Source organism: Struthio camelus, chromosome 2, assembly GCF_040807025.1.
Source record: "Struthio camelus isolate bStrCam1 chromosome 2, bStrCam1.hap1, whole genome shotgun sequence".
In the NCBI taxonomy this organism is placed as follows: Eukaryota; Metazoa; Chordata; class Aves; order Struthioniformes; family Struthionidae; genus Struthio; species Struthio camelus.
Genome location: NC_090943.1, coordinates 160,110,561 through 160,251,920, shown reverse-complemented (window position 1 = coordinate 160,251,920; position 141,360 = coordinate 160,110,561). Strand labels below are relative to the sequence as shown.

Sequence of the window (141,360 nt, the reverse complement as noted above, 5' to 3'; positions counted from 1 at the left end):
ATTTGCAGTGGCTGGGTAGAGCTTCTGCAGAGCTCAGAGACTGTTAATCCGCACCAGCTCTTGCCAAAAGAAAATATGTTTGAGCCATGCAGGTGGCCTGCTTGGGTTTCTCCTGAATTATGATCCCCTTGGGTTTGCTGAGTTACTTGGAGTTTTACAGCTCCATATCTCAACATTACTATGGAGAATTATTTTTCCATCACAGTCAAGCAGCTGAACCCTTGCCAAGGTTCAAAGGGGCCTTTTTGTGACTCTGAGGAATTGTCACAGCTTGTACCTCAGCGTTTGGGAAAGGAACCTGTGATACTGTCCAAAAAAATGCTCCTGTCGATCAGCCAAATGTTGAGATGAACTCAGCACAAGGCTGTGTAATTGTAGTATTAGCCCTAGTTAAGAGAGAGGGCTTGGCTTTTGAATAGGAAGACCCTCAAAGCAGCAAGTCGTATTTTCTCCTGCTCAGTTTTAAATCTATGTTAAAATATATTTCAGCCACTCTTCATATATATTTATAAAGATAGATCTGTATTACTTAGGCCTTCCTTCTATTTTACAGGGAGCAGATTGCATCTTTCCCAGTTAAAATCGAGAAGACAGGAAAATACAGCCAAATAAGAACAGATGTAAACTCTAAGTTCACTCCCTCTGCAGCCGGTACCAGTGCTGTGCTCTTTCCTTGCAGATATTAGCTCCAGACTGACGGAAAAGTGTCACTCCTGAGCTGTCTCTGGGCTACCTCCCTTTTTTCAGCATCTTCTAGGGGTGAGACTCCCACTGACAGGAGAAAGACTGCAAGATCCTAAAGATGCAGCAGATGCCCATCATCATTTCACACAGCACATCCCTCCCCTCCCTGCAGTAACAGTGATGCCGCTGTGACTCCTTGCCACTTTCTCTGCAAATTCACTTGCTTCCTGGAAAAATCAGGCACGCTGTCCTCTATTCCTGGCCAAGACAGTCCAGATGCTTTATTGCTTCATTCTTGTGTTGCATTCAGTTTGCTAGTGCTTCATGTGAAAACAGCGTGACACATGGGAACCCTGAGTCGACAGTGTATTTGTTTCCTGTATACAGTCACCTCTTGGTGTGAGGGTTAAAGGTTACAAGTAGTGAATGGCTATTGACTCCAGGGGTTACTCGTATAAAGAAAACCAACACTGATTTTTATTTCTGTTTTTCTGAAGTTTGCAGAACAGTACACACCATGTAAACATCACCAGGCAGCAAAGGGGAAGCTGAAAGAAAGGACTGACCACTGTGATTACGTCTACACAAAGACGAGCAAAGCAAAGGGAAGGATAGAAAGGCTGAATTAAAAACTGTGGTTGTTTAGACGCATGGTCTGTGCCTGTGCTGGAGCAAGACCAAGCCTGGCAGAGATGAAGCCAAAGCCCCTAGAATATGTCTTCATGTTATCTACTGGAAGGCAAAGGCTCAAAAGTACAGTGGTCTTCAGCAATAGGGTTGGTCAGAAAACAACATTCCTCTTTCACGCAACTCTTCAAGGCTGTGACATTGCACAGTCTTTGCCCTTCCCTGGAGGTTAGGGGCCATGGAGGGGCACAGAGTGGGTGGGAGAGTAGGGCACTCATTTTCATGAAGAAATCCAAATTTCTTTTCAAGCTCTACCTAGGATTTGAACTCAAGTCTTCTCCCCAGCCCATAAAGTAAGTCTGCAGCCCAATGACCAGTTGGTCATATCTGCCACAGATATGAGAGAACAAAGGAGACAGTCACCCAGGGGATGGAGAGCCAGGTTCCTGCTGAAAACTGGATGTCAGATCTTCATCAGGAGATTCCCATATGATCACTGCAGCCATCAAACTGTCTTAGGGTCTCATATATGCTAGAAGAAAAGGGGATGAAAAACTCCAGTTTGGACAAAACTGTGTTTCATCAGAAAAAAAAAAAAAAAGGTAAGGATTGTAAAAATATCTTACTTATCTGCATTTAGACTAAGAGTGCTGGCATTAAGGTTGCCTGTGGGGAGTGAAAGGCAAGGCAAGGCAAGGGAGAGGAACGAGTCTGGTCTCATGCATCCTACCTGCTCCCGTGAAAAGTCCTAGAGATGAAAGGTGCCCTGCTCAGCTCACCACTAAAGCTGTGCGCTTCTCAAGACTCCCAAGAAGTGAAAGGAAGAATTTACCACCTATTCCAGGATGCTTAAATCCCCGCAATCCTGGATCTCAAAATTATGGGTAGCTTTCTCTGTAACGCAAAGGCCTGGCACATTGGCATCTTTCCCTAGGATTGCCAGTGCCAACTACTCAAAAACCACAGCTTATTCTTAAAAATCATAACATTCTTTTTCTGATTGTCTTCTGAACTGAAGCACAAGGCACTTTGCATTTGCCTTCTGGATTCTGAGCCACTGGAGCACAGTCAGAACTCACCTTGCAACTTCTCTGTACAACTGTAAGGGCTGCAAATGTGCATTCTGGGTTTAAACTGAAAGCTGAGCTTCTCACCCTGAAATCATGCTCCAGAAACTGGGGCTTTCAGAAGAAAAAGGCAGCTATCACAAGACTTATGATAAAATGAGAAAGCTGGCAGTAGCCTTTCCAGAAAAGCATTCTTTGTGGCTACCAGTGGCCAGCTGAATCTCAGCTATGCAGTTTTAGAGACAGAAACTAGTGCCTCCAGCTGCATAAAAAGAGGCGTTAACTATATTAACTCGAGAAGGCTGCTCTGTTGGTGTTCCTGCTCACCAGGCACCCACAATGGCCCAGTGCACAGCCCAATAGAGGGCAATGGGACATACACAGAGTCTGCCAGACACCCCGTAATTGCTCAAGAAACAGAAAATGAAGCTGAAAAAGTAGTGATGTTTATGTCTTAAATGCGAGGGATAAAGAAGAGAAGACAATGGCTACAAAACGGCAAAAAGACTGGTAATTACAATTCTTCTTCTCTCCTGGTCCGAATTCAATCATGCGGGCCATGTGGCCCTGCTCAATTAGAGATGTATTTGGGAGTGACTCCATGTGAAGCCACAGTGCTATTCCTGGCCATGCTCTGGGTGAGCTACGCAGGCAAGGAATGTGTGCTGCAGGAATGCAGCTTGACTGGTTGTGTTTGGGAACAGTTGTATATCTTACCAACAGCGAGGACTGGAACTCTCTGACAACAAAGACCCTCCTTTTGCAGGATTTTGTACAAGCTTTATCATCCCATGGCCCTTTGCAGTCTGACTCACTGGCTGCACCCAGCACCGGCCACCAGCAAGACCCAGCCACCCTTGGTTTTGGAGCCATACACAGCAGCTTTGTAGAGTCCTTCCAGGAAGGAAGTGATGTTTACTGTATCCCGCTAATGCTGCCAGGGTCATTTTTAGGTAAGCAAAATATCTAGTGACCCAGGCTGGAACTTGCCACAGACATTGAGGCGAACATCTCGAGAAACGCTTGTGGATTCTTTACTACGACCAAGCGGTCAAAGCTTTGGTTTTCATCCAAAACAGCTGCTGATGCAGGACAGGGCTTCCTCACAAATGTAAAAATGAGCTATCCTATTTAAAAAAAGGCAGTTCTGGGTTAACTTGCATTCTAAAATCCCATAACAGACGAGAAGGACATGGTCAAATGTAAGGGGTACAGTCAAATCCAGTCAGGAACGACTTCCCAAGCTGCCCCTCTGCAGTGATTTTTATAGCATAACTGTGAAATCCGCATTTGCTTAACACCAGCAAGAAAAATCACCATTCCTTTCAGAGACTGTGAGAGGGCGTTGATGTGCTATGTGGTCCAGTAGTAAGGGATGGCCTTCAGATTTCCTCCCCCATGCTGCTGACCCACAGCTCAGAGAGGGCAGGCTGCTTGATAGACGGGGCCACAACCCCCTGGCACCTTCCCAGACCTTCCCTGGGGCCATGTCTCTCCTTTGGAAATGCCCTGCCGGGGAATGGATCTTCACGCAGCGGAAACAGCTGCTTTCTTCAGGCTGCTAGGGAGACATAAGGGTGGAAATTTCACACTCCGTTCCCCCCATCTGCGCTCCTACCTTCCCTTTCAGGGACTGTGACAGGTCATTCACGCTCTGAAGCAGGCTCTGTCCTTGAACAGCATCCTCCTCCTCTCTCTGAAGACCCAAACTCCTTTTCAGAGGCAGAAGATTAAGGCACAAGGAGGCTGCAAATGTGACTGCCTGGTGTTTAGCACCTCCCACCCAGCTCCAGAGAAGAGCAGCGGGCAAAAAAGAATTTAGGTCACCATGTGGGGTCCCCTGAGACTATAGGCAACCACACAACAGTGATTATTGATTGCACAAGGGTCCACCGAACATCTACCCTAAAAGCCACAGCAAACATCTCAGTGCTCATAACCGAGTTAAGATCCATTATAACCACAGCAGTAATGTGCCACAAGAAAGATGGACGAGATCAAGGGCATGGCCAGTAATATGAAGTCCGTAGGGTAATCACAGGAGCTCACTGATTTTCCAAGAAGTCAGCCATGACCTACACTACAAAGGCAGGCCAGATAAACCCCACTGCTGACTTGATTTTTGCAGGTGTGGAGAGCTGCAGCACCCTTTGAGCTCGGTGCATTTACACGCCTTTTGCCCTCCTCGGTGCCCGTGGAGTGGGGCATGCTGCTGTGGAGCTCAGGGAAGGCCCGGAGCTGATCAGGCTGTTGATTTTGGTGCTTTTCTCTCCCGTAGAGGCGCCTGCTGCCTGCAGGCTTGTCACCGAGGCACAATTCAGGCTCTATTGGGCATTTGCCACCATAGCTCCGCACTTCTTATCGTGTCCATTGTGGAAACGCACATCACTAACAATTCTGGGCTCCAAAATCCTACGCTTAACCCAGCAGAGGAGCTGAGGACACCCTCTGACATGGAAAATTTGTAATTTCTGTGAAATCAAATCCCTCAGCCTGCTGATAGCTACAGTGTGCACAATTCATTACAAGAAGTAATTCCTGGACATATGTCTAATTCCCTCCACAAGACCTATGTCCCCCAGGTTGCATCTCTCTTATCAATCCGCCTGCTGACATTACTTCGTGGCCAGCCTGTTTTTCCTTTAAAGCTACCTATAGCACAGGGAGGAGGGGAACACAGGCCAGCCCATCGGGTGCAACGAACATGGAAGTTGGCTTGCAAACAACACCCTGCTGTTCGTCTTTCATGCGTGGGGAACTGCCAGTACTATTGTGGCTTTCTCTGCAAGTATCATCTGTCCTAACCACATCACCTCGTGTTCAGGGGGACAGTTTTCTTTTAATCGAGGTAAGTCAAAGGCAGTGTTTTCATTCTCCCTAAGTGTTTTTTAATTTGAAGTGTTCACACCAAACTCAGTTGCAGGTATTTACCTAGGACACGATCATATTGCTGTCTCTCCGGTTTCCAGACAGCTACTGCTTTCCCCTGCTCTCATTTCACGGCAGAACGGGCTGCTTCCTGGGGATATCGGGCGACTTGCCCAAGGTCGAGCGGCAACTGGTGAGACCAAACCCCCGTTGGCCCAGGCTCTCGGCTCAAGCCCCCACTAGCGATTTACACGAACAGCCTTCTCACCCCAAATCAGCGACCTCGAGTCCGTTCAGACACTTAAAATCTTAGGCCTGCATCTCCAAGGAGACGTTTGGCACCCACATCTTGCCAAACGCTGACTCCCTTTGCCTTTCGGCATCCGAAATGCAACAGGCTTGTCCTGGCAGAGCCCTGGAGTGAGCTGGCAGAGGACGTGCCCAGCGGCTCCACAGGCACATCCCGCACTGAAACTGGCTCCTGGAGGTGAATAACGGCCCCGCATCTCCTCGCGGGCCGGGGGGAGCTGGGGAGCTCGTCGGAGCCGGCTCCGTCCTCGATGAGTGCATACGGTCTCACGGTCATGGGGCAGGCGGGCAGCAACGCCAGCGACTGCATGGCGGCTGTGACCTGATTCACCCTTTGACGCGCCCTCATCAGCTCATTGACTCTTTCTCGTTGCAGAGCACGGGATCATGAGACTGGCCTGCCCGGTACAGGGATTAATTTGCACCAGCTAATGCTTTGAAGATGAGGAGAGCGGCGCGCGCGGCCGTGCGCTGCTGTTATTATCGCTAGACCTGCGCTCTGCCCGCCCGTGAACCGGCTTTCGCAACCAGCAGCCCAGAGGCCCGCGATGCGGGACGCTGTGTAATCGGCTTTACGCAACGTCCCTCCTCGGGAGGGATCCCAAAGGGATTTTGTGCCGTGCCTACGGAGGCGCCACCTCCCCCGCGCAGTCACTGCGAGGCTGCTGGGCAGGGAGACAGGGGTCTGAGCACGCGTGGGACCACCCAGGGCCAAATGAAGGGGAAGATGACTTCAGTCGCTAAAAGATGATGTTCCTTTGGGCACCGCCAAGAGTGCAGAGAGGAGAAGTGGGGAGCCCCGTGTCAGCATTTGGCCAGGCCCATGGAGGGTGTTTCTTCACCTTGGGGCTCGCTCTGCCGTGCTGGCGCGAGACTCGTCCCTCCTGCGGGGAGGAGGATTTCCGGAGCTGCTGAGGCTTATCTCATCCCTCGGGAAGAAAGCAACACCAGCATCGCTGGCTTGAGCCGCCGTGAGGCGGCAAGTCCCAGCTCACAGGGGAAAACTGACTGCCACCAAGGGCACGAAGTGGCCCCGTCATTCACAGGTCGGCCAGCTCAATGAACACTGGGCATTCGCTCTGCTCAGCGCATAGGTTATTTCAGGAAATGGAGGTGCAGCAAAATGAAGCGTGGTCACACCATGATGTGGCACCGAAGGCCATTCCAGAAGTTAGGTGTCCTTCCCCATCCTCACCCAGCTGCACCCAGCAGGAGCCCTTCCTCACCAGCATGAGGAGGGATGGACCTCCCCACCAGCAACTCCCCACCATCGTTGGCTGACTTGGCCGCTCACATATCCAGCCGGGGGAACTAGGGCTTGGAGACGTCCCTCTGGAGATGTCCATCAGGATCTGGCAGGTGAAATCGTTTTTCAGGCAAGGAACGGCACGTTTGCTCCTGAGGTCTGAGATCACGGCCCAGAGCCACCAGCTACGCAGAGACCAAAGCAGCCAGACACAGTTCCTTACCTCTCCCACTCGGAGGATGCAAACATGTCTGGGACGGTCTGAACTCATGGCGCAAGCAGGATCCCGTAACACAGGCCAAACCTGCACCTGCAGGCTATGAAATCCCTGCTGTTCTGGGCTGGGGTGGGGGGTCAGCACTTAATGAGGAGTTTCTTGCCCGAAGTTTGCTCTGAAAGAGGGCAAGTGCTCCTGGCTTTATTCTCACACTGGAAGCGCATCCTTTAATTCACACATTCATGATATAATTACCACGTAAATAATCCTCTGTAAGCCCCACCTGTGGGAACCTGAATGAGCCATGACCAGTAGCCAAGTGCCAGTTGCGTTTCCATACAACAACACTGCCAATTTTTGTCATGTGCTGTCCTGACCTAACATGTTTCACATGCGGCCTCGGCCCTGATTTTCACTATCCAAGCTGATTTGCAGGGCTAGCTTTGCACTGCAGTATCTGTTTCCTCTGACTACATACATAGACAGGTCAAAGTCAAGATGCCAGTGGAATAAAGGCTCTTCCAACCCCCATGCAGGAGGGCTGCACCGAACCCCTTAGGTATCGTGCTACCTTCAGCCACGTGCTAGCCCTGCGTGGCCACTCAGTGATGTTGTTTGAGAATCTGTAGCCAACTTGTCCCAAAAATCCAGCTCTTGACTCAGAAACTACACTGCAGCTTATTCTCTCCAGCTCCAGCCTGCAGTGGGCAATAATAGAGAACCACCCTGCCCAGTTTGTGCGTGTATTTAGGTAAAACTAATACACTTTGTCCCACCTTGGTGATCCTCAGCTGTCTGCCCACCCTGCGCATGAGGAGCCAGACAGCCCCGGAGGGGCTGATGTCGAAGCGAAGGGATGGCGTGCGGAGCGTCCCCGTGTGCCCTCGCTCACCGCAGCAGGGGCGTGGAGCCACCTGCTTCTTTCGTGACAGAAAACCAGCTCCTCTGATCTTCTCAGTTTGACTAAAAAACCTCCAGACCTTGCACTCCACCTGGAACGTACAGTCCAAATGACCCCTCCAAGGTGGTAAAGAACCAACGTTGTCAGTGTTTGCGTTCAGGCAACGTATCATTTTCTCCATTACCAGGTTATCGCGTGCTGCTTCTCACTCTTGCAGCATAACTGCTGGCTGCAGATTCATATCACAGCCCAATTACACCGCGATTCACCCCGTAACATCAGCCACTTTATGAACAGCGCCATGCAGATATGTGTTGCAGCTATAAGTGTAATGAACAATACGATCGGCACAACCGTGAGACACACACGGTTCAGCAGCTTTTATATGCACAACCTCTTAGGAGAAGGCATGAGAGGCTATTTTGGCGTCTTCGCAATGGGCATGTGCATACACATGCACAAAACACCTTCGGGCCTACTGTGTGCAACCAAGTTTCTGGACAACCGATAACCCGAGCAGTGAAAGATCTGCTGCAAAGAGCCCCCTAGAAGAGGCTCTGCGTTAGTAAAAGGAGGAGGATTCTCCTTTCGACGCTAAACATGCTGGTTTTAACCCCTCTGCTACTGATGTGCGGATCCGTACACGCGGAGCCACAATCAGTTGCAGATGTACGAGCTGTGGACAAAACCAAGGCCTCCGCGGGGCTCATTTGCAAATCTCTGCACCTTCCATGGTATTTGCACGGCGTTTTTTTCCCGCTTTGTTAACCCCTGCGCCCCAACGTCCTGCAGCCTCTGTGCTACCTGTTGATCCAAGGCATCCCCAGCCATTAAGTAAAGACAAGATACACAGCTGGGCTCCCGGCCTGCAAAACCTCACGTGCGGAAGCTCTCCCTGAGGACTAGCCCTCGGGAAAGCAGCCGCTCCGCGACCCGCTCCCTGCAGATCTTTGCCATCGTCCCCAGCCGCCTGGCAGCAGAGCAGCTCAGCCGCGAAGCAGGTTTATTTTGGTCTCGGGGAAAGGGCCCGTGCTTTGGAGCAGGCGGCTCTGATTTCTCTCCGTGCTGCCGCCGCTTCTAAGATGTCAGCGGCGGTGGCCGGCAGCTCGGCGAAGGGCACGCCGTCCAGCGCTGATAAGCGGCCGAGCCGGGTTGCGCACCTACGTGTGAGTACGCGCGGGTAGCCTCTGTTTTTTTTTTTTTTTTTTTTTCATTTTTCATTTTTCTGATGGTAAAAACTCGAGCCCTGGTCCGGGCTGCTCCCACGCGCCGGCACACCTCACACGGCCACCGAGGCCTGCAGCTCTCCCGCCACGCCGTATTAAAACCTCCAAAGGCTTCAACGCCTCCGCCGTCCATTCGAATCGACAGCCAGGGCCGGTTTATACTGTGACCCGACGTTTTAAGCCAGCTGCAGCCCGCCGACAGCTCAGCCAGTGCAAGTCGCTAGCTGATGGCCTCCTTCCCGCTGGCGAGGGTTGGCCCACGCTTGCGGTTATCGCCCCAGACCAGGACATCTTTTAAAAGAGACAGAATAAACTAGTCCGTGCGTCCGGGCGCTCTCTAGCACTAATTTCCGTCTCCCTTTCTCATAGTCCGAACCGGCCCCGCGTTTCAGAGCTGCCAAACGATCCCCATCAGGAGGACGAACGTCTTTTCAGCGACGCGTCTCTCTCCCCGGCGGCCGGCGGCCCCGGGCTCTCGCGAGGTGGCCTCCTCCGCCGGCACGTTTCAGGTCACCTGCAAATCGCGGCGGATTTAATCACGCCCCGGGGCGCCTGCGAGCAGGCGCCGGGCAGCGCGGCGGGGACGCCGGGACCCGGGGACGGAGCGCGAACGTCTCATGCCGACGGCGCCGCGGCGCCAGGGGCGGGACTGCAGGTGCGAGGGCTTTTGCGACGGTGAACATACAACGCTTCCGCTACCGAGGGCTCGCGCGCTGTACCCACCGCGTTCATGCACGCATGCATCCCTTCGTACGTAATACTGGCTTGGTGTATACTTTAATATTTACGCATCTATAACAATACATAGATAAATAACTCTATATAAAATGAGTTATATATAAAAGCATGCAGATAGAAACATGCATATATGAGGCATCGCACATACGCAAAATATGGTGCTCATATAGAAAAGATAGATTCATACAAAATATTACAGACACATGAAACACAAATCTAAAACATTCTGCATATAACATTCTCTATATAGCACATATATAAAACATTATAAACAAAATATTATAGACACAAGAAACAAAACATTCTGCATGCAACATTCTCTATACAAAAGCATATGTAACACTATATATACACATATACATCTATTATCCATGTTTTATAAACAGAATATAAATTCATTACATATAAATATGTAAAACACTGATGCATAAAAATGTATATATGAATATGTATAGGTGTGTGCGCATTTATATGTATAGATGTGTAATGTATATTCACATTTATCAAATATACCATAGAATGTTAAATTTGATACAGAAAATAACTATATGTTCGTGCGTATTTTAATGTGCTTTTCTATGTAACATCATTATATAGAATCGTTCATATATAAATTCTTTCTATATGCGAACATGCTCTTCATGTGTATTCTATGTATTCGTATGTGTACTTTTATATAGAGAGATGTATGTACGTGTACGTACGTGGATGTACGTGTGTACACGTATCTGCATATATACATAGGCTCATATATACATACATACTTGTGTGTATGTACACTTATATGTGTGAGTATATAATATATAAAAAGAGATGCAGGTACACGGCTATTATTACTACTGGCGTACACAACAACTGCCCCCGCGGAGCCGGGCGCGGCGGCGGGGGGCGCCCATCACCGCGAGGCCGGGGCCGCCGCCGCCGCCGCCGCGCCGCGCCCCGCCCCGCCGCGGGCGCTTCCTCGAGGGCGGGCGCCCGCGGGGCGGCGCCGGTAAACACGGCCACGTGCGGCGGCGGCGGCGGCGGGGGCCGGGCCAGCGCCGCGCTTCCGGCAACACGGCGCGGCGCATAAATAGGGCGGCGCGGCGCGGCGGCCGCAGCCCCGCCGCGGTGCTACCGACTCGCTGCGCGCCGGCCCGCTGCGCTGCCGCCATGCCGTTCCTGGGGCAGGACTGGCGCTCCCCCGGGCAGAGCTGGGTGAAGACGGCCGACGGCTGGACGCGCTTCCTCGACGAGAAGACTGGCGGCTACGTGGGCGATATCAGCAGGTAGCCGGCCCCGTCCGGCGGGGGCGGCGCCAACCGCCGCCAGGGGGCGCCGCGTTGCGGGGCGCCCGCGCTGCCATTACACCGCGGCGCTGGGCGGGCGGGCGGGCGGCCGGAGGCGGGGGGCGCCCTAAGATGGAGGCTGCGGCCCGCCGGGGGCTGGGCGCGGCGGTGAGTGAGCCGGGGAGGGCGGCGGCGGGGGCCGGGGGCGGTCTGCCAGCGCCGCGGCCCCGCTGCTGGTGGCGGTTGTTCGTCCGTCGCCCTTCGGAGTCCACTGCGCGCGTTTGGGCGGCTCCAGCGCCTTTTGCAGAGCGCCCCGTCGAAGAGGCAGAACGGGCAGGGGCTGTTTTTAACCGCGGGGGGGCCTTTTTTGTGAGTGTAACTGATGTGCCGTGTTCCGGTGGGCTCGGGTGCTTTATTGCTCCGGTGTGTCCTTGACTCTGGGCCGTTAAACAGATCTGCTTTTGTTTATGGAAGGCTCCTGCTTAGGAAGGTGTTTAGTGGCCTTGCTCTTGGTTTGATGTATAAGCCATAAAATGGAAAGGCATGGTCTAAGTTTTGTGGAGCAGGAGCCCCCCTCCTGTGCTCCTTCATAACTGGTTAATGCCTTTTCTGTCCTTATTCTCTGAAACTTGCAGCCTGCTATGGGCTGTCTGGGAGGTGAAGTTGACCCCCTTGCAGTAGTTTACCCCTGTGAAGCTGTAGTGTGATGGGAGAGCAAAACCTCTGGGATGCCTTTACTCCTGAAAGGTTGTCTGATCCTCTCTGAGGTCCTCTGCTGGCTGTGTAAGTGTGGTCAGTGTTGCTCCCAAGGTCGCCTGGGGAGGTTGGGGCTCATGTTGCATTACAATCCCAGATCCTTCCCTTTGGTATGTCGCTAAATCATGCGGTTGCAGGTTTAAGGCACCTCATCAGAGGCTGAATGTAATCCTGTGCCTGTTTGGGGGATGGTACCCCCTCAGACCAGGGCTGAGTTTAGGAAGAAGGCTTCTACTGACCTAGCAAACCCCAAAGCTCTGAAATGTCACCTCTTGAGTGAGGCATAGGTCTCAACCTTACTGCAGCTCTGTAACCTGCCGTGTCACATGATGTTGTGCTGTAAATCACCTTTGAGTCATCAGCTGGCATCTGTATGCCAATAAATAAGTTCATTAACCACACCTTGACTTCCCCTGATTATGGGGGTGGGGGAATTAGCAGGACAGCCTGGGCTGGTAAGCGTGTTGAGTCTAATTCTCCTGCTATACCTGTGCAGCTCCCTGGTGCCTGTAAGTGCTGCTGCAGAGCTTGGCTTGCCAATGTGTGGGTGCTGTGGGCTGTGCTGCCCTAGCTGTAGCCAAGAGTGGCTCCTACAAAAATAGAGCTGCAAAGCTCTATGTAATGCAAATCTGAGAAGGGGGTGCTCGGTTTGTGACATGCTGTAATTCAGAAATAGGCTGGGCAGCGGCAACCTTTTATTCCTGCTTGTATTGAAGAAAATGTCAAAACAATTGCTGCCCCACTGCTTCAGGAATGTGCCCTTAAGGAGTGTCACTGAAAATCTCCTGGCCCATTGCCACCTACACTGGGAAACTTTTGTGATATCCCTCTCCTTCTCCAGAAGCAAACACTTCCTCAGGCATCCTAGTTCTGGAGTTGGAGAAATATGGTGCATCTGAAGGCATAAATACTTCCCAGATAATAAACAACATACATTATGTAAAGCTTGATTACCCTGCAAAACAAAAAACCTAAGACAGTTAAGCTCCTTAGTGCTGCGTAGTTATAGGCTGAAAGTCTTTGCTACAGTATGGATGATCTCGGACCAGATTGCTCCTGTCAAAACCAAACCTCTCTTGTGCAGCTATGTCTTGTTTTCAGCTGTGCGCAGTGAGGTTTCGGTAGGCTGGAGCCAGGCTGGGAGATGAAATGGGAATGTACATGACAGAAGGGGCTTGGAGCAAACAGGAACCTGCTACGAATTGTACAAACGAGATCTGACTGTGCAGACAGGTTTAGGTAGTAGCCCTGTATCTCTTGCCCTCCTTTATGCAAGGTTGAAATAAAAATCCAGTTTAGGATGCAAAGCCTCTGTTTTGTAAATAAGTAGAAGAATGTCTGCGTGGTAGCTGTGACTGAGCTCAGAACATTGAGCTTGGCATGGGTTTTTACATCCTATTTAATATTGAAGTGAGGAGATGACGCAGCACTCTTGAACTCAAACTGCCAGGTTCTCAAGCTGCTGGGTTTTGATGCCCAACTGTTCAACCTGTCAAGATGCCTTGAAGCATGTGGAAATCTGGCAGTACATAAACAAGAAATAATCTGCCTCCCATGCTGGAATTCATCCATTGCTGTTATGGAGGTTTCAGATTACAGAGTCATTCAGAAGGAAGTCAGCAGTCAAGGGTGTACTGTTGATGTGTAAGATGTAAAGCAGGTCCATCTTATGCCCTTGTGCTTGGATTCTGCCTTGTCATTGGGCATGTTAAGTAACCTGGACAGCATCATGATTTTGTGTGACTTTGATAAAATATGAACTTGCACCTCTCAAAACACTTCTTCCATATGGCCATATTCTATCTTTCTTGGGTTTTGCTCCCTCTAGCTAAGCCACATTAATGGGGGGAAATGTGCAGCCTGATGTTTAGGTTCTTCTAACCCTGGGAACTGCCCAGTTAACTACTGGTAGACATGTCGGTTTCTTAGAGCTGTGGCTGCTGTGAATATTGCCCACCTGCCTTACTGCTTTCCTTTTGAGCTGCTGCAGTGCAGCCTGTTGAAGAGGTGTGTCCTTCCAGGATGAGAGCTGTGGTGTCCAGGGGAGTGGGGAGGAGATGCCAGGGCTTGTGGTGAAGAGCCTCAACCAGGTCCTGAGGTTGGGAGAAGGTTTTCTCTACCTCTAGCCCGACTTCTGGGGCTGTGTGGAGGTGCCACTTTGTCTGGAGCCTGCTGGAGCAGGCTGTCTCCCAAAAGAAACCAGGTCGCTCATGGGCTGAAACTCAGCTTTGATGCTGTCATGGTGAGGACCTGCGACTTCACTTCTCTCTGTGCTGGTGGTGTGGTCCTGCTGACAGACTGCAAATGTCCTGTCTCCTTTTGGCTATGGGCCTGGGCTGCTTTTGGGTGAGATGATCCTATTAAGTAGCGGGGGGGGGGGGGGGAGGAGTAAGGAGCTTTGTCCTGCAGGTTTCGTTCCTCTGCAGGAGTCTGTGCTGAACAGCTTTTGGGGGAGGTGTGAGAATATGGTGCTCATGTTGTTTTTTTGAGGCTAAACAGTGTAAATGCTAGCCCTGTAGAGAGGAAGCAGCCTGGCTGCGTAAGGGTCTCTGTAGAGGAGACTGCTTACCCGTGTGGTTCTCGCACAGGAAGCTTGCAGAGCACCTTGAGAAGCAGCACACGGCAGTGCCTGCTTGAGCTCCGGGAGTATTACAAGATCAGTGCTGCCATAGCAGCTGTTAGAGGTACAAAGAGACACTTGGGACCATTCTTCCAATTTAGATATGCCGATAGCTGTCTCCTCTTCCTTTGCCAGCTGCTAGAGCAGAGAGGAGGCTCTTTCATTCTCCTGGATGCGTTGCTGGTCTTCTCCCTAGCACCTGCAAGGCATCCCTGCTGTTCTTGGCAGCATGCATCCACAACGGGCTCCAGTGCAGGGCCACCACTAAAGCTTGAGAGCTCCTGGAAGGTGTTACCTTCCCCTCTGCCACCTTCAGGCATCTGGGCAACAGCAGTGAGGCTGCCCGGGGCTTCTTGGTTTCACATTGCTGCTTGGATCTGCTGATTTGGAGGTTTGCAGAATGTGGAAGTCTGATGTGCGACCCCTTTATGGATGTCTTTCATTCACTTCAATAGAAAAACGGGGAGCGTTATAGCTCCCTTCACTAATAGAGTTAAAGCAGAGCTTGAGCAAATACAGCAGGCAGACGATCTTGGACAAGAAATCCTGGCTGTTAGTGCATACGGTTGCTAGCATGTGGAGTTGGGAAAGCCACCAGCCAGATGCGATCCTCAGCTGAGCTTTTCCTGTAAGCTTAAAAGCTAGGGATGTAGAGTATTTTTACTAATGACTATTCTGAATATGTTCATGTCCTCAGCAATGCATATATATGTCCTTGCATGGAAGTCTGGCTGGCTCAGAGGGATCTACCACCTGCAGTAGGAAGAAATGATGTTACCATAAACATACAGTCAGGTTAAAGGGAGGATGAGAATGCTGTTAAACAGTGTCCCGGAGCTCAGTTATCTGCATTTTCTGTTCTTATCAATTATGTATATGTCGACTAGCCTAGAAATGGGATGCTGGAAGTTCATATAGCAACACCATTACTGAATGCTAAAACTGCATCCAGACTTTTTTAGAGCAGCTTGCAAGGAGGCAGCTTCAGAGTGGACACTGAAAACTTGTGTGTTTTCTCTCCTTACAGGAAACAGTGAGTGGGCTGCAGAAATAAACAGAATCTTTGCTTTGTATCTCTTGCAGCTTTTGTAAAAAGGAAGATCACAACAAAGAGAATCTCTTTAACAGCCTGAACTATGATGTTGCTGCCAAGAAGAGGAAAAAAGACCTGCTGAATAACAAAGCCAAGATCCAATGTAAGATGTCTGTTAGGGTGTTTTTTTTAAAAAGTTGTTGCAGGAGGAGGATGGAAAACACTTCAGACCTATGGGTTTTGCACAGCATAGGAGATGCCTTCCAGAGTATCTTGAAGGGCTTTGTGCCCATGTTTGACCTAAGTACAGAACTTGGATACAGTTTAATGTGAAGATTTATGCCCCTGTTAGTAATCCCTGCTTTGAGGAGTTGTGCTTGTTGTGTTCGAACTTGTCATTTGTATTTGTCAGAAGGAGGGTAATTTTTTCCTATAGTACATTCAGATGAACCAGTTCCAGTTTTTCCCCTGAATATTTCCTTGTGCTCAGCAGACTAAATTTATTCTTCCTTCCATGTGCATGTTGAGTACAAATCAACGTTACTGGAGGCTACAAGCCTGAACGTGAGCTTTGATCCCGTCTCTGCGCAAAGTGCATGAAAAATGAAATAAGGTTTGAGCTCGCCCAAAACAATGGAGGGTTTGAAGTTTTTCTGTATACACAGCAAGCAGCTGAGGTCTCAGCGTTTTGTGGGAGCCCACAGGGACAGCAAGGTCTGCGTTGATCTGATTGCAGGATGGGTACCCAAGTTAATAGACATGAAGGCTACAAATGTAAACATACGCAGAGGAAACGAGTTAAGATTCCCACACTAGTATTAGCTCATTGTACATCCCCCCAGGATTTGAGAAACTGATGCCAAAATCTGGCCCCTCTGTGCATTTGGTTCACTCTGTGAACAAACAACTGTTACCATGACAGTTCCTGGCTGGATTCTAACTTGACCTACTTGTTTAAAAGGGTCTCATGCAGAAGCTATATGCCTGTATGACTGGATTCAGCCCCTGCGCTGCTGTTACCATGCGGAAGTACATCACTGCATCTTTAGGTGGAAAAAGACTACAGGAGCACGATATCTCCTTTAAGGAAAAGAGTTGCAGGATGGGAGAGTTCTTTTTTCATGCTGGCTGTTGAATTGCCGGTGCAGAGTTAAGCAAGGGTCTTAGCCCATATGTGAGTGGGGTGGAAAAAATTAAGCAGAATAAAATTGCTGCTACAGAAAGGACAAACTGAGCAGCGTGTGGTGGGTGCAGGGAAGTTATTCTGTGGAGTGGATGGGGCTGAATCTTCCTCCTGAGGGAAGGGAGGGGAGGTTAGAAATATGGAAGACTTTGGTCCTAGGTAGATTTTTCTTTTTTGGAAAGTTAGCTGCAAGCACAAGCTTGCTCCTCTGAGCCTGACCTCACTGCTAAAAGCTCTCCCACGTGCCTGGTGTCTCATGACATTTTTGCTCAACTTCAGATTTGACATTCAATCCCAAGCCTGTTACCAAGGTAATGAATAGTTAATAAAAATCAATAACAACAAAACCTGGCTGTCAGCCACACTTACCCCCTAGGACCAAAGAGGAGGTGCTATGGTATATCTGCAACTGACAGATAAAACATTCAGTCTTGAGCTGTGTCACTGAAACAAAAGCCTTCTAAGGCTCAGGGCCGCTGTCTCAGCTGAAGCAGTATGGAAACAAAGCAGCTCCGCAAGTTGCTAGTTTGGATTTCAGGTGCAATGGTATAAACCCATAATACTTTTAGTGGTGCTAAAAGGGCAGTAATGTGAGAGCAGAACAGACACCCAGCCTTCTGTAAAATAAGGGATTAACTGAGTAAAATGTCTGTCTAACAGATTTCCACCAAGAGAAGTGGATCTATGTTCACAAGGGGAGCACAAAAGAGGTGAGTGCCAGTGTAGGTCATCTTTGTTTCCTTTTTGTTCTGTTTTTCCAAGCAGTGGAAGATGCTAGGCTCTTATAAATCAGCAGAGGCTCTTGAGATAAGTGGAAGATCTGGCTTGTGGTTGGAATCACAGTAATGATTTTAAGCCCTAATCAGGGAGCCAGAACTTGCTGTGCAAGGCTCTGTACATGTGTTTAAAATATGACTTGTTTGCTTCCCTCTGTTTAAAAAAAAAAAGCCACTGCAGACCAAGCCATAATACTGTTCTTGGCTTTCACCCAGTACAGTCCTAACACAGAAAATCATTGGAATTCACCACAATGGCTAAGCTGCGCTCGTGGAGAGAAGCAGTCGTAAGAAGCTGCTCTTTGTGAACTTGCGCTATATATTGAGCCCTAGGAATGTGTTGCTCATTCTGCCTCGTAAATTCTGGAGGGATGGAGTTGAGCTATCTAAGGGTCATAAACAGAGCTTGGATCACTTTTGGGAAACAACCACAACCTCCATTGGACTGTGCTCAGTGGTGACGTCAATAGGCGCAGTTGCACTGGAGATGGGCTTGCCTCCTCCACCTCGAGCTAGTTCCATGATTTGTACCCATTAGCTTGCTAAATTGAGTTGCCCTGGGTCACGTCTCCCTGGTGCTGTCTGGATTTATGTATGCCAAAACATGACCCAGTCTTTTTCTTCTCAGCGCCATGGTTACTGTACTTTGGGAGAAGCTTTCAACAGACTTGACTTCTCAAGTGCTATCCTAGACTCCAGACGATTCAACTACGTTGTGAGGGTGAGTGTACGCAAGAATTTATTTTGCTGTGACGGTGGTGGAGACTTGAAACTGAGCACAAGTTGGTGATGGAAGCACTAGTAAAAATTTTAAGCGAGGTCCATGCTGGCAGGTAGAGGGTGTTGAACTTTGTGAATAAAGTAATTGATGAATTTTGTGGGCACACCCCAAATACCTGCTCTTGGATCTGTTAAAATGGAGAGGCAGGGAAGTGGTGGTGATGTAGAAGATGACTTGTCTTTATCCTAGCATTCCTGGTCATGAAGCTCATGTTTGAAAAAGCAAAGCAGAAGTTACTGTTTCTTATTTCTGGTTTTCCGGTTGAGCTTCTAAATGCAACTTCTGCAGTCCCAAAAGGATAATGGGAACCTCTGCGCAGACTGTAGTGCAGAGGGGCCCTCTCTTTGCATGGGAAGCCAGCATGGCTTTGAGTGCCATGAGACTTGCTACCTGTGAAGTGATACAGAAGAAACTTGAGCCAAGTGTGCTGGGAGTGAAAAGTTAGTCTGAACCTTCTGGAGTCCCCTGATCTGAACTTCTGTCAAAGATTGAGGTTGCTTTTAATGTTGTCTGACTGGCCGTGGTTTCAGTGGGCGAAGTCTTCCGTTAGCCCTGACAGTTCTGTAGGAAAGAGTTGGGGAACCGTGACAAACTCAGTGCTTACGTGCTATGCCTTTGCATAGCAGCTTAGGGCTTTACATTCAGCTAAGGATGATCAAAGGGTGGTAGTGTTCACAGGTATTTGTTATCACAAGGTCTGAGGCTGCTAGTATGTTTATGTACATGTGATCTGCAAATTGATCTCAAATTTCAGAATGCTTATCAAGGCTTGGAATTCAATAAGCTTAAAAATCTGCTATTAACTTGAGGCTGTTTATAAACAGCTCCTTTGCACATTTCATCAGCAGTTAATCACTGGTGAGGCACCAGCTGTTTAGGTTTTAGGTTCTGGAGCAAGTGACACTGGTATTGCTTTCCCAGTGCTGAGTTAAATGTCATGAAGAGTCTGCAAAGAAAGAAATGATCTGAGCAGGTTCACCTTGGTTTGCTCCCCTCACCTGTTTGGTCAAGCCTAGGTCAGGCAGATGGATCCCATGAAAGCCTCTAGCATGCTGGGTAGGGCACAGGCCTCCTGGGTGATTTACTGCCTGCTGCGTAGCAAGGACACTGATGGCTTGGACGTAGTGCTGCAGGGGTGGTGGGAGGCAGCGGGGATGCTGTAGGAAGCACAGAATACGAATCCACAAACTCGGGCTTCCCTAGCTCTGCTGGTCCTGGAACAATTTGTATCCCGCTTGCAAAGAGAAGATGGTCATCAGGACTGAGATGCTTAGTGTTTTTTGATACTGGATATATATGCAGCCTTTGTGGGGGGGGAGGGGGGATTATTTTGGAAAATCATAGCTATAAAAGGCTATTCCTTGCCTTGTATTTGATTGACTTAAAATAGAACTTGTATTTGGCTCTCCAGAGTTTTCCTGGGAATTTTTCCTGGTCAAAAGGTGGAAGATCTGCCAAGGGCCTCTGCACATTCTAGCCTCAGGTCAGACTCTGCCATGTGATCGGCCTGGTACTCCGTCTGACACGATGGCGTCTTGTGCAGGACTGCAAGGATCCTGCAAGCATTCCTGTTGAATTTTTTTGATGAGCAGACTCAGTTTGCAATGGAGTTGGTGCAGTCTATTGAAGAGGGGCCTCTCAGAGGTTGACTATCATCTGCTTTTTTCCCCTTTGAGGATCAGTATAAAAGGGTGGGAGAAGGGAGTTTAGAGGAAATGGAAATCAAGGTTTGAGCGTAAAAATAGCTTCTCCATAACTTGAAACAATTACTGAGATTTCGGCTTGGCCTTTCTTTGTCAGTGAGTTTGATCCATGGGGTTTAAGGACTTCTGAAGGAAGAGGGGAAACAGATAATTCTCAGTTTCAGGCTTATTGCTCCCTGTTACGCATCAAAAGTAGCAGTATACTGTATGAAAGTTAGCCTGTAGCCTTGTTCCTGCAAATTACCTCTCTGAGCTTTTAAGACTCTCTCTCTCTCCTTCCAGGAGTTTTAAGGATATAGCACAGCTGAGAAGTATAAAGCTTTCTAATTGAGGCTGACTTGTGTGGTTTGGCAGATAAAAAAAGATATTAAACCTGGTACTGTGGATCAAATATAAAACTGACTACTTAAATGAAAAGGTTGTATCAGCCAAGTCTCTGGTGGATAGTAGCTCATAAAATACTTTATGTGCCAGATTTGCTCACGGAAAGCTCTGCCTGGATGTCAATCTTGTTTATGGTCCTTTGCAAATCACAGGCCTCCTAGAGCACACAGATGAGCAGTCTGTCACATGGAAAATGCCTTGAATATTAGCAGGCAAAATTTTTTTCCTCCTTCCTTGTTCTACCCTCCTAGTTCCACCCATTGCTCAGAGTGTCTGAGCAATGTCATAGTATTTAGTCAGCAAACAAATCTCCAAGGAGGAGAGTTTAGAGTAGGGGGCAGAGAAAGAGTAGGCGGGTGACCATAGAGAAAGAAGAGATAGAAGCAGCTATGAGCTTATGATTCTTCAGGTTACACCCAATCTTTCTTTATTAGAAAAGCAAGTTACCAGTATATTACCTCTGATAACAAAGTGGACTTTCAGGCTGAACAACTTGTCCATGCAGTGCCTTTCTTGTGGCGTTACTGTGACTATCTCTGAACATAAGCCTGGTAGTGATTTCAGCACTGTTTTTCCTGTGGTGCAGAAGTCTAAGATATTCTCAAACCAAATTCTTAGTTCCTGACAGTGTGCTTTCCTGTTATAAAAGGGACACGTCATCTTTGAGGTGGAGGTGTAAGCTGCAAGAATTTCAAGTGTTTTACAAGCAAATACGTATTTCATCAGCTATAGTCAGTGAGTTCATGCCACTGAAGTGGGAAAATTTTCTTCCAACATCGATCTTGACAGTCTGCTGATACAGCAGTGGAAGTGTGAAGCAGAGGTATTAGTGCTTCAGCCTGGTCCTTGTGGATTGCCTTAGCTGTAGCGTCTGCCTACATGTTACAGGAAAGTTTTCAGTTTTTGGAGCAGATTGACCCGGTGGATCCAAACTGTTCTCAGGCTTGAAGCAGTCCTACTTCTTCTGGTCCTAAAGATTAAAAGACGAAGTGTTCTGTGAGCATAAGTACAATGAGCAGACATGTAAATGCTTGCAGCCCAAAAGTTGTTGGTTTTCCTTAGAAATCTCTGCTCAAATGACAGGTGAGGTCTTGCAGGCTGCTTCTTTCAGAAGGATTTGTCACATGATGGCTATGTAATAACTCAAAGGGAAGGTCCTGTTTCTGCTCGTAAAAGCTTAAGTCAAATTAAGCTGTATGGGCACAGCTCTTCTGGAATAACATGATCTGGACAGTGGACAGCCTGCTGAAATAGGGTCTTAAATTTATTTTTTAAGGTTCTATTGCGCTTAGCTCCAAGAGTCCCGGAGCTATGCTGTGCTGAAAGAATATCAGGTCAGTGTTGTCTCATGAAGATCTGTCCGTGCCTGCACCATGAATCATTAACTTATTTCTACCTCCTGGCTGAAAAACTAGTCTGTCACAAAATGCCACAAAATAACATGATAAGCTGTGAGTTCAGGAGGGTTTGGGACACTTTCATTGCAGTAGGTTTGTCCTGGCAGTTCAGATGTTAAGAGCCAGTCCCCCAGTGGGGAGGAGTTGGTGGATCCCTGCAGGAGGCAGCCTAGGTTACACAGATGTAGGTATTCAAATGTGGATTCACTGTCAGTAGTTTGGGGCTTATGCTCTTTATTGTTATAAAGCATTGCCCTCTGAGGCATGGTTAGCCCTCCTGCTCACTGCAACCCACAGGCCTGCAGAAAAGCTTTTGTGGCTCCTTGTGCTGTAAGCTCCTAGCTATGGGTTGTTTGGGATATGGATTAACTGCGCACCACTGTACTGGGACAGCTGCAGAAAGCACCATCTGCCTATAGCATATCTAAGTGGTGCTGGACACAGCAGTCACCAGGGCAGAGCAGCATGTTTTGTGGTCCTGAAACACAGGTCCTCAGTCCCTGATGCATGTTGCTCCTTCCTTTCTCTTTAATTTCTTGTGCTCTTATGGGGGGGGGGGGGTAGGAGGACCTGTTGCACTCCCAAAGCTAAGCAGCTCCTTGCTCTATCTGCTCTAAACTGATTGCTAGTTCCCCTTCTTCCAGCTGCATAGATATCCAGGAGTATCTCTCTGCTCTGAAGTCCCACAGCACCGAGACATCAGGGAATTGAGCTGGTTTTGCCCTGCTGGGTAAGCTGACTGCCTTTTGCCAGCTTTGCAGAAGCTCTGGAGTAACGCACACCATCTCATCCTGTCTCTTCTCCTTGGCTGTTGCAGTCCCCTCAACAAATGACATGGGGGCAAGGAAGCAAGAAGGATTGTTCTGGGGAAGTTACTGGGTCACTTTTTTCCCTGCTTCTGAGGAGTTCAAAGAATAGATAGGGAACTCATGCCCTATTTTTCAGGCAGATTCCCAGCTCCAATTAAAATCAGCTGGAATGCAATTACTTACCCTTTTGGAAAGGCAGACCTTTTAAAATTACTGTTAACCTTTCCCTTTGCACTCTCTTACCATGTGTCCCTCAGTCAAGCGCAGGCTGTACATAATGCACCTGCACCGTAATGCAGTGTTGCAGCTCTAGCCTTTTTACCCTACTTGGCATTAATCTGAATGCATCAGTCTGCGTTTAGTCTGTGTTCTGCAAATGACAACACTGACTTTTTATAATGCTGTAGACCCAAATTTAGCAGTCTATTAAACGTGAGACCATACTTTGCTGGGTTTATCGCCACTAAAAGACCTTCAGTGCAGTGGAGTGCTTGGGGCCAGATGGGTCTGAGCCTGACTGAGCCATATCACTTACTGCTTTTACATGTCTTGTATATGAGCACACAAGAATAAAAAGATGTGTTTTGGTTTGGAGGGTTGGCCATCCATTTCAGCCAGCCGCCCCTGGGGAGTGGAATAGTCCCAGAAGTATTCACAACATAGTTTTCATATGGAATTTCATCCTGTGTTATTGCTGCAGGGGAAGGGAGGTAACACATGACATCTGAGCTGGTTCACCGAACATAAATCGAACCTTGATAAACACAGACAAGACAAATTTGAATCTGTTCTCTTGGCTAACTTAATTTCATACCCATTTAACATTCTTCAAGGAACTGAGATGATTATCCTTTTTCCTCTTAAAGAATGTCCCTAGCATCTGGTTTTTGTGATATTGCATTACATGATGCATATCCTTTGGGAGCATTTTAGTGTTTTCAGTGATGGGCACAGCATTGCTACCACTGCCTAGAGGAAGCAGTCTCCATGCCTGTTCTAGGATAACAGTGCGATCTAGAGGCAGCAGTTTAAGCACAGAAGAGCTTATCTGGTGCTTCTATAGCTACTGTACAGATGGAGTCTGGCAAGTTGATCCTTATAATCAAAGGTATCATGGCTGTATACAAGCAGAGTATTACAGAGACTATTTTGGGCCACTGGCTATTTTCTACTTCCACCTTCAGTATTTTGTGAAATTAGAAAAAGACTTAAACATCTTGTGAACTGTCTTGTGCTTAGGGCTGTCTAGTCCTTGTAGTCTCAGTTTAGCTGAGAGGCATCAGTAGGTTGTCTTGCTATGTGCAGCAAATACTACCTGACTCTTCTGCATATCTTATTTCTCCCAAATAGTGAGTCAAGAAAACAGGCAGCCTGCCCTTCGCAGAAGTGTTAATGTAGGCCTTCATCTTATTTTCTTTCAGTCACATGAGGTGCAAGATATTAATAGAACAAACTCAAAGCCATCTGTTGATGGCGTTGGTCTGGAAAGTAAACGGAAGAAGAGATGGGTCACTCTAGGCAAGTTTATTGCTCCTAACTGACAGTCACATGCTAGTGACTGAGCAGAATGGGCAAATGGTTGCAATAATACCTCTTCTCTGAGCTCCCTGCTTTATGGCAAGCTGCCGGCAACTTTATGGATACATTCCTGTCATTCTTATAACAGGGCAAACAGGTCAGCTCATGACTTATCAACTCTTGTCAAAAACCATCTTAGTTGCTTGACACAAGTACTTGCACCTTCTCTGTGCTCAGCAGTGCCAGCAAAGGGATACCATAACTACAGGTGATAAAGGATTAATAAGCTAGTCATGTGGTAATGTGTTGATTGATTTGTAGCATAAAAGGTTTTTCTTTTCCCTTCTAAATTAAAACAGAAGGGTGTGTACATCCAAAACAAATGGAATAACATGTGGACTGTCTGTGTATTTATATAATGCTGGGGGAAGGGAGGAAGTGAGAAAGGCTTGAAAGATCACGGACCACATGTTCTGCAGAACATGATCCAGAGGAAAGCTTGCATGGTGGTTCTTGTGGCAGCCCAAAGCCAGGGGAAAGGGTATCTTCCCCTTGGGAAATGCTTCCTTTAGTAACTGCAACCCAAATTCAGCATGCAGCTAGTGCATAACTCAGATCACAGTGACAGGAAGCAAGTCGTAATTGAAAGTAAAAGTGAGATTTCCATTAGGGAAGATTAACATATAAACAAGGACAAATGGTGAAAGGTGAATGGGGTGAATGGTTTGGTATTGTTACAGCTGTAACAGCTGGACAGAGGAGGAAATATTGGAATATTTTTTAATGGGAGGGCTTGGTTTTTAAAATATAGTTCTCAACCTTTCGGTCTTGGTGACAGTGCCCTGACAAAACCCATGCAACCCAAGAGTTTGACGTAAATCATGGAATCTGATTCTCATTTGTGCCCCATCAATAATATCCCTATCCAAACAGGAATTTGCTTGTGTTCCCTTATGACACTACTTGTTTATGTACCAGTGAAGGACAGTGACGTCTACCATTCATTGTTCCCTCAGTGTGAATAGGCACTGTCAGCTGAGCGCTGCTCTGTGGTTTCTCTACATCTTTGAACCATGAAAAAAGTTTCTGCCTAAAAATCCTCATTAGAATGCCTCTTATTCCTCCCCCCCACACACACACACTTTTCAATGTGGATTTAATTATTTTGCCTCTGTTCTCTCTCCTTTTGCACTGGCTTGCTCTCTGGCTGGGTCTACCTTTTATTTTCAAGCAGCAAACAAGTATCTGAACTGTTTTGCTGTGTCACATGACTAGGAGTCAAGATTAGAAACTTATCTCTCCACTCTAAGCCTTGCAACTTCTATTTTTATCTGCAGCTGTTGGAGCTGATAGCAAAGTCTCAGCTGACGTCACTGAGTGGCATTGCCCAGAAGAACTACATGAACATTTTGGAAAAAGTGGTGCAGAAAGGTAAGGAATGGAAATCCAAGGGTGGAAGAGGTTCACTTAATCTGATGTTCTTATTTACGAACCACATCCTCAAGAACAGGCAGTGCAAGATAAGGGTGAAGAGGAGGCACTAACATTTATTTCTGTAGTTTAATTCCACTTTATTTTTCCGGAGTGAAGGACTAAGAAGGAAAGAGTGAGAAGACACGTTTGTATTTTCATAGGTGTCCAGGAGACAATTCCTTGTTTTATTTCCCTTACTACGCATTCTGCATCCTACTGACAATCCAGTCTAGCTGCAGCAGACATTGCAGTTTCTGCTTCCATGCCTAGCAGATAGTCTCTGCTGCTCCCTTGTCTCCAGCTTGCTTATATCAAGTACTGCAACTCCTCTAGGGGAAAGGAAAGCTTGAAGGTTGCCTTCACCTCCTTTGGGGGTCTCAGGGGGCTGACTTGCAGTCAAGATGTGTTGCTTCCCTCCTGATGCTTTAGCTCTGGGTGAACCCTAGCTGTAGGTTTTGAGAGCACCTCTGTGTGTGCATGCGTACAAAGGAGGAGATCCTGAGCTGTCTCTTCATCAGCTGTCATCGGTAGGGTAAATGGAGGAAGAAGTGTGCATAGATAACCTCTCAAACATTGGAGGGCAAAGCTGGCCAATCTCCAGAGGCTAGAAATGGGAAGTACTGTGGAAAGGGCAAGTATCTCCTCTGTTTATCCTGGGAGAGGATCTGTTTATCTGCTATCTAACCTGTTGTGCCTAAAAGCCCAGGTTTACTGTCTCTTGGCCTGAGATAATAGCAGGTAACTTGATTTCCCCCAGAAATGGGTTCAGAACAAGCGCTTGGGCAGGTCCCACTTTTAACCCTTTCTCTTCCTCCAAAGTTCTTGAAGATCAGCAGAACATCAGACTAATAAGGGAATTGCTGCAGACTCTCTACACATCCCTCTGCACCTTGGTTCAACGGGTTGGCAAGTCTGTGCTGGTTGGAAACATCAACATGTGGGTGCACAGGATGGAGACTATTCTCCACTGGCAGCAGCAGCTGAACAACATTCAAATCACCAGGGTAAGCATGAATCTGAAGGCAAAAAAGAGCAAGCTCCTTCATGAAACCTTGTGTAGCAACTCTCATTTGGGTGGCTTCATTCCATTGTGTACTTCCAGTGTAAACACAGTGCTAGGGAAGGAACCGGTGTTGCCAGAATACGTGGTTCCCTTGTTGGTACTGCCTGTGTCCTTTGGTTCAAAATCAGCAGTAGCTCTTAACAGTTTTCTTAAAGGTGTTAACAGTCAGATGCTTTACCAGCTCAGCCTATGCAATCCAGGATCAGACAACTACTGGTTACAGACTGTGGCTCAACTCCTACATGGCCATGGAGTGTTATATGAACAGAGCTGGGCAGGAAACAATCTCCTTCCTGCAGAGTCTTCAGAGATCAGGCCTTAGTACAAAAAGTTGATTTGGAATCTCAAACTGAGAAGTTCCCCTCAAAATCTGTTAGTTTTTCTTTTGTTTGTTCAATCTGTAAATTAAGTGCAAACTGCTGATAGCTGCCTAATTTAATGCTTTCTGACTGAAAACACCAATGATTCTTCCAATAGTCTGGAGCTGGCTGCTTCATCCAGACAAGCCCTGCTTTCACAACGTCTGTTTTCCCAACAAAGTCTGTGGGGATGGGCAAGAGACGTTAGTTCATAAATGCCTAACCTGGCCTTTGTGTGAATCAAATCAGAACTTGGTCCACTTCACCTTGAACAGATGCTTACACTACAAAAAGTTGTTGGTAATCTCAGAATCTGAGCTGAACTGACATGTATCGCCAAGGGGGGGGGGGGGGGGGGGAGTCTTGAACGTGATCTTCTCTCAATGCTGGCCTGCGTGTCAGTGTGCCCCTCGTAGAGTCAAAAGCAGTGAATGGGCTGGGAAGTCTTGGTTACCTTACACATGGCTGAAAGGAATATAAAAAGCACTTTTTCTCCCCTCACTGGTGGGTCAACCACAGAGGCATTTACCAAGGATTAAACAAAAGACCTGCTTTTACCATTTCTAAATGGTTGCGTTGTCTGGGGAGCACCAGAAAAGATGATTCAGCCCTTCAATTAGGGTTTAATGCAAGTGGCAGAACACTGAAGAAAATGAACTCTGAGGTCCTGGGCATCTGGGAGACCTGTAAATGCAGCACTGCCTTATCCTGCAGTGCTCTCTGCCCCACCTGTCCTGTGGGGCAGGCCTGTCCAATGCTGTTCCCTGCCCATGTCCAGCTCCAGGGACAGGCTGCAGCTTCTGTTGCTGCGGGGGAGGCAGAAGGACAAAAGCCTGTGTTGTCCTCTCCTCCCAGACTGCAGGGTGGCTCCTGGGGCACACCAGGCCTGTGAGCAGAAGAGCTGCCATGCACCTGGACGCTTCCATGGTGTGCCGAGTCCACCTGGGCATCTGCTTCCCCAAGCTCACTGCGGGATCAGGAACTACCTGCTGCTGCTCAACTCTGCTGTACAGTGTGTTCCTCCTCCTCTCTTTTAGGGTCCTAGAGCCCGGAATGACTCTTCCCGGAGCTACCTATCCAGACAAAACTGCACTGAAATCTCCACTTGTGAACTGAGCTGCCTATAATGTATATTTACTTATGCATAGGTTAATAGATGCATTGAAAATATAGATGCCTTGTTTTAGGGCTCTAGATGTAGAGCTTGCAAAAAAGAACCTTTTGCACTACTGAAGATGAATTCAGGTCAAGCTAGAGAAAGCTGAGCTAAGAGGAAGGAAGAAGAAGCTCAGTTCTGTGCAGCCAGTTGCTTACAGGGAGTGAACTGAGTGCTTCTGGTGTTTCTGAAGCTGGGAAAAATGCCTTACAACAGCCAAGACCTAACCTTTAACAAAAAACTTGCAAAATACTGAATAGTTACTTTAAAAACATCTGTCCAGAAAGTGACAGCATAATGGTCTGCTCTGATCTAATCTGTTCTTTCTCCAAAAAAAGTAATGTTTGAAAAGTCATGGAAAGGACTATAAAGGAAAAGTAGCAGATAAGTCTCTGGCTCTGATTTGGAAAACGTGTAAGGATTTACTTGAGTTAACTGGCTTCTTCAATAATAAGCCATAAGTATATGCTTAATTGTTTGAACCAAGAGCCTCTGAGCTTAGCTGCGTGTTCTGCCGACTAGTAAACCTTTTCTTTAAGCTTTCTGCCCTGGAGGACGTGTAGGAGAATAGAAAGGACAACACAGGGAAAGGGATATGAATTAGAGGTGATCCAAGGCTTCAGTGCGTTCCTCCTACCCCTAAATATGACCTCAGTTTGCAGGGACTCTGAGCCAGCTGTATAGGAAATAGGAGACTCTGACCAGCCTCAGGTCTAATAAAAAAAATTGTTCTTTCTGCCTCCCTCTTCAGTTTAGTTGAAATACACAGTGTGTGTGTGTATGCTTGCAGCTTTGCTTTTAGCAAGCATTGGAGGAGCTGTCTTTGTTTTAAGAGCAAACAATTTCCTATAGAAATAGGAGTGAGGTAGAACTGGAAACTGCTGAGTTGTGTACTGGATGAGGCTGCTTGGGACTGGGAGATAAGGATAGGAGCACCATTGTTTGTGCTGAAACAATTAGGGAGCTAGTTCACAATGCCACCATTAAAATTGTCATATGTAGGCTGTGGAACAAACACTTTCTGGAGGTGACTGAGACAGTGTGCTGCTTCTGGACTGGTGGTTTCAGGCCTCTATCTGTTGCTGTGGAGCTGCCAATCATAAGGCCTAAAATGATACCTTTAATAAGAGTTCTGCAGGTGTAGGTCATGCTGCACAGTCTAGCCAGATTGGGAGAGCTGCAAGGAAAGAGAGGTCCTCTTCTAGACTAGCTGTGACCCTTACAGCAGTGGGAAAGTAGGAGCCGTTTGCATATGGACGTTCAGTAAGCCCTTGAAGTTTCACGTCCCATCAAATGGATAGCAGTGAGGCCATATGATTTAAGAACTGCCTCATGCAGTTTTGCCCTGTTGATGGCACTCTGCATGCTTTGTGTCTGAAATGGTTAATAGTTCTGCCAGTTGCAAAGTGGGTGATGTGACTCTGCAACTTAAAATAGCATCTCTGCACAGGATAAATGATAAACTTGGCATGTCTGTTTACATTGCTGCTTTGGGGCCTGATCCTAAAGGCTGCTGTTTGCCTTAAGGCTGGGGCTTCTCTTTGGAACAGCTGGAACCCAGATTCTGCTTCTTGTTGATTCTTTGTTCTGTGCCTTGGATTTTCCCTGAGCGCAGGCCTCACCAATCTGTCGTGGTTTATTTGTCCTGGAGATATTCCTTGTTGTGGACCCACAAAACTGTGCTGGAGCATGAATAGACCAGGCAAAGGTGAACTGGGGCTGATGGCCAGCTTTCAGCTCTTCAGGCTAGCATGTGCTGTGACATGGTTAAACAACCTGTAAAACTGTTTGCAGCTATGGGGATTGATGGGGGGGGGGGAAGGCAGGTCCTTGCTGTTTGCAGAAGAAAGGTTAGTACTGCTGGGGTGACCTGGGAAACAGTGCAGAGAAAATCCTGCTGCTGCTACTTATCAGCCATTTTTGTGGTTACAGTGGGATCCTATGATGACAGAAGCTAAAAACACATGTTAAAAGAGCATGAGATTCCCAGCAACATATGTAGGAGAGCTGAAGTTGAGAAGTAACACTTACCTCTCTTGTGTCAGAGACCTTGACGGTTACTGTCTGATAGTACAATGTAGTTGCTGTCCAACCACAGTGAAAGCCAGCAGAGATGCTTTGGGGGGGCCCTTGAGTATGGATGTGGGAAGGATGAAAAGGGAGACACTGGCTGTGGCTTCTTAAGTACTGCTGTAACACAAATAAACATTGCCCTCTGAAGATAACTCAAAGGCTGTCCCAGAGGAGAAGGTCACTTAGTAAAATCTCCCTCTCTGCTCATGAGAGGGAACTACTCCTCGCTTGGTGAGTAAGGAGCAGTAGTGCTTAAAAAGTGGTAACTCTACTACAAGCTAAAATTGCTCGAGTTTTCAGCTTCCTCCCTTAGCTCAGTTTTCTCTCTTTCAGCCTGCCTTTAAAGGAACTACTTTCACAGACCTGCCGTTGTGTTTGCAATTAAACATCATGCAGCGACTGAGTGATGGGAGAGACCTGGTTAGCCTTGGTCAAGTGGCTCCTGACCTGCAAGTGCTCAGCGAAGACCGGCTGCTGTGGAAAAAACTCTGCCAGTACCACTTCACAGACAGACAGGTATAGGAAGAGATGCAAGCTCCCATCAGTTTTCTGTTGTTACCCACTGGCAAATGAACGCCTCCCACTATGGGCAAACCATTCTTATTTGGCTGCCTGTTGGATCTGAGGGCTGTGCTGCAAGCTGATAATGCAAGCTGGCATGAGAACGGTCATAAAGATGATTTATTGAGGGGGGGTTTTGAATTGCCACAGCAGTGATTCCTGAAACAGGAGTCTGAGGTATGTCAGCCCTGATCCAGGTGATAACTGCAAGCCATGGTTGCTTGCCCCACGTGTGCAGGGAGAACGTGCAGACTAGCTCCAGCAGTAACTGCAGTGTCCCAGGGACTGGCATTGTCATGGGTGGTCTCGGGATGTGGTCCGTGAGGAGTGAGTCCTACTCTCTTGCCCTTTAGAACAAGAAATCCCTCTGAGTTGTTCCATGAGTAACGGGATGGTATGTGGAAACTAGCCCTGCTGCTACCCACATTGTACCTGGGTAAAGCTGCTTGGCCTCTTGCAGGCTGGTGATCATCTGGTGTCTTTAAATTTAAAAAAAAAAAATCTTGATTTATGGGTGAGTATCTGGGGTGTTTATACCAGACTCTGTACTTCAGGGATCATATGCCAAGTAATCTGCTGACTCACTCTCTATCTGTTCAATCTGGATCTGAATTTGGAAGTGACTCTGGGGAAAGTCATTTCTGTTAACAAGTACATTCAAATCCTATTGCTGCGACCAATGAACCCATAAGAAAAAAAGATATCTCGCAAGCTGGAAGCGTGACAAATCACTGAGGCTTAAAGAGTCAGTGAAGGAGCAGAACACGTCCACTTCTGAAACTGTTAAATATGGTTATACTTGCTATCCTGCCAGCCAGGAACAGCAGCTAGAGTAGTATGAAGTAGCTCCCAAGGTTTGAGGCTATCATACATTAATATCCAAGAAATAAGGATAGACCCTGATAATGGTATTGTGTGAAGGTGGTGTTGTGAGCAAGCTCGCTATAGTGGAACATTCAGAGCAGAACTTCTCTTGTTGTTGTTCAGGGACTGTTATGGGACCAGTAAAGATAACACTTTTACAACAGAGAAGAACAAAGCTTGGAGAAAGCAAACTGTGGGGTTTTTTGTGTAGCCAGCTACAGTTTTGATTTTTATCTTTAAGATTCGCAAACGGCTAATCTTATCTGACAAGGGACAGCTGGATTGGAAAAAGATGTACTTCAAACTCATCAGGTGTTACCCACGGAAGGAGCAGTATGGTGACACGCTGCAGCTATGCAGGCACTGCCACATCCTCTCCTGGAAGGTAGGTGTTGGTGGACCGAGTTTGTTCAGGGGAAGGCATCTCAGGGCTATGGAGCCATCCAGTGCTTCCCCTGATAGCAGCTGGATTCAGATGTGGCAATTTCTTTGCCTGTGTAACTTAGTGTTTTCCTATATCTTAACTGTTAAGACTTTCTCTTTTGCTTCAGAGATCCCATCTTCTCATCATTGAAAAGAGTAATTGCCATCAAGGCTGGAGGGAAAGGAGAGGTCGATGGGCATACTGTAGGGCTGCCCATAGTAAATAGTATCTTAGCACTGCCAGCATGCTACTGCTGCCACCTGTTACTTGGAGATGGAGGTCTTCAGCAGGATTAGCTGGGACTACAGCTGATGGCTTCAAAGAAGCCCAGGATAAAAATTTCCTGGCTGTTGTGTTGATATCCGTAGCATGTCTCTGAATGCAAACTTCTATAGCTGCTAGTAGACTCTGGCCTCTGATCCTTCAGAAGAGGGTACAGGAGCGAATGGGATCTTGGCTGGTTTTATTTCCCTTGACTTGACAGTAGCCCCTAAAATCTGAAGCCCAGTTTTGAGCCTTCTTTTTTTAGCAAGGGTGGAAATATTACTTTGGGCTCTGCTCAGTCTATTTGCAAGCAGGATGTCTGGCAGAAGGGCAGCACTAAGTTGGCTGATGCTGTGGTACTCATTCTGCAATCTCTCTAAATGAAGTCTTCTCCTTTCCCAGGGTACCGATCACCCTTGCACAGCCAACAACCCGGAGACGTGCTCCACTTCTCTTTCACCGCAAGACTTTATCAACTTGTTCAGATTCTGAACTCGGTTCATCACAGCTTTCGCGATTCTTACAGGACACTTTATGCCACTGAGCTTGGACACTCCATTTTGTAAATAGTGTAAATATTCATGTCTGTTTGAAGCTCCTGAGTCAAGGAACAAGAGGATCTTGGAGACGAAAGGTGACATTGCTCACTGATGCGCAGCACTTAAGGAATACAGACTTCCGTAGGACTGGTGTATGAATGCAGCATGTTGTACAGAGTCCCTTTTCTCTGATCAGAGTACAAGATACAGGGCAGAAACTTCATTTTTGTTTTTAGAAGTTAAAAATGAATTTGTCCCACAGCCATTTGAGAGCTTTCTTGGTTTGTTTCTAATAATCGAGAGAAAGCAATATGAGGCTAGGACTGTTGAACTGTTTCTCCATCTGGTTTTATTTAGCATATGTATTTATAATTATGACATTTTAAAAGTATTTATGAAAAGTATCCCTGTGACAAGTTTAATAATTTTATGCTTTTTAAAAAGACACATTCTGAAATACTTAGCGTAGAACTCTAGCCTACTTACAAAAGAGAATCATACCATACCATTTTCTACCTCTAATAGATGGAGTACCTTTCAAACAAAAATCCAGTGTACAATGTGAACTTTTGTATTTTGTACAATGATTTAAAGGGAAATGTTTATGATAGTAAGCATCTTTTCTTGCATTAATGCTTACCTCTCTACATTAATTTTCTTGCTCCACTCAGTGCTTGAATGCCTAGATGATAGGCACCGTTATGAATACCTAAGACTTTACTCCATCCTCTTAATTGGTTGGTTTTATGAAAGACTAAGCAAAAGGAAAAAGAAAAGCCACAAGGATGAAAATTATCTAAGAGGGAGGAAGCTCTACTGCAGAGAAATAAGAGACTGGATTTAATCTCACAGTGTAAATTCATATCCACTCCACTAAGTTACTTGCACTGGTTGAAATCCCAAGTGAGATGAGAATCTGGTTCTTCAAGCCCATCTTTTCCTTATTTTTCCAATGTACGCTGCTCTCTATTCCCACTGCTATCAAATGAATTGAATCATCTTAGAGCTGGTAAAATGTAGGGAGAACTGGGCCATTAAATCTAGTGAAATGATGCAGTTCTTAATCGCTGAAAGATTGGCAGCATCTTGTTTAATCTCCGACTGCTGGAATTCAGGGTGATGTGAGAGACAGTACAAAGAAACCAGTTGGTGCTTTTCTAAAAAGTGCAGTCAGGACTGAGATAAGCAAGGGACTTCCAACATGGCACTTGACGTCTTCAGTTATTTGTGTGCTAAGGAAATGGAGAAGACCCATGTAGCCCATTCTGACCTTCTTTATGGGCTCGTCTAACACTAGCCTAGAGTTAAATTTTCAGTCCTGTGGAGTAAGTGGCCAGGCTTGTGCTTGCTTCATCATGGTGAAGGTTTGGTTTTCAGTCCCCTCTGTTGCATATAATTCTGTACTTTTCACCAAGCCGGAGCTAGAAGAATCCAGCGAATACATAAGAATTTGAAAACCTGCATTGGAAAGCTTTTTGCCATTAGCCAGTAGATTTCCTGTATAGCACTTTCTCTGTGTGCAATGTAAGCAGGGTACCTCAGGAGCGTAAATATTAGCGAGTTGTATGTTAACTGTGCACAAAGAATTGTGAGGAAGAGGAGTACTCAGGACAATTCAGGAAGAACTACTTGAGTTAATTATTGTTAAATATTCTGTTCTTTTTTTTACATTTTTATAACTGACTTTCAACACTTCTGCAGCTGTTTATATATATAAAAATGGACAGTATTTGCATTTTTGCAAACTGAATCACTTTGTGTACTCTTGGAAGAGATGCAAAAAGGGAAAAAATCCTCCTAGATGGAGCAGTGAGGAAGGGAGGTAGAAACCTTGGGAAGGGGGAAGCCAGGAGAACACTGACAAGAACTGCCATTCTGCTGTATTCCAAAAAGCAAAGTGTTTTTTTCTAGAAAACTCTCTAGGAGCCAGTGCTACTCTTAAACATGTCAGAGGCTGGCACTGTCCAGGGAAGAGGAAAAAACATGCTGGATAGGGAACTTTATCTTTGTGTTGATGCCCTCTCCATCAGCTTGATTGCTGGGTGGGAAGCATAAGCCTGCTGATTATGTTCATGTCAACTGAAAGTGATTTAAAAGCTGTTACCTTGGAAAAAATGAACTTGAGCTTGCTGGGTGTATTCCGTCACGAGCGAAGGAGGCCAGTTTGTTTGCATTCCCACATTGATGTCAGTGGGTTAATGAGGCTGAAATTTGACTTGGTGAAAGTGGATGTTAAGGACAGGAACTTGTAAGTGAAGTATTGCCACTGTATTTGGAGATTCTCATTATTTCCTCTTTTAGCAGTGAGAGGACTTGTGTGACCCTCTGCATCTCCTGCCTCCAGCCCTGACCTTGGGCTGGTTTGTTTTGTATGCTCGCTTCCTCCATCCGTAGCGAGTCAGCCTGTTGCGACTGGAGATGCAGTGGTGTATCAGAATGAAATGCTGGGTCGTCTTACTAATCTGCTTTGGTCTGAGGTTTTACTTATCAAATAACTTACCCACTGTGAGACTGTGACATTGGGTGAACTTAAGCTCAGGTTTAAATTTGGCCTAGTGCATTCCCTGCACTGCAAGACAGGTGATTCCAGCACTTGGCTGTGATTTGAGAACTTCTCAGCTCCAACCTTGCCTCTATCAGCCCTTCTCTGGTCTTGAGCAAATAGTTCATCTTGTACCCTCTGCCCAGAAAGCATGGATAATACTGACAACCTACCTATCTATGTGCACCAGAGGCTCCTATTTATGAAGTTTATTTCAGTTAGAATGGTTTTTTCTGATCCCTTAATCTCTACGTAGATCTTAAAGGGTCAAAGTACCGAGGACTGATTTGTTTGTACACACAAACGCTTTTGCATTACTCGTGCAGGGCCCTGCGGCATTGCTGTCAGTATCCAAAGCAGCAGAAGACCAAGTAACTATTGAATTAAAGAACAAAACCAACTGAAGTCTACTAGGAAAAGAAATGGGATATGCTTCATTCAATTATTGCCTCAGTCATTGTGTTTCTGCTGCAGCAACTGTCAAATACGACCTTGTGTTACAATGGTTGGTACAGAGCAATGTTGTGGTGGATTAGTACTATTTTTTGTATTTAAAACAAAATGCTGTTTCTATCCAAAGACCTTCGTCTATCCACTTGAACAAAACCCTCAGTACTTCAGCAGCACAAAGGCATCTGCTTGGCTTAGGTTGGCGGGGTAACAAACTACTGTGATAACTTGGGCTTCTAGGCAGAATGGTGTAAGGCTGCCCTTGCACAAAAAAACTCCTTTTTTTTTTTTTAAGGAGAACTAGTGAATCTATTGTGAATGGAAAACAGGCTTTTACTTCTGTTTTGGAAATAGAACGTTCTTTTGCAATGGCAGTTCTCTCTGAGCTAGCGGATGCGTCTCCGTTAGGAGTACATCAGTTTTCCCGCTATGAAAGGAAGGCTTCACTGTTTTGGGGTTTTTTCCTGCCCGCATAAATCCAAAGAAATGTGACCGTCTTCAGTGGAACTGCTGTGCGTCAACCAGCGCAGCGGTGCAGAGCGTGGTGCTGTAAAGAGGAAAAACAGATCCATGCCAGGGAGGAGGCTAAAGGAGAGAGAGAGAGAGACCTTAGCATTTCAGCTTTTTAGAAGAGGCAAGTATTTGGAGTTAACTTTAATGTGATAGCCACTTCAAGAGGCACAATTTCAGCTGTACATACTTTAAGCTGTTTATACTAACTATGGGATGGCAAAGTTTGATCAAATGTGTGCACCTCCTCTTATATTGTTTGGGTTTCTTCAATTGCTGGAGTTTCTAGAGCCTTTTATTTTGTAAAGTGTTTAGGAAAACTTGTGTTGCTCTGCAGGCATGCTTTGTATGTAAACATTTAATTGCACCCTGCCACTTTCTGTATATGGGAGTCTCTTTATTTTTGTTTGCCCCCCGGGTTTTGAACTGCAGTAGTGACAGCTTGTGTTCCCATTCGTGTTTGACTTCAGTTACTCTTGCAAAGCTATCTCCTACAATATATGCAGGTAGTTAACCAGCTTTTCCTGCCTGGAAAATTCCTTAGCTGTTAGTAGCTACATTTGAAATAGAGCAGGAACACTTCAAATTCTGTTAAATAGCTAATAAATCAGACATGCTGTTTCATGCTTATCTGCTGTTCAGTACAGCAAGCCAACGTTGTCCTCTGGGGTGTTCTTACAAACCCGTGGCACAGCTTCCCCACGAAGCAGCACCTTGCCAAAAGAAATAGCTTTAAATGAAAATGCCACTCTTTCTAGCTGGCCTGTTTGGGGGGGGGGGGGGGGGGGAGAGTCTGGAGGGGGGAGCTCCCTGTGGAGCTGATGGCTGATCAGTTTTAAAGACTCTGTTACCAGGTTTGAGACTGCGGTGTTGTGCTTGTCCTGTTTCACTCGGCTCATTGCTTATAATGCCGCTTGTTAAGCGCTCTGAAGATGCGACTGGGTCATCCACACCGCTGTCCATACGTGGCTGTCAGGGCGCACGAGAATCTTTCTGATTTGTATCCCACATCATCTTCCTCCAGTGCCTTCATTAGTAGTGAATAGGCTTTGCAGGATCTGGCCCCAGGGAGAATAAATGTATCTTATCCTTGACATATGCAGTCTCTACTGTATTAATCCCTTGTGCACCAGAGAAATTCCCCCTTGGTTGACCAAGTGCTGCTTTTTCCCTGCTGGGAAGGCAGCTGAGGGTGGAACTTGCATTTCTGCAGCTATTATATGCTTTACAGAAAGCTAACAGGTCAACTATTCAGAGAACGCTTTAATTTGAATAGCAAATATGCTAATTTTTAGGATCTACAATAATTAGAAATACCTACTTATATATGGAAGAGAGCTTGTGTTTTGTTTTTTCCTTAAAGTTATAACTAGAGATAGTATGAAGTGAAAGGCATCCCTTGTATAGTAAGACTTCTATTTAATATTATTGTGTGGTTAAAATCCTTCCATATGAATTTGCACACTTTTTTCTCTTCCCTTGCATGTTCAACTCTTTTTACAGCTGTTCTGTGCAGACAGTAATGTATTTTTGTAAGACATTTTTGACACTGAATTGAAATAAATGTTCAAACAATGTGAACCACAGAGTTGGTTGTCTCACTGCTTCCAAGTTGGTGACCTTATCAGCCTTGAGCTTCTTGCGGCTGTAAGCAAAATCTCTTCTGCAGGAACTTCCAGAACTGGGGTGGCTGTGGCAGTAGGTACATTGGGAGTATCTAGAATAGACAGAGCTGTCACTTGATCGTAATTCAAAGGAAAACAAGGTCAATGGAGCACACACTTTCAGTAAAAACCAGTGCTCAAGTGGAGCTCGTGCCCTGAATTTGCACCCTGCCACTATCCAGGAGTCACTGCTGCCTTGAACGAAATCACTAGTGCTTGCACTGATTCTGTAGCTTCAACTCCAACTTGTGGATTACACAGTGGTTTGTGTGTGGTGTGGGTTTTTTGGTCAAGGTGCCCAAGGGGCAAGGTCAGGACTGCAGCATTCAAACCCAGGCTCCTGCTCAGAAGGAATGTGAACAAGGAGCCCATAGAAGAAACTTGGGGCAAACTGGGGAGAACGGTAATTGAGATGCTTCACAGGCTGGAACGGGAAGTCATCTGTGTAAAACTTGGATGACTTGTCTTAGGGAATCTGGCAACAAAAATAAGGACAAAATGCAGAAGCTTTTTTCTTCATTTGTGCTGAGTGTCAAATAAGGTATATTTGAGCAGTTTCATAATTATTTGATTATGCTGTCTCTCAAGTGTATAATAACCAGAGGTTAAACCTCTGAACACAACTCTTTGGAAACAGGGGACAGTCTACAAGATGACCAGCTTTTAAACAAGGGAATGAGAAAGTTCAGATATCCTTTCTTACTCAAACTTCATTAAGATAGGTTAAAAAAATAGTACTTTGACTCTAAACCTTTAAGGGAAATGCCTGATCTTTTTAGGGATGTGTTGTGTGTGAGCTAGTGAGACCTGTCCATAATCCTTTCACATAACAAAGGTGTAATTGCTCCTTCTCCATAGTATTGTCAGTGTAATGCTTCATCCCTTAAGCGATCCTGGGGCCGGGAATGGCTTGCTAGATGGTGTGAAGCGCTCTGTTGGGCCTTGATCGGGCAGATTAAGTCTAGCAAAGCCAATAATCAGATAGGAATTCCTTGAAACCTTCAGCATCTTTTGTAGAGCTCAATAAAGTACAATTTGGGGCAAAAGCATTTTGAAAATTACTTGCCCGTATAATTTAATGATTAGTCAAATTTACTGAAACTTTTCTTAATCCTCACCTTTTGTTTCTCTGCTTTAAAGGGGTGTGGGATGAGCTTCACTGAGCGATTCGGGAGGTGGTTTTATTTTTGATGAGACCAAAACTGCTACTTTCATAAAAATGCAGAAATGGGAGAGAGCTCTGTTCTCAAAAAGGCGCTATAAATAACTCCCATAGGTTCAAAGGCCTTTCCTAAGCTGGAAATACACCAGTTTACCCATCAGAATTCTTGATGTGTACTATATTGTGCTTTTTAATAGAAAATAAGCTAATGTCTTTTTAATATGTTTTACTTGGATCATTTTAGTCCTGGTCAGAACAGGCCTTGAACTCATAGCAGAGGAGGGAGCAAACAGGATTTTTGCAGCTGAGACAAAGTGTCCTGCACAGCCAGAGATGCTGAGTGCTGCTGATGCCTTCATCAGATGTCCCAACAAAACCGTTTCGTCGCTGCGGTCTCTCGGTTGTTTGTTGCAGCAATTGTGAAATGCAGCTGTTAAAAATGGATGGCTAAAGAGGAAAGATACCCGGTGTCACAGATTGAATAAACAGACTGCCCTCTGGATTTTGCATTTACAGATGGAGAAACTCGACTCAGTTCAGGAAATTTGATTTCCTCCTTGCTCAAGCCCACCATGGATTTTGATGATTTTTGAAAGAGCTCTTGAGTTAAAAATACGTCGGTAAGAATGAGCTCATTCATAAAGCACATCCAAAAACGCTGCGAGTCTGGGCGGTCGGTCGCTGGTGAGCTGCGAGGGCGCATCCTGTTCGAGCAGAGGGTGAGCGACCGCCTTTGACGCCTCCGTACTCGCTGCCGCAGCGAGGGGCCCGGTCGCGGAGCCGCCGCAGTTTTGTTTTCTCTTTGCCTTGTCTCCACAAGCAAAGCACATGCTTTGGAGAGGGATTTAGAGCATGCTGTGGGCCAGAAGCATCCCTCTCTCTGGCCTGCTACTGCAGCCCAGCCTGCTCGAAATACGTCCGAGGCGCCTACGGAGCCAAGGGGCGACTTCCCAACTTAACCTAGGGCCAACGTCTTCCAGTTCAGCCAATCCAGGATTTACCTTAACTTGATGAGAAGCCTAGCGGGGCTCTTGATGAGCGCAGGGAGGGTTAGATACCTCGGTAAGCTGGGACCCAGTTCGTGGCTGGGCTCCCGCGGGCGACCAGGGGTCGGTTGGTCGCTCATCAGAGCCTGAGTGCGTTTTGCAACGTAGGTTGTCTCTTAAATGACTTTCTGCCAGTCTTTTTATAGCGCTCTCACCCAAGTGGAATCTTTTTTTTTTTTTTTTTTTAGGGGGGGGGGGATATATATCTGGAGGTGTAAATCCAGACAAATATAAACTCTGAAAGGGGATCAAACGGTGCCATGGCTCATCGGAAATTGTGCTGTTGCTTTCGCAGAGAGCAAACATGGCTCTTTTTAAACCTCTGACCCGAAAGGCAGTTTTATTTGGTTCCTTTTCTTGCTTATAGCCAATTAAATGGTTCTCATCTAAAACAACTGGCTCACGGCGCTAGGTAGAAACCTACAATCTTCCTTCTGCCGCACACTTTTATATTTAAACCCTCTATTTTTAACCCAATGGTGGGACTCAGGGTTAATGCTCGTTAGTTCTGTGTCTAGACGGTTGGGCAAAACAGGAAATGAATTACATTGTAGTATGAAAGGAGAATTTAACCTTTTCTCTTCTAGCTAAAACATGTGACCGGGTAAAATACTTCACAGCAGAGTATTTTTGAAAGTTTGAGGAAGTAGGGAGGGGAAAAAAAAAAAAAAAAAAAAGCTGGGTTTCCACAAGGCCTAGAGGGAGTTATTTCAGCGAAAACGACGAGGCGAACGCTGCCCTTGGCTACACCCAACTCATTCTTTTCCCCTGGTCTCTGCGGAAAAGTTGCATTTTTATTATTCCCTGCTTCGCTGAGCAGTCAAAACAAACCCGGTCGAGTTAACCAGTTGCACACGCAGCCCCGACGGCTGCAAGAGGAAGCCGTTACTACCCGTCCTGCAGGCAGCCCGAGCAGGTTTATAACCCACCTTCACGACTCATAGCATCTTATACCCCCTTCTCCTCCGACTGTGTAAGGCCTCGAGGCTTTTTTTTTTAATATTTGCGTGTTTTCGTTTGAAGTAGAAACGACAAAAAAATGCAAAATTCCCTCGTTGGGACCTTCCGGAAGAGAAAAGCCCAAGTCCTCCGCTCGCCCCACAGGATGCCCCGGCAGTAGGTCTCCGCCTGCTGAAATACAGGGTAGGACCCGGGTTTGACAGGGCTGTTGCAATGGACCCGGAGACCAAAATACGCCTGATGCCACCGGGAAAGTCCGGCGGTCCTGTAAAAGCAGAAGGGGCTGCTACTGGGATGCAAAACACTCCCTGACCGAAAGTGTAAACTGAAAGCCTCTCTAATATTGCTTTTCAGCTTTTTTCCGAAATTCGGAAAACTGAAGTGACTGATGTCCTGGCACGGGCGATGCCCTTCGGGATGCGCCGGGGGCTGCCCGTTTGGGTCCCAAGGGCGGCCCGGACTCCCGCGCCGGCAGCGTCGGAGGCCGCGTGCCGAATCTGGGGGGCGGCATCGGTGGCCCGCCGAGCCCGGCGGCGCTGCGAGGGCCCTCTTTGTCTCGCCCGGGGCTCGGTGTCGTCTCCCTCGGCTGACGCTGCGGCTGGAGCCAAGCGTTTGCACCCGCCGCGCGCGCTGTCCGCCTGCCAAAAAAATTCCTCTCCCCGTGGCCGGGCCACAGAGCCGCCCCAGCGCGCCTCTCGCTCAGCCCGGCCGCGGCGTCGGGGGCCGCCGGGAGCGTGCAAGAAGAGGATTGGGCTGCCCTGAGGACGGTTCATTTGCTTCATTTTATCATGCTTTTTTTTTTTTTTTTTTTTTAATTGTGAAGGCACATGAATTGGCAGTGTACCAATCACTGGAACAACGCCGGAGCTAATATTGTTCAGTCGTTAGCAGCAGCCACCCCCCCCCCCCCGCCCCGCCAGCCAAAGCCTCCAAACAGAGCAGTCCAAAGAAAGGGTTTTAAGCAATACAATATTTTGTGGATATTTGTCAGTGTTTTCACTGCCAGCTTGTCTTCCTAAAGGAACCAATATTTGGCATCGCTTATATCAGAAAAAAACAACAGCTTCGAATGCTTCCAAAGGGCTACGGGATAGGGGGAGGATGGAAGTTAAAAATCACTAACAGGGCTGTAAGATGTTGGCTGGAAAGTCTTGGAAGCAAAGGGATTTATGCAGTTTAACTGTCTTGTGCCCACGCCAACGACAGAGCCAGCTAAACGGGGGCAGAGCAGCAGAGCTGCCAGACCTTAAAGCCCTCAAACTCGGCCAGGCAGGAACAGCCACCGTGGGAATATTTCTCAGGAAGAACCGACTGCTAGCGGGAGCAATAAAGGCACAATTTAAGGCCGCTCGTAGCTAATGCTAATCGGGTAAGCCGATGTGGCGGTGCTGCCTTTGGGAAAATACCCTTGGGTGTCCGTCGGGAAGCAGAGCCGAACCATTTCGTTGCTTCCTGAGCCTGGCAAGGGGGCACAGCGACGCGCAACCTCCTCTCCTGGGGGGGGGAGCAAAGAAAACGGAGCAAGCGATCATCCTAGCTTATCTGCGTGACACTAAACAGCATGGCGATGTTATCAGGGCTGTAAGGCAATACAGCTGCAGCCGCTACCGTGAAGGAACTCTTCTACAGATGTATAGGTCGAGAGATGCACGCGCACACGTACATAAACGTAATTAATGAAAGACGTCTTTTAGAAGCCCAGCTCTGTAGCATGAGTAATGAAGGTCAATAATTTTCTTGTCGGCAGCAGCTCTGCTGGAAGGAGAGGTTTGGGGGTATGGCTCATCCTGCGGCGGGAAAGGAATGTTTCTGCATTAATCATGAACCTCTTGGGTTTTTTTTCACGAATAAGTTCTGCCTGATGTGAGCATAGCCTGTTTGACAATCTAAAGCAACCAGAAAGAGTATTTGATTTATGGTAGACGGTGGAAATGTGAATAGAAAAAAAAAAAAAAAAGATATAGTCGGAGGTCCCAATTTTAGTGCTTCCCCATGACCCCTTGAAGTCTCTAGGAGTTGGAAACCAATAGAGGAAACCAGCTACATCCTTTCTCCTAACTGCCGTCTTAAGCAGATCTGACCCCTGCGGGCGGAACTGCAGTGGAGGAAGAGGGACGCGATGCTATTAACCCAAAACGCACCTCCTGCTTAGCACGTCACTGTAATACCGGCTCAGGTGTCTCTCCTCAGATAGAGAGCCTGTTTTAACCGTCTACCCTTCATCAGGTTACCAGAGGAGCAGCATCAGCTAGGATCTTGCATCCTGCTTAATATTTAAACAGCTTTTGCCCTTATTTTCCTAAGTCGACAGTGAAACAGTAGCCAGCCCCAGCACCCCAATACAGTAGTATTTTATTACAGAAAGCTTGAAATGGAGCTTCCACTTGCTAATCCAGCAGCACGAAGGGCCGTGCCACTGGAGGGCCAGAGGTCGTTCCCCAAAGGTCGTTAAGCAGCAACACGTAGTTATGACATTGTGTTCAAGCAAGGCTATATTGCACTATTCAGACAGGGAACAGGCCCTCACTGCGTTACACAGGAACGGTATCTCTGATAAAAAGTCCGTGTGGAAAATTTGCCACGTGGCAGTAAAGATCCTCGCGCTTCTTTTGGACCTCAAATGTGTGCTTTTATCGCAGACTGGCCCCAAAACATCCTCAGCCCTGGACAAGTTTCTCCCAAGCGTTACTGCTGGGGACGCTCCCGGGTAAGCCAGGGCATTTGTTCCTCAAAAGACTACAAATAATCCCACGTCTGAGGTTTTCTTTTCCTCTCCTTTCACAGTGCCTAAAATTTGCAAGGCGTATGATAGTTGGGGCTTTGCAGCAGCAGTATATTCATTAAGGGCAGCACAGCTCCAACCTCTGCGCAGGGCATGAATTTGGAGAGGCTGGAAAGACGAGGAGGCTGCCGGGGGCACAGGAGGATTATAAGGACGGGCGGGTCATCCTTCGACTGAGAACCAGGTCTCTCAGCCGGCCTTTCAGAGATCAAAAATGCCCATGTTTTTTTGGAGGATGGTTTTCAAAGAAGCTGAATGAGAATGGGGATTCACAGCAAAACACCTGGGATAAGAAGGGCAGGTGGAGGACCGCAAATCCCTCCAAGGCTCTTCTCAGCAAGCTGCTCCGGCTCTGCCCGGAGAGCCCTGAGCAGCGATAGCCAGGGAACGGCGGGCACTGCCGCGGCCGAGGGACAGGCTCGGCCCTCCAGACCTTTCCCAGCGCCAGTTATTAGGCATCCCGTGACCAAGCTGGTCTCGGGCCATTTACTTTGCAGCAACTACGTGGAACAATGCATTTGAAAACAACTTCTGGCCAGACGCAGATCTGAGCGTATTAAAAGGTATTTTTAGTAGCTCTGGCAGAAGGGATCAAACTCTGCTTTCAGCTCTCTGCCCGTAACTCAATGGACTCTGCTGGCATTACTTTGTTTTCGTACTGGGGCAGCAGCCAGTAGGAGCCTCTGTACTAAACACTCATATTTACTGCATGCAAGACAAGAAACAAGCACAAACACCAGCGGGATCTTGACTGAGAGCAGGCTGTATTTTCTGACTAGGAACGTGACTTTGCCTGCTAAAAGTTCGACTTGCTGAAGAAACAGCATCACGTAACGAGGAAAAAAATACGTTGCATGCTGTCCCCTCAACTTGTGACGACTTTGTTTTTGCACCGATATAAATATAGCCCCGTCCCTTTCATACAGCAAAAAGTGCTCTGTGACGAGTACGGTATAAATAGCTAAACAAATCAGGCTGGCTATAAACATGGACTGAAAACCCTTGTTTAACCCCACGATGTTGGAAAGGAGGGACGTGGAGGGAGCTTTCCGGTTAAAGGGTTAAAAGCTGCAGCAGAACATTTTCTGCGGATGGCTCCGAGCACAAACCTGGTGCGCTGCCATTTAAACAGCCGAGCGGAGACGGGGGGGACGCATGCCACCACAATTACATACTCAGAAGAAAGGGAGGCTGAGATAACTACCATATTCTTACTGTGTAGGCCGCTTGAAAAAATAACATATAATGATTCCTGCCTTATTGCAGTGTTTGCGTTCCAGATATAGTCTTGCATGGGAAGGCTGGTATGACATTGAACCCAGCCAAATGAGCATTTCCTGCTTTTAAGTAATCTAATGTCAGGAAAACAGCTCACTGGAAACACCCGGCTCATCTCCCTCTGCACAAATGTCAAATATTTTAAACGAGCTTCAGGTGAGTAACGCCACTTCACCCAGACTTTGCAAGTGAGAGTTCACAGGTCTGGTCCTTTGAATGCTAATTTTTGTCTTTACAAAATGAAGCTCTGAGCAGCCCGCACATAGGAAGCGCCTTAGCTCATTTAAAAGCTCAGTGACTTGCCAGAGACCTTAGTTAACTAGCTAAGATTTGTTTTAGCTGCCCTCAGTATCCGAGGTATTTCCTACTGTAAGTATAAGGAAACATTGAGGATACTTAAGCAACCATATTTGTTTACCTTAGGTCAAACTGGAGAGATTTTCCAGAACCACTACTGCAGCTGCACTTAACTTGTTGAAAGGCCACATTTATATAGTGTTTCTGATCTGACTCCACGATCACAAAAGAAAATCTTACACCAAGAGCTGAGCTCCACGGGGAAAGGCGCACGTGGCCCTGCAGCGAACCTGAGTAGGTATCTCCAGACACTCATTTCAGAGTACCCTTCATTAACCTAGACCTCAGCTGGGCCAGCTCCTGGATCAGGAGGAACCCGCTGGAGGAGGCCAGAAGGGAGAAGTAAATCAGCAGTTCCCCTTCCATCCGATTTGGAGTCAGTAATTACCGTAAAAGGGACAGACATCAAGAAGGGTTTCACACCGAGAAGGGGCTGAGATTTTTGAAGCTTGCAAATCCAAAGCATCTTAGGAGGGCAACCCCACCAAACCTGGAGCCATCTGCTTAGCTGAGGATGCATAAGTGATGCTCTGCTGGTCCTCCTCTCCGGCGGCACGGTTCTCGAAGGTTAGGCAGGCCAGCCCCTGATGAGGTCGTGGATGGCTTTTTGGAAACCCTTCGGCAAGGGGACCGGTGGGAGGTAACACCAAGGGCACGATGGGCTTTTCACACCTCTTGTCTTTTCCCTGCTACAGCTTCCTCAGATCATTCAGGGCATTTGTAAAAATGGCAGGGAAAAAAATGGTAGTACTGTAAGAAGACGAGAAAATCTGGACCAAACTCCTCGTAACAACACAAAAGCAGACTCTGAAGATGGCCATTTTTACAATAGATGTTTGGAGTACAATAGCATTTTATAGCATGTATGAGACGCTGGCTGGCTGATGAGTGGATAAAAAGGGAAGGTTACCCAGGTCAAAATGTTCCAAGCTCGGGCTCTGATCCTGGAATCCGATTCATACAAATGCATCCCAGGCCTCCCTGCCATTTAGTTAACAGGACTCACTCTGTGCAGATCGCGTTGCAGGGTCCTGGGTGCCTAAATTTAGCCACCAAAATCCAGATGTTGATGGCAAAGCAATTAGTCTGGTTTTCTAAGGTGTCACGCGTGCATTTTGGTGGGAGCTGTGAATGCTGAACAGATCCAAAAAAAAAGCTGGGAGTTAGTTTGCCGATGTTGGCACACAGCCCTTGATGCTCGGGAAGAGCGTGCACTGACCTTAAGAGACTCAGACAGTCAAGGGCAATACATAACCCATCAGCTGCAACCTTGGAAGATAGGGATCACCTCTGCGCTGTTGTCAGAATTTATTTATTTTTTTAAACTGTAACAGTTCCTGGCACGACTGTGCACGCAGGAAGGGAGCCTCTGGCAAAATGTGGGACCACGCACGTTTACTGAATGCTAACTGCTCTCTCTGCTGGCCACTTGAAAAAACGGTATTTTACCAAGACAGACCTGGTTGTTTAAAAGTTCACAGAAATGCACTGACCGAGCAAACGCATGCCAGAAAAACAGCATTTTTAACTAAGGTCCAAAATTGGCAGATAAAAGCAGCTAGTTAAGAATTAAGTACATGATATTCCCAATTAAAAAGAATATACGCAAAGAGGAGAAAAGGGCAGGACAGACAGGGATCTCCTATCTCACGTTGTAGCTTACCGCATCAATAGTTTTCTGGAAGGCAGAGGAACTACTTGGGAAATAGGATGCCCCCAGTGTGAATAAAAGGCTCTCAGGATCTCGCTCTGTCATTTCTAGTAGCAAAAGTACTGGCGAATTTCCAGGGACCAACAGAGTACTTAGCCTAGCTAAGACAAAGTCGGATTGTGAGGAACTGACCCGAGGGCAGGGTTTTTTCTTCTGCATTTTTTCAGTGCCCAGCTCAAGGAAGACCCAGTCCAAAGAGCCGCTGCCAAGGGCCATCAGCACATAAATATTGTAATAATAACTGGACAACAGAAAGGCAGATGGATTTCACTGTGGGAAAGGACAAGCTAAAGAAGGCTGAAAGGGAACGGAAAGCTAAGCTGCATGACGAAATCATCGGCACTGAAAGCGGGTGAACGCACAGCACATCTTTATGGGAAACGCTGGTTCTGGTTTCGGTCTTGTCTCAGTAAGATTAACAGAAATAGGAAAATTCCAGTTAAAAACTATTAGAAATTAATAGTGCAGGGAGAATATTAGACGTCTCAAGGCCTATCAATAGTATGAAGCAGAGAAAAAACCTCTCAACAAACTTTGCTTTTCTGTCTGTCGCCTATGCGCTGGTTGCTCAGTGAGTAAAACACACCGGTGTGGCCACCTCGAGTGTCAGCCTGAGGTGTAAGCAGAGAGGTTAAACACAGCAAGTTCCCCGGAAACAATCAGGAAGGGGGTTCAGGAGAGAGAAAGGAGCACAGAGGCAGAGCAGGGAGGGGATTCACTTCAACCCTCCGATGGCCCCTGAGGGCTGGGCAGCGTAAGAAGGGCTGCTGCTCTCAGGTCATTCCTGAGAAGCAAGCAGTAAACAGTCACCTCTCTGCTCCTCCTTGTCTTTGGAGTCCTAAACACGCGCTCGTTGTATTCCTGAATTCAGGCTTTCTGATAACACGCTCTGAAACGTCGTTGAAATGCCAGCAGGCTTCAAGGGCTACAGACAGAGATAGCCCCACGATACGAACGCTCTCAGTATTGAAAGAAAATAGTTCCTTGGCCTCTACCCACCCCTCTGGAATGACATTGTTTTAGGAGGGCTACAGAAGGATTATTTATTATATAAAATCCATCTTCCCACCTATCCAGACTATCTGTAAAATTAAGCATCTGTTCAGAATGATTAGAGAGAAAAAGGAATCTTTCTCCACATTGATTCTTTTTAAATTGTATATTCTGATTAAAAGTTGTGACTGTTCTCCTTACAGCCTTGAACCTTGATACAGGATTCAAATAGGCACATTCTAATATCTGAGCCCCACTAAACGGAGCGTCACAAGTTTCAACCGCCAGAACCCCGCTGCAGGATGGTAGCACAATATTTAAATCAAACGAGAAACTCAAGTATAGACTGTACAGAAATCCATACTAAGGAGTATGGGGACTTCATGTCCTGGAACAGCTCAGAAATTCTATTAAGCAATGTATATAAACTCACGGATATGAGATTCAATCACTTACTTGAAGGATAAAAGGGGCTTGATGTAACCTTGTCATCCAAAACGTGGATCTTTGAATTAGCAGTTCTGCTGCTGTCTATCCTCTGGAGAATGTGCAACGTCCCGGGCACTGGGTTACCCTCCCTATAGAGCCGAGCAGGTAGACTTCTGATGTTATGCGTGTTCACAGCTAGCTAAGTCTTCACATTGCTCAGCAACAGCAAATAACGACGCCTTCACTCACTCAAAGCACGCCTGCCCTATCAGCCTCACCCAAGATACCTACGGAAGGAAGAGCTGCCTTTTTATCCAGATGCCCATGAAACAGACCTTTGACACAAGGTGTCCTGGGCTCAAAGCACTTGTCTAATTAATTTGACTCAATGAGTCAAACCCAGAGCCTTCACCTCTCGGGAGAGCTCTGAGCACCAGCTTAATTGGAAATCTTTGAGGTCAGGCATCTTGTCCTCTTCCGGCAAAGGGGGTTCCCTGGAGCAGGAGCTACAGATCGAGTCTCCCACACCCTACACGAGCGCCACAACCACTGGTCTCCTGTTTGTAGCCTGTGCTGGCACCCTAGCAGTCTGTGTATTAGCAGCCTATCTGCACAGCCAGCCAACTAACGCTGTATCTGGCAACAGAACGAAGCTTCTACATTCAGCCAGCCCTCAGATGACACAGAAAAAGAGATGTCTGGATGAAATCAATCAATCCCACAGCCGTTCACCAGTCTGTCTCTTCTGTTAACATACTGCGTTAATTCCCTGGAACTGATAGGAGATACTAGTAATAACATGTATATAAAAATACATGTATAGAGTAAGAATATACACATAAATATCTTGGAAGTTTTTACATTGCTCTGTAGCTACAAATAAAATGATCCTTTAACTCTTAAAACCATTACTGTGCTTCTCCTCATCAAGACTGAAGTCCATCACAAATGTTTCTTTAAGCTCCACTCTCCGTCCTTGGAGGTTGCCAAGACCCAGCTCGATAAAGCCCTAAGCAGCCTATTCCGACCTCAGAGCTGACCCTGATTTGAGCTGGAGATTGGACTAGAGACCTCCTGACTACCCTTCCAACCTGAATTACTCTATATTTCTGTGATTCTATGATATGCTAGTACATAAAATGGAACAGCTCCAAAAGAGGGAATGAAATACCCCATTTTAGACTATTTCTTTAATCCTACGTTTAGGACACTCTCTTAAGATATTGGAAACCGGTCTCCAAATCCCTATTCAACGCGATGGCTTTCCTGGGTTTCCCTGCAAGGGTGCAGCTTGATAATAACTCTAAGCCAGTTCAGCAGCCAGCCACCGCAAACGGGGCAGGCCTGTTCATTCCCTTCCCCCCAACCGTATGTTCCTGCTGATTCCCTTATACCGGCAACAGCAGCTGTCTGACCCCATGGTGAGCTGGTTCAAGGAGCTAAAAGGCAGAAAAAAAAAGCTTTACTTCTTTCTGTCAGCTTAGCTTCCTATCCTGGATTACCTTGGGGCCAGAAAAACGCCAAGTGCTGGCAGGCAAGAGCAGGTGAGAACGTGCAGCCAGTGTAAGAAGGAAAAGAAACTGCATCTTCCAGTTGGCGTTAGAGCAGTTTAGCTAAAATGTCAGGCGTTTAGCTCTCCTGCCACATAGCACAGAAACCTAGATACTTACCTGTTTTTTTCATAGTGCTTGGGAGTTCAAGACTGTACCGCTGAGTTTACATTCCCTTTGTGGGTCTGCCTTTCAGGATTCTGCCAAATAAGTCCTGGCTGATAACATGAGGGGCTAAATTGAGATGCACCCAGTCTGTTTATATAAGTGACAAAAATTAAATTATAATAGAAAGAAAATATTCTGTATTTCTTTTCTAAAAGGCAGTGACATTTAGCAGTCCGAGCTACATTGCTCCGTTGTTTATGTACATATTTTTCCAAAAGTTTTTCTTACAGCATTTAAGTGTTCTTTCCAATCTCAGCACAGTAGAGGGATATATGCTATGGTGAGACGTCTGCATTCGATTTGATATATTTAATAACACGCTTATTCTTACATAATCAAAATAATTTTTATTCATTCATGATATTTCTGACTGGGTATTCTCTTTGCCCAAATACTTATTCCATGTAAAGGCATGTAAACCATTAATAAATACAATGCAAAAGCAGCAAAACAAAACACACTCACACAAAAGAGAAGCAGAGAGAACTTCTTTGTTTACTTCACTGTCCTTTCAAGGAATGGTTGTAATCAGTCTGTCTGCCAAAACGATGCACAAAGTCCGGCAGGGGGAACACTGAGCCCCATCCTACTTTGGGATTCATACTGATGAAATCATCCAGGTTCATCTTGGAGTCTACACAGGAGCAGAAAACAGAAATATTAAAGTTCCTGATACAGCATCTGTAGCACAAGTAAACATCTCTCTCAATCAAATGCCAAGAAAAAATTGTTTTGATAGTACAGATCAAAACGCGTGCAATAGCAAAGAGTTAATAACACATTTGCTGAGCTACAATCCAGCAAGATTCTGCAAACTGTATGATGCTACAAGAACGTCTTATTTCCAGTGCTTGAAATGCTACACTTGTCCCCGATGCTTCTCTGCCTATGGCAATAATCACATTATCTGATCAGTATCCTTGGTCATTAGAAAACAGTGTGCGTAGGAGGGAAAGATTTTTCCCTGCAGCGGCAGCCTAGAAGGGTTGAGTAGTGTTAGGGAACTGATGCACAAGTACGAACAACCGAAACGGAGAACTGCAACTCAACAGAAGTCTGCCTGTATTCACACCATTCTGATTACTCAAAGGGAAGGGAGACACTATTTTCCCCTAAAGATCTGAACCAAAGTCAACTGAGTCAGAGAACTTCTGCAATGACTACAAAGAACCTAGATCAGGGCAGCAGACATCAGTCAGAAGTTGAAGCTTCTTTGCTTTCCTTCTAGGCCTGAACTTTGTCTTTTCTGCTGGCCCACTGCAAGGCCAGAATACGAAGACTGGAGGAAATGTCTGTCCTAGTCTAGCCCGTAGCCTAGAGGGACACTCAGGCTAAGAGGAGCATGAGCCTAACTTGGGAGCAAACACGTTCCTGAACCACCGAATGAGGTCAGAGGGGGGGAAAGGCTAAGCCTCTTCTTGCAAAAGAAAAGCAATTACGACAGCTTTTGGCAAGGAGTGTGATTTGATCAGACCCCTGACCTGTTTGTAGATCGCAGAAAGCTCAGAGTTTTGGATTTAGGCACCTGAACTCCCCCCCCGGATAGCTAAAACAAGACTTACAGCCTTTTTCTGGAGCTTGCCTGTTACAACCCTGACTGACTCAGAACCATACTGATCAGAGGTTTCTGATTCCCGAGTTTAGTCAGCTCTGACTATGAATACCTGTGGGTTTGTTGTTATATGTCACCACTGGTGATCTGTGCAAATAATCTTTAATACTCATTAAAAGAAAACTGGAAGAGGACAAGTTTAGAGAACAGACTAGGAGAACCAACATATTTACTGTTAAGCCTTTATGCTGCGTTTATTTTAATATGGATGATTCATGTACATATTTAAGCTTTAAGAACCAAACAAGAGTAAGGGTCTAATGACTGGATTAGAAAATCCATAGGGTAGAGTCTGCTTCAGCTGCAGAAAGCTTCTGCAATTAATCTCACAATTATGGACAGCATAAGTGAGGAAGGGAAGATGATGTTCAGGAATCCCATATCTAACAGTCCCATGCATAGTCCAGCCCCTGAAGCCCTCTTATTTGCACCACACATCTATTATTGTATGGCTTTGTGATCAGCCTAATCGCAGCCCTCACCATTCCTCTGGCATCTAAATCGCCTTTTGCTGTTAGCCTGTTGGAGCTTTGCACTTTGAAAATCCTTGTGTCCAGTCAAGCATGGTCCTTATGCTGAAGCAAGTCTGCCAGAACAGGGCCAGACTGCCTGTCTGACTATGTGGAGATTTCAAACGGCACAAGCCCAGCAATTTGCTGCTATAGCTCAAAAACAGTAGGAGAGAATAACAACTGTTGCGTGCGCGCTGGAGGACTGGTAAGTCTGTTTTCCAATTCCCAAGTTGTCTTTTTCTCCCAGATGCTTTGGTTTTAAAATTGATGTGATTATGCACGTAGTTTAAGGTTTGAAAGACAGGACAATTCCCTGCTTTGTGTGCGCTGAGCATAGTAGAATAATAGTTTCATAAAAACGCTCTCTGAATGGTAGAAAAGCCCAAAGGGGATTGTTCCAGTAGAGTTACAAACACAGCTGCTGCTGTTACCAACATGAAAGTTGCCGTCATAACATCTGGAGGAAAGATTGTGGCAGGGCATAGGACATTCCATCACAGAAGTTTAATGAAAGGAAAAATTCTTTTATCACAGCAAACAAGAGCCTTCCCATGAAGGGCAGATGGTCTAAGAGCCAGTCAGCAGATGGCACTGAAGCAGCATGACAGCTGGGTAACCGTCCATAGTAAAACACTTAACGAGACCTCTCACATTTTACTGAATTCAGGAGATAAGAGACCTATGCCACCATTATTGACGTGTCATATCCGAATGCCATGCATGCTATATTGGACCTTACAGTTTTAGGAGGCACGAGAACAACACTAGGCAAAAAGGTATGAGAACAACACAAAGTCCTTTCTCTGAGGCCAGTGAAAAATTGTAACCGTAGAATTTACAAGAGACAGACGTTTGGATGCTACTGTTGACAAACCCAGTGGGTTATTCTACAAAGGCACAAGAAGAACAACCACTCCGTAAGATTTATACAAGATCAAGAGAATTTTTTTTTTTTTTTTTTTTTTAACATGTACACTGCACTCATGATCCTCTTTGGGAGCTGCGGTTATTGCACTAGCCTGCATTTGTGCTTACACAGAGCTAACGCTTTCTCTTTGACCAAAATCACTTTCCTACACACACTGTCAATGAGACTTAGCTGATGCATTCTGGTATTCTTGCCCTTTTTTTTCCCCCCCTCCTTCTTTAAATCAAGTCTGACACTTTTGCCCTGACCAGAGGCGAAATAAAAGGCCATGCACTATCAGATGGCATTATCAGTCATGATAACTATGGCTTCTGCCAACGGCAGTTAAAAAGCAGTGTTTCAGACCTTGGACTAACTCTGCATAACAATAGCTGCATAAAGTGCTGCTGCGGATAAGCAAGCCTGAAATAAAGCCGCAAAGCCTAGCTCTGCTGCTGCCTAACCTCGGGGGCACCTAACATACTTAGAAAGTTGGGGTCTTCACAGACTTATCTAGGTGTCTGCAGTTCTTTTCCGATCCCCCTCCCCTGCCTGGATGGAGACACATGTCCTTGCAGGCAGAGTGGGAAAGGCTGTTACTGCATTCAGCTGGAGGAGGGGGTCCCCGTAGCTGACTGTGCAACTCACTGTGCAAACCATCTCAGTCCATCTTAGCGTAAAATAAAGTTGGCTACCTTAAATATTCTTTTACAGAAAGCTGTATAATTTTGATAAGCCACTCGCAGTATTCAAATACTTCTATCCCTAGTTTTACCTTATTTGCTTCTATCCTGACCTGATTCTTTGCTCACACATAAGCTCAGGAGCTAAGGACTTAATTGACAGATTTGAGTTTTCTCAGATGAGAGAAACAGAAGGTTGTGGTGCATATGAGCTACTCATGTCCCTTTCGATGCTTTCTTTGCTCTCACTAGGATCCTACCACCTCAGACAGAAGACAGAGGAAGAAACTGCAGACGTCTGCCTGGCCTCTGTCTAGCAGCCCGCCTGTCAGACAGATGTGTCATACCCACTGTCTCCAGCATTTCTCAGCTGTCCTGCTCAGTCTCTTAAAAAAACAAAAAGGAAACGCATCATTTATGACAACCGAGGATTTTAATAATTAAAACAAAAAGAACAAAAAGCCTTGACAAATCATTCCTGCCAGTGTGCTACCACACACCTAGGGAGACCCAAAATTCAAACTAACGCTTTTCAGTGTTAGAGCTGATGCTAACAGTTGTATATATGCAGTAAGACCATCTGTACTGAGTAATTTTGAAAGGCACTGTGCAAGCTGTATTTTACACCAGCTTGCAGTAAGGAAGGCTGACTTCATTGGGACTCAAACTAAGCAGAATCAGATCTCATTCATTCATAGAGAGAAGACTTAAAAGAAAACCCCAGGCCAGGCTAGCCAGCCCTAGAGTCACGAATCCCTGCTTCATATCATGATCATTTTTATTTCTGGAATAAAATACCAGATTCTCCTCTGTTTTCTTTCAACAGGAGGCCACTGGCATTCAGGTGGGACCAAGGAAATCTGTGGCAGCTCAGGAATGCGTATACCAGCAGAGCTGCTTCGACTATAGGGCCAGGTGAGGAGGCAGTCTGACTTCACAGCTACACCCTCCTCATCACTCAGATTAACCAGCTGCCTCCAGCACATGCAGCAGCAGAGCACAACAGAGGCCAGAGCAATGCCAGGATGAAACAAATAGGCCTGGCTTTGGGAAACAGTTATGCAAGAACCAGCTGCAAAAGGCTAATGCTCAGCAAGCAATTCTGATATGATGTGACTGGAGGTCAGAGTATTCAGTTTTTAATAACGCTGAGATGCTTGTAGAAAAATCACTTGACTCCAGCTTCAGGTTTTTTTTAAGCGTGGACTTGAATTCATGCCCCAAGATAGGTTTGTTTTAAAATGTTTATTTTGCAACAGCACGAGCAGCACCATTAGTTTAGGAATTATTCGAGTTAGTATTTGGGAAAAAAAAAAAAAAAAAGCCACATAGGTCACTGACAGAAGTGAACTTCCAAAAGGAAGTTCATAGTCATTAAATATTTCCCGATATACTTCATATTAAAGAAAAAAAGGAAAAAAAAAAAATCACTAGTCCCAGTGCCTTGCCCCAGCTCCACAGGGGGTAATTACATTATCCTATCTATGGTTCTATTTAACTTTCATTCGACTTAGATGCTATGGAATCTCCTTTTCTGAAGTGCTACATTCTAGTTTAACAGCTGCTCTGCTCTGGAAGAGGCAATATTGCACTATTAAGGATAAACACCTGTATTTTTAATTTTACTGAAAGCTTTCAAAACCCATGGGATAAGAACAGTTCAAGTGTGTTAAGTGTAACTAATATGCTTTAACATACAACAATTCTAGCAACAGAGCAGTACCACAGAAGTGATTATCTTTTAAATACAAAGAGGTCATGGGTACATTTTTTTGCAACAGCCCAATGCTCCTATTCTGAAAAAGACTGAAAAAAATAGAGTAAAAATATATCCGAGTCTCCCAATATTTGTTTAACATCAAAGACGACATATAGCAAACAAAGTAATGTAAAAACCTTGTATGCTTTTGTAATCATCTTATCAAGAACTTAAGAATTTGCCTGCTCAAAATGACAGCAATATAATTATAACAACAATGATGATGAAAAAATAAATACAATGCTCTGATCTAAATGTCTCACAAACAAATTGATACTAAAAGAATGTATGTGGGTCCATTCTGCAAGCTATTAAACTGCAGTCACTTCTAATATGAAATATGTGAGCAATTTAATCTTATGCAAACACAAATTAACATGGAAAACAGAGAACCCTATCTATCTGAAACGGCAGGGAGAAAATAGTTATCTGTAATGGAATTTGGCATGGATGTGAAAATTAATACCCCAGGCTCTCACATGATAACAAAAGGTCAGCCACCCAGTTTTCCACCGAGTTTAAAACAGGCATTTTTATGCTTGATAAAACTGTGCTGAGACATTTCTTTAAACACTGTCTCTAAAGGAAGAGAATTACCAGCTCCACTTGTTGACAGCGATGCTTTCTAAATCTACATGCAGGATTCCTGCTGACATACGGGACTGCATCACTGAAGCATGGGGCTTAGATTCAGCTAGAAGCTAATCGCATGCTAGTTCCGTAACAGTGAAACCTAGACTTCTCGATGACTTACAGCATCGGGTACATTGAGGCACACAGCAGTACCAGATGTTTCAAGCGATCAGATGCAACACAAAACAAAACTTGAGGAATTGGTACTGAATGAGAGAAGAGATGAGAGCATCTCATCACAGAGCTGGAGCGCAGAGTCCAGTTTTGGGCTCCTCTGTGCAAGAAAGGTACTGACATACCAGAGCGAGTCCAGTGGAGGGCCACCAAGGCGGCTGGGGGCTAGAGAACATCACATGTGATGAGAGGCTTGGAGAACCGGGCCTATTCAGCCTCAAAGAGAGAAGACTGAGGGGAGACCATACGGCAGCCTACAGCTATCCTCTAATCAGAGGATACAGAGAAAAGACAGAGGGGTAGGGGATCGGACTGGATAACCTAAGGAGGTCCCTTCCAACCTACAGGGCTCTATGATTCTGTTATCTGACCCATGCAGCATGGCACAGAGTAAAGAAATCAAGTATAGGAAGAATGAAGGTCTACGTATCTATCACCATCAACAACACAAAGACAATCTGAGGAGTGGCTGAGATCATCTGGCTGTTGCTCATCTGTGAGGTAAAGTTCAACCAAGCGAGACAGATAAAGGGAGAATTAAAGGCTTTGTAACCACAGAGTCATTCACCGTAGCTAATTGTTTGAGTCACTCTGTACCTCGGCGTCTGCAAGTAATGTTTTCTACTATTTTGATTTGACCACAGGTTTTTCCCCTTCCCGGAAGGTGCTGGTGTGATGTCCATCACACCTTTATCAGCTCTCAACTATTGCAACAATAAGGATACAACAGGCAAGAAGCCTTCAGTGTCTAGGAAGCTCCAGCTAACAGCAAACCTTGCACCGCAGCCTAGGCATTCTTGACTTGCTACAGTAGCTTTGCACACTAATTACTGAAGACGAGTACCAAGACCTAGAATGTAAGGTGCTTCATAACCAAAATGTCTAAAAACCAGTGACAGCTTCACAGTGAAGACTATGTTTGAGAAGGAAACCACATCCAACACCCATTTTTATCCTAGCGTGAAACACTAGGCCTTTTAGAGGCCAGGGCAAAGACTGAGAATTAACTTCCCTGCAACTAGAAACCACAATAAGCTTCACAATCCCTGGATCTAAATACAAAACACGTTTCTTTGACCCTACCTTATTGAACATAAATACATAGCACTACTGTGCTATTAAAAAAAGCAGCAAAACCAAACACACACACAGCAACAACAAGAAAACTCTTTCAAAACAAAACTTCACCACCCTTTTCTCCATCTGGGAGGAAAATGAAAGAACAAATAAACACATGGCAAATATTAGCTAGATTGCCTAATGCATGACTAGAAGAAACTGAAATCCTGTGTGATAAGAATGATCCAAGAATCTCTATAGAAGAGAAGAGATAGCAGCTCTTCTGTGCTGGGACCAGAGGCTATAACTGGACTACTACTTAAGGGAGGCCCTAAGGCTTGCGGCAAAATTTGCTGACTTGCCACTTTGCCTTAGAAGCATCCTTAGACCCATTCACCTGAGGCAGAAACCTCAAACATCTGGTGCGGGCAAACCTAGCCTGCTGAGCTGAGCCAAAAATCTTCATCCTGCCAAAATACTATGCTCTGGAAGGATGGGACCTGCCAACTAAAGTGTAGTGTAATCAGTGTGCCAAAAAAAATAAAAAATAAAAAAAAAATTAAAGCACTTGGTGACCCTAAGCAAATTACTTGATCTTGCTTCAGTTGCCTGCTGCAACAACAGAACAATACTGCTTACCTCTCCTGCTCTGCTCAGTTTACGAAGATTAGCAATTAGGGTTTGACAATGGTAAATGCCAGGAGGCATGCTAAACTTCAGATATTCACAAAAGGAAATGCCAAACGGTTCATAGCCCTACTTTTTCCACACGCAATAAGCAGCTAGCTGGATGTGCTTCTGGATGCGTTATAGAGGCATACTCACACCTCTTGTGCACATCTCTGACTACGTCATTCATCTCACTAAAAAGGAAAAAGGATTAAATCCAGATGGAGTTCTAGCAGCTTACCTGCAGTTTCAATGCAAGGGTATGAAGGAGGAGGTTTCTGCCACTTGCCATCGGCATCTTTCATATGAGATCGGTCTGAAGCAAACGTCTTCAAGTACAAATCTGCTCGAATCATTCTGATTTTCCTAAACAATAACAAAATTATATCAGAAGACGGAGATTTATATAATACTGTATCAGTTACTCAGAACAAGAGCCCATTCTTCCTCACAAGGAGCATTAATTTAGCTAAGCAAGTAACTCAAAAACATTGTGCCTAGCAGCTAAATGGTTAACAGGAAACTGGTAGGAAAGAAAGGGGTTTCTGATGACTAGATGATGGCAACTCCAAGGTAAAGGGCTTTACAAAAATAATACAGCGAATTTAGTTTCCTGGAGTATAGTAAAAATACACCTTTGCTACTGTGCATCAATAAAGAGAATTTAAACTTGGATTTCTTAAAATAACATTCACGTTCTTTATCTTTTTACCTCCTTACCTTTGAAATTCTGGAGGAAGGCGATCATCCAGCCTAAAGGCCTCCACAGTATATATATCAAAGGGACATGGAAACGGCAACACTGTGTCGAGATCATAAATGAAGTTCTGCTCCCCACTTGAAACATGAAGCAGAATAACATGGTAGTCCTGGGAGGAAAGATAATTGCTATGAGCAAAATAGTTGCTAATGAGAAATCAGGAAAGCGAGTAGAAATACGTTTCCTGAAATGAGGAACTACAGCTCCCGTTCTCTAAATCCTCTTTTCTGCCCTTGAAGTATTAGACGTGTAACACTTTTGGCACCGGAAGGAGAGATATTTCCTAATGCCTACCTCACCCACTGTTTCTTCCAAGAGATCCTTGGTATTCTCCCCATTCTTCAGTTGCCTCCTTTGATTTAAGCCTGGACAGCTAAACTGAGGCGCACACTATTCCTAAGAAAACAGCAGAGATATCTCCTTCACGTCCCACACACACACAAAAAAAAAAAAATACAATAAAAATCTGAGTGGGAGAACGCATTTTCAGCTTAGTTCCAGTCCTAAATAAAAGATCACACCAATATGTGATGATAGGTTAACATTAAAATTAACTAGCAATCTCTTTTAATAAGAGATGTTTACCTGTTTGTAGTAACACAGGCTGTGAAATTGATGGCCTGGTATTTAGTTGCCAGAAGCAGTAGCATGCAACTGCAAAAAAAAAAAAACCTATACAATCTGGACTGTAGGAGTAAGATGAACTCCTGCAGCAGCTCTTGAAGCTGGGTAAAATGCTTGTGGGTGCTATATTGTACTTTTGCAGGATACCTGTTTTGCCTTGACACTTAGGTTCTGAGATGCAATTTCATTCCTTAACATATAAGAAATCTAGGTACGGCAAAGAGTCCTTTCAGGTTTAGGGAAACTGGAATTCCTTTTGTTTTGCTGCCAGTTACTTACACTGTTGTTTAATTTAATGAAGGAGGGTTGCTAACAGCCTACTAAAGTGAAAACTAAATCCAATCACAGCAAGAGTCTAAGGCACTCTCATGAAGTCTTATGAACTTTCGAGTCTTACGAAGTTTCTTATGAACTTATTAAACAGGCCTAACCATAGAGGGACTGGAATGAAAAAGATCTCAGGCAACGTATTTTGACAGACCAATATACAGAGCGATCTAGAACTGTACGCAACAACAATATTTAGAAGTGTATTTTATAGAGTGTAATAAAAATGAGCTTGAAGCTGTGAAAATTCTGCAAGCTATTAAAACATCAAAGGAAAAATAGCTTTCAAGCTATACATTTAAATGGGAAATTAACATTTTGCAGCGGCCTCTCCTGACTCTCCTATCTCCTATTTCATCATAGGTCTGCTTCATAACATTTCGGGCCTCTTTTTAAACTAAACCTTTTTTTGCTTTATAAGTATACCAACGTCTTGGGAGTCTGCTAAACCATTTGAAGAGTAATTCATTCTCTCCCAAGTACTTTGTCACTTTTTCCCAAACAAATCCTTCCCATTCTTGTGTGATAAGTGTCACATCTCTAAAAGTGTTGGGATCTGTAGCATAAATTCCAACTTAATCTTCATTTCCTGAAACACAGAAATCACCACACCAAACTAGAAGAATGTTTTTTCAGTACTGGGTAACTGAAAGAACTCTGTAATGATCCACATTTAAAAGGAATTCTATAATGGCAATTACTAAACTACTGAATTACTGTTCATTGCAAATGACGTTCTAAAGCCAGCACTTGCAGTAAATTTACATGCAGACTCCTGAAGACATGTATTGCTTGTCTTTTTCTATGCTATGTCAAGCGTATGTAGATATTTTCATTCATCTACGTCTTAAAAGAATATACATCTATTTCTTAAAATTCTACAAAGTTGGTGGCTTCAGAAGTATATACACAGTAATTTTCACAGATTTGTTATGCATTCTTACCAATGTTTGCCATGCGTCAATTTTACTGACTGCTTCATTGTTACTGCACTACAGGCAGTGAAAGAGAGAGCCAGACTTACAATGTTTACGTATCCGTTGTAGAAGAAGAATAAATACTAGTATTGTGTTGTTAATATAGAACTGCAGTTTGTTAAAGATATGGCTAACACTGCCCATGTCTGATTTTGCAGACGCCAATTAGGGAAGCATATATTAACAAAACCCTAAAAAGAACACAAAAAGCACAAAATACTTTACCCAGACGACAGGATCATCTCCACGTCCCGATTTTTGCTTCCATAGGGGAATCTGAAAGTCATAAAATACTTTGACTGAAGATTAACACAAGTAGTAGTTTGCCAGCGAACCCATTTCATTAGCTTACATCTGTCCTGCAACGAGAAAAAACTTGCCCAGTGTCGCTCTTTTAGCGGCACTAAGCTGCAGATAGTGTTCTGGACCACGTAACGTACTCATTCTCCTAAACCAGGAGGTTACAGGGAAGATGCATTGCATTTTGGGTTGCCCCAAAACGCATCGGATAGCCATGGGATCGATCGCCTGTGCGGCGGCCTGCAGGTCCCGCACGGGGGGGACACCGCACAGGGGGACCCCGGGGCCTTTCTGGCTGCAGGGCCGAGGCCGGAGCTGCTCCACGGCTGCCTTTAACCACGACGCGCCGACTCACCATCCTCCTGTCATTGGATATGAAGACAGCGTAAAACTCTTCCAGAGGGTATTGATCCCGACTCCTGATGTAGTCGCACAGCTTCCAAACGTTTTCTTCGCTGTAAAAGACAAGGGTTGGTTTGGGGGTTTTGTTTTGTTTGTCCCCTCTCCTGCTCGCAGTCTCGTTTCTAGTAAGGAGCGCTAAGCCAAGCACTGATGTCTGCCGAAAGCCTCCCGGCTCGGGCTCGGGTCTCCCGCCTGCCTGCAGCGCGGCCCGCGGCCCCGACGGCGCCCCCCGCCTCCCTTCCTCCGTGATGCTACGCAAAACCTCCAAGCTGGTTTTGCTTCTTCTTCTTCTTCTTTTTTTTTTTTTTAAACAAAAGGCCGAGCCCGGGGCTGCCGCTCGGCTCTGCGGCGCGGGGAGCACCGCGGCGGCGGCCGCCCCCCCTTACCAGTAGCAGCTGGTGTAGGCGCAGGCGGGCCGGGGGGGCACCGCCGCCTCATAAGCGGCCGCCGGCCGCGCCATGGGCGGCCTTAGCCGGCCGCAGCGGTGCTCTGGCGGGGCGGCGGCGCAGCATGGCCGGCGGCACGGCGCGGCTCAGGAAGTGCTGGCGGCAGCGGCGGCGGGGGAGTTACCGGCTATGGCTTCCGCGAGGAAACGCGGCTGCTCGGCAGCGAGGGGGCGGCCGGCCGGCCCGCGCCGGTAGGGAAAGCGCCCTACCGCCGCCATCTTAGCGCCCCCCCGCAGGGCGCTTCCCGCCGAGCCGGGAATAACGGGCGTAACATGGCGGGCAGGCCCCCGGGAGCGGTAAAAGCGAGTGTCAGGCGAGAGCAAGAGGGGATTTTTATCGTCCTGGGGGCTGGCAGGGAGCACAGACAGGGTCGCGGCTGCCTGAACTCACCAGATAAACGTTAATGCTGGATGCAGGTGCTTGGTGTGGCCTTCTGTCCCCTTTTTGGCTGCAAGTGGAAAGGGGTTTTTGAACAACAGGCTGACCTTGGAGGCTGGTGGGTGGCAGTCTGGCCTACCGAGGAGCTCCTCGTGCTTTTCTGTCCTGTGCCAGGGGTATGTGGATGTTTTCATCCCTCTGCTCCTTGCAAATACAAAGCTCTTGCGTCCAAGGCAAGTAGAAAAACTGAGAAACACTCAGGGGTTGCTTAAAGTGGGGCAAAATGGGTCAGCCTTTCATGAAACGTTCATGTGACAGCTTTGGGGGAGTGCTGGAAACAGGTAACGCTTAGAAATGGGGAGAGCCAAAAAGGCAGAAGCAAGGGAGCTTGCTGGCATCACTGCCTCTGCCTGCATGGACTGACTGTGTAAGTACTGCTAACGCCTTTGACCCAGCGAAGGGAATTTTCCTGTGCCCAAATGCATAGCGGCCCTCTCTCTGCTGTTTTGTGCTTTGGATCTTGCCTAAGCACAGGTGATTCCTGCAAAACATCTGTTCTGCAAAATACAAGTTGACGTTAATAGGAGGGCTCCTACAGGGAGGAGGGAAAGTGAGAGAAGTAACTTGCTGTTTGCAGGGTAACAAAGCAAGCGCACCTCCCCAGTGCGTTTTGAGTCTTCAGGTTACTTGATCCATTTCTGTTTTCTGCTGTTTCAGGTGCAGCTTCTGTACAGTGCATGTTTTTCAGGCACGCTCGGACCACCTCGAGCTTCTGCAACGTCTTTTTGTGCCGGTGAATGGCCTGAACATACACTGCTTTTTGCTCTATTAGACCCTGTGCACTGCCGAATGTCAGCTTTTGTTCTCTGCTTACAAAACACTTCTGTGCAGATAAGCCTAGGGTGATTCACCCAGTAGGTGAAGATAATGCTGTCTCCAGGGAAGGTGCCGGAAAGCTTGAGGTTTTGAGGTTTGATTCGTATTTTGTTAGCATTTTTTTTCTTTTCCAAACATGATGCTCCTGAAAAGCTGTCTTCGTGTGATAATCTCTCATTCTGATGAAAAAACTCTGGTGTAGAAGGTTTTAATAACTGGAAGTCAGTTATCATCTCTGTACCAACCAATTAGAAAGCAAACGTGCATGCATTTTAAAGCAAATATGTGGAAGAAAACACTTCTTTACTGTGGGGGTGGTCAAACACTGGGGTGTGTTGCCCAGAGAGATTGCGGGGTCTCCATCTTTGGAGACGGTCAGAAGCTGACTGGACGCAGCCCTGGGTGACCTGCGCTAGGTGACCCTGCTTGAGCAGGGGGCTGGACTGCAGACTCCAGAGGTGCTCTGCAACCTCAGCTGTTCTGTGCATTTTGGTATTGAATGATTGCCTTAAGCCTTTACTGTTGTTTTTTTTTTTTCCTTTAGTAGGAGGAGGAAAACAAAATGGGGGCGTTTTCCCTGTTAAATACAACTTCAGCATTGACAGTTTGGAGTAACACTGGCTTTGGATATGTGGTAGGCCATGTAGCGCTGCCCTGCCCTACTAGGGTCCCAAAGAGTTAGGGACCGGAGTTTCCTAAACTAGGAACCTGCAGTCATCCTACGGCTTTTCCAGGGAGATCTTTGAGCGTGTCGGAACAGAAAACCCGAGGTCGGGCCAGGGGCGCTGCAGCCGTCCGCCCTGCGCGCCTGAGGTGCGGGCGCCTTTAAGAGACTGCGCTGAGAGAGCCGGCCTTCCCCGCCCCCGCCCGGCGGGAAGCAGCGGCGGCGGGGGGGGGCGGGCCCCGCGCGCGCCTCCCAGCCAATCGGGCTCCGGCAAAACAACCTGCTTCGACTTTCACGCGCCAAAAATATCAAAAGGCCGCGGCGCGAGCTGTGCCCCTCCGCCATCGGGGCCGGGACTAGCTGCCGGAGAGAAAAGAGGCCGCGGGGAAGGCGGGGCGGAGCGCTCTCCGCCGGGCCAGGCCGGGCTAGGCGGGGGCGGGCAGGGCAGGGGGGCGGTGACGGCGGGGAGCCGCGCTCGCCGGCGGTGCGGCACAGCGGCAGGGAAGGGCAGGGGGGACGCGGCGGAGGGATCCGAGGGGAGGGCGGCGATCGCGGCGGCGCGCGGGCTGTGGCGCCAGAATTCGGAGCGGCGCCGCGCGACCCCAGGGCCGCCTCGCGCCGCGCCCGGCCCGGCCCGGCCCGGCCCGCCATGGTGGTCCTGCGGAGCAGCGGCGCTCAGCGGCCCGGCCCCGCGGCGCGCGACGGCGGCGGCCGCCGCCGCCGCCGCCCGCCCTTCGACCTCATGGACTCCAGCTCCGAGTTCCTCTCCCTGGAGTCTCCCCCGCTCGGCGGCCGCCGCGCCTGGACGCGCTCGGGGGCCGCCCAAGGACCCAAGGGCGCCGGGGGGGCGGCGAGAGCGGCGGAGGAGGTGAGGGCGTGGGCGGAGGGGGGGGGCAGGGCTGGCCGCTGGGGAGGCCTCGGGCTTGGAGCGGGGGCCGCCCCGGTGGAGGTGGCCGTTGGCTGGGCTGAGGCAGCCGCGCGAGCGGGTCCCGGGGCAGGGCCGGGCCGGGGAGGGCGTTGTGCTCGGCAGGCTTTGAACCCGCGGGCGCCATTGAGGCAAAGGGGGCAGTCAAGGCCCCGCCGCTTGCCCGAGTGTGGCCAGGTGGTGCTGTGCGCTCGGCTCTGCGGTGTAGGCCGCAAAGAACACGTCTGCGAGCCTGGGACTGCCTCCTGTGCGTCCCTCCAGAGGTAACCGAGCTTGTCATCCATCCCTCTCTATCGGTGGTAGAAGTAGAGCTCTTCCACTGTGTAGGCAGTATAGAAGCACCGGAGATAGGGGTCTCGTGAACGGGGGAGGGGGGAGGAGGGGAAGAGTACTTAAGGTAAGGTCGTATAACGATTGAGTTGCTGTATATGAAAAAGTTACTCCGTGTCTGCAAAGCCACAATAAGAACTGCTTTTTGCAGCTTCCGAATGCAAAATGTATCAGTTTCGGTCTCTAAAATTGATTTATTTTTGCTTTGAAAGGAGGGGAACTTGATGCAACCCACCGCTGGCCTGGGATACTAGTGATAGCTTGCTAAAAGACAGTAATTTGGTTGCCTGCAGCTGTGTGAACAGGTGTTTTTGCATCCCCTTAGAATTTGGTATGGTGCCTTTATTTCCTATTCCTAGGTTATTTCGATTAAATTTGTTACCTAAAAAATCATCTTGGAAAGAGCTTGGAAATGTTTTTACTTCAAGATCATCGAGGTGAAGTTTATAGGGAGGGTGCTTATTGTTTGGATGGCATACGTGCATCAAATATAATGTTTGACACAAAATATATTTTATTTGTAACTGCACTCGAGCTGAATATCTGAAGTGCCTGTGAGATATGCTCCAATGAAATATATATAGTTACCGCTTTGGATGCTTTTAAAACAAAGCTGTGTTTAAGAATCAGGGTTACTTTGTACTTAATTAAAGTGCTTATTTGCGTAACCTAAAATAGTGAAAATTCTGCTTATTTTTGTTAATAACCTAGGGCAAGATGCTAGGAGAAGAAGTCTCAACGTGCACCATTTTAAACCAGATTAAGTACTCCGTGCTGTCTGCATCTCAGTGTTGCTACTATTCATAAGTGAACAATTTCACTTTGAGAAGTTTATTGCTTTTTAATGTAGCTTTCAAAAGCTGCGAATCTTCCCTGGTCTTTCCAAGTCAGGCTGTTCTCAGTGGGGTATTCCTCATTTCCATGGCAACTAAGGGCAGACCAGGTCTAAGTCAAAACTTTGGTCTGATCTTCAGGGCAGCCCTGCCTTGAAGTGATGCTTGTTGTGCACTCTGTTTCCTTATAGCAGAACTATTCCAGGATTTGTGGTTGGTTTTTTTTTTTGTTTTTTTTTTTTTTTAACGTTTGCTGAGCTAGGAAGGAAGAAATCCTTGGGGTGCTTTTTTCTTTAAGCAGATTCCATATCTGCTTACAAAGATTGCTACTTTGTTTTTGCGGTGTATGCTAAAAATGGTTGTCAAAGACAAGGAATTCTGTTGCAGGTGGGGGAAGGCTACACAGGCAAAGAAAGCAGCTGGCACACGTTTTCAGTACCTGGAGAACAGGAATGAGGAAGTTAAATGTAAACTTTTTACTAAAACCAAAGCAGAATGATTACTGATCATTGCAATTGGTTGTAAGATTTTTCCTTCTTTCCTTTTTTCCCTCCTCTTTTTCATAGACCTTTCCTATGTTTCAAGTTATGGAATCCTTTTTGCTTCCTTTGTAGGTCAGTGAGGCTTTGCTGGAGCGTTCTAATTGCAGAGACAATGTAGGGTTGCCCTAGATGACAAAGATGATGATCCTGGTCTTGGCTGCGTGCTCAAAAGTCTTAATTTATCTTCCTTACTTGTTGATGTGCAAGGACTTGCTGGCAGCAGCTCTTGCAGGTTTTCTGATACCAGGGAGCTATTCAGGTTATTTCACCCGTATGGAGTATGCAGCGTATGGTAGAAAGACTGTTAAACTGAACAAGAATCTGATGGGTTATATTCTCTCCTGTTTCCGGTCCCAAGGAAGATAACAGGTGGCAGTTGTCCCTTTGGAAGCTGTGTATCTACAGGTTTTAACCCTGGTGTAATTACCCGGGCTGAACAATGTTGTACGGTGACCTGTACTTGAGGCCTGTGTGCTCGAGTTCCCTTTTGCCTGAACAAAGCAAAACTTGCACTTGGGCAGGCTGAGTCTTCCTTGACCCCTCTCTGTAGAGACTTCAGCACTAGAGTTCACAGCCTTGTAGCCTAAGCATATTTACGTGATGGCGCTTTGACGTGTAGTTTACTTCCTTAGAGATATGAGATAGCTGCATGCAGTTTTTGTAAGAAGTCTTTTAAAAAGCAATTGTTAATCACTTCATGTGGCACGAGGAAAGTAACAACTACTTTCAAAGTTAGAAATACTTTTCAAAATCCCTTTTTTCAGTTTCCTTATGTTTTAGATTTAGCCTTATTCTTCTATTTGATCTCACTTTTTGAGTGCTCCCCTCCTCTGCCCCCCACCCCCACCCCAGCCTGATCTGGCTGATAAGAGCCTGTTACTATTGCTCTGCTGACAGCCTGCTGGAGTTACTCTGGTGTTCTTGGTGTTTACAACCTCATTGAAATGGGATGCCATCCATATGAATGGAAGACAGTCAGAGTTAGCAATATCCACTGTTTCTGCTTTGGCTGTATCCTTTTAATTTGAGTCAAGATGAAGACAGCACAGAAGATAAATATAACAAGTAATTGTATTGTGGACAGAGACTTAATTTAAAAAAAAAAAAATAACAACACACAGAAAGTCATTATACTGCTTTATCTAACCTGTATGGTGACGTCTTCCGAGTGTTCATTCTTCCTTTTAACTGGGCTTTGGCCCGGAGGTTTAAAGGAACATATTACTTGTCATTATCTGTTCGCTTGTATTGCAAATTTTTCACGTTGTTAAGACTTCTCCCAAAGAATATTTACTTCTGGGTCAATGAAGGATAAATATCCAAAGCAATAGTTGTAAGTTGCGAAATATCCAAAGCAATAGTTACAGGTTGCGTGTCTTGGAGTTTAAGTAAGCTGAATCTTCTGGAGTTGCTCCCAAATTTGGAGTCTAACTTGACAGGTGATTATATATTGATAAATAAAACCCCATACTTTAAATGTTGGTGCTCATTTGAAAGTGCTGTATGTTAGGAGTGGCTGAATCTGGTAGCCCTATAGAGGCAAGGCTGCTGCGGTTCTTTTTCCCCCAGGTGCAGCCTGTATGGAAGCTGAGCAGGTTTTCCTAATAGACTATACATACCTATGTATAAAACACATGCAATATGGATCCCTCTGGTCTGGCCTTGGACAGTCAGTCTGTCTGTAGCTGCCCTCAGGTCTCCCCAGTTGCTGGCACCTGGATGTGTAAACCCTGGAGGTGTACAGTCCCACTCCAGTTGCTGGTACTCAGACTCCTGCTGCATGCACACGAATATGCATATGTACTATGACTCCTTTCAGTAACTGGCCTCAGACGTTTGGTCTAACTAGTAACTGGCACCAGGATTGCCTGGTCTCGCAGCTGCCTCGTGCACAGACATACAGGCAAATGGGTCTCTCAGGTAACTGGTCTGGACCTCTGAGGCTCAGCTACTGAAGAGGCCAGACCTCCTGATCCCTTCAGCAATCAACTCTCAGACCCTCTGGTCTCTCTAGTATCTGGTTCCGACTTGTGGCTTTTGCAATACCTGGCTCCTAAACCTCTTATCCTGCTTGCTGCCTAGTTTGGCTTGATGTCTGTTAGCGATTGCGCACGCTGGCATGCACACCTACATACAGTATGCGTGCGCTCCAGTTTGCTGTTGCTGGCACTGCGGATGTCCAGGCCCCTGTGACCTGTCACCCCTTCGCCACTTGCTGGCACTTGGACATCTACACACATACACACACGAACCTCCTCACCCAGGGAAACAGGAGTAGGATTAATTAAGGTGACAGGACAGACTGTGCTTATCAGGCATAGGGCATGGTCAGACTGACTTAGCAACCCATTTATTCAGCACTGGTCCCTTTTATCCCCTTATCGCTCTGTTCTCCCACACTTGTGCCTCTGCAGTTCACCTTGTTCTCTCCCTTTGCCCATCCTTGGTCCTTCCCCTAAATGTCCAGTAAAGTCTCACCTAATCCCAAAATGCTCCTCCCTGGCATTGCCCGTAATGAGGCCCGTACCCACCTCTACACTGGATCAAAGAAGCAGCAAATATCTTTAGGAGTTCTCTTTCAGATGCCCAAATTTAAAGACATTACGAGGAGTATGTCTTGAGGCAGTGTTCCATCAGGCAGGAGAAGAGAAGGAAGGACAGCAGTCCTTCATTGCTCCTTTTGAGTGCGATAGAAATCCTCCACGTGCAAAAGGCCCGTTCTTATTGCTAGAAGTTCAAGATGAGCATTGAAACAACTTGTTCAAAGTTGTCTGAAAAGAAGAATGAAAGGTGTCCACAGGATTGCCTGGGCCTGTGGTTCAGGGTTGACTCCTGAGCGGTGTGTCTTAGCAGCTGTCACTGCAAGGAACCTGTGCAACTACCGTTACCTTCCTATAACTGCATTTTGTTGCTCTTGTCCTGGCGTGTTCATGCTCCTGTCATGCTCTTAATCAGGTCCTAATTGATATACCTCTTAGTATCCAGCTCCCGAGTTAGTGTCAGGAAGTAGAAGAATCTTGCCTATTTTCTGCCTTTTTGGCATGCTCCTAATGAAATTTCATTTTGTAGACTGTACAAGCCCCTTCTGAAGGTCACCACCGCTTTCCTCATATAGTAAAAGTGGTAGTACTCATCCTTCCTGTACGAATAGCAATGTGAACAAGACCAACAGCAATAAGTGAACATCACAAGATTTGATATGATGAGTCTTGCTCATTTCTTTGTGGGTGGACAGAGCTCATAATAAATGTGTATAGCAGGGTATATGAGGCTTTTCAACAACACTCCCTTAAATATTATGAGAAAGAGATGTTACTGTGGCAAGCTGGTATCTTAAGTTCCCTTTTGGTTTCCTGTGGATAAGTGCAGTCCTTCTAAAGGGAATCTTTCTGTCCCTCTGAATGCCGTCATAAAGGGGATAGAGAAAGCAGAAAAATCCTCCCATCTAGATTTCAGTTCCACGATATATGAGGTCAAGCTTAACTGTCCCTCTGAACCAGTTATTTTGAAATAGCAGATGGCGTCTTCGTGAAAGTCTGAATTTTTTATGAGACAACTTTTTAAAATAATTTTGTTACAGGCAGAAGTGTGCAGTGATTTTTTTTTAAAGGATTTTAAGCTTAAGTCATGTACAAGAAAAGCTTAGGGAGGGAGTATTAGCTTTGAAAGTTTTTTTTTTTTTTTTTTTACATATTTTTTCTGGAAGCTACTTGTAGGCTCAGAAGTGGATCACGGTTTTACTAGCTGCTAGTTGCTCTACTATCAGTCAGGAGAGTTTTAGAACAAAAGGGCATGAATAGGGCAGAATTTCCTTCTTAGCTGAACGTATATGCGGGTCAGAAAAAATATATTTGTATTTCCTTCTTTTCTTAGGAATTTTCTTCAGGCAAAATTGAATGTTTCAATGGACATTGCTTAAGATCAATGAGAAAAAGCATCCCGCCCTCTTCAGACTCTAGCTTTGACAAAAGCATGGAAATATTGAGTGAAGATGTCAATGGAAGACACTTTACAAGGTAATGTGTTTCCTGTATCTTGTCAGTTTGTAGATTGTGTATGCTGTTACACTTCCTTTTCAATGAGCTGTTGCATGCTAAATCTGCAGCTAAAAATCTACAGCGGAATATTATTATGTTAACTGATGTCAGTACCTTAGAACTGGAGTGACCCTTCTCAGTGAAGGTCTTCTGCTTGTATAAAAATCCTACGTCTTTTCCAAACTCTTTTGAGATCTCTGTTCCAATTGGTTACCGAGCAATTATCTGCACTATTGAGACTTCAAAGTTGCCAAGTTTGGAAAAGCATGTACTTACAGGCCTTTGCACATATGATACGTGCCAGATTGGGTTCTAATTCTTCCTTGTGTCTATAGGCTTTTCTCTGCCTAAACTGGAGCAGTGGTTTTGAAACGTGAAGTTCCCTGTTCTTGATGGAATTAACGCGGTGATTCTTTTCTCCCGTCTCTCCTCCATCCTCTTTTTTTATTTAGGCAATTGGCAAAACTGAAAGCAGACAAAAAGCCTGAAGAATGTAAAGAAGGTAAGTAGTGGTAACTCCAGAGGATCCCCTTTGAACAACTTGGCTTCTAAATGAGGATTGCACTTGGTCATTCCGTCAGTTTCACTTAGCCCTCAAAGTTTTGAACTCATTGGCCAAAATCCGTTGAAGTTGTTGTGAGAACAGATATGTCAAAGATGAAGAATTTCCTATAAGTTTAATGAAAAGAGGTAGATTCAAATGGGAGGATAGCTATTAATCCTTTGAAAGATTGGCGAGAATGCAGTGTGAATTCCAACCTGTTCTTAGGCACTAGAGAATCTGCTCTTAGGTTTCTCTGTTATATGAATTTCCTGGAGCCTGCAGGACACACAGTAACTGAAAGTTGTTCTTGCAAAGAGGAAAGAATACTGCAGTATTATGAATTATAATATATTGCAAGTTAAATAGTAATTCGGACACGAGACGCAGAAATACCATGGAAGTTTGGAGGGTTTCACTGATGTTCAGTGGTTTAACCTGGAACCAAATGGCAGTGCTGGATAAATAAATGCCCTTGGTGCTGTGAGACTGCTTGCTGACGAACCTGTCAGTTCTAGACAGCGTTCTGTCAGTTACAAGCTGAACAGGGTGAAGGTGCCTGAAATACACTTGAGGGGTTTGTAATTCAAGATCTAAAGGTTTAATGTAAATTGTTAAAACTAAGTTTGAGTTTAGTAAATACAGCTAGTACTAGTTCAAGCCACTGCTGTTTTTATACTAACAAGGTGATAAAACTGTTACTTTCTCACTGTCCTCTGTATGTTAGCTACTTTAGCATAAGTAACTGGAACCTGGGGCAAACGATGCTATATGGTAAATAATGGGCAGATTTTTTTAAAGCAAGCTAAAAGCGTGTTCTCCAGGATTTAGGTGTTTATCTTGAGACAATTCTATCTCTTTGAGGTTTTGTGTCACGGTTCAGAAAATGAAAGTGATATGCCCTTAAACAGGGTACTAAAACTGAATGCATCTTAAGAGGAGACTTCCCATGAAAACTTTTTTTTTTTTTTTTTTTGGAACATTGATAGGTTCAATTTTATATCAGTGGAGTAAAAACAGCTTAGAGGTATTTATTATTCTTACTTTTCCAAAAATAAGTAACTGGAGTAACTTTCTTCCTTCGTAAAAAGAAAAATGGCGTGTTTCCTTCGATCAGACTTGTTTTCTGTATATTAAAAAGTTCCTGTACAAGTCACGTTTTAAAGTAGATAGTTATAGTTCTGTTTGTTTAAACTAACTTAAGTAGAATGCTGTGGCGGTGACAATAACCTCTGATTAAGTATTTAAACAAAAACTCAACTCATCTTGAATTTTGTTTACATAGTTTACTACAGCAACGGTGAAAGAAAGAGAATGACATCTTTACAGTCTCAAGATATTTTATGTATTAATGTATTTCAGTCTCCAGATCGCAGAAGACCAGAGCTGATGCAAAAGCTGCAGAAGAAATCCATGAAGAAAATGGGGATTTGGAAGTCCGACGAAGTTGCAGACTTAAAAGAAGTCGTTACACTGCTACAAACCAATCTGTTTTGTTTGATAAACTTATAACAAAGTAAGTATTCTCTGCGTTGCCTTGCAAAATAACTAAAATAATCCATATCAGCAAGCCTTCGTCCAGTGACGTAATACTGGGTAGGCATTCTCCCTCCTTTTGACAACGCAAGGAGGTCCTATTATTCCTGGCAGCGAGAGGTAAATGTATTAAATGGGTAGGCTGAGTGTTCCCTGTATGTTCCTATGTATGTGATACATCTTTGATAACTGTTGGGCTCCTGGTGCCTTCCATAACGCAGCCCTGTCAGGGTTGCATAGCGTGGAATTTCAGGATGTTTGCTCACAAGCAACACGTTCCCATCCTTGTTACCGTTCCGTTGTTGATTGTGGTGATAGGACCTTTGTTCCTTGCACAGATGAAAGTCTCCTCCTTTTCCTCTGCCTACACAGATTTCTCCCAGAATTAGCGTAAATGCATCTTATTTATTAAGTTATACTTGTGATCTTTGGTATTTTGCAGCCAAGCTGGTTTAACCTTGAGTGTTTTGGAAGTAGATAGTCATAGCTATTTAAGTCTGCCAGGACTGCAAATGTGTGTGAGAGGATGAATTTTGAAGGTGCTTCTATATCTAAAGAATTTGGACACAGCTGATCTTTAATTTGCCATTGATGTCTTACTTTTGTGACTGTTGTTTGGAAGACCATTGTACTCGTGCCTTATTTGTATATGGGCTCAATGCTTTCTGTGTTACAAACGAAAGAGGTTCCTTTACGTTGTGACTTTCATTAGATTTAACTTGCTGTCCTCAGCAGTTTTCTTAGCAGCAGAAGCTCCTTTATTTTTAATGAGCTTCTGTTTCATGCTTACAAAATATATATGGTTCTTAACGGTGGTTAAGATCCTGAGGAACACAGGCAAACTGAAGTAGTCCTGACTTCCTGCATTTGTCTGTGGCTTACTTCTCCAGGTGGCTTTTATGAAGCCCAGATTAGCGTTGCTTTCTAGAAGATTTGCAAAGTGTAACAGTAGGGGTGGCCTTCACGTTGTTTTTTCTGTGATTACATGCACTAGGAAGTTTAGATTACGGTTAAAGAGAAGAATAAGCAGCCTCTTAATCTGAGGATGGCTGTTAACTAAAAATGACTTAATGATATCATGCAGAGCAACTTAAGTGCTATTAGAAACTACCATAATTTCTTTCTGATGTCTTACTATGATCTTCAGATTTTTTTATTATTCTCCTGCTTAAATAGATTCTTTTTTTCTCAGTGCTCAGCAATAGGGAAAATAAACCTGAATACAGTGTGTGATTACAAATCCTCACGCGCTTGTTCTAAAATCTCTCCGTGAAAAAGTGAACGTTTGACCTAATTTTTAATTACTACTTATAAACCTTGGCTAAGTATCAATTTGGCTCTGTTTTGTGGATAACATTAAAATGCCATACTGATTATATTTACTGTTTTAAACATTTTTTGTACTTGCCTATCTTTGGTCTTATATGTCAACTTTTTATCTTAGCACTGCAGAAGCAGTGTTACAAAAAATGGATGACATGAAGAAGATGCGTAGACGCCGAATGATGGACTTAGAAGACCTTGGGGTGTTCAATGATGCAGAAGAAGTAACTATTTATTTAGTTTATGTATTTATTTATGTATTGTTGTATAAATAACGTATTTCAAATAGGAAAAATGATTTAGTTGTATTTTTAATTTAACTGAAATAACTTAACTCCACAGAGTATTGCTGTCTGAAACAATTTTTTTTAACTACCTAGTTGTAACTTACAAAATTATTGGTATGGCCATACTGCAAGTGTTCTCTAAGGGTGGCAGAAATATCATCTTCAGAAAAGGTGAAACAGCACTGAGATTCTGACATACACATCTTATCTCACACTTATCTCACAATAATTGCCTTATTGTGATTTTTTTGAATGGACACGCTGTTTACAAACATCTGTTTCAGGACTTGGGTTTTTTTCACTTCAAAACTTATTAAAAGCTATGACTGGGGATTAAATATGCACAAAGACTGCCTGGTGCCTTTCATCACATTGGGGCAATTAACTGTTTGTCCTTTTATCCTTAGTTCCTAACTTACGTTTCTCATAATGCAAAAAAAAAAAAAAAAAATTTGTTTGGAAAGTTTGGTTAGTCTACAGGCTATAAAAAAGCATTGTATAATGCCTTCATGTGTTTGTCAGTGTGGCTCAAGCTTTGATTCCTGTTTACCTGTATTTTTTCTTGATAGCTCCTCACCTCACAAAGAATCTCCTGTGTCACGTAGTTTAAACGTGTTACAGGCAAATGTGTCATAGAAATGTTTTCATAAGTTGACTTAAACTCCATTTTAGAATATTCCCTTGATTAAGAGCCAGAATTTCCTTTTCAGGGACTTGAAGCCTTTTAATTTCTGAACTGAATTTATTGGTGATTACTTTATGTATATTTGTTCCTTTGCCAGCATTGTCTGTGAGCTTAAGTAGTTCTCCGTCCCTGGAGGAACTTCTGTGAAAGTTATATACAGCAATCATATTTCCTCTTAGTTCTGCACTGTTAATTTAAATTCTTCTAGAGTCCTTTGGAATGATAGGCATTTCATTCTTTGAGCAACTTTATAGCCTGCCTTTGCAGCTTTTTGTTTAGGTCTGAATTCGTTTTTTCAGATAGAGCAGAATTAGCCACAATATTTCATGATATCTCGCAAATGCCAGCAGGAAGTCTTTTATGTGTGCTAGGAAAGTATTGCTTTTTCTACTGCAATGTTAGATTATTAATCTGTGATTAACTGATACGCTTAGTTTTGTATCTGGATAAGAAATTTGCAGAAAACTCCACTTTTACTAAGCCCCAGTTTAGAGCAGAAATTCTTATTACTAATCCTGGGTGCCAGAATGATGTCCTCTCCTCCTGGGTGCCACCTGCGGGTAGTACTGCCATCCATTTTCAAGTTTTGGTTCTTTGAGAACACTGGGATAAAAATGGCTGATAGAGTAATATAGTTAAGGAACGTCTTTGGATGTCCTGTTTTTACCTCGCTAATCGCTTTCTGAACGTTTCCTGGGCCACGACTAAAAGTGTTGAGAGAGGCAAGTTAGGCCATGAACTAAATTTACAAGTACAGGTTTCCTCTTAGATGAAAACATGCTTCTGCTTTCTCATATATATTAGACTGAAGGAGGTAAGGTGAGATAGTATGTGTCTCTTGTGATAATAGGTAGCAGTAGATGGTTGTATTCCATTAATCCTTAATTGCTTTCTGCATAGGAGAACTGTATGTTAATTGAATGTTTTGCATATATGCAGTGCCTTGATAAAGTTACTATGTAGGCACCAAGTATGTGCGTATCAGGTGTTCTGCATATTTGAGACCTGATCTTTCCTGTTTCTTTTAATGAGGAAAATCTTGGTGTGTACTCCCGAGGAAAGAAGAAAAAAGACATTCAAAGAACTGATGAAGAAATAGCTGACAATCGAGATGGGAGTGTAGGTTAGTTCTGGCTTTAAGTTTTCTTTACTGCGTTCTAGCCAAAAGCTTTGTCTCAAACAATTGAAGCGAGCTGGACTACTGGATAATTTTCATCTATGCATAATTCTGTATTGCCGTGAGGGTTACAATCCAGAGTCATGGATGCCAGGGCTGTACTGTACTGAGTTCAGAACAGATATGCAACAAAAAAAAGTCCTTTTCAAAAGGCTTACAGCTAAACGTAAGATAAAAGGCAACAGATGGCTACAGACAGGTGAGAATGCAAAGAAATGGACGGTATTACTCAGAATGAGAAACAGTGCTCTTGCTACAGCAGTAGCTGTGACCGTTTTCATGGTTTTGCGCAGCACAGCAAGAATTCTCAGGAAGTAAGGTGGGCTGTCAGATGAAAGCTCCGAAGCGTGAAGATCAGCAAGGGAGAAGATAGTGTTACTCATTTCTGTGTTTAGCAGATAGTCAGTGGAAGCTGCTGTCGGGGCCTGTTTGGAATTAAGAGCTGTCATCTTGGTACTCAGTAGGAGGTAATATAAGGAATGAGGTTAGGTCATGAAAGGGCATAGTAACTTTACATTTGATGTGACAGAACAATGTTAGCTGTCGTTAAGGCATTAAGTTAGGAATATGATCCTCGTGGCAGCTTTCTGAAGGGATCCAAGTGGAGCAAGACTGTATTTAAGGATAGAAAAGGATATTACAGTAATTGGGCTGATCAGAACTCGAGTAAGAGATGACTTCTGCAATACCTAGTGAAGGCAATATTTTTTTATGTGTTATGCCGTCTGTGCAAGACTTGAACACTGGCAGTGGAGACCTACAAAAAGGTTCGAGCTAAATATCCAGGTAATAGGCATTAATGAGCACTGGGGTAATCTTGCTTTCAATCATTAACATGTCAGAGAACAGTCCATGGCCCGTTTTTAATTGTTAGCTCAGACCTAGCCTGGGACTTGCAAACACTCGCTTTGGTGATCAGAACTCCTCATAGAACGGTGACAGAACATTTGGAGTGCCAAGAGGAAACTAGGGAGAGGCTGGGTGGCCTAATGATACCAAGGTACGGCAAGACATGAATAAAAAGACACATGGTCCAGCGTGCCAGAGGCATTTGACTAGTAAGGCAGAATGAGCGTTGGCCAATGGTTTGGTGATCTGGTTGGGAAAAATTAACTTAAAATTTTAGTAAGAGCAGCTTCAATACAAGGTATCATAAATCTAGAGGCTGGAGCTATATGGCTTCATTAAAGTGTGTGGATTTCGGGTAGCTGAGCAGGAGGAACTTGTAGAAAGCAATTACAAAGAGTATGTTGAGTGGGGAAAAAAAAAGGTGTAGTGCAATTCATACGTGAGCGAAGTGAAAACTCTAGAATTTTAAACTGGGAGAAAGCTAAAGCATGCTTTTATAATGAGAAGTGGGCCAGAAGAGAGACAAGTGTGTGAATTTTGGTGTAAAGGAGATTGGATGGGATCAGTGGAGCAAGTGGAAGAATTAGAGGAACAGGGCAACAGAGAAATTCATGCCTTTGGTCCTCCAACACTCTTTCATCACAAAGAGTGGGGATTTTGGTGACTGCAAACTCATTTCTCAGTTTCCCATGTGCTCTGTCTGTATACCCCGCGTAACTTGCCTTCAGAAAGCAGTTGTAACTTTCTGGGGAAGGAAAGAAAAGTAGTGCTTTTTTCTAGGAATACAATCTAATTACTCTTAGTGAGTAGGTAGGTAAACAGCTTTTTACATTCCTTACCTGGTGTCCAGCTGTTAACATGAGAGGGTATTATTAAGAGCTTGCTAGATAATTGTACTCAGTGTTTTGCATTCTTACCGTTTGCCATGAAAAAAGTTAAAGTTACTTTACAGAAGATAACGGTGTAAGCTTTTCCTGTATGCATTAGATACTGTTTTTCTTGTTGGGGGATGTTCAAACTGGTGACTTGCCTATTGTTGCTCATGACATCTGTGGCAGAGCTGGGATTTGGAACTATATTACCGTAATTAGTCTTAACCACTGCAGAGTACTAAAAAGAAACTCATTGAAACACTTTCTCTGAATAACAAGAAATAACCTTCTGAAACAACTCTCTTCATGGCAGCTGTATCTTAGCTAAGCAAGATGACAGAATTCTGCCTGTTATCATCACTGAGGCTGGTGACAAATCACCCAGTGATTTCAGCAAGGACAGAACAATAGCTATATATATGTACGTATGTATATGTATGTATACGTATATTTTTTTTATATATGCTCCTCTGCTGATTTCTAATTTGTGGACTGTCTTGCTTACGTTTTTCTTGGTTTTGCAGGCTTTCAGATCTAATACGATGATAATAGTAAATCCAATAGGTATCTGTGTAGTGTGTTTTGGATTCAATATAAATAAGAACAGTATTTAAACAATATAATGTTAGATATTTTGTAAACAGTAATAATTATGTTGAGGTACTCTAATTATAGAATCATCAGAAGAAGGTGAAGACCAAGATGATGAAGATGGGGAAGATACTCAGAAGCGTTATGACCTTAGACAGAGGAAAACGGTTGTACGCTATCAAGCTCCATTGGAAAGTACGTTGTAGGCACAATTGCTCTTAAAGGCTAATTTCTTGCATATAAGTGAGATACAGTTTCTTGAATGGAAATACATATACACATACTCAACTCTTATTTAAATGTCTTACTTTGATTCTGCAAATACATTTTGCTGCATTTATTGCATGCATGTATCCTGTGCGTGTGCCATTTCGCATGCTTATTGCTGGTTTTCATTTACTACGTGCATTAGTCAGTTTCTAATGGATGTCAATGCTATATTACAAATGTAGTGCTATAGTGGTGACTTCAGAAGGTTATCTGTTATAATTGTTTCTTTTTTCTGCTTGTAGTTTAGTTTATAACATCTTCTTTCATTGTGGTATTTTATCAAAGACTTCCAGAATAAGTTTTTCTAGTTCCATATCTGAACGTGTGATTTTAAATTAAAGATCTCCTCTAAGAGGTATAAAAAGACGTACGTACCTTGAAAGAATGTTAACAAAACCAACCTGCTAGCCTTACTCTCTTGTGACTTTGTTTTCCTTAAAAAGCAGGCGTGTGTTTTTCACTTGCACTATGCATTGATTAAAAGACACTTAAACTTTTTTCTGGAGTTAGAAATGGGTGAAACGTCACGTTTTCTGCCTCTTCTGCTGTCCTGCTTTATCTTAAAGGAGATTGTATCGCTATTCTAAATTCTTTGCTTTCAACAGAACCAAGGCAACGTAAGATTTTTTTTTCGGGACGATCCTCTACTGTCAGACAAAGATATTCATTCAGAAGTGCTCAGTCACAGAGCTCTTGCTGCAAAAGAACTAACAGGTTGGTGTATGGTTAGTGGTAGTTTATTAGTAGTGCTGTCAGTCACATCACTGAATAGTGCTTCAAAGACTTTTCAGGTTGGTGGTAATTACAGAATAATCATGATCGTTACTGCAATAGTCTGAGGCTATAAAGAAAACCTTCTGTTAGCCGTTAGTTTTTTACAATGCAATATTGTGGGGTTAGTGGTGAGATGATTATAGAAGTATTGGCTGAGAATTCTGTAATTGAAATTCTTTAGTTCTGGATTTGAAGCTGGAACCTCCCCCCCCTCCAAAAATCTTCGACGATTTAATTGTGAAGTATAGAAATCATTTGCTTAAAACATAATGTAGTTAGAAGGAGAGTCTGTTCAGAAGTTTTAGTAGATTTCTAGTCTCCTGTGTCCCATGATTGAAATAAATTAATAAAAACCAACTTCTTAATTTGACATTTGGGTGAAACAGTCCTTGTTTATATGCAAAATTCAATAAGTTGGTTTGTAATTAGTGCAAGTGAAGAAGTTGATACAATTCTTAGCTTAAAGACAGAATCTGATAGGCATCTCAGTAATTACATGTGATACATGGCATTAAATAATATATATTTTCACTTAGCTTTGTATACTGTCTATTTTGTAGTCTGCAGTGATTTTAAAGAAGTCCGAGATCTTAGGTCGAGATCCTATATTCCATTGGCAGGCTGCTTGACCCAGCTGTTCCTGCCTTTCTAGATCCGTATTTGCTTTTAAAGCTCCATGCAATGCTTTCTGGTCTACCTATGGCAGGGAGAAAGAACTGTTAGGGAAACAAGGGAGGATGACCTGGGAAGTCATAAAGCATAAAGATCATGAGACTAAGTAGTTTAAGCTCTCTCAGGATCCCCCCCCTTCTTCACTTGTCCTGCTCTTTTTGGTAACAGCTTTGAACATTAAGTTCAGTGGAAATCAGGGGAAATAGACTCACTAAAACAGTGCAGTTACTTTGCACTGCTCTAGTGTACCATATGAAAGACAAACGGAGTACAGGTACCATTATATTAATACATATTTTTTTAATCACTCAGATACTCTAGTTTTTTTGGAATCAGTCATATTTCTGTATGGAACTACCCTTAAAAAGAAAAATTCCAAATAAAGTGTTAATTGCCAACAAGGGAGGTTGGATTCTGTAAGCAGTTAGAACGTGGTGAATGCTATCTATTGCTGGATATGAACACTTGGTTTATCATTCTCAAAATAAGTCAGTTTAGAAAGGGAGAGAGTGTATCAGTTTTTGAAGACCGATTTTTTTTTTTTTTTTTTTTTTAAAAAGTTAGAGGGGCTTGTGTTTCACAGAGTGAATACTTTATGAAACTTGATTTTGTGAGTGTGTGTGTGTGTCAGGTTGATCGGACAAAATGAGTAATTTGTTTATGAATTTTGGTTGTAAAATAAACATTTTTACCTCTAATAAAAATTGAATTTTGCTGTTATGAGGAAAATCATGTAATGTACCTTGGAATCCGATTCATAAGGAATACAATGGACTGGAAACTTAGATGTCAAAGTAAATTCTGAGGTAGAATGCACTTGATTTCTGACATTACTTTGTGAGTTCTTAATCTCTTTTAAATTACTTGTTTAAATATTTGCAGACGGAGACACGCAGTCCACAACAGTGATTCGACGTCCTCTTCCTCGTCATCCTCATCTGATGATGAAGAGCGTTTTGAGAGGCATAGGAAGCGCAGCCGCAATAGAGCTTTAAGAAGGTTAATGCGATTAGAGAACGGGGAAGGGAGAAATCTACTAAAGAGGAATAGCATCTGCTTAACCGAGAAGTGTTATCCTCTTAATCTTGTACAGATTCTAAATTGTGGCAATATTTAATCATGTCTGTTGAAACTGGTTATTGTAACTTAGCTCTCTCAAACTGTACTTTTAGATTGACACTCTATTAGCAATTGGATTTGGGGGAGGGGCTGTAGGAGAACTCTTACATAATTTTTTTTAATGTAAAATTCTGCTACTCCTTTGCTTTACCAGTGGCTTATTTAGAAAGAAAACTCCCATAGCAGATAATTTAAAATAGAGGAAATGGTGGAGTTTTTGCTACTTTAAATAGCGTTTTAACAGTATTTGTTAATAACTATATTAATCACTAGTATACAACTACTATCTATCTATAAATATATATATATATATGTATATATAAAACTATATAAATAACTATATTAATAACTAGTGTTTGTTAATAACTATTTAACAAATACGTTTCAGGTAGCTGTTTCTGAAATGCATGTCTTTTTTTGCACGTATTTGGGAAAGACCAGTGCTGAGTGGCCTTTCGTAGCTTTAGTCCACACTGACGTAAGTGCCCCCTTGGGGCCTGTAGCTTTTTGAAGGCAGAAACAAAGAATCTTTTAAAGAAGTGAGTGCGAATGGGGGGTTCTTTCATCACAGAAATGAAGGTCAGTTCCCAGTATCCACGTGTGGAATAACTGGTTCTAATCTTGTATTCATATATGTGCCACGTTGACTGGCACGGGATATTCGTAAGTGCTGAGAGTTGCAAAAGTAATTACTCACCTCCTACTCAGGTGGTCTGGAGTGACCACCTTCCTTTTATTTACTCTTGGACATGAAATGCGTAACAATTTGAATGAATTTTTAACCATTCAAGAAGTTTATGGAAATTTGTAAGGTTTTCTACGTTTGCTTCCCAGCATGAAAAAACAAGACAAAAAAATGCAAAATCTTCTAGCTGCATCTTCAGTGAGAAGGTGCCTTTCTCTTTCTCCTTAATTCAAATCAGGTGTCTTCCCCTAAACTTTCGGAAAGATGAATTAAAGGGAATTCACAAGGATCGAATGAAAATTGGAGCGAGTCTGGCTGACGTTGATCCAATGCAAATAGATTGTTCGGTAAGTATTTTTAATCTGTTGTGTTAGTGGGACTTTTCCAGCGTTTATGAGAACTTTCCGTAATGTGCTATCTACAAGCACCATCATTTAAGTTTTCTCTCAAGGAACTTTGCAATTATCCTGAATGTTTCCTTTGTGCCGGCATATAATGATTTCTGATGGAACCTCTCTAGGTTGCCGCTGTCTTTAACATATAAAATGTATTCTGTTGAATTTATCTTTAGGTACGATTTGATGGTGTCGGTGGTCTTTCTGACCACATTTCAGCGTTAAAAGAGATGGTCATTTTTCCATTGCTTTATCCAGAAGTCTTTGAGAGATTCAAAATTCAGCCTCCAAGGTAACATACACTTGTTGCTTGATAGCCCAGCTGCCTTCCTCGCCTCCCCACTTTTTTTTTTGGTTAATACTCAGGTATCAATTGTAATACTTAGGACTTGCAACTAGAATGTTGCAGTGTTTGTTATTTTGCTAAAATAAAAATCTGTCCTCTTCTTAAATAGCCATATTGGCACTGCATTATGAAATAGAAGTGTTAATTTATAGCTGCTAACTGATGGGGTAACTTTTTTAGGCATACATAGTGTCGTTCCTTGGGGAAGGTTAATGTCTATAGATTTAATGGTTAGTTTTATGTATTCTCAGTCGACCAAACTCGATCATAGTGTGTTGAAATATGACTTTAAATTCTCTGCTTTCAATAACTTCAAAAGTATTACAAATAACAAAAATAAAACATTTAAATGTTTTGCTGTTTTACTCATGGAAGTTCTCTTTTAAACAACAGTATGCTAAATTTTCTAGCTGATATTTTAAGTATTACATGGAAATGCAGAAAATCCTTCCCCTCCAGCTTTAGACTTCCACCTCATTTATTGCTAGCAACAAAGTCTGGGAGACGATATCCAGTAACTTAAAGTTTTTTAAGGTGGAGTGAAGTGCTTTACTATCAATCTGGACTTTTGTGAAAACAAGAACGTGCAGTATATTGCTGAAGAACAAGTTGGTGATATATAAATTGTCTCAGTCCATTCTCAGATTCTGCGCAGAAGTTTGCTCTTGTTTGGCTCCACTCTGCTGTAGTCACCTGTGTAGCCTGTCAGCAGTTTTGGAAGTGCCCTGCTGGGACGCTGCGCTCTCTTCTGAAGCTTTTGTACATCTGAGTTATCCCCTTTGTTTAGTCGGTTTACTGTCATGTGAAATTGTGTAGAAACACAAAAATGACTTTTCTCACAATTTAGATGATACTGTTATTCTGGACATAAAGCGTTTTGGGTAGGAGGGCAGGGTTGTTCGTTCTAGGGATGGGGGGGGGGGGTTGAAATAGGCATTTTTGCATGATTTTGTCCTATGTGAATCTCCTTTTTATTACAGAGGCTGTCTATTCTACGGTCCACCAGGGACTGGAAAGACACTGGTTGCTCGGGCACTTGCTAATGAATGTAGCCAAGGAGACAGGCGAATAGCCTTTTTTATGAGAAAAGGTGCTGATTGCCTAAGTAAATGGGTGGGAGAATCTGAACGACAGCTTCGTTTACTATTTGATCAGGTAAGGTTAAAATGTGCAGTATGTTCTGTCAGAGTTGTAACTGTAATGTTCTGTGATGAATGGTTTTAAGGAGAGCTTGTTCTTCTTTCTGTTTTGTCAGATTCTTCCGTTGAAATGGGAATATTAGTGTTTCCTTTCCCAGTGCCTTCATCCTTTGGGTCAAGGGCTTGAAATCTTGGAGATGTGTTGGGAAAGATTGAAAAGCACACCAAAAACCCCCCTCAAACCAATAATTTTTCCCACCAAAAACACGGGAGAGATTACAAGAGATAATGGCTTAGATTCAGAGGGGAACGGATGCGGGCTGAGAACATGGTCACAGAATCACTAAAACTCAAAAAGGAAGCTTGCTTCCACGACCTGTAATTGAATTAAGTTCTAATTCTGTTCCCTGGTTGCCAAATAGCTCTTAAAAACTACTGTTACGGTTTGTTTCCTGTCACCCAGTCACGATTGGTTACCATAGGCTGCTGTCTTCTGTTACTCGTGCCAGTTACTCCGTTAACTCAATTACTAGAGATCTCTGATCTGAAAATCTAGTTCCAATGACTTTGCAACCATAGTGCTTTTCAGGCATTTCCTCTTTGAATAGCACTGTTTTACTTATGTCAATATTCCTGTATCCATGTTTTATTCTAGGCCTATCAGATGCGGCCTTCCATTATTTTCTTTGATGAAATAGATGGCCTTGCTCCTGTGCGGTCCAGTAGACAGGATCAAATTCATAGGTACTACGTTTTTTGCATCTACATATAATCTGCTTGATCTTTGAAAAGACGACTACAACCTGTTTAACTTTATATGACACGTTATCCTGAAGACTTGTAGCTCAATTATATTAAATTTCGCATGACTTTAAACAATAGTTCAAAACAATTCACTAAGCTTGGTATCAGCATAACTTTTATGTTACCTGATCTAATTTTTGAGCGTCTTAAAACGAGTTCTTTCACTAATCAACATCTTATGAGCAAAACCTTGTCCTTTTTGAGCGACCATTGGAGAAAGTCATGCAGAACATAACAAAATGTACTAAACCAGTGAATCAAAATGATATTTTTCTATTAGTTCTATTGTATCAACGCTTCTGGCACTTATGGATGGCTTAGATAGCAGAGGAGAAATTGTTGTAATTGGAGCCACGAACAGACTGGATTCTATAGATCCTGCTTTACGAAGACCTGGACGCTTTGACCGGGAATTCCTTTTCAGCTTGCCAAATAAAGAGGTAAGTACTTCTATTCAACCTTAATGCTCACGCAGCAAAGTCTTTCTTTATAACAGAACCGTGTAACAACACAGTAGCATGGAGCAGTTAAGTTGGAATGCAGTATTGTACAACTTGCACAAACAAGCAATATCCTGAGAGACTGTGTCATATTGTGGGGAGTGGATCTGGTATGAAAGAAATGATACATGTACTAGAGAACTCCTTTCTCCCCAAGTAAAACTGATCAAGGCTAAAATCGGGTGTTTCACTTCAGATGGAGCACGTTTTTCTCTCTTCCCAAAGTGGTTCGTGTCTGTGTAGTCGTTCAGTCTGCTTAGGCGCGTTCCTTCTGAAGTTGTGTTCTTGCTCTCAGCTCTTCATTTAAGAAAGGGTAGGGGACATACTTGTGTTTGATAGTTCCCAGGCAGGGAATCCTGGGAGCCACCCACAGCTATTTTGGGAACTGACGTTCTTACTGGTATTAACAGGGAGTTGGATGAAGATGTGAAGTACGCGACATAGTGGCAAGGCTTGGGAAGCTTCTATTTGATTGGCATTATCTAAGCAATGAAAAAATGGGTATATAGCAACCAAAAGTAAATATTCTTTTTTTAAAAAAAGAACCTCCATGTGAAACAGTTTTTTTTTTGGTGCCTTTTGTTCTGGCTATTACTGATTCTTTTCTTTTTAATTAGCACTTTTTGGGAAAAGTACTTACTGGATTGGAGGCATATGCAAATGCACACAACAGTATATTTAACATTTAACGTTTGGCTCCCGTTTTCATGTGCTTTCATGAATAGGAGAGGAGGTGGCATGAAATGGAGTTGTTATATGATTTGCTAGCGTGGAAGAATTCTAGAAATTTCTGCTGTAATTAATCTGTGTACCAGGAGATACTTCACTGAATCTCTGGCTAAGATCAGAGATGAAGATAGAGAAAACAATGTTTTCTGGATTAGTGATACTGGCTTGAATCACAGCTGTTCTTTTGTAGCAACTGCAGCAATTTAAAACAGTGCTAGGACTACTTTGCTTGAATGAACGAACAGAAGAGCAGATACGATGAATTGATGAGTCTGTCGCCGTGAAGTTTTGCTAAATTTGAGAGAATTTTCTTGGAGAAGAAATCCCTTGTTTCCAGCAAAGTTTTCTATGAAATTTTTTTCCCCGAGATCATTAGGTCTCATATTTGTCGAAACTTATGTCCTATAGAAGCTATACATGCCTTTTGTTTCAGTACAGGTCCCCAGAAAGAGTTTAATGTAACAAACTGAGAATTATTAAACTTTCAAAACGTGGGGAGTGAATTAATTGAACTTTAAAATTCCTAAAAATGTAATTCAATCACCTATCTTAATATGTTAATGTGAGGGGTTCCATCCCCCCCTGCCTTTTGACTTAAGACAAACTGTTGCCTTATTATCACTTTGTTTCCAGGCTAGAAAAGAGATTTTGAAGATTCACACACGAGACTGGACCCCTAAGCCACTGGACATGTTTCTTGAAGAGCTTGCTGAAAAATGTGTCGGTAAGATCAAAAATGAAATGAGTTACTGCATGTGACTGAGTCCTAAGGAGTCTTAGCTCATATCAGGCAGTAACCAAGCTCTCGCGCCTTGCTGCAGAATTAGCCAATGAGCCAGCTGGCATGTCTTGCTAGCGATTAAAGTTAGATGCTTTCATCCACTTTCTTCCCCCCCCCCCCCCCTCGGGACACTGAATGGCTTTTCGGGCATATTCCTCAAGAAAAATGTTTTGCTTAGAAAGCTAATTTGTAAGCACGGGATATCAGGCTGCAAGCCAGATAACAAAACTCTCCTGCAGAGCAGTAACTCTTTAAATTCTCTATTAAACTGTTCCTTTTTGAACTGCATACAAAGTCTTTGCAGGTTGCACTTTGGAAACTGGGTTCTTGACTTTTCTGTGTTGCCTGAGACTGACACAACATTCACTTTGATGCTTTGTTTATTAGGATACTGCGGTGCTGATATTAAATCCGTGTGTGCTGAAGCTGCCCTCTGCGCTTTGCGCCGACGCTATCCTCAGATATACAGAAGCAGTGAGAAATTGCAGTTAGATATCACTTCAATTAAAATAACAGCAAAGGATTTTGTCGTGGCTATGCAGAAGACTATACCAGCTTCACAGAGGGCTGTGGCTTCACCTGGACAAGCACTGTCACCCATTTCTAAACCACTGCTTGAAAATACGTTAGAGAGAATTTTAGAAGCCCTGCAGAGAGTATTTCCTCATGCAGAGCTTGGACTAAAGAAGGATCAACAGCAAGGTATAACAATAACGTGCACTCCTTAAAAGCCTGCAAAGCAAAAACTTCTCATTTGTGCAATCAACTTGTACAAACCTTTCTGTCACGACAGGATTATTTTTAAATGGTAGAATTTTATTATTTGCATGTTCGTATCTTTATTCCAGGAATATACAGAATACAGTGCATAGTTTTTATTTTGGATTCTAAACTGAAATGAGCAATGGGAGAGCTGTGAACTACTCACCGTTCACAGGGGGGGAACTACGTGTTATCTACTAAAGCATCCTGTTTCTGACAGTAGCTAGCATCATATTTATCATTTTTAGAGATTGATTTAAGTTTTGAAGTATGAGTTATCTCTTTCTCTTTCAGCATAAATATTTCTTCAGGGGCAGGGGAGGTTTCTACACAAATATTTCTAATTCCTTTATGAACAACTTCAGGATGGAGGATAGCAGTATAACTGATTTAAGTTAAATATTATTTTAGCTATCCTCATCTTTCATCATAACATTTCAATTTAAATATTTGTGGCTCACACTGTAGGTTTGCATGTGCGATCGCGTGCATCGTATTCCTTGGCGATATCCTAGTAGTTTTTACTCCCAATAGAGTTGGTAGATTTATTTTTATTGGTAAAATAGAGGCCGAAAACCACCAACAAAATGAAAGCAGAGAGGCTAGGGGATTGGTAATTGTTTCTCTCTATTGTCTGCGTCTGCTATTTCCTCCTTCGGGGATCTTTAAGGAACTTTATTTGAAAGATGTGTTAATCTGTATATCCTGGCTCAGCGGGCCTCCGACAAATGGGAGTTTGTAGCCATCGCGTTCACTTAATTCCCATGCTTCTACTGTGGGACATTGTTTCCAGAAAGACGCAGCCTTATAGGTTGTTTAGGTGTGTAGGAACTACAGAAGTTGTTCATGATAATCACATATCTTTATTCTTTGGGGGCGGGGGAGGGGACTGAGTTTTCACCAACAAAGAAACATACTTTATGCAAGTCGTGAGACTTAGGAGAGCTTTGTAGAGACTCGTGCAGTCTCTTTAGACCTGTGGTAAAATGAAGTCTCTGGAAATAGCATTCAGTGTGCGCCCATCGAATGAAGAAATACACGATAAGTGGGTTTCAGCACTGATTTAGAAGCTGTATTAGAGCACGAGAGAGATGCAAATTATTCAGGAAAGTTAACAACCCCCTCTTGTCTTTCAGATGGTATAAACCATATTTTGAAAAATGATTCGATCTATAGTGATGAGGAGTCACCTTCAGTCTTTGAAGATAAGCTGTCTCATAAAATGCCTGGTAGACAAAAGGAAAAATTCCTCAACTTTAACAGGTAAATACCTGCCTCCTTTTAGATTCAAATTCAGATTGCTGGATCTTTGTAAACAGGTTTGGCTGTTGCAAGTGTGAGGGGTGGTCAATGAGGGAGTAAAGAAAAATTTGTGTGAGATCTTTGACTTGAGCCAGAAGAGGTACTGCAGTATTGCGGCAACAAAAAACAAACGCTGTTCACAAACGCATTTCCTAATAAAGCAAGATTATTGGGAAGTTTATTTCCGATTTGGGTTGGTAGTAAACAGCACACAAGGAAAGATGAAACAATTGGAATGACTGAATTAAATACGGCATTACCATTAAGTACATAAGACTTGTAATTTAACCAATACAATTTTGCACATCTTCAGATACAGCTAATGTGTTTCAGTGCCCGTGTTAATTTTTTTTCCTGAAAAGTTCTGCTCCTTCCTTCCCACCTTCTTCAATAACTGTTGACCAATTTCAGCTAAATTTGGCAGATGTAGAGATCTCGGAGCTATTTAAGCCCAAGATCTAGCTCATAGGTAGTGAAGAGATCCAGCTGGTGTGCTGAGGGAGAAAATGATCATTCTCCCCCGTATCAGGTAACTGACCGGTTGTCCTGTGAGTGTTTGGTTGGACAGTCACCACGTATGATTTAGGGGCTATTACTCACCCAGCCAACCAAACAGCAGACAAGGTGGGGATTAGTGGGATTGCTCAGGGGCTGTATGGTGTGAATCTTTAAGCAAATGGGATTTAGTAGTCTTCCTGATCACAGAACAGCTTACTACTAGTTAGAATGTGGAGAGTTTAAAAAAAAAAAAAAAAGTACAGAGAAAAGTAACATCTATGTCTGTATTCATTACTTGATTTTTAAACTTCTTGTTTTCTAATTGTTGTTCTAGAAATGCTTGTTACCAGCCAACATCTTACAGGCCGAGGCTCTTACTAGCTGGAGAGCCAGGATACGGACAGGGTTCTCACTTGGCACCTGCAGTAATACATGCTTTGGAAAAGTTTGCGGTTTATACACTGGACTTGTCAGTTCTGTTTGTTAGTGTCACATCACCAGAAGAAACATGTGCACAGGTATCTTTTTTTCTCTTTAATCTCATGAGATTCACTGACTGTATGTAAACTGCTCAGTGAGGTAAGTGAAATTCATTGTTTTAATAGCGGTGACCTGGTTTTAACGTGCTTTGTGTTATGTTTATTTGTGTCTGAAAATACTCTCTTTTATGCTGAGTGATATAGAATAAGGATTTTGTACGTGACCATGTTCACTGTTCCACGTTAAACAGTAAGGATATAGCTAGATATTCAGGAAGCGGAAAGATGCTGCCGGTAAACCTCTCTTTATGGCAAGAATTCCTGCTGACCTCGGTGGGATCCAGAAGTTGTTTTTGTTGCCTCCTAAGACTTGATCCTTCCAGTAGGTGGCTCTGTGTCGGCCTGATTGCACGTCATGCACTTTTTCTAGCCATTTGTTTGTTTGGCTGGTTTTTGTTTAGTAATAGTGTAATGCAGTCAAGGTTTTTCGGGAAAGAAATGACTTGCTTTTCTTTCTTATAAATATACAGCTTGTACTGTTGCAGCATATGCAGTAAAAGCACTTAAACTCCCAGAACGCTTTTATTGGTACACTAATATCTTAAATAGAAAAATACAGTATAAATAGATTTAGTGCTCTTTTGTTCCCTTTTATTTTTGGACGGGAAATATATTTTGTTCTTTTTTCATCACTGTGTTATAATATTTTGACCTTTTATTAGAAGCATTTGAGAGCTGCACAAGTAAGGACAGATGTTATATGGCTGGATACCCATCTGTCACATAAGAGGGACGTTTACTTTTTGGTTATGTGATGGTTGCATCTGTGGTCATATAACTGCAGCGTCTAGTCAGCGCGTAGATATACTCCTAGTACTTTCCATTTTGTGACCAGACCTGCCCAGCTGTTGATCACCTGAAAAGGTGCCCAGAGCGATTCATCATGTGAAAGGACACTTGCTACTTCCTTCGTGTGGTAGATTCACGTCCGTTCACGTGATTGAGGTACCTACCAGCTGCAGGCAATGGCTTGTGATCTTCCAGAGCATGTAATCTGGTCTGACGGATCGTCTGGAATCAAGAGACTGCAAGCTATATAGCTATTCAGACAGGCTGAAGATTGGTAACCTCTATCCTTTATTAAAAGTTATAACTGGGTTTCTTTACAGGGTCAGCCCTCGCCTTTTCACATAGGCCTTTTTGTTTGTTCTGCCTGTGCTCCAAACTGACTGGGATACAAGCCCGTCCTGAATTGAAAACTGCGTAGTCACAGCGGTGTAGCAATTTACCCACTTAAATACATCTTTCCGAAGGGCTGGTGTTAGTTTTTGGAGCCCATCGTGACATTAATCGAGTTGTGAGGCTCTTTGGAAGTCAACTTACACCTAAGTAGTTTTGAAATGAGGCAGTGATTCGAATCTGTTTCTGTGTGTGTAGCTTTGTCTATAATGGAGTCCAAGTAGGAATTTTATCCTATTATTAACAAGTGGGGTTTTTTTGTTGGTTGGCTTTGGCACTTTGTCTTTAGGTACTTTTATTTTGTAGGATAGTTTGATCGATACACAGTTATTTATTAGCTGCCTATTCTGCCTGGTTCATTATTCTTACCAAAACTTTCATTTTACTAGTTGATCCGAGAAGCTCAGAGGACAGCACCAAGTATAATTTATATTCCGCATATCCATTTATGGTGGGAGACAGTTGGAGTTGCACTGAAAGCTACTTTTACAACATTATTACAGAACATTCCAACGTTTGCCCCAATTTTGTTGCTTGCAACATCAGATGTATGTCATGCAGATCTTCCAAAAGAGGTATTTCTATCAATACTTTTCCTACTTTTATTCAGTTTCATTTTAATTTATGAATCCCTTGAGCATCTGAATACTGTGCTCTCTTAAGCAAATGGATGCTTTTTATTATTAGGACACCCTACTGAATCTCTTAAATTTGCTTAGACAGAAAACAGTACTGAAAACATTTGTCTAAAGTGTTTCCTAAGTTGAGATTCACTTCCCTGGTTTTCCACACACATGCTTATTAGACAGATGTAAAAATTTACTTAAGAGAATAATTCCAGCGACTTCAACATGTACTTAGTTGTCTTCCTAAGCAAAGTTCAGTAAGAGTACATCCTTAACTTTCTAGAGCTCTGAGAGCTTGCACTAAAGTAAGGTGTTTAAAATATGAAACAGGCTGTTCTTGTTCTGATTATTTTGTCTCGGTTATGCGTAAAAAATCTGAACTGGATGTGTTGATCATCAAATGCTTTCAAAGTGCTCAGCTTAGAATTTGCACAGAAGCTTTCGTACTGTTAATAGATTCCTTCTAAAATAAATATTGAAACTCCTCCTCCTCCTTTTGCTAGTAGAAATTGAAAAATGGAATAAAACTTGGAAGCATGCAACCTCAGAAACCTTAATTTAAATTAGACAACCCTTTCCCCCCCCCCCAAAAAAAAAAAAAAGAAAAAACAAAGAACCCCCACTTATTTGCTGAACCCTTCCTGTCCCCTCTGTGGCTACTAATAAGGGTTCTCAAACTAAAGGGCAGCAAGGCAAGTAAATACAAAATAAGTAATCTCAGAGGTGGTAAATGTCATCACTTTATCAGTGAATCATATGGTACCTTCATTGAGCTTTAATTCTAGAGGTTTTCCTTAAAAAGGATATTTTATTTGCTCGGCTAACCTAAGAAAATCTAGCCTTTTAATGCCAGGAAGATAACTTTACACAGTTTTTCTTATTCAGATCATTACTTACCTTAATTTAAACAGGTGTTCATCTTTTTGGAGTAGAATATGAATTTCAGTGGTCTTGTATCTGAAATGTCTTTCCTTCTTATGCCTTAGATACAAGATTTGTTTATTAATGATTATGGAGAAGTTTTCAATATCCAGTTGCCTAGGAAAGAAGAAAGAAGAAAGTTTTTTGAGGACTTGATTGTAAATCAAGCCGCCAAACCTCCTGCATCGAAAAAGAAAGCAGGTGAGGATATTCTACAAATAAAACTTTGCTAACTGTACGTTAACAGCCATATAGTATTTGTTTTGGTAATAGATTTTCTATAAATAGCTTTTTGTATGCTTGTATTCGAGCACCATAAATTGGCTAAACTTTTCCAATTAACTTAAGTTTGGCAGGCCCTGGAAGTACTGCCTGTGGCACCGCCACCCGAGCCTCGACAACTAACAGAGGAAGAAATAAAACAGTTGGAGGAGCAAGAGGAGGATACACTTCGTGAACTTAGGATTTTCTTAAGGGATGTTACTCATAGACTTGCTGTTGACAGGCGTTTCAGGGTCTTCACAAAGCCTGTTGACCTAGAGGAGGTAAATTAGCGATGATCTGTAATACCATTTTGTCTGTGTGTATTTATAATTGCCCAGTGTTTGTGTGTTCTTTAGAGGAACGTTTATCTTTGTTTTTAGCACTGTACTAATAGGATTCTTTCAAGGAGCAGAAAGTGTGTTTTGCTTTTAGTTTTGCTGACTCCTTGAGGCTCTCAAACGTCCGTTATTTGAGTATTCACTGAAATCTCTGGTTTCCGTCTAGAAAGTTAGACGAGATATCAGCACAGTTTGCTCGTGAAAAGGCTTTGATGTGTAGGCACGTTACAACACAGAAGAGCATAGAGGTCTCTCTCATTATAATTACAAACAATATTTATAGGTCTGTTTTAATAAAACTTGAAGCTCTTGCTACATTTTTGTAGACTGTCAGTAGTTTCTATGGGAACAGGAGTAGCAGCAGCCATTTGCAAAATAGATTTAAAGAGTTTATTCTCCACTTTTGTGTGTGGCTCCCCAGTATGAGATCAGCCGTAAATGTCACGTGGTTTCACCCTTCTACCAAATATTTAATAAGTCCCTTTTTTTCCTCATTTAATTTATTGAATAAGTCTATTAAGCTAGAGGTATATACTTCAAAGTCCGGTGTACTTTTAATATGGCCGCGTATCAGCAAGGTCCTCTTCCCTTCGGCATCCACTGACTTGTCTTTCCCTTTCCTTCCAGGGTCTTGAGGTGTGAATAATCTAAACAAATATAGGTGTCCTCATCTAAATTAGTCATTAGGCTCTTCTTATGGTCTGAGTAAAGAAATAGGCTCCTCTGGTTCAGATCTCTCATCCTAAAGTAGATACCTCGAATAGATATTTCAAAGGTGCAATTCATGCAGCCTATTTCTTGCTGCAAAGAACAAAGACAATCACGGGTGGCTTACTCAAGTGCGTTTACTGTGATTTTCTGAAGCTAAGTGAAACGAATCCTACTCTAGGTGTCTGTTCCCTTCTCTGTCCCACGTATGCTTCTGACCTTCCTGCTGCTTTGCTTTTCCCTTCCAGTCTGTCTCTTCAAAGCCATTGAAAGAGCCCTTCCATTTTCAAGAAGCTAACCGGTTAATTTTAGCATCTTCTGATATGTCACAAATACTCAGGCTTTTTAAGAAGTCATATATTTGCATTTATTACAATAATTAATTTTGGTAGATACTGTGTAAGTCTAATAAAGTCTCTGAACACGTATATTTAATTTGTAGGTACCTGATTATGTCACAGTTATTAAACAGCCAATGGATCTTTCAACAGTTCTCTCTAAAATTGACTTGCACCAATATCTAACTGCAGGAGATTTTCTGAAAGATATTGATCTAATCTGTAGCAATGCGTTAGAATACAACCCAGATAGAGATCCTGGAGGTGAGGATGTGTCTTTATCCCTAATTTAGACAACTTTTAAAATGTATAGATTGATAAGTGTTGTCTGTGGACAATGGACTTTGGATTAGATCACTTTAAACATCCACAGAGAGCATTTCTTGCCAGTTTGTAAAAATACTGTAGCATTAAACTACTTTGGGATGAAATTACGTGATACTGGTGTTAATAAGTAGTACCTCTGCCTTGATTATTAACTTTTTTGTTGTTTATGCTAAAAACATTCACTGAAATAACTTTCCGAACCTAACTGTGAAAAGAGCTAATCTTTTCATTATGATCACAATAAAGGATTTCACTAGCTGGTAGAAAATATTCAGTTCTGACTATAAAATTGCAGATCGTCTCATTAGACACAGAGCTTGTACTCTGAGAGATGCTGCATATGCCATAGTAAAGGAAGAAATGGATGAAGACTTTGAACAACTTTGTGAAGAAATTCAAGAATCTCGCAAGAAAAGAGGTGTGTGTTTTAATCCTAAGGATTTTAAGATTTGTCTCAGTATTTGTAACCAGAAACGCAAGATAAAATTCTTTGTCACCTGTTCTTTATTGAAAGGTTGCAGCTCTTCAAAGTATGCTCCATCTTACTACTATGTGATGCCAAAGCAGGACTCTGTTTCTGGCTGTAAGAAAACTGATCACAAGTGTAATGAAAAAACAAAGATGCCTGTGGTGCCTGTAGATTCCAGTACACCCCTGTCTAATGGCAAGTTGCTTTTTTTTATTTTAGTTTTTTTCCTCCCCTCTCCAGACTTTCTGGGTGAAATTGCTAATGCCACTGAGATTTTCTCTATTCTTGTGACGTAACAGGTTTCTGTGGTGCCAGGTTCTTTACACCAGAAGCATTACATTTTTGAATTTACTTTAAAAGGCGAGGTTAATCCAGAGGACGTTTCACTCAACAGGGTTATGAATTAAAGTCTAAGAGCAGTGTTTGGTTTACCTTGTAAAACACCTGTCTTTAATGAACCAGCTGATGTTTAATGGCCCCTAAATTGCTAACTCTTGAAATAGAAAATGTTGTATGTGGCTGTTTCTGAATATTCTCGTTATTCTAATTAAAGGAAACAGTATATTTTTTTCCTTTTTGCTTCCTTTTCCTTTCCTTCTTTCTTTCCTTCCTTCCTCCTTCTCCCATGCCAAAAATAGAAATAGCAATACTTCTTACTGTGATTTCCAGTTGAAAGGATTAGACCTGCAAAATAAAGGGGAAAAAATAGGGGAGCAAGAGTAATAAGATATGTGAAGAGAAGATCGTGATTTCTTCACTGTCCTCTCTTCCTACAAGAAGCGTGTGAAAGAACAAAGGACTTGGTTTCCTTTCAACTAAAGGGCGTGATACGGTGTGAAATTTGCTGGTCTCAGTGGCACGGGTGGAAATTCTGCCATGAATTTCAGCCATATGTTTTGTGCAATATTCCATGAATAGAAAGAGTGGTGATTTTTTTTTTCTGGAAGGCATAAATACAAAGTTTGTTTAAAACAAGGTTACCTGAATCAGAAAGCACATGAGGTGTAATCTTTCCTGAGAGTTTTCTTTATCCTTCAAATATCCCCTTGAAATTGTCTCTCTTTAACTCTTCCCAACATGTATTCAGCTTTTGACGCTTACTGGTTTTATGACATTTGAAGAAGAGCTTGTCTCCAAAGGCTTTTCTGCTGTGCATCTGTATTAGTTCACGTAATAAAGAGAGTAAGCAACTTTACCTCATAGACGGAAAATGTGACTACAAAGCAAGGCTAAAGTAGGAATTTTCTGTGTATGAGATCTTCAAGTTGATTGTTCTAATAGCAAATTGAGTGTATTAACTTGCAACCCTTTCCTTAGACATACGTATGTCATGAGACAGTATTTCAGTTCCTTTGTTTTCCTTGTATTTCAAGTAAGATGAGGATGCTAGATTTTGAAGAAGAAGCTGCTTTGGTAATGTTTTGGGTTGCTTTTTCTAATATCTTATTGCAGCTGTGTCAAAAAGAAAACGTAGAAAGAACAAATGGTCTTCAGGTAGTATAACAAAGAGGAGAAAGATTTTTCAATTCAATAAAGAGAATAAAATTCCAGAAGAAGACCAAGATGAAGTAGAGAGTGGTGGAGAAGAGTGTGTGGAAAACGATGTTTCTAACGTGGATCAAACTGAAGTTGAGCTCCTACAAGATTCTTGTGTGGAAGAAAGTGAAAATGTTCTTCAAGAACGACAGACAAATGGCTATGAAAATAAATCTGAGACAGAAAACGAGAAAATTGTCTTTGAGGTGGCTAAATCTGGTTTTGAAAAGGAGAGTGCCAAGTTTCCTCGATATTTAGAGCTAAAAAAGAGAAGTGAAATTTCTGGTTCCCAAATAACAGAAAGTTTTGAAGAGGGCGATTCAAATGGTAAGTGAAAGGTCCAGCAGGCCATTTAGCTACTTTTTTGTTGTTGTTGAGGGGATTGCACTATTTACTAATGTTACCCTTCTTTAATTTCATTCTGTTATTTCTGTTATATTTCCCTTTAAAAATCAGTGCACTATGTTTCTTTCTTAATGATGCTGTCCCTCTAATTATGCTAGCAAACTCATAGTTTTCCTGAGCTGCTGTTCTCTTGATTCTGAAGTCAGTTTTTGTAATTCTATCTACTTGAAAAATGACAATCATTTGCTTTCTTTTATTGTATGAGCATCTTTCTGATAATGAGCAGCTTAAGAAAAAAAGCTGTGCCTCAAGCAGTGTAGATCCAGTCGTATGTGGCAGAGAAGACTTAGGTCCTGATGCTTGCTTCTAATGTAAGATGTGTTTCCTAACCTAAATTGCTTTCAACTTCTCTAACTGTGTAGTGCTATAATGGGCAACACATGACTAACTTTTTTTTCTGCTCTTACCGTGCCTTTTTCACTGCCACTGCTTTTTATCTCAGTTGCTAATTTTTATTTTCTATTCTTTTGCTGGATATAAAGTAGAAGTCAAGTATTTCTCAGTGAACAAATAACAGTTCTGTGTCACTGTAGGGAGAGATCGTGTACCGGTTGTGGGATACCTGATTGATACTGTATGCCAGATAAACAGAGATCGTGACTTAAAGAGATTTATTGCATTCCAGATACTTGTGTACTTCACATGACTCGGGCTAGACGTTCTCAGGTAGAACAGCAGCAGCTTATGAGTGTCGAGAAAGCTATGGAAATTCTCGCAGAGCCCGCTTCCCCACTTATTGTGGATTACAAAGATCTTAAGGTATGTCTGTTCTTTAGTTTTCTTCATACCAAAGTAGGAAGTCGTCTTGTTATGTGTGTAATTGTAAATTAGGTCAGTTATCAACCATTGCCAATTAAAACAATTTACTGGAAGGATATATAGGTTGTGAAATAATTCTGTCTATAACAGACTATGGCTGTTTTGTTTCCACACCTGATACAGATTGCTGTGGACTGCTGTTCTGGCTTTTGGTGAACTTTTAGGAGACCAGATTCTCTTGCTAATCTTTTAAGTTAGAAGGGTCTTCTTCAATGTTAAAAGAGTCAACTAACAGCCAGCTAGTACTGTTAGTTATTAACATTATCTTCACAGCTTTTAGATGGGTCTGGGTGTTTTTACATACTTTGTACTAGGAACACAAAAAGGACTTTTATTTCTAGCAGTGATTATTTTAAACCCGAAGTTAGCAGTCTGAATTGAAATAAAGCTAATCATGGGCAAATACCTTTTTTTTTTTTTTTGAAATTCTTCAAAAACGTAGCATTCCAATTTTGCCTTGATATACTATACAGTGTAAATAAGGGTTTGTTAGTCCCTCATAGAAGGGCAGTAGTAATCCTAGGCTACAGTCGCAAAAGTGGTTACAAGCGGGCCTAACTGCAGGAGGGTAAAAGAGGGCTCCTCTGCTTGCACTGCAGAGGTTGAAATGAAGAACCTGAACTTCATGGGACAGCAGAACGAGCATCTTAAGAAAATTGCCAGGTAGAAGTCCTGGAGGCAGGCCCAAAATGGAGAAGGGCCGCTGTTCGCTTGCTGTGCGAAGGGAGTATTATGTGAATGTTTCCGCTGTGTAGGGAAAATGTGACCAGATAGGAATGCTCTTTGATAAAGAGGCTTGTAAACATAGCTTTTTCTCGCATCTTTAAGCAGTGGCTTGATTTGTAGAGATGAAACTAACGTTAAACCTCGCTTCCTAAGGAAACATATTTTAAGCTTTTCTCTGGTCCGTGGCTGTGTACGTAGAGAATCCATGTAGGTTTTTCTCAGAGTCAGGACACTAATAGCATGTGCTCCTAAGGTATTGCTCACTAGAGAAACCGTACAGTAGAGCACTGAAATGTTTTGGCTATGAGGAGAGCTACGGTCATCGTGAGTTGTCAGCTGTGAAACACGGCTTTTCTAGAAACCATATTTCATTAATATTGGTGCCATTGGAACTAGCTACTCATACAGGGAATCCTCTTTGGAACTGAGCTCTGTTGAATAGGCTAGATAAACTTTCACATAAGGTTTCTTTGGGCGTGGTTTCTTTGTTAGTAGAACTCCATGAACGCATTGGAGAGTATGTAGTGTAAGTGTACGGCAACAATTAGGAACAGTTTCACCAGGGAGGCTGACTGTACAACCTCGCATGCCTCGCTCGCTGTTTGCGGCAACTGAAAGCGCTCTAAGCTTTTTTTGTTTTGTTTTGCCTGTATGTTGTGTTTTGCTAATGTTCCAGCTGATAAGCTTTTTCAAAGAATGAATAACAGGAGAAATCTTACCACTTGGGGGGAGATGAGCACTTCTGTGGCTTCGGACTTTGTCTCGTCTTTGGCGTTTTGTGCTACTGTGAAGCAAACCAAATAGAAATATGCATAAGACTGAAAGGCTGAAGTGGTTCTCATTTTCTACTAGCTCACAAAGTTCTCGGGGCTATTTATGCTACCTGCTCACTGGCTGTCACTGAACTATTTGCAGTTTTTCATTAGGGTGAATAATGTGTCCAAGGTACCTCAAGTTTATCAGGCTGCCTTCTGATTTCAGCATGAGCTGCTTGAAAAGATTGGATTCCTTTATAGTGGTTTTGGCTTCCTAATATCCGATGGTTACGTTCCTTGTATTGATTGTTACTTAACCTCTTTCAGTCAAATAGACTAATTAGCAAGTTAGTCATTTATTAGCAAGTTAGTCATTTATTCTCACAGGCTGTTTCCTGAAGTTAAGTTGATGGGAATACTCACGTGAACATTTTTTCCATTGATCCGAGGGAAGCAGAGTTTTGGCAGTTGTGGGCAGTAGTATTTTCATTTGGCATGGCTGCTGTCTTAAGGTACATTTTGACAGCTTCACACCATACACAGATACTGAACCGCTCTGGCAGTGGAAGAAGGTGCTGCCGCTAGCTTGTCACAATTACTTTGCTGGAGATTATCACCTCGTCTTTGGCAAGGGAAAGGACTGTGTGAGAGACTGGTAATCTGCTACAGGCAAAGTCACTCTGCTACTTTATCCACCCACCTGTTTAAGGGTAGGTTTGAGCTAACTGATCTAACTTTGCTTCCTGATCTGCTTCAGGCACTTGAGCAGTCTGTTCTGCCAGCAATGTTGTAGGCACGGTAAACGTTCAGCTAATGGGTGAAGATAATCATGTAAGGATGCTGCCATTTCCAGCTAGCACAGCTGTATCTAGAAGATCTGTAGCCTGTCTTTCAAACCTTCATTTTACAGTGCCCTGCATTGCAGCAACACTTTCTCTAATGAAATGCAACAGTGGCTTTGCTTGGGCAGCATCTCTTCTACAAACTTGACCATGTTTCCTGCTGTTCTGGAAGAAGTTGACTTGCGATTATTCTCATTGAAGTGTGATTGTTTAGTAATACAATATTACCTGAAATTTAAGCTGCCTTTTTTCTCTGCAGTATGAAAAATTAACTCATTTCCCCCAGTGAAATCTGGTGCAACATTTAATCTGTTCTCTGAAGTGTTACTCACATTTTTTTAACAATGTAAGAAAGTAGGATGTCAGTTGTGTTGTATTGTTACTGTTTAGCTTCTGAAAACTGGAAGAGCCTGTTGAGAAGATCTCATGCTATTTTAAACTTGTGTTGTCTCCATGTTTTTTCTTCAGCAACTGTTGAATTTTGTCAGTGAGATAACTAAGAACTTCAATATATTTCACTTGGAAAAATTATATGCTGTGCTCAGTCAGTGTATTTACCGACATCGGAAAGATTATGACAAAACCGAATTAGTAAAGGTAATTTTTTTTAACGTATTTTTTTTATTTTTATATATAGCATTCTATCAATGTTACACAGTATGCATGCATTCTGGATATCATGCTTATTATTAATCTCTTTACTGCTTAGTTGTCTGTTGTAAGACTTGTTCATTTCTGTCTGGGAGACATTTATCCATATTGCAAAACCATTGTTATATTTGGCATAATTGTTGGCAGTTTTGGCAGGAAAAAGATTGAACTTGAAGACAATGGTTCCACACACACAACTCCTTCAAAGCCGTTAACCTTAGAGTCTGTGAATAGCTTTTATTTTTTTCTTTTTTTTTCTTTTTTTTTTTTGCTTTAGGGGTGGGGGGGTCATGAAAGGAGGGTGCTGTTCTCAGTCTACTGCTTCCTCTTTCTCCCCCCTACAGGCAGTCAAACATGGAAATGCTTAGTCGTTCCCTTCTTCAACAATAAGTATGAAACAAAGCAGGAGTTTGAGCTTTAGTCCCACCATAATCTCTTCTTAACTAGCAAGTTCAAGCATCTTTAATTTGACATAACGGGAGGTTTCTGCCTATGCAGGTTTTTGGGTAATTATTCAGATTCTCTGATCTCTTCCTGTAAGAGAGGATTTATGAGTTGTCAGAATTCAGCAAGTCTTCAGGAGGCATCCATGGTCCAAGTCAGGCATTCTCACTATTGAGTTGGTTTAGGTTTGTTGGAAATGCAGTCTGCAGATCCAAGAGACACAAACCCGTTTGTCTTTGAGATGCCTGTGTGAGAGAATAGATAAAATTCTTTGCTCTTCTGCAGTTTACCTTAAAAAGAGGAAGCCTCTTCGTTTAGGCACTGGTCATCTCGATCTCTTGTTTCACATCTGATAAAAGAGTTAGAACGGACGCTCTGTTCTGATTGTGCAACAGCGAGGACTATTTGGATTCAAGGAGGCCATGCCTGAAAAATGTGCCTTTCTCATCCAGTATAATGTCATGCTTTAGCTTGACAAGGGAATTTATTTATGTTATCCCAGGGCTTGTGAGCTTCTGGAACTTAAATCGTAATGCTCAAATTAAAGGTGACTGGATTTCTTTGTTTTCTACTTCTTTCTTTAGCTTTAAACACAGTCTCTCCTATTCTGAATGTGCTGTGCGAGTAGCTACCGTAAATTAATTATTCAGCGTGCACAGAGTAACTTTTTCAGCTTTCAGTTGTGACTTCTCAGGAAGGATCGCCTTCCTAATTGTTGAAACAACTGTTGATACAGGCTCTGTATCCTATTCTATTTTGGACACGCAGCAATGCCTCGGAAGCTACAGAGAATATAAAAACATTGTGACGGCTTCAGCACGTGTTCTTGCTAAATATCACCAACAGTTGTATGTATTTACAGATCCTTTAACTTCGTATGAAGAAATAAACAGCAGGGTTCTTAAACTTTTGTTCACGCTTATTCCTAGTTTGTTTTCTTTTTTTTTTTATTAGGAAATGAAGAAAGAAATTGCAACCTTCCGTTGTGCTCAGTAATGTGATCTTCAGAATACTTGATTTCTGCTCCGTAATGTTTTATTTTCATTGCATGCTGTTCTGTTACCTGTGTATAATTCAGTAAAAAGTACTTCTAAATATATATATTATGTATACATACATATATAAAACAAATATATCTTAAAGTATATTAAAAAGGCTCAAATAAAGTCCTTTAACTGCTTTTATTTGATATTTTTGTCCTATACATTATTGTATGATAGTAAATCTGGACAGAAGGATTATACATGATCTGTTGAGATCAGTGTGTTCAGCTTTCTTTTCCAATATGCGTTGCCTTAAAGTTTTGTCGTCTTTTTTTGTGACATATGTTTGTCAGTGCCTTTGGAACTTTGTAGATTTGAGCATCTTCCAGGTACTCTAAGTGCCTCTTTTAAAATAAAACATTGGAAAACTTGATACACTTTTATCATCTTCTTCCAACTTGTTAGAGTATATTTTTCTGAAGTCATCTGTGGTGCTGTATGTTCCATTGTATATTACATAAAGGCTTTAAAACAAATCTTATTCTGATATATGAAAAGTAAATCCTTTAGAAACCTCTTAATCTGGTTCAGATGTAATTTTTTTAATCACCTGATAGCACCTCAAGTGGCTTTCATAAAATTAACAACCTAAAGAAAGTGTGTGGGAGGAACATTGTTTCCACAAACGTAAGTATTTTTGCTACGACATATTTTGCTTAACTGTCCAAAAAAAAAAAAAAAAAAAAAAAAACCCAGAAAGCAAGATTCTACAGATTCTAAAGTAAAGTTTAGTCTTGCTTGTAATACTGACAATCTTGATACCACGGAATAGAATTTTAATATAAATTGTTAATTGCACGTGTAGGTGGCTTACAGTGGAATTAAATTGTAAATAGTTTTCTGGTCTTCTGGAGAGTATTATGTTTGTGTATTACCTAAAACTAAATACATTATTGCTGATAAATATATTTAAATAATACTAAAGCAATACCCTTTATTGAAGATGGATACCTCTTCAATCCAGAAGAAAAAAAATTCTAAGTTAATTTGACAGTTATTTTTAAAAGCAGTTGAGAATAAGATGGTCTAAATTTTTTTGAAAATGAAAATATATAACAAGTACAATAAAGTATGTGTATCATGTTGCTGTTGTGTATGTGATATGACATAACACCTAGTGATACTGAATGCCTAACTGTGCAATCTCTGAATGTAAGTTTTCTAGTTTTCGTATCTTTTTCTCTTCAATGTGTGCCCAAACATTTGTGTACTATGCAGAATTTTTCTTCTGTCGGTAGTGTTTGGATGTATATTATTAAAAAGTGAATCATCATTTGAGTTTGTCAGTTTTAATTGTAGAATAATTTGAGCATTAAAAACCTTACTTGTAAGTCTTAAGACTTACACTGGTATTTTAAGTGCAAGTACTTTATATGAACAGTTAAACCAAGAATGGGGTAATCAGTTATATGGCAGAAGCAAACATGAGAGGAAGAAAATGTATATTGAGGGATGAAGGAATCCATCTCATCTTGCCTTAGCTTGATCTCCAACTTAGTTGGTGGCTGTCATAGATTTTTGGCAGGATTGGTCTGTATGGTTTGCTGATCTTTATTCTCCAAGATTACTTTTTTTAAAATCCTGTATAATGGGGGTGAGGCTGAGAAATTATGAGAAGGAAGACTGGAAATAGCTTCTGGAAAGCTTGAAAGAGTAGACACTGTCTCTTTGTCCTTCTCTCCTCCTTTTTTGCTTTAACTATACGATCGCCCTTCTCCTATAGCTGAGTTCTGCAGGGTAAAGTTTTGGGATGCTAGCTAGCATCCTAGAGCAAGCAAGCAGCAGCTCACCTTCTTAGGCCGGTCTAATAAACTTCTGCCTCCACTGAGACATGTGTCCTTCTATGCATAGTACACTACTTCCTTATCTTAACAATTACATCTACTTCAGTCATAAAACATGCAACTTACCTGGCATATGATTTGCCTGTATTTACCTACAATATAACTTAGTTCAGTTGTTTCCTTGGGTATGTTACGGATGCAAGTGTTGTCCAGGATTCACCTGTACCTGGAAAATAAAAATTCCAGATTTCAAGAGTGCATGTGTATGTAAGCGAAAAAACGCTGTATGCTGATGCTGAATCTGAAAGCCACAGTAGAGGACACGTTCAGTGGACAACAGGAAGCTTTCATCCTCCAGGGAGAGGAGAGGGAAAAAATTATTGAAGCAAAAAAATCCTTTTTTACCACTTCAAGGTGAAGTTGAAAGCCTGACATCCAAAATGCACCTTTCACCAGGGAGTCGCTGCTAGCTCATTGTATGGTAACTAGGAAATTTCTTACTTGAACTTTTTAAAAAAAAAAAAAAAAAGCATGGCAAACGAAGAATCAGAAACAGTGTTCTGCTCAAAACTTCAGAGTTTTGGTTCAACTTTTATGTACTGCTAGCCTCAGCAGGAAACAGTACCTATATTGTTTTAAAAATGTATAGATGTGTAAATCTTAAAGGTTGGTGTGATGCTATTGCTTTTTTTTTTTCTTCCTACTGTGAGGAAACTTAAATTTTAGTGTGACCCCAAATTGCAAACTACTGCTTAAGATTAGTATGTTAAACAGAACGTTTCAAAAAGTGCGTGTGGCAGGAGTTAAACTAAAGCCTGACTAACCCGTTGAGGGGCGTATTAACTGAAGAGGTCCTCTTTCCCCAAGTTCTGATAGGAGGTATAAAAAAACCCACGTTATTTGGTTTTATAGTTCCCTTCCCCCCCCCCCCCCAAAAAAAAAAAACCAACCTTTAATTCTGTGCCAGTTTGTTCGAGCCCGGCGCGGGGGTGCTGGGCCGTACGCTAACTCCCTGCTTTGGTGACAGACTGGCCGTCGCTAACGCAATCTCAGATTTGCAGAGAAGGAAAAGCTGTGAGGTTAAAGCCGATGCTAGCTTTAAAAAATCACATGCACGTGTACACAGACACACGCACGTACACATATAGGTACATATCAGATTCACATCCCTCCTATGTATGCGGAGATCTCGGTTCAGAGGAGTTGGTGGAAGCTGCTGCTGATCCAACGCCGCCTCGTTAACGGTTTCTTCCCTGTCGCCTCCAGGGCTTCTTCTGCCTTCTCCCGTGCCCGAGGCGCAGCCCGGGGCCGAGCCGCTTGCCCCGGCCCGCCGCGGGGAGCCGCGGGCCGCGCCGCAGGTGCCCGGGCAGGGCCGCGGGGGCTCCCCGGGCCGGGGCCTGCGGCGGGTGCCCGCCGGCCGCCTCACGGGCGGGGCGGCGGAGCGGCTCCGCCCCCGCTCCCTGTGAGGGAGGCTGAGGCTCCGGCCGCCGCTGCCCGGCCTCCCCGCGCAGCCCGGGGGCAGCGAGGCGCCGGGAGGATGCGAGTGGGCGCCGCGGGCCGCGGCGAGGCGAGGCGAGGGCCCGGGCGGCCGGCGGCGGCGGCGCTGGGAGTTCGCGGCTCGCTCGCCGCCCCCCCGCCGCCAAAGAAGTGCAGTAGTTTGTGAAACGCAAGATGGCGGCGCGGCCGTGAGGGGAGGCGGCCGGCGGGCGGCGGAGGCGCCGGCGGCGGGGGCGAGGAGGCAGCGCGGCGCCGCCAGGTAGGGGCCGGCCCCTCCGGCGGGGGCGAGCGGGCGGCGGGAGGCCAGCGGGCGCCCCGCGGCAGGCGGCGCCCTCCCGCCCGCCGCCGCCGCCGCCGCCGCAGCAGCAGCCGGCGGGCGCGGGCCAGGTGCGCCCCGCGGGGGCGGCCGCCGCCCCACCGCCGCCGCCGCCCGCCCGCCCGTTGCGCTGCCCGCGGCGGCTCCGCGGGCGAAGTTTTGGGGAAGGCGGCGCGGAGGCGCCGGGCGCGGCCTGACGCTCCGCTCTCCCCCGCCGCAGGATGCGCAGCGCCGGCGATCGGGAGCCACTTCGGTAAACGGCGCGACGGAGGCGGCCCTGGATCCCCGGGAGGACTCGGGATATCCGCAACAGCGAGCGCTCCCGGGCAGGTACTTCATTTTTTGCTTTCCTGCTTTCCCCGTGCTTCATGTTTTGAGCCGCTTTGCTTTTCTTGGGGGTTTAAATAGCCGAGGGACCAAGGGGCTCGCTTTGCACCGGGCGCCGGTGAAAGCGGAAAGGCCGGGGTGCGGATGGGTCTGCCAGCTGGAAGAGGTGCCGCTCGGTTGTTTTTTTGTTTTGTTTTGTTTTTTTTAAATAGAGATGAGCAGAGAGCGTGTTGGGAACGTCAAAAGTGCGTATGGAAGTGGATTTCGTTATGGAACTTGTGACATGGACACTGATGTTTTGTTAAAGTTAGAGACGGGAATTTTTAGAAGCTGCCCTGTTGGTTTTGACCAGCAGTCGTCTTGTTTGGTTTTGTTCAGAAGGATTTCGCACGCAAAAAAAAAAAAAAAAAAAAAAAAAAAAGAAGCTTTGGGGCTCGCGTAGAGACAGAAAAGAGCCCGTTCCAGCTGCTTAAAACAACCCGTACGACGCAAACTGTAGGGCTGCCCTAAGCAAAGACCTCTTTGAACGAGCACGCACCGTCAGGAAACCCTCCCGTCACTGCGTTGAGACGTGGTCAGGGAGGCAGCGCGTTTCAGCTGTGAGGTTCCACAAATTCCTCTCAGCTGATGAGAAATAGATGCTATGTTTTATAGCGGAAACGATCTGCCGTTAACTTTCAGGTCCTGGCACTTGCTCTGTCTTTGCTAGACTGACAAGCCCTCTGCTCTCCCCTTTTGGTTAGCATAGGCGTCTGCTGCGATTGTCCTAAACTTGCCTTTGTTAAGCATAACGGTTTGAGGCAGCGCTCTTCCTTGCAAGGCCTGCTTTCCTACTCTCTTAATGGTTCTTAGGAGTTTTCCTGGATTCTGTCCTTTCTGACAACACCCTTGATGACCTGTGCGTGCTTCAGCCTCATCAAGTGCTCTGGCGTCTAGCCTTGACTGCTGTCACTTACCGTTCTTAGTTACTGTTGGAATAGAGAATATTTATCACTGCCTATGAATAGGTCGTTGGAGACTTCTAAAGCTGTTTGTTGAACATCTCTGCCTTTTGTGGATTTCTCGGTACTGAAGCATCACTAACAAATAATGGACTTTGTACTATGTCTGGGGTTTCTCTTTGTTCCTAATGTACTGAAAAGACGGTTTCCTTGCATCTTTTGCTTCATTTAACCATGTGTATCTTTCGACTTAAGCTTATTACTGCCTCTGAACTTTGCCACTTAGTTCTCCCCTTTCTCCCATTTGTTACGTGTAGTGTGAAAGAGAGGGTTACAGTTTGATTCAATTTTTTGTCTAGTTATGTTTAACCTTTGCGGCCGTTTTGTTTGGGAGATGAGTTCTTTGGAATTTAGAGAGGTCATATTTGAAAAATTATCAGTCTTATCAAGTCAGATTCTCTCTTTTAGCTTGAGTTCAGAATTTTTTTCCAGCTATATGAAGCTGGTCCTTTTAAAGCACCAAGTACTTACAAGCTGGTTTTTCATTCTGTTTGCACACAGTAAGTGTAATCAAATCATGCTCACTTGTAGCTAAGCTATGGCTCGTCTTTGTTTTGGTGTTCATTTGTTCTTTACCTGTCAAACTGAGGTCTAATGTAGAATTCCCCTGTGTCAGATGCAGCATTTTAATTTTATGAAATTATCTTCTCTAATTTTCTGAAAGCCTGAGCCTCTTTCAAAATTGACAGACTGATTCCTCTCCCCTTAAATTTCAGTCCTATGTGATAACAGTTTTGGGGTTGTGATGGTGGGGGCGGTTCTTAACGTTGTTAAGCGGGGTGCATGAGGCCCTGGGCGTTCTGATCTCTTCCGTAAATTAACGGTCAGTATTCCCTCTCCTTCTTGTGCTTTATATGTGAGGCCACTGATCCATAGAAGTCCAAGATGGTTTGCCCTGAGTTGTCAGTGACTTGTAAACAAGCGATGCCATGTTCGGTGTAGTACCGTTTCCCCTTTTTCTTTTGTTCATTTGATATTTCCTAAATAGGCAGCAATATTGGTTTTTGGCATTCTGGTCATGTGTATCTCCCCTCTATGTGTCAGTAATATCAACTTGGTTGAATATATGCCCATAAGAATTCAATTTTTTTTTTATTATTTAGGTTTCTGATATTGGCAAATTAGCTATTAAAGATGCTTCTTTCTTCAAGCCACTAAAAGGATGTGATTACTTCTGTTTTCAGTATCTTTATTATGTTGCTGACTACTCATTTATTCCACTTTTTGTTCCCTCTCTCTCTCTCTTTTTTTTTTTTTTTGGTGCTTCTAACTTTGCACCTTCTCAAGCATCTAAACCACTTTGCTGCATAAACATTTGTTTATTTTCCTGTGGAGATGAAAGCCACCCAAAGTGATACAGTTTCTTATCCTGTACCAACCAGATGACATTTCATAATTCTGTGCCTTGCATCACTTTAACTGATGTTTCCCTTCCAGTTCTGTTTCTTTCAGTCATGCCACTGGGAGGAAGTTGGGAAAGTCCTCTTGGGTCTTTCTCCTTTGTATCCTTCAGAGTTCGGTGAACTGTAACATATTCTCTAAAACAAATGTCGCTACTACCAGTGATTCCTTTCTGTCCAGCTTCAGAGATCAGTCCGAACTGGAGAGAAGTCTGCTGTCTTTGCTTTTGGCAAGATATGTGCTGCTCTCTTATCCTTAACGTCTTTGAGAACGTAGTAACTGTAAAGTAGATGGAGTTCAGTGGGAAGAAAAAGGTATGATCCTAAGGGGCAGGAACAAGAATGTAGAGTAAAGCGTTTGCTATATTGTTAAAAGCACAAACATGGCAGGATCGTGCTAAAGCACATGAACTAGAAAACTGCGGACCAGTAGAAGAGGAATGGATGTGGCTAGATGAGAGAACGTTTAGGAGAAAAACCTAAAGAGCTTTGAATCAACTTTGCACTCTTTAAATGATATTGAAGATAGCAAAGAGTGCTAACATCCCCTGAAAGCTTGATTTCTGCTAGAACGCTAACACTTTCAGGATTTCTTAGTCAGTTTTTTACCTCATAGACTATTCTTATCTATTTAGCCTTTGAATTGAAACGTACATAAGATTGAGAACAGGTCAAAAAGAGCTCAATACGTTCAAACCCCAAGGAATAGGATTCAGGTTTTGTTTCGAACCCTTCGAGAAAGTGTATTTGTTTTCTTAGGTTCACATTGTGCAACTTGGCCTTCCCCAGTGGCGTTTGGCAATCTACTGCTCACCTTCCTTACCCATTGGTCTCGGTAGGAGTTGAAGGAATTTAACGTGTTGCCAGTGGGACCCGCAATTTGAAGTCACTGCTCAAACAAGCCTTGAAGCTGGCAGTTTTGTTTGAACAGTGGGCAGACAGAGCTGTGCAATGAAGCATGCGTAACACCAGCCCTCGCTCTTTGGCAAAGCCAGCATCGTTCTGTGAGCATCACGAACGCCAAATTCACCCCACCAGACAGAAGGGTAGGAGCGAGCTTTTGAACTTCCTCATGATTACGGTTAAAGTTCCGCACGTTCAGCATGCTGAATCTTCAAAGCATCTGATGAGCCACATATAATTAGACAGAAAATAACTATCAGCTTATAACAAATGCCATGAATTAGGCACATGTTTTGTATAGGTTTTAAGGCTTGAGTCCTTGTTTATAGGTTAGGAGAGCGATTATTTCAGTGTTGTCTAGCCTTGCAAAGATGCTAAGAGCTTCATGGATACCGACATGCGTTTGTGTAGTCCCAGGCAGTGTTGGCAGAGGTGTGTGAGCTTGGGTATCAGAAGCAGTATAGTCACGGTAGCGTGGCCTTCTTCCTGGAGCAGCCGACTTCCCTGAAATGAATGTTTGTTTGCCTAATCAGAACACAGTGCTAATGCAACTGTATTCCTCCCTGTTGTAAATATGTACCCGGTGGAAAGATATTCTCAAGATACTCAAAGAAAGATACCTCAAAAATACTGCTGAATTTAAAACCCTGCTCCTGGGTCTGTGTGTGGGCATAAGGATCTGTCTGTTTTGCTAATCGGAACAAAATGGGGTCTAGAAATGTTATATGTCATAAAAAGAATGAAGGGAGAACAACTGAGAAGGGGTGAGGAAGGAGCAATTATTAATGCAGGGGGTGTACTAAGAAGACTTGTATTTAAGCGTTACAGCTGTGTGCTTCTTCAAAAAATCCAGATACCTGGTTAATCCTTAGAATAGTTTCAAAGTAGGGAAGTACTGACTTTTTAAGTACAGGTTGGTTGCCTTCAGCAACATCAGTTGAAGTTGAGGATGCTCTGCACATCAGAGTTGTATCAGGAGTCGTTAGGGACCTGGCAGCAGTAGCAAAGTGAGCTAGATGAAGCAAGCATGAGAACTCGGGAGTTTCTGTTTCTCAGTAGGATTCTCAGCATGATGAAACACATTTGTAGCTTGGGTGGAATTTTTGGAGCATTGAGCACTGCACTATATCCAGCCTGGTTTGCAGTGTTGAATATTTATGGCTCTCTGTCCTGCAAACTTCTCAGTGAAGATCTGGATTGCAAAAGAGGTTCACCATTCTTCTCAATATGTCTTACCTAAATTTGTTGGAGGATTCTGTTGGTGAGTAAAGAATTAATTTTTTAATTTGGCTAACAGGAGTAATTTAAGAGGGAAGGAGACTTTGTTTTCTGTGAGAAGACCAAAGCTTTGGGAGTTTTATCTTGCAGTGCACAAACATTCATTTTAAATCTGAGTCTTTTAATTCTCTGGTTCTTGGATTCCTCCAGGGGAAAAAAAGGCCTGGTTAATATTAGTTGTTTGTTTCTTTTGGGGAAAGGAGGGGACGAGTGAGGAAAAAGGACTAATACTGAAGTAAAATAAACCTACTCCACACATACTGAACAAACAGATATGTATGCAAATCCTTAGAAATAATATATATTTATCTTTGTGTGTATAATGTTTAAATAGTTAGAGAGAAGTTTTACGTTATTGAATACGCTAAAATTTTACTTTAGAAATCCTTGCTTTAAAGCTTCCCGGTATATTAGTATTAGCTTGCATGATGACAGTGCAAACACGATGGCCAGACAGTATGCTCACACGTTCTCACTGACCCAGAGCAAGCAACTCTTCTACCGCAGTTGTAGCCCAGATGCATATGGGCACGAGCTAGCTGAAGGGTGAAATTAGAGGAAATGCGGTTGTTACAGGAGTGAATGTCCTCTCTCTGGGTCTGAACTGCATGTAGCTATTATTGTGAATTACTGAACAGGAGAAATAGTGGTGCTTTTTGATTTTGGGAGAAGAGTCCTCTTCTTTACCAGGCAGTGCTTAAGTCTGGATGCTGCAGCGTTGACCGTGGAGAGCAGCCCCAGCTGAGTGTGAAAGCCGGCAGGAGGTTTGGGATCGAAGCTCGCTTTACGCAGGAATAGCTTCTCTGCGCTACTTTGTGTGGAAAGATTCAGTCGTTTCCACCCAAAATGATGAAATAAAAAGCTCAGTCAGCCATTTCATTTTGGGATACCCCGCCCTCCAAAACAAATATTAAAAAAGAAAACGTAGGCTCTGGTCCATGCATATCCCAGTAATTTCCACTGGAGAAGTTGATGCTTCTAATTAGGATCTCGAGAGGCCATGTTTTGCAAAATGCACGTATTTTATTTAATTTCAGCAGAGGAAGTTACAAGATTTATTAAATCCCTTTTGATGTTTTATTTAACCCAATAACTGCTTGGGAAGGAAAGGGTCTATTTTAGTTTACCTTTGTCCTGGATTCAATTTTAATATCTAATGTTTAAATGAAGTGTGGAGAGGTGATCTTTATTCTTAATGATTCATGCTGCCTCAAAGCACAGTGGTTTCTAGTTGTGTGCTGCCTTTCCCACTGGGGGTTGCAAACAAAAGAACAATAATTTCAGACTCCTCCTTCAGTTTCCAAGAGAACCTTAGCTGCTCAGGGATAGCTTTGAATTTAAAAAGCATTTTTCTCCCGAATTATGTATTGATTGCGCACAAAATAGCAGTGCCGTAATATGCAGTTTAAAACAAATGCATGATGGTGTTCATTTGCTTTTAATGCTGCTTTTTTTTTTTTTCCAGCAGAAAACAAAAAGTAGATTCTGTTCCCATAAACAGGTCTTGCAAAATCTTTGCAAACATTTATTAGTCTAGACACAGAATATTCTCACCCGGCCTCAGCTTGATGATGGCAGGAAAAAAAAAAAAGGCAAGCTAATATTGTACTTGGCTGTCAAAAACGAAAAAAAAAAAAATAAAGGGAGGGGGAAGGGGAGGGGGGAGAGGGGGTGAAAAACCCTTGCCCCAGGCTAGCGAACCAGTAACATTTTGCAGAGGCTGCCTACAACAACAGATGCATCTTATTCACATGGGCTTTCCAGGCCTGCCTATTCTCTTCTGCTAAACTTGGACACTCTCATAAACATTCTCGTTGAGTACCACACCCTCGTCTTATCCTGGACTGCTTTAATTTGGTCGTTTTAATAACGACACTAGACTTGTTAGTCTTGCCTCTCTTTACCAATCTTTCTGTTCCCTTTTTGCCCTCCAAAAATCATTTGACTAATGCAGTAATTTGCAAACATTTTGAATAGATGTGAGCTGGAGTAAGTGATAGAAATCAAAGCGTTTTAAAATAGGGGGTTTAATCACAGCTTAAATCTGCAAGTAGGGAACCTTGATTTAAATGCTTTATTTTAATCTTAATTTGCATTTGTGGTTTTGATAACTCTCATAAATAGCACTGATTTTCATTGTTTGACATCATGGTAGTTTGCTGAGTTTTGTTTACTAAAAGGGATAAATGATATCTGTGCATGTTTTTCAGTCCTTTGTCTTAACATATGCTTGCTCGGACTATTAATTTTTACGTTTTGTCATTTTCGTATCAAATGGTAAATTATGCAAATCTTATCTCTCAGATAATGATTAGTTCCTGTTACTCACAATTTATATCAGACAGCTTTTGGAAATTAAAATTTAATTAAAAATTCCTCTAAACAGCATGGCATGGCTGTATTATTAAACTGCTGTAAATATGTAGAATACCTAAGAATACATTTATGCAAGCATAGCTTTGTGTTTGAAAGCCTACTGATTTATAAGACAAAATATGATACTTATTGCTACTTACTAAACTGGTCATTTCTATGATAACGTATCCATGTCCATTAAGATTTTTAGGCCTGGTAAAGCTTGTGCTCAAGTCTGAACAGAGATCTGAAATAGAAAACAAACTGCCCTGCTTTTTCAACTTCGAGGGAGACCAGTCTTCTTTCATTCAGAAGATCACCTGTACCATCACTCAGCGCAGCTGTCTGCAAAGTGAATGCCGTCTTGACTAGGATGCTAGTCATTGGCTGCCGTTGATTCAGTCTTTTGACTAAGAATTTTACCTTTAATTAAGGTGACTTGTTTCTAAATGAAAAATGTATATGAATCACAACGGTGCTTTTTTAATACTGTTTTTTTTTCCTCGTTACTCTTATCCCATTTATGAAAACGTGTGTGTTTACAGTGAGAACAGTACTTCAGCTATTCAAAACCACTAATCGGTGCTCTGAATGAGTAACTGTTTTAATGTTGATAAATTAGGTATTACTCATAGGAAGGAATATGTTTAGTATATACTTGAAATGTTAATATCAATTAAAATTCACAAAGCGTTTCTGATTTAAACTGATTTTGATTTTTTTTTTCCCTGTTCTAGATAATAGGATGTTTAAGTATAAAACTGAATCTTGTCGTCTTACCCCTCATTCTGATGCCATATTGTTTTGTGCTGTGTATTTTTCTTTTATTGTGGAGGCTTTTAAGTTGCTTCTTAAATGTGTTTTTAAATACGTAGTGTTTTTAGTTACAGAATTCTAGTGTCCATTCTCATTCAAATCAGTAAGAACATGATTTTGACCCTAGGCTACTTATGTGATTTAAACTACCTGTATATTTTAAAACAGAACTAATTGGCACTAAATTTAAACAATAAATTAAAAAATCCAAAAGGCCCCACAGCTCTTCATCTTAATGGCAGTGTTTTAGTTAACTAGTTAATTTTTGCTTAAACCGTGTTGTACTAATTTTCCAGGATGATGCTAGTACATCAGAGACGAAAAGGGAAACTGAGTAGTCTCTTTTTTGTAATCTTCTTTACTTCCCTGCGAGGACTGAGAATCAGGGGTCTATATTTCTCTTGAAAGAGTTGCTCACATGCCTAACATCTTTAGGTTAACAAGGCAAAAGATGCAGCCCCCTCTGTTAGTTAGGTAGTGGTTGCCAGACTGGAGGTTGTGATCTAAGCAGTTAAAGTGGAGCGGGGAGGGGTCATATTCATGGTGGAAATTAAGTCACAGAAGTGGGATTCACTCTCCACATTTGGGGCAGAGCCTGGCAGCGGTATCAGCTCAGGCTTTGATCTCACAGTTCATCCAAGCTGATCCGTAGGTCAGCCTCTGTGAAATGCCATGGTCCTGCCCTCCCTTTCTCTCAGCCTTCCTTCCCTTGTCCTGGCGTTAGTGTTAGTGTTGTAGCCAAGTGATAAAAGCGGGGCAAAGAAATAAGCCAGTGGAAGACTTTCTTATTTTTGCTGGGTTACTTTTCTGCTGTACTGAAGGCCTGCATTTAGATCAGCTTAGAACAGCTGTGGGACAGCACCCGCCTGTCGCTTGGCTCTTAGTCCGGCAACACTTGTGAAGTAAAACGTATTAAACGTGTTAAGTGTAAACCTCCTGCTCACTGTGCAATGGGCTGAGAAACTTGTTCTGGTCTGTTAGCTCTTTAAGACTCTTTATTGCTCGATTGTAACTTGAGCACACAGTCATCTCTCGGTGACTTCCAAATGAGACCGACCCTACTTCCAGATTCAGCTATTTATTCCACATCTTATACTGGGAATGCTGTATGTTCCCCTGTCTTTTACCTCGTCACTGGCCCAATTGGCAGTAAGCAGTGTTTATCCACATTGTGAATGCATGATGGTGGGGAAAAGAGGGGGATCGGTCTTTGTCACACAAAGAATAGCATGTTGTCTCCCACAGAAATCAGCAGGAGGACCTACGAAGTAAAGTGCAGGGCTCAGCAGGAGGGTGGAGTCAAATCGCTGTTGCAAATAAAAATGCTTTGCTTTTGGCAAAGGTTAACTTGGTGCACAGTGGTATTTTAGTAGGTAGTTAAGACCCGCAGAGTGTGTTTTATGCAGGCAGCTTGGTCTGCCTTCTTTCCTTCTCGTTATGAGTTGAAACATCCAAAAATCCTAGAAAAAAATTATAGAGTGGAAGGGGCTTCCGGAGATCATCTGGTCCATCTTTCTGCTTGAAGCCCAGTTACCTTTGAAGCTACGATTGCTCAGGGCTTTGTTCAGACAAGTTTTGAGAACTTCCAAGGATGGAAATTCCTTAAAAATTCCAAGCGGATCTCCACAACCTGTCTGGGCAGCCAGTGTCAGTCCCTAGCCAGTGCTGAGATGCTGTGACTCTACCGTCACTGTGGCCCAAAAATGAGGTTCGTTGTAAGGGAGCGTGGAATGTTAGAGCATCTGCTTTGTTACTTACAACATCCCTAAACGTTCATCTGTAGCGTGCCAAAAATACGTCGGTATTGCAGCAGGGTGCAGACGAGCCTGAACTAGCTTGACAAGCTCACTTTGGTCCTGGCAGTAGTTTTGGGCTGCACTGGGAATACATACACTTAATGTAAGTGACTGAATGTTCTGAATATGGAGAGGGAAACTTAACCGTTGTGCTTGTGTGGTGAAAAGTGCTGCTACGTGAACAGTGTTGGTTGGATCAGGTCAGAGGATTATGCCCTAAGAAGTTCTGTAATATGCTCTGTACTTGCAAGCACAGACAAAAAATACATCCACATCTCTCCGATATGGAGGAGTCTGTCAGACTAGGTGACATCTTGTTCTTGTCCATCTTTGTGATATGACTTAGAGTTTTAAAGCTGTTATATAACGCTAAACATACTCTGGAGTCACGTAGAATTATTTTCTTAAATACCAGCTCACATTTTTGGCTTCCCAAAAGGTGGAGAAGCAAATCATGTGGCAAAGAAAATAAAGGGCTTTCTGTGCAGTTTGTGCTCTTTGACCTTCTCAAAGCCACTTCCTCAGAAAGCGGTGGCAGACCTAAGAGGCTGGAGGAGGCTTTAAGGAAGACTTGGGATGGGAAGCGGGGTGGGTTTGAGTCTTGCAGACCATGTTTTGAGGAAGCATGTTTTGAGCAGAAGCCCACAGTGGTCTAGGTGTTGGAAGAGGCTCTGAGGAACAAGTTGCAGCTTTGATAATCTTCCTTCAAGCATCAGTCTTCACCTCGATGAGTGTTAAACAAATCTAAACAATAGAATCATAATTTTTTTCTTTTGAAGTGACACTCTAAGGACTTAATTTTTTCCCATTTGTGAAACACTGGCTTATACAAACACTGGCTTTATATATTTATGTCAAGTGTTTTGGGGTCCTTTACAAGTTTCTTAAATCATGGGTCTGTATCCTGACTTATTTTTAAGTGTCTGTGTGTACATGTGGAGTGTGTAGCAGTGCGTATTAGTGTCACCTGGTAAATCCATTGTAAGTCCTTATTTTCACTTTCTTACAGTCTTTTAGATGAAAATTTCTTGCACGTTGTTTCTGTCTGAAGGCTAATTTTGTTCTGTTTCTTGAATTTTGACGAAACATTCAGCTGTTTCAAAAGCAAAATTAGTAGAGTGTGAAGGGAGGCAAAGAAGGGAAGCGAGACAGGCAGCCTCAGTGTAAAAGCCATGTTATCTTTCTTTTTCTGAACAACTCTGTACCTCAGGAATTTGACATGGGAACTTGAAATTTGGCAAGGATCTAGCCCTGCAGTCTGAGAAATGTTGTTCTCTGTCATTTTAAGGGGGAAGAAAAAAAAAAAAAGGCAGAATTATGAGCTACAATGTACCACCCCACCTTTTGGTGTGCAAGGAAGAATTTGCAGGATATTTTGTTGCCGTCTCTCCGTCATGCTTTTCTGCCTGTCATGTACGCTTGCAGGGTGCTTTAAACCACCTATATTTAATCGATCCTCCTCCACTGCTTGCCTAGGTTATTATATTGGTAGTAACGTAGCATTTGAACTACTGCTGCTGCTTCTGCTCTTGCGAACACCACTGGCCAAGCAGGAGGTGTGACAGCCTGGGGAGCCGGTAAGCCCTGAGCTCTGGTCCCGCTTGTTTGAAGGGAAGAGAGTTCCCAGTGCTGCTATTGAGAAGATTTCGTATTGCTACGGTGACAGGCAAATAGCCTATCTGAAATCTGGTTTCCAGTGTGATGAGGGCACGTATCATTAGTCGCGTTCAGTGGAGGAGGGGGACGGTCTGTGCTGCGCTGCGTCACCTCTGCGCACGCGGGGGTTCCCGTACAGCATGAGCGATGACTAGAGAATGAGTCGGGCTCTCTAGCAAAGGAGACCATCTGTAGGAGTGCTGCTTTAGTCTCTGAAAAAGCTGAAAGGTGTCTGGGGACAAGAGCTCCGGGGAGTGAAGGGAAGGTCTTGTACTTCCAGCTCGACACTGGGGCCTGGGAAAACTAAGGTCTCTAGAAATTTTTCAGCTAAAAAAAAATTGCAGATATGAGTTGAAAGGAACATTTTGTGAAATTGTTTCTGTGCCAGATTGTTTCATTTTAAAGAAGGAAATCCCAGGAGAACAAAACCTTTTGTTTTGACATTTCAAGAAGAAACTTTTTTGATAAACCATTTTTAAAAGGAGTATTTTTTTTCTGTTCTATTTCTTTAAAAGACAGTATGAAATAAACATTTGGAGGTTGAATTAAATGTTTATTCAACCCAAAACATTCTTTTAAATCTTGTCAGGTCAATAATTTCTTTTCTCTTCTTTTCTTTTCTTTCCGCTATGTAACAGCACAGCAAGCAAAACAAAACAGAGATATAACTATGCAAAAAATGTATCCCTAGCTCGGCTACTGTTTATTGGATATGATAAGCATATGCATAAGTGATCTTAACCAGGTCTGATACTCACTTTCAAGAATAATCACCCAGAGATACGTGATGAGTGCTCACAATTTGAACTAACGCTCTGGAGATCTGAAAATCGAGACCTGCCTATGTGAGGCTGAGCTGCCAAGATGACTGGATAAAGTAGAAAATACATGCTTATGTGACTGAAGAATGGAGGGCAGTACCGTATATGTTGAAGGTACTTAGTCAATGCAGCCACGATTAAGTACTTGCCAGATTTGATCAGCGGCATCTATAGGATCAGACATAAAGTCTGGTTATGGCTGTGTGTGTCAAAAGCAGTAGCACAAATTACCATGCTCATCGTAGGGGTACCCGGGAGGCATTTTATAATAGAGAAAGAGAATCAAGGTCATTTAACGGTCACTTCTGGCCTGAGATTCTGAAGAGTTTACTTTGATGGAACCTACTCAGTAACCCATTAAAACCGGTGGGGATGAGAGTTAACCAAGCAAGTCTGGTGGCATGTCCTGTGGCAGACTCCCTTCAGCCTCCGGTGGCCTTCGCACTGGGTTCCTCTTTCTCAACCTCAACACAGGTCTGGTTTTGGCATATCTTGTAGTTGTGTGTGGGCAGACAGGGCAGGACCTTTTGGTACCCGTGCAAGCTGCAATGCAACAAGGCCCTTAAGCTTGCTCTTACCTTCTGGCACACGTGAAGTCCTCCTGACATCGGTTTGATAAGCATTGTTGCTTTGCTGAATTGGGATCAGACCTTATTTTAAAACTAGAAGGAAACGTGAACATTGCCAGGTCAAAATTGAGCTTTGTTCTTTATAGCAATAGCGCCCTTTGAACTTTGCAAACAATGAACAACTGAAGAAAATGGCAGTAGAAAACGAAGTGCTTCACCCTTCTGGCTGAGGGGCAGTACCAGTGAGAGCGGACTAGCCTGCCCTGAGCCCCGTGCAGAGTGGTTCTTGACTTTGGATGTATCTACGCTGAATAACTGGTAATAGGAGGAGGCTAAGGAAGGGGTTGACGATCCCATATTGTCATGGGTTAACCGGAAGATAAAAGGAGAAGACAAAATAATGTCTTCTGTGTTAAGAAAGATTGTAGGCAACTTGGAATTGAGGTGATTTTTTAAAAGTTAGAAGCAGTTTCCACTGTTACATCTTCTCCCGAGTCACCCTCCTTGTGTGTGTTCTTACAGTCACATTATTCGATTTTGATTTTTTTTTTCCTTTTGCCTGCCTGCTGGATAAAAGTTTCATACAGCAAGCAGGGGAAAATGACTTTTCACAAAGCACATAACCTGAACATAGGGTGAACGCTTCCTGTAACTCCTTTATTCCTTGCTGCATCAGCTGCTTCTTACTGCGGGGGGAGGGAGAAGAGGTGGGTAAAAATTTGTGTGAGAAATACCTTTTATACATAAATCTCCTGCTTCAGCCCTTTATCTTTTCCTTCTCAAATTCTAATCTTATAAGAGGCAAGGAGGTTTCTCTCTGCATTTAGGAAATATTTATTTAAAACTTTATCCAAATCTGAAATAGAGAGAACTTTTTGAGTGTTGAATTTCACTCTGGAGAATAAATCTCTGTTAAAATAACAGTTAATGAATTGGGATTATTAATGGTTTATGTTCCATTTGTGAAGAGCAGCTTCCTGAGCAATTGCATGTTCAAAGATAGGATTTAAGGTCCTGAACCTTCAAAAACATATGCTTGCACTTAAATTTTTATATCACTGGGATATTGTCTGTTTTGTGGGTTCGTTTTGCTGGGAATGTAGCCCATAGGAAAATCCGAGGTAAAATCCCAAAAGGGGATCACGATAATGAATAAATCTCGAGAGGTTAAAAGTGGAACTAATGTAAAGTTTTTCTCCAAATTCTTTCATTCAAAAATACTGCTTTTGATGTATTACAAACCCCTGAAACATGCAGTGACAAGCCAAATTGCACGATATAATTTCAATATTAACAACCAGGGTTAAAAGGTCAGAATAGGACAGGAAAAGCTTAAATGATATCTTGTCACGATGCAGACCTTATGTAGTTGGCCCTGAAGTATTTAAGGGACAAGCCAAAGCAATCTCTGAACCATTAGTGATGATCTTTAAGAATTCATGGAGGTTGGGGGTAGTCCCAGAGGGCTGTAGACAGGCAAACGTAATACCTACTCTTAAATGAGAGAGAGGGAGGCAGGAGCAGGGGAGGAGAACGCTTGGGGAATTCTAGAACAGTCAACCAAATCTCTGTTCCCTGAAGAACAGGAAGAATTTACTAAAAATCAGTCTGCAAGCACCTGGACAACAATAAGATTCTAAAGAAACTGTGGATTTTTTCAAGCCAACCTGATTTCATTTTTTGCCAGAGTAATTGGCCTAGTGAAATGTGTTAAGTGGGATGTTGCAAACCTTACTGAAGTCAAGATACCTGACAAGGGTCCCGCACGGCGTTCCTGTGAGCAGCACTGGAGAGATGTGTTAGATGAACTGGCGTATAAGTATGGCACATAATTGGTTTGATAAACTACTCAAGTTTGAGTTTTCGCAATCCCCTGGTAAACTGAGGGAACGTGTCAAGCAGGGTGCTACAGATGGAATAATCCTGCTAGCAAGAAGGAGAAGGAGCAGGGTGTTTTGTAAAGTTTACGGAGGACAGAAGGCTGGGAAGGTTTGCAAGCATCTTTCTTTGTTGAGATTTTAGTGAATGCTTTTGCAGCTCTTCATAGCCCTGTGTTGACATAAACATAGGTTTTTGAAATTACAACATCCTCTTAAAAAAATCCCTAGGTAGTGTAGTCAGAAGAGTGTAAATGAAGCTTTCTTTTTCTGAAACCTGCTTGCATCAAAGAAACGCGTTGCTCAGCTGGCAAACAGTGGAGGGGTAGGATGATCTGCCTATGCACAGTGTGACATACTCAACCACAGCAAATCACAATAGAGGTGTGCTACAGAGATTTAACTTAAGTAACATTTAAAAAAAGAAAAAAAGAAAAACCCAGAAAAATGTATCTCGAGCTTGCTTCAACACTGCATGCGAGGTCAAATGTTGCTTTTGCTTACAGGTTGTGCCACCTCAGCTTTGGCCCTCAGCAAGCTCCTACTCTTCCTCCGGCTGCCCTGGGTATAGATCCGACGCTCTGCAGTATGGACGAGGCATTGCAAAGTGCCTCAGTCACTTTTTAAACTGCAACTTAAGTTGGCAGAAGTAGCCCTCAAGTAGCTTTTGAAAATTGGCATTTCTGGCATTTCTGAAATTGTACTCAAGATCGCGGAAGGATTAGGTAATGCCACCCAGCTCTTCCCCAGGAGAATTACTCAACACTTAGTCTTGGCCAGTGTCTTTCTTTTGTGAAGAGTCATCTGGCCCACCGGAGAAGCAGTATGGTTAATAATGCTCTACTTCGCATCCCACAGGACAGTGAAACAAATGGATCCATTTAGTTCTGCTTCACAGCTCTCTCATTGCCAAGATAAATGAGATGGCTCGCAATACGTACTTTCATATACGTTTAAATAAATATCTTCTACACTTGTGCATGGTTTTACAGACTGCCAGAACTAACTTGTGGAAGAGGGGATCTTTCAAGTCCAGTGCTATTAAATAGTTGTCATTCTGGAACGATGAGTCTACCTGAGAGTTATTGAGCGTCGTCAGTGTCCTCGTACTGTGTAACCGTATCCTTGGCACAAAGAGCAGATCACGTCAGGCTGGGCATTTGGATGTAGGCACAGAATTGGTGCAGATAGATTTGGAGGGTCGCTGTTTAAAAACATTGGGTGAGGATTATGAAAGAAGTGAAGCGCAGAACATACTTTCAAAACGAGAGTTTATAGAACAGCACGATGTGGCTACTAGGGATGAACACTTTTTTTCTTTTTTTTTTTTTTTTCCCCCCCTCTAAACAAAATGTGAAGCTTAAGAATTATTCATTTCCCTCCTATCCACAGCCTCTGCCATCCACATAATCAAAAATAACGAATCATGTTACCATACTGTGGAAAACAGTATTTCCTTGCCCCTTTTTTCCTTTCACACTGCCCTTCTTTTTCTTTTAAAACTTTGTCATGAACAAAACTAGCCTTCTGCTTTTAACCTGTTAAAAGCTATTCCCTTTATAAACCATCTGAAACAGCCCACAGTGATTGCTGCTAAGTATTCCTCTTGAACTTGAGGATGTGGCCGCTTTGGGAAGTAGGTGATGTTCCACTGCCAAAAAATTGACATATCTTAGGGATTTCTGGTAGGAGAAATCAGTGTGTGATTTTATTTCAGGAAGAAAACTATTACAGAGTTTATAACCCTCCGCGGTAGTTTCTGCGTCATTTCCAACGCACCAGTTGCGGTCCCTGTGGGATAAAATTCACTTTGGTCTATGCTATTTAAGATTTTACTTATTCTCTGAGTTTACTTAGCCCTTAATTTTATTTGGTGCCTGTTTTTCTTAGAAACTGACAAGGATCTCTTAACAAAAAAATACAGAATTTTGTTTGGCTTCTGCTTGCTATTTCAGTCGTATTGCATTTTTCTGGTACAATTCACTTGATCAGTCATGTCCCCATTAATGCACAGAGCCATGAAAACAGATTTTAGTTCACTGCCGTATACTAGCAATCAACTTTTATTGGTCTGGGGTTGGTCTTCAATTGGCGAGTGACATTAGGGGAGCTAGGAAGAAAGGATAGTCATTTTCTGTCTGCCAGCATGCCTTAAACAGGCATTGGTTTGCCTGTTTTCAGACTGGGGAAAGAAGTTCCCCTGCACATGCATGTGCACCCTTAGTGCAGTAGCAAAACACTCCTAATCTGCCTTTTCTAGGACACTTCACAACCTCTGGCTTAAAAAACATGATGGCGTCAGTAGCAGAGGGGTCAGATTTGGGGGAGAGTTTTGGTGGGAGGGACTGGTTCCCATAGGGCAGTTGAGAGAAGTTATCATAGCTTAGACAAAGCAGTCCAAAAGCAAGATGTAAAAATGGTGTAGGACAGCTGATCTCAGTATTATGCCAGGCTAAAGGCTCCTGAAGAAGAGGAAACGGATAGAAGGTTATTCGGTTTATACCATCCTGAGCTTTATGCCTTTTACTGCGTTGCCATGAAATAAAAACAAAATTTCAGACTGTAGTAACTGAATTGGATTTTGCCTTTCCTACCTTAGCTTTGAGCGTCTCTTCTTGGAATGGATGTACTAGATTCAGAAGACAAGCAGTGGCAGGTTGAACCCCCTGAGAACCGAATTACTTATAGCCATAGTACGTAGTAGAACAGAAATTAGTTATTTAAATTGAACTAATTATGCTGTCTCTTCTTTGCTACAGGTGGTGGATGTGGACTTTAAAACAGTGTGTCTCAACATTTCATCCTCAACTATCTATTTTTAATCTGATTGCACTACAAAAGAAAAGCTGCTAATGGGATAAATGTTGAGACGTTACAAGAACTGACTTGAAGTACCAAAAGCCATTACTATAAATCAAGAAGAGCTCGAAGCTAAGTCTGTATCTGATTAGTCAGTATCATTTTCACACAACAGGCATGGCAAGTAAACGAAAATCCACAACACCTTGCATGGTCCTAGCCAACGAGCAGGATCCGGATCTAGAAATGGTATCAGACATGGAGGAAGGACCACCTGTACTCACGCCAGCAGAGAACCCCACAGCAGAGAGTATAACAAGTGATGAGGATGTCCACGAGTACGTGGATTCAGACAATCAGAAAAATTTAAAAGTAGAAGGTGGTTATGAATGTAAATACTGTACTTTTCAAACTCCAGATCTCAATATGTTTACTTTCCATGTGGATTCAGAACATCCCAATGTAGTATTAAATTCATCCTATGTTTGTGTAGAATGCAATTTTCTTACCAAAAGATACGATGCGCTCTCAGAGCATAATTTGAAGTACCACCCTGGAGAGGAGAATTTTAAATTGACCATGGTGAAACGTAATAATCAGACAATCTTTGAGCAAACAGTAAATGATCTTACTTTTGATGGGAGTTTCGTTAGAGAAGAAAACGCTGAACAGGCTGACCCTTCTGAGGTCCCCTCATCAGGGATCTCCATTAGCAAAACTCCTATTATGAAAATGATGAAAAACAAAACGGAGACTAAACGCATTGCTGTTTTCCACAATGTAGTTGATGACATTCCTGGTGAAGAAAAGGGAACTGAAAATGAGCCAAACTCTGATGAAGTAGTAGAAAACCCACCATCGGCAGTTTCTGAGTCAAAAGCAAGCCATTCGGCTGTTTGCAGTGCAGCAGATGTAGCTAGTGCAGTAGTGACTCCAGCACCAGTGATTCAGCCTGGGGTGGCACAGGTTATAACAGCTGTTACAGCTCCGCAGAATCCAAACCTGATTCCAAAAGTCTTAATACCTGTAAATAGCATTCCAACCTATAATACTGCTTTGGATAACAATCCTCTTTTGCTTAACACCTACAACAAATTCCCTTACCCAACCATGTCAGAAATCACTGTTCTTTCCACTCAAGCTAAGTACACAGAGGAGCAGATTAAAATATGGTTTTCTGCCCAACGTCTGAAACATGGTGTGAGCTGGACACCGGAGGAAGTGGAGGAAGCAAGGAGGAAGCAATTTAATGGCACCGTGCATACTGTGCCACAGACAATTACTGTTATTCCAGCACACATTTCTGCTGCTAGCAATGGTTTGCCCTCCATTTTGCAGACATGCCAAATAGTTGGTCAGCCGGGACTCGTTCTCACTCAAGTTGCAGGTGCAAATACACTGCCAGTAACAGCCCCGATAGCTTTGACTGTAGCAGGAGTCCCAAACCAAACGCAGTTACAGAAGAGTCAAATTCACACTGCTCAGCCTGTTGCAGAAACCAAGCAAGTAGCTGCCGTTCCAGCCCCTCAGCCTATCAAAAATGAAACCGCGCTAGTGAATCCTGACTCTTTCAGCATCCGAGCAAAAAAAACAAAGGAACAACTGGCAGAATTAAAAGTCAGCTACCTTAAAAATCAGTTTCCTCAAGATTCAGAAATTATTAGGCTTATGAAAATAACCGGCCTGACTAAAGGAGAGATCAAAAAGTGGTTCAGTGACACACGCTACAATCAGAGAAACTCAAAGAATAATCACGGGATTCATCTCAACAGTGATTCATGTGCCACCATTGTTATTGATTCAAGCGATGAAATGAATGAGTCCCCAACGGGAGTCACTCCACAGAGCAAGTCATCATGGAGTGCTTTTCCTGATTTCACCCCACAGAAATTCAAAGAAAAGACCGCTGAACAGCTGCAAGTCCTCCAAGCAAGTTTTCTTAATAACCCTGTACTAACAGATGAAGAAATGAACAGGTTAAGAGCCCAAACCAAACTTACCAGGAGAGAGATTGATGCCTGGTTTACAGAAAGAAGGAAATCAGAGGTCTTAAAGGAGGAGGGAGCCGACCTGAATGACAGCAATGCCAGCAGCTCAAAAGAGGAGGCTGGAGAAACATCTGTGGGAGATGGAGCAGGGCCAAAATCAGGGGGTTCCTGTTCAAGCAAAATAGGCAAAAAATCACCAGAGCAGTTGCACATGCTTAAAAGTTCGTTTGTCCGTACTCAGTGGCCGTCTCCACAAGAATACAACAAGCTGGCAGAAGAAACTGGGCTCCCAAGGTCAGAAATTGTGAGCTGGTTCGGAGATACTCGCTATGCCTGGAAAAACGGTGGATTGAAGTGGTATTATTACTACCAGAGCGCCAATGCAAACAGTCTGAATGGCCAAGGCTTTGTGAGGAAGAGAGGGAGAGGAAGACCAAAAGGGAGGGGGAGAGGAAGGCCTCGGGGGAGGCCTCGGGGAAGCAAGAGGTTAAATAGCTGGGACAGAGGTATATCTGTCATAAAATTCAAAACTGGAACAGCAATCCTGAAGGACTACTACATGAAGCACAAGTTCCTTAATGAGCAAGACCTTGATGAACTTGTAGCCAAATCTCACATGGGATATGAGCAGGTCAGAGAGTGGTTTGCAGAAAGGCAAAGAAGGTTAGAGCTTGGAATAGAGCTCTTTGAGGAGAACGAGGAGGAGGATGAAATGCTAGAAGATCAGGAAGACGAGGAAGAGACGGACGATAGCGACACTTGGGAACCTCCCCGACATGTTAAGCGCAAACTCTCAAAATCAGATTGACGTGCAATTTGGGATTTGGGGGCCAAATACCTATGGATTGGGTTTGATGTTATAATGAAGAGCCAAACGATTTTTAACGGCCTTCAGTTTTAGGAAGCACTTACTTAGTATCTTCCTTCAACTTAAGAGAACGTGGGCAAGATGCTACCTGGGCAGGCAAGCAATACAGGCTTCCTTGCTACCAGAGATGGACATGCTCAGGCCTAGCCTAGGACATGGGGTTGTAAATCAGCTCCAGTTCAGTTCCTCCTCTTCTACGTTTTCTGATGGGAAGGTTCATCATTCACGTGACTGATTCTCAATATTTAATTGCCTTATGTTGTTTAATTCCAAAAAAACATAGACACATTTTTCCATTGCTGTAGGAGAACATTGCTTGCTCACGAAGGAGGAAAATACAATAACCTAAGATGTCTTTTTGCAAACGTCGCTTCACCTGAAAGGTTTCAAGGCCTGGGTTTATTTCTTAAGGCAAGAATTCAAAACAAAAGAGAAGGGGAAAAGTGTGACAAAGGAATCAATGAACCTAGGGGTGAGGATTGTTTGGTTTAAGAAAATAAGGTGGTATTGGTACCTTTTGTGCATCTTCAAAGTGTTTTGGGTTTACAGAACTTGTGCTGAAATGTTTCTTGTTGATAATTATGAGCTAACTGAATGAGTTTAAAGCTAGAAGATGCTTTTCGTTAAACTTAATCAGTGTATCCTACGTCGGTTTAATTTAAATGCCTGACAGACTTGATGCAGTTGACAGCGACATTTGTTTTTAACTTATGCATTCGTTCCTTTGTTGGAAAACGGTAGGAAAAGTATATATATTTCTAGCCAAAAAACATAAGTCCTTGTAATCTTACACTGTATTTTTATGATAAATATGGGGGGGAAACTGCCTAAAACCTGTTCAGAGTTTAGGGTTTTGTAAGAATACACAGATAGAGAGATGAAAAGCATCTTCAGGTGCTAGTAAGAACAGTTTTCAAGCAAGTTTGGCAAGGCCCTGATTTTTTGTTCTCAAACAGAATTAAATTATATGGCTTTTGGATGCTTAGGAATGATAAACACTAATGTTTACTTGTTCTTCTTCAGTAGAAGCCCAGCTGAATAATTTCTGTGCAAGCTTAACCTAAATTCATCCTAATGGATTCAGCTCACCACTATCCTGATTGCTTTTAGGACTGTTGGGTGAACACGCTTATTTCTAGAGATGAAGTTTGATCTATCTGAGCTGAACTCCAAAAGTCGTTTAATCTGATGGAGAATATATTCTGCATCTTAAATACGTGTCTTAAAAAAAAAAAAAAAAGCCACTTGGTCCCAAGGGTATAATATAGTAGTAGTGTTTGAATAGCCAGCTAAAAAACAGTAGGCCATATTCACGAGTTTAGGCAGATGAGCACTGGAAGTCCAAGGAGTAGTGTGTGTTCTTGCTACTGTCTGCCTGCATTTTTTAGGGATAGGTTACTTCAGATGTAGGTGTCCAAAGGAGTTGCACTGGCGCTGCTGTTGCCAGCGTTGTCTGCTTTTATATTGGCTGTAGCAGAAAGTATTCCAGCAGTCTCCTTTTGCACATCTGTCAGCATCTTCTTCGTAGGCATCTGTTTCTGTTGACCAATGAGAGGCAGATTAGTTTAGAAAAAAACTGGTCCTAATGTTTCCATATTTCCGAGAACCTAATCTAGAACTATTCTTTCTTCCTCACTGTGATAAGCACCTATCAAAAGATCAAGACAGCCCTTTTAGTCATGATTTGCTGCAGCAGAGGAGTCTATATTAGATCATCTTTTTCATGCCTGATTATGGGTGAAACCCAGGTCAAAACAAGAAGGGGAAAAATGTCTGACAAAAAATATTGTTAGCCTTCCTGACTGCCGCTCCCTCTCGGGACACAGAGGGAGCAGAGGGATCTTTCTGCTCGCAGATCTGACGGGCTGCCTGAGTTGCAGGAGAACGGTCTGCATGAAAGCCAGTTACTGGGGTGAGCTGGAAAGACGAAAGGCAATGGCTCACGCTGCGTATTACACAGATTTGATTATGAAACTGTTCCCTGGCATTGAGTTGGGGGAACCAAGGCACAAAGCAGCCAGCAGTGTGATTCTTTTCTCATGGTGCTTATCACTGTGAGGACAAGCCTCTCATCCTTCAGTTTAACTGTGGGCTGAGGGGGGAGAAGCACAACTGTTTTGTGAGTGTTTCATGGGCGTCCCACGAGTCAGGAGATAAGTGCTTTAAGAGAGATTAGAATCTGGCCTTTTCGGCATCGACTGCTAAAAGTGGTTAGGCAGTATTCTCATTTGGCAAGTAATAGTAGGGATGAGGCTGTCGCAGATGCTAGTAAAGAAAGATTCACGTTAGCTTCAAGCTCCAGTGGGAATACAGGGTCAAAATGCAGTGCTTGCTGAGTGGGAAAGGACAAACAAGGAGGGAAAGACGTGCTGTTTTTAAATTTTCAAAAATATTAAAGCAAATCCCGAAACTTCTTGGAAATATGCCTCTAGCAAGCAAAATTTGGAGTTGCCTTAATTCTTAAGGGTGCGCCAGAATTAATTTTGCCCTTCCCCCCCCCCCACCCCGCAAAAAAAAAAAAAACCCACCTAAATAAATGTCCCTTTTCGTTAGCAAAGACTGCATTTAGCTTAGCATTGAATCTAACCTTCTTTAAAAAGATGGGAAAAAAATAAAGATCTGAGTTCATTATATAATTACACTGGGAAATTTTCCATTTTGGCAGTGTTCTGTTAAATAACACTCAACTACAATGGTAGGCCTTAGCACATCTGGTCTGAAAAACACAGGAAGAGGAAACACATTGTTTATCAGACTAAATATAGTTGGATGGAAGTCTTCTTTCATTAAAATGATCAGAGATGATGGTTGATAGTATACTGAGTCAGATTGTCAGCTGCTGTAAATATTATAGTTCTGTGTATTCCAGTGGCTATAACCGAATTTGCAACCTATTGAGGGACATCATCCATTTGCAGAATTTAGAATTTACATGAAACCATGTGCTATGGGCCAGTTGCTGAGTGATGCGGAGTACCCACATTTCCTTAAGGCTAGATGCACGTTGTAAGCCTTTAAGTAGTGCCAAGGATAAGAGAAATCTGAATAGGTGCACGCCTAAAGATAGCAGTTGTTTGCATTTACCATTGTTCACAATCTGTCCTTTATTTCTGTTTGCAAAAATGGGAGTCCATTAATGACCAGTTTATTGCATGTTTACAACATTTATATATTTGCACTGTGTCCTGGGGGAGGCAGACTCCTTTCCAGAGGCCTCCTTCATTAGAAGCAACAGAAAAAGCATAGAAGGAGCTGTCAGCATGTTGACAGTGTGACAGGATGGTCTGTTTATCTGTGTGTTGGGATTGTGGCAGGTGGGAACCCAAAGCTACTGGTAGCAGTGGTTTAGCCCAGAATCTTCTCATCTAACCATAGGCCACTGCGGGCCTCATTTGGGTGGCCGAGGCACACTATATAGTCAACTGAGAGAAACAGAAGTTGCCTGGGGGATGGAGGGGATACAGCACATTCTCATTGTCTACTAGTTACATAGAGGCAACTTTCTGAACTTGAAGATGTCGGCAAGCATCTAAATATGATGAATCTGAGCATCCCTGTTTAGCTCCACAGTGTACCTCTGCAGCCTGACTCCCTCTTATAGCTTATCTACATTTGGATGTTTTTTTGGAATCCACCTGGAGTGAGCTAGGTTGACAGAGGGGGAAAATGGGTCAAGAAAGTACATCTGCTCTGCAATAAGTGTCCGTATGGGATTTTGTTGGTTTTCCAGAATATCTGTGTGTAGACGAGCTTGTGGTGTGCTTTCTGCATTTCTTTTCTTACATTGGAGCTAGTTATGAGCCAGGCTTTGATGATTGTCATTGAAAGTGAGATGAGGAAACAATTTGGTCTTGCTCGGATCTTACCTCTAGGTTGTTGGGTGGTTCTCGGTCTTCACTGAGAGTACTGCTGTGGAATTTAGCTGTGAACGTGAGTTATTCCGCAACTAAAGCAGAGCTTCCTTGTTCATCTACTCTTTCTGCCAAGGGTACCTGATCTGATTAGGCTAGTTACTGCTGTCTCTGGAATTCAGCTAATGCAAGAATAAAGATAATCCTGTGCCAGATGGAGAGAGGGAGAGGGGGAAAGGAACACACATTCTGGTGTCAGAACGAGGAGAGGCATTCACTATCACTGTGTCGTGCTGCTTACTGGCATGCTTTGCGTTAGCTCTGAGGACAATGAAAGAGCACGATTCCATCTAAGTAGTGCTATCTTCCCAGTATCGACCTCCTAATGACCCCAGAATTGGAGTTAGTTGTAAAAAGCAAGTCAGACCTATCCCTCCCGGAAGGTTTGAATGAACTGACACCGGCTTGTAAGAAGTGGAAATGAAGGAGAATGCAGAAGCTTGAAGACTCTGACTTTTGCAGAATTTACTTACCTAAAACTTGATAAGCAAAACAAGTTTTACTCTTGCTGTTCTGACAGAACAAGTAAGTTAAGTACTGCAATCACTCATTTTTAGCACCTAGAAATCTCTGTTTTGCTTTGAAAGCAAAGTGAGCAAAGATATCTAGTACCTCATGATTAGAATTTAGTGGATTATCTCTAATACCCTGTAGTAAATCAGGCCACTCAATTGTTGAGCTTTGTCCAGGACCATTTTTAAACCTGCTTTTCCACAACATTATATGCAATATACTTCCTAGCAGTAACTTGGATTATTGGGAAGGAAACTCAATGCAGACAGAGTGCACACATGACAGAAATAATTTTTTCGATGCGTGATTTGCTGACTTTGGGCAAAAGCCTATTTTCTTCCTACTCACCAAGGAACTCTGAGGCAGGCAAAAGCACTTCCTTTTCCTCTACAGACTAGAGAAAGGATTTTTGGAGCCCATACAAAGTGATTCATAGCCTTATGCAGTCCTGTAGGCCAGGAAGCCCAAAGACGCAGACGTTCTCCTCCTCCGTTTTCCTCTGAAACGAGAGCGCAGCAGAATTTCTGACAACTTTTTGCTGACTGCTGAGTAACCAAGCTGTAGTTTAAGGTGGGAAGTATTTTCCCTTTTGCACTTAACCGAGTACGGTGTTTTCAGGTTGGATGTCAGTGTTTGCTTCTGTAAATATGACAGTATCAATTTGTGTTTCCCGCCTCAGTCCCGTATCTGTCTATATTCACATCTTCTGAGGAGAAAAGATAAAACATTAAGCTTCTGTAATATTAAATATCCATTGCCCTAACCTGAATGCACAAAAATAGAGTGCAATAAAATGCAGCTATTTTATTTGATTTAATTTCCTGTTTCTTGGAGAATCACTTTGCCTACATTAGATACTAATGGAAGGATAGTATCAATGATCAGAGATCATTAAAACTGTTGAGTTGTTCAGAACGTCCGGGATGATTGTATAAATTAGCATGGAAAAGACGAGTAGAGCGCTCAGTTCCCTGCAATGACTGATGCTGGGTCACTCCTGTATTCTCCATAAAGCTTTTAATATCCTAGGATAAGCAGGTTTAGCAAGTAGCAGGACACAAACTTCTTGGGTCAAGTTACTTGAGTTTTGATTATGTATTAAAATGCTGTAGGAAAAGATTTGAAAATGAAATAAGTTGTAAAAGAAGGTGAAGAATCCCTTTAACAGCTATTTATAAACACCCAATTGCTCACATTTCTTTACCATTTTCTCACTTTTAGAAGAGGGAGATTTTTGAAGCACAGAAGGTTTACAGCCTATATTTTCAAATGAACGGCCTGAGCTTTTGGGGTTTTTTGCCCCCTTCTGCAGTGAAGAGAATCTGTGCTTTTCCAGTGGATACTCCCTGCAAAAATGACTTACACAATATTGTAAAATATAGAGTAATTAAGGATCTTGTGGCACTTTTCATGATTTAAGGTGGGATTTTTCTAATGACATGCTGATGTCTACACCTGAGCAAGACGTCATAGCATCCATCTGTAGTGACCAAGAGCTAGTCAGTGTAGCTGATGAGTGCAGGTCAGCTTGTCCTAAATGCCTGCAGCTGGCCCCGTGAGCTGCAGCCTGAGCTGGAGCGGGCTGGCTGACTGCAGCACTTGGTTGTTGTGCCCCGTTGGGCGTTCACTGTGGTTAGCCGTGGTACTCACCTCCACTTCCCACTTGATGCTTGCTGGGAAGCGTGAGGCCTTATCTTTGATTTGAGCAGGTAGCGCTACAGTGGCGGATAAAGTAATTGATCTTTGGTTATAATACCGTTGCTTAAATATGACTTTTGATTTCTAAAGTATTATAGAAGTAAGATTTCTATATAAACATTGGACTTTGCGTAACTTAGAATGTGTTAAGATACATATTATGTGTGTCCAATTGATCAAAGTATTTCCTTATGCTTATTCAATACTAGATACCTATCATGAAAGTTTCCCTAAAGAGTCTGCTAGAATGACAGAAGAGTTCAAGTTGCCACGTCTTCGTCTGTGATACGAAAAGATCAACCACAAGAGCTTCATTATGATCTTGAAATGTTCCTCCCCCCTTCAGTTCCAGCTTACAAAAGTGTTCTCAGTTTTGCTCAGTTGGTTATCTGCATGTATGCTTACAGTTTGTACAGAAATGCACTAAAAATGAATGAGTTGCCCTACCTGGGAAGGCTTTATATTGTATAGAAAATGTGGCACTAGGTACGGCTCTTCGTGTGCACAGGAGAGTTAACAGGTGTCGATCTCGTTTACAGAAATGATGGAGTTTTGCAATTTCTATAATATATTGCAATATATTTAAATGTCCTGTTTGACATGTGAAATGAAATTAAGTTAATGCATTGTTATGTATTTGAAGTATGAGGAAGACGATTCACTAACGACCAGCAAGGTTTTTAGAAGGTGTTCAGTATGTAGCAGTCTGTGTGATCTGTCTGGTGTATGTGATGTTAAAGGAAGCAACAATACTATTATTGTTTAGAATGAAGAGTTTCTCTTGAACGATGCAATAGCTTACAGTGTCTTTCCTTTGTAGCTGCCCAATGTGGTGAAGGGGAAGCAATTCTTGAAAAAGTTCAAGATAACTGGTTAACTGTGAATGGGCCTAATCTTTCGTGAAACCAAGAAAATTTTTGGACACACACAGGACTTGAATACTCAAAAGGATTGGAACTTAGTGTTGTGCCAAAGTTAAACTACTGCAGTTGGCAGAAGTTCTGCACTGTAAATAGAAGACTGATTAAAAGACAGCTTGTAAAAAAAAAAAAAAAAATCAAATTTTAATACAGTACGTTTTTATTAAGAGACATGATGGAAACATTCTGTTTTAGACCTTTTTTGAAGAGGCTTCAGTGACCACTAGATTTTGTCCTCCTATATTTTGTTTGGCCTATTACTATATGTTCTAGTAAGATGGGCTTTATTGCCTGTGTTCTTTGATATGTGATTAAGCTTATAGCTTTGAGTGACCAAACATTTTACAGAGTAAAAGTTCTTAGAAACAGTATAACGTAACCGATATTTCTGTGTCTTATTTATCAGGCTCTGCACAAACTTGGAAAGTTGTGCTGGACTTGTACAACTCACGTATGGGAACGCAGCATACTTCTTGACATTACGAACCTAAGCCTTTGTGGCAGGACAAATCTTGTCTTTGGATTTATTTTTATTATTTTTTTGAGGCAAAGAAGTGAATGAATGCTGCTGTAAAATAATTGTAATATTGCCATTATTGCTTTCTGTAGCAATTATTGCTTTTGCTTCAACAGATAAAGAAAATAAATCAGAGATAGAAAAAACCCTAAAAGACGCCGGTAGAAGAAAGCATCCTGTGGGAACGTCTCAAAATAAACTTTGTACCAAAAATTTGAAAAGAGAAATAATAGAATAAATCTCTCCTTACTGAGTGTGTGTGTTTTTAAAAGACTGTGTGGAAACCAGGAGGAACCATGATTGTACAGAAAGGTTGCGATTGAGATCTTTTCAAATGTCTTTTTTTCCTGTTACCCAAAACTGAAGTTCACTAGTTCCCCAGCTGTATTAAATTTGGGAGACTGGCTTGATTAAAGAGCCAGCATGAGGCCAGGTTCACGAGCGAATTATTGAAACCATTTGTTGGTAAATGTTCTGCCATATCAGCAGGCCTGGGACATTTGCATGATTTTTCTGATGAAGGCAGATGCTGTTTATTCTCCTATTTAAAATACTGGGGTGGAGGAAGAGGGGCAATTAGGAAGACCTCCTTCCTGAAGCCCTCGTCAGCTGAACGTTGTTGCGGCTTTGGGGCTGCCTTTAAAATGTGCCTTTCCTCCAGCGAGGAGCGGTCTGAGACGAGCGCTTTCTGCCAGCCCTCGGCATCTCTCTGGCCAGCCCTCGGTCAAGCGGGACTCACCATTGCTCAGAAGCTCCTGGCAGGGTGCAGCAGCATCGTTGCCCCGATGTAGCTCAGTGTGCAGGCTTCCCCTCGCTTTGCTGGAGGCCCCAGCATCATGCCTGCAGACCTATCCCTAGGTGAGAAAAAGAAGTTTAAGCTCTACGCTTTGGCTTAGGTCAGTCCAAAAAAAAAAAATGACATCCCAAACTGAAGCAGTGACCTATGCGCGAGGGTGTAGACGAGCACTAGCAGTCAGTACAGCTTGATCTTTGTCCAAATAGTTTTAGTCAGTTCAGCAAAGAAAATAGAAAAAAAAAATGTTTACTCAAGGATCCGCCAACTAATGAGGGAGTTGCTGAAAAGCCCTGGATTATGCATTTTTTAAAGTTACCTTTTTTATTTAATGCTTTATTAGTGATTCTGAAATGCTGCAATTTAGTCGATATTTTCACGAGAGAGCAGCTGGCTTTGTGGGTTGTTTCCCCTCTCCCAGTCTCCTCTTCCCAGCCGCTCCCGTCTTCCCTTTGTTTTCATACTACTGTCAACTGGCATTTTTAATAATTTAAAATACTAAGCTACTTCATGCACTGCCTTATTTTTCTTTTTTACACCATAAAGTGATCTCTAGAATGATGTTAAATTGCTCCCTGTGGGCTTTGCTTTGCTTTGAAACACTGCTGGTGGTGGTCTCCAGTCTGTTTGACAGTGGTTTCTAACGTTTTTAGTTGTTAAATGACTTGTTGCACTTCAAATCTTGTAAAATGAAACCTTTGAATATATTTATATGTTTCACCTTTGAATATATTTATATGTTTCTACTGCAGTAATGTTGAACTATCAGTATTGTGAATAATTCCTTTCCTATGTGTTGTTTCCTTACAGGCTCAGTGCTGAGCCGATGTTTATTATTTTAAAATATTTATTTCATAGAAGAAAAAGGAAAGAGACAAAAAGGGAGATAAATTGTTTGTCTCACCTAGTTGATTTGTGTCTGTGGGTGAAAATAAAGGTCAATGTTTGGCAGTAATGCTTTTTTTTAGTGACTTTCAGTTTTCCTAAATGAAAACCAAAGAGCAAGGAACAGAATCACACCGAAACCTGTCTTAAGGGACGAACGTGGAAGAGGCGTGTCCGGCACCCGTGGAGATGATGCAAATCCTCGTGCAGTTGCAGCTGCTCCCCCGATGCTGCCGTTTCTTTCGAGCAGCTGGTCAGCGCGTCCAGAGGAAGTGCCGCTGCCGTGATTTCTGTGCAAGCGCAGCGCCCAGCACCCACAAAGCGCAGAAGCAGAGGCCCGCTCTAGTCTAGTGATGGAAGTGGCTAACCATTTTTCTTACTGACACCGCAGCGTTAAAAACTCTATTCGTGTTCTTCTCCCACAATTGCTCCCTTCCCCAATTTACTGGAAGCAAAACTAATTTAGAGCAAAGTCCATTCTTGATTTCTGCATTTTGTTTGCCTTGGGTCATTCAGCGGTGCGTTCCCCCCGCTTTGCCTCACCCATTGTGCAGCCACTGATACTTGTATAAGGCAAGCATGAAGCCATACGAGCTAAATTTAATAGCAATTTCCACTGGTGCTTTCCAGCCGGACAGAAGCTGCCTGGGAAACAAGGCACTGGAGGATCAACAAAAAAAAATAGTTTGTTTCCCTCGTGGAGGCAGCCTGCCCCGTCAGCCCCCATACGGAAAAGGAGACTGTGACTGGAGAAGAACACAAGTCGTGAGGGTCATTCAAAGGCAATCCTGGGGCCCTGAATATTTTTCTCCAATGTAGCTTTTTTTTTCCCCCCTAATTGTTTGGATTTGTTTCTCTCTGTTCCTGCAAGACAGCAATACTGTGGGAGGTCAGCTCAGTTCTGTGGCTGCTGTTACAACAGAGGTTCACAGCAGCCAAATCTGGCTGCTTAAATGATGTCCTAGAGGAGCTGCTACTCACAACTGCTTAGTCCTGCCAGGTCCTGGCAACTTCACAGTAGTAAAGTTTTAACCTAGAGAGGTAACCAGTCCACTCTGCTCTCTGCAGCCTGGTTTCATTACCAGCAACGATTAAGCAGGGGAAGGCAGTGCGTTTTGTCAGTTGGTCTCAGAAAACTGAAAAAGAGGCATAGAAGGAGGCACTTGAACTCTTTGCTGCAGCTGACAGCAAGACCATTTTTCCCAAGTAGAGGTAATATGAGATACCGCACTTTGTGATAACCATCGTGTAAAAAACACCCATTCACCGTCAAGCTGCAGCTGTAGTGCTTGTAACATGCGGTAAGTAAAGTGGTTCAGATATGTCAGATCAGTACTGAAGAAGTGCAGACTTGCAAATAAAGAGCACTGCTTTGAGATTCTCTTAGGCACCTGATGGCCTTACTCTTTCTTTCTGAAAAGCGTTTTTCTCTTTTCAAGCACGTTCTCCTGCACCCAAGGGTGCACGCGTTCTGTTCAGTGTTTATGTTACTAGACAGCAAATAGTTGCAAAACCCATTAATAGCCGAATGCATCTGTATTTAGTGCACCCTTTTGGCAATAATGACTTTATTGGTTTTTGTGAGGCTGGAGGGGGAAGGATTATGGCCTAGTTATCATGGATTACCAGGCTTTGAAAAGCTGTACTGTTTTAAGGTGGATCAGGCAAATGTACTATCTTTTGGAGGCTGTGTCCAAAGGAATTCCTGAAAAGCTTTTGGCTTCTGTTAACAGCAAGAAATTCTTGCTCTCTGATTTATATGATGCTCTACCCCTCACCTCCCCGTTCTTTTTTTTTTTCTTTTTTTTGGGGGGGGAGGAGTAACTTTTTAGAACTGGGGGGTGTCTTGATAATTTACCAGGAAGTCAAATTCCATGGTTTTACTCTCTCCCATGGTGATTCCCTGCCTGTTGGATTCAGTGCTGATGCAGGCTGGGTGGAGCAGTGCTGTTATTCAGGCTGTCTTCACCTTATCAGTCAGCTGTTCCCGCATGGTTGGTTTGATGTTGTTCTGCTCAACTGCTGGCCTCCACGCTCTCATTTTAATACTGCCTGGTTTCAGTTTATTCTCCTTTTTTCACGGTGTGTGGCGGCACTGGAGCACTGTTGTTTTTCCCTTTAGGAGTAAGCAACCATATCAGTTTCTGTATTTGCCCTTGCTCAGCACTGGGTTTACCTTCCTTAAGGTAAGAATCTGGATTTAGCAAATCTAGCTGCTGCTTTGTCACATATGGCTGAATTGGTTTCTCAACTAGCTTAAGATGGAGGGAGGTTCACTCTGCTTCTATCAGCACTTCGTAAAGATGTACTGAGTTTGAGACAAGTTCTGTTTTCCTGAAGCTGTGATCTGTGAGTTCTGGGAGCTTTGGCCCAGGTGTCAGTCTTTTGCTCCCCTCAGCGTGACCACTTCTTGTTCAAGGAGGATTGCTCTTGAGCTCTGTAGTTACATCTCAAAGTAGCATGGCAAGTTCTGCTAGAGCTCATCTGTCAGAGCTTTAATGGCACAGTTTGATCTGTTGGATCAGTTCCACTTGTCTTTATTGTTGGCAATGGTCATAGCCTGTCTGTACCAGCCATGGAATGCTATTTGTATTACCCTCCTGTGTTGCGGTCATGGAGAGTCTCCCCTTTTGTCTGCCACCATACAAAGAGGATGAAAGATGGTCTCTGCTGCAAAGAACTTGCACTCTTACAAATAAGAGGCAAGAGACAATAAGTAGAGAGATACACGGAGACAGCAAGACAATGTCTGCAAAGAAAGGGCTGCGCCTCTCTTCATGAACATGTTTAGGGAAGAGTATGAATATTTCACAGCATGTGAAAGAATCCAGTTAATGATTCGGGAACCACCCATGCTTTGAGGAACTCTCCCCGTGGGCCTTACTGCTCTCTTCACTGCGGGCGATGCTCTTGCTTTGAGGAGGGAAGTCATCTCTCTCTTGCTCTCTTCCAAGGGCAGCTCCTTTCCGGCATATTTTTGAAAAACTATAATCTCTGTGAGAGCTCGACTGTTCCTTCGCCAACATGTGTGGGTAGTGCCTACCCAAACAGGGCCATAGTTGCCGATCGAGGTTTCTAGTTTCCAGTGTGCGTGTTTGATGGGCGCTGCAACCTTTGTTGTGTGTGTTCCCTTCCTGGCACGAGGGTGCCTGGGCTGTGGTGAGGACCCATAGAGGCTATCACAATACAAATAATAACAGCAGTAATTGAAGAACCGCTGAGAGAGAATTCTCCTGAGTTAATTCTGCCTCAGAGTATACTGGAAAGCCGGGAGAAGGGTTGTTGGGATTTAGACAAGCTCTGCCTGCCACACTGTGCTTTCCTTCTCTAGCCCAAAGGCACAGGCGATATGGCAGCATCACAAACTACCACCTATCGTTTGAGTTATCTTTACCATCCAGGTTTTCTCTGGGCTCGGCCTGACTGCAAGATGGGTTTGAAGCTGGGTCATAGCCCCTCACAGCCAGCAGTAGCTGGCCACGCTCATGTGAACAGTTACAATAGCTTTGCTGATGCATAGGAACTTGTTAAGCAACTGCAACTTACTGGAGCTGGTTTGTTTTATTGTTCTGATTTTCATACGCTGAGCTGGTGGTTTAGGCTGGCAGTGAATTAAGACCTCGGCTGCCTTTAGGGGGGATTCTCCCATGGCTTGTTTTTATCCCTGAAAGCCTGTCTACGTGGAGCAGCTGCAGCAGTGCACGTTCTTGAAGGGCTCAGGTATTCCCACGTCCCTCTCAGGTGCCTTTTCCAGAGATATAGCTCTCTCCTGCATGAAGCCAAGGCTAGCAGCACGACTGCAAGCCATGCCCTACAAACTCAGGCGAACAGCTTTCCTTAAGCACAGTGGGAGCTTGTATTCTGGCAGCTGCACTGATGACTTTGAGTCTTAGGGGAGAAACAGAGCTCATCTCCGGTGCTGACGAGGCACACGAATTTGGTTAAGTTGCACTTTTGTATTTCTAGAGCTAATATACTAGGAGCCTTTTAAATGTCTGAGGGAAGGCGGGGGAAGGGGAGAAGCAATCTTCTGCCTGTGACTTATGACTCAAACCCTGTAGTCAGCTGCTGGGTCCCCCATGTGGTGCTCAGGAATTGTTTCTCTCCTATCATTTACCAGACAAAGGCATTCTCTGCATTGCAACACAGAGCCTTGGCAGACCACGCTGGTGTCCTTAGAGGCAAGGATGGCTGAAACCCCGAGCCCTGGAGGCCTCCACAATCCAAGCTTGCAGCCAACTGACTGCTCTTGGATTTGCCCCTGGGACTGCCTTGCACTTGGTGTTTTACTTTGACCTGGTGCCACGTTTCCGTTTGATTACTCATGCTTCAGCTTTTCTTCTTCGTTTTGATTTGCTCTTAATGGTCTTGCTGGACTTCAGTGCTTTACTCGTCAGACTGAACTGGGGTTTTGCAGCACGGCTGACTGTCCTGGGGGAGTGGGAAAAAGCATGCGTGTCAAGTATATGTGAACAGAGCTGCAGGCTCTGTAACTGGTGAGACGCAAGCAGGGCTCACCCCTGTAGGTTGACTCCTGGGTGCTCGGCCAGTCCTGCAGAAGCTCATCACGCCAGTCCGTGTGCAGAAGGAAGCTAGATGGTTTCAGTGTGCCCATACAAGAAGCTCTGACTGTGCTCGTCTACTGTGATGCTTATAAGATTCCAACATGTGCAGCAGACTCCTGCTTCTCCCTGAGACCGACTTGCTCGATATGGTTTCCTGTGCTCAGGAGGGTTTATTTTCCCTGCTTAATACCAAACTTAAAAGCAAAGAAACCTCCACCTCAATCCCTTTTTCTTTCCTCATCAAATCTACCTGCCAAAGTTTAGTTTCTACCCCAAGGATTTAAGTCAGCTAATGCCACATGCAGCCACAGCTATGCTGGTATGGAAGAATATTTTGAGCATGTAGCCAGTGGGGAAGAACCAAAAAAGCCCACATATTTCATATCTCTGCTAAAAGAAAACCTTTCAAATTCACCCTGCCAGTAAAGTTTTTGGCCTCCCAGGCCGTTCTGGTAGAGACAACTCATTAGCCAATCTTTCTGTGCAAGGACAACCTCTCAGCCGACCATCCCCAAATTTGCATGGTAATCAGAGGTGCCAAAACAGACCTTTCTGGATGAAAGGACCTGAAAGGACCGGCAAGGCAGAGAGAGGAAACAGCACTGCAGTTCACTTAAAACATAATGCACTTTGTGTGGTAATACCACGAAGAAGGGCAGAAAGCTGGAACAGATATGAATGCAGCCTGGTGCTGTTAACCTGCTGCAGTGTGGCTGAGAGTTTTTGTGTCCTAAGGAAGCTCTAGGATCAGCCTTTACTTGCCATATTCCCTCTTTCCATTGCCTAGCAACACGGAGCATAGGGAGATTTGGGAAATCCTCTCTTCTGAACATCCTTTGGTCTGAAAGACTAAAATTTCATGACTTTCCCATTCTGCTTTGGGGCAGAAACCAACTCAGATGGAAAAGTTACTGAAATACACTCCCAACCACCCTAGACTACGCACCGGGCCCTGACACTAGCGCAGCCACGCTGCAGTTATGCAAATAACTCACCTAAGCTAGGTCCAAACGTTTGTTACG

The 141,360-nt window shown here is 43.4% G+C and overlaps 4 protein-coding genes and 1 long non-coding RNA gene across 17 annotated transcripts; 3 read left to right on the top strand and 2 right to left on the bottom strand.

The window, feature by feature from the left end:
* Nucleotides 1–10,859: 10,859 nt before the first annotated feature.
* FBXO32 (F-box protein 32) lies at nt 10,860–37,975 on the top strand. Of its 2 annotated transcripts, none has more exons than XM_068933221.1 (9): nt 10,860–11,151; nt 15,611–15,723; nt 17,404–17,453; nt 18,148–18,240; nt 25,449–25,542; nt 26,404–26,588; nt 30,569–30,751; nt 31,902–32,045; nt 32,751–37,975. In XM_068933221.1, exons 1-9 carry the CDS (start codon nt 11,036–11,038, stop codon nt 32,838–32,840), a joined length of 1,068 nt encoding a protein of 355 aa, XP_068789322.1. In that variant the 5' UTR covers nt 10,860–11,035; the 3' UTR covers nt 32,841–37,975. The 2 variants fall into 2 exon arrangements, with proteins under 2 accessions (XP_068789322.1, XP_068789323.1); XM_068933222.1 differs by lacking the exon at nt 10,860–11,151 and adding an exon at nt 11,221–11,319.
* A 12,846-nt stretch (nt 37,976–50,821) lies between these two features.
* NTAQ1 (N-terminal glutamine amidase 1) lies at nt 50,822–63,435 on the bottom strand. Of its 2 annotated transcripts, none has more exons than XM_009682667.2 (6): nt 62,724–63,435; nt 61,841–61,940; nt 61,411–61,461; nt 59,218–59,366; nt 58,739–58,863; nt 50,822–51,123 (listed from the first exon to the last, which is right to left on the bottom strand). In XM_009682667.2, the coding sequence occupies exons 1-6, from the start codon at nt 62,903–62,905 to the stop codon at nt 50,990–50,992; spliced, it is 741 nt and encodes a 246-aa protein (XP_009680962.2). In that variant the 5' UTR covers nt 62,906–63,435; the 3' UTR covers nt 50,822–50,989. The 2 variants fall into 2 exon arrangements, with proteins under 2 accessions (XP_009680962.2, XP_068789321.1); XM_068933220.1 differs by lacking the exon at nt 62,724–63,435 and adding an exon at nt 62,274–62,607.
* Nucleotides 63,436–64,889: 1,454 nt separating this feature from the next.
* On the top strand, nt 64,890–103,758 carry ATAD2 (ATPase family AAA domain containing 2). 7 transcript variants are annotated; one of them, XM_068933214.1, is made up of 28 exons: nt 64,890–65,119; nt 70,755–70,897; nt 71,371–71,420; nt 72,822–72,975; nt 74,440–74,542; nt 76,323–76,413; nt 78,864–78,974; nt 79,655–79,763; nt 81,378–81,494; nt 82,538–82,646; nt 82,871–82,986; nt 84,021–84,195; nt 84,835–84,923; nt 85,264–85,423; nt 86,846–86,936; nt 87,381–87,695; nt 88,892–89,018; nt 89,890–90,073; nt 91,663–91,848; nt 92,886–93,021; nt 93,169–93,365; nt 94,573–94,732; nt 95,091–95,213; nt 95,310–95,459; nt 96,717–97,127; nt 97,831–97,964; nt 100,816–100,944; nt 102,397–103,758. In XM_068933214.1, the coding sequence occupies exons 1-28, from the start codon at nt 64,901–64,903 to the stop codon at nt 102,436–102,438; spliced, it is 4,131 nt and encodes a 1,376-aa protein (XP_068789315.1). In that variant the 5' UTR covers nt 64,890–64,900; the 3' UTR covers nt 102,439–103,758. The 7 variants fall into 7 exon arrangements, with proteins under 7 accessions (XP_068789315.1, XP_068789314.1, XP_068789320.1 ...); XM_068933213.1 differs by lacking the exon at nt 102,397–103,758 and adding an exon at nt 102,179–102,384; XM_009682686.2 differs by lacking the exon at nt 64,890–65,119 and adding an exon at nt 65,153–65,439.
* On the bottom strand, nt 90,600–105,643 carry LOC104149179 (uncharacterized). 3 transcript variants are annotated; one of them, XR_011139315.1, is made up of 6 exons: nt 105,220–105,633; nt 104,396–104,495; nt 99,470–99,534; nt 96,246–96,420; nt 92,797–92,937; nt 90,600–91,105 (listed from the first exon to the last, which is right to left on the bottom strand). It is a non-coding gene; the product is annotated as an uncharacterized lncRNA (long non-coding RNA). The 3 variants fall into 3 exon arrangements; XR_011139314.1 differs by lacking the exon at nt 96,246–96,420 and having other exon boundaries at nt 90,982–91,119; XR_011139313.1 differs by lacking the exons at nt 90,600–91,105; nt 92,797–92,937; nt 96,246–96,420; nt 99,470–99,534 and adding an exon at nt 101,234–102,505 and having other exon boundaries at nt 105,220–105,643.
* A 206-nt stretch (nt 105,644–105,849) lies between these two features.
* On the top strand, nt 105,850–134,334 carry ZHX1 (zinc fingers and homeoboxes 1). Of its 3 annotated transcripts, none has more exons than XR_011139312.1 (4): nt 105,850–106,025; nt 106,303–106,412; nt 123,641–127,008; nt 133,479–134,334. XR_011139312.1 is itself a non-coding variant. In XM_068933210.1 (3 exons), the coding sequence occupies exon 3, from the start codon at nt 123,858–123,860 to the stop codon at nt 126,474–126,476; it is 2,619 nt and encodes an 872-aa protein (XP_068789311.1). In that variant the 5' UTR covers nt 105,850–106,025; nt 106,303–106,412; nt 123,641–123,857; the 3' UTR covers nt 126,477–134,334. The 3 variants fall into 3 exon arrangements, 1 of the variants encoding a protein (XP_068789311.1); XR_011139311.1 differs by having other exon boundaries at nt 132,868–134,334; XM_068933210.1 differs by having other exon boundaries at nt 123,641–134,334.
* The last annotated feature ends 7,026 nt before the right edge of the window (nt 134,335–141,360 follow it).

Coding starts and splice junctions, on each gene's coding strand:
- FBXO32 (XM_068933221.1), top strand. CDS start 11,036: ATGCCGTTCCTGGGGCAGGACTGGCGCTCCCCCGGGCAGAGCTGGGTG. Junction 17,454..18,147: donor ACAAGGGGAGCACAAAAGAG/GTGAGTGCCAGT, acceptor TTTTCTTCTCAG/CGCCATGGTTACTGTACTTT. Junction 18,241..25,448: donor GATTCAACTACGTTGTGAGG/GTGAGTGTACGC, acceptor TTTTATCTGCAG/CTGTTGGAGCTGATAGCAAA.
- NTAQ1 (XM_009682667.2), bottom strand. CDS start 62,905: ATGAAAACATCCACATACCCCTGGCACAGGACAGAAAAGCACGAGGAG. Junction 59,367..61,410: donor GAGATGATCCTGTCGTCTGG/GTAAAGTATTTT, acceptor CTTTCCTCCCAG/GACTACCATGTTATTCTGCT. Junction 51,124..58,738: donor CCCTTGCATTGAAACTGCAG/GTAAGCTGCTAG, acceptor GCTCCTGTGTAG/ACTCCAAGATGAACCTGGAT.
- ATAD2 (XM_068933213.1), top strand. CDS start 64,901: ATGGTGGTCCTGCGGAGCAGCGGCGCTCAGCGGCCCGGCCCCGCGGCG. Junction 79,764..81,377: donor TGCTGCAAAAGAACTAACAG/GTTGGTGTATGG, acceptor AAATATTTGCAG/ACGGAGACACGCAGTCCACA. Junction 97,128..97,830: donor TGAAGAGGGCGATTCAAATG/GTAAGTGAAAGG, acceptor ATTGCATTCCAG/ATACTTGTGTACTTCACATG.
- ZHX1 (XM_068933210.1), top strand. CDS start 123,858: ATGGCAAGTAAACGAAAATCCACAACACCTTGCATGGTCCTAGCCAAC.